The 144,179-nt window shown below is 41.3% G+C and overlaps 1 protein-coding gene and 1 long non-coding RNA gene across 5 annotated transcripts; one reads left to right on the top strand and one right to left on the bottom strand.

Annotated features, from left to right (window-relative positions):
- The first annotated feature begins 78,781 nt into the window (after window positions 1–78,781).
- On the top strand, window positions 78,782–117,950 carry LOC137143039 (uncharacterized). 4 transcript variants are annotated; one of them, XR_010917086.1, is made up of 5 exons: window positions 78,782–78,962; window positions 85,819–85,898; window positions 107,187–107,273; window positions 114,452–114,504; window positions 117,029–117,950. It is a non-coding gene; the product is annotated as an uncharacterized lncRNA (long non-coding RNA). The 4 variants fall into 4 exon arrangements; XR_010917087.1 differs by lacking the exon at window positions 107,187–107,273; XR_010917089.1 differs by lacking the exons at window positions 78,782–78,962; window positions 85,819–85,898 and adding an exon at window positions 99,275–99,343.
- A 7,934-nt stretch (window positions 117,951–125,884) lies between these two features.
- On the bottom strand, window positions 125,885–128,666 carry TPBG (trophoblast glycoprotein). Its single transcript, XM_067532640.1, has 2 exons — window positions 128,287–128,666; window positions 125,885–127,958 (listed from the first exon to the last, which is right to left on the bottom strand). Exon 2 carries the CDS (start codon window positions 127,756–127,758, stop codon window positions 126,592–126,594), a length of 1,167 nt encoding a protein of 388 aa, XP_067388741.1. The 5' UTR covers window positions 127,759–127,958; window positions 128,287–128,666; the 3' UTR covers window positions 125,885–126,591.
- Between the last annotated feature and the right edge of the window lie 15,513 nt (window positions 128,667–144,179).

Below are 144,179 nucleotides of genomic sequence, written 5' to 3'. Positions count from 1 at the left end.
AATTAATTTTCATAAACTCATTCACCCGTGAAACAACAATGGGCTCAAGGGCAACAGAGCCTTTGTAAGAGGGTTTTTCCCTTCTGTTGAATGCCTGACACCAATTGTTTGGGCAGGTACAGCACACTACTAACTTTGTAGTATAGTTCATGCAAACTAAACTGTCAGTTTTGCAATTGAATGAATGTCGATTGAGGAGTATTCAATGCTATTATTCTTTGGGACCCTTTTGTTGGACATTCAAAATTGTTTTTAAAAAAATTTCATGTTAACTAAACACTAAGTCATTCAGTTAGATTATACTCTGGTGGAGACAGCATTAAGCAACATCAATGCTGCGTTTAAATTGCTGTGCTTGGCTATGTCCGGTGGGAAAGGAAAGAGGGGAGAAAAATCTCCCCATTTCACTTACCAGTCAAACTGATCTGATTTGAGGGTTATTTATTCCTGATCTTCTGCTTTGACAACCAGTAGTCTAAATATTTTCATTTGTAAAACATGCATTTACTTTATGCATAAATGAAACACCACAAAGTTCCTGCAGGAGTTCCTTAAAAGTCCTACATTTTGGGCTGGCCCAATGGCTTTGTGTACAGTGGATCATGCTGTTCTTCTGGAAGTCCCAGATTAAAAAGGGACATTGCTCATTTTAGTCCCTAAATTCTGTACATCCATGTCCTCCCCCTTTCCCTTTGAACATTGACACCAGAAATGAAGAATCATGAAACAGATGTTATAGAAAGAGTTATTTATGGTTAAATGAATCCCACCACATGTTAAGTTTCCTGCAGCAATAATTGTTTGGGTCTTTGTTATGCAGCATTAATCTAAGCAGGTTATAAAGACAGGATGACCCTTAAAACCACCACGGGCTCATCAGTTCTAATACTGTGGAAGCCTTTTTTTGTGTGTGTGTGTGTGGGGGCAAGAGCGGGGAGGGGAAGAAATGGTGGTATTTATAGAGGTTTAGCCACTTCCTTGATTTGAACTGGCAGGAAACAATGTCTTGCAATGTATATTTCCTCATTATTCTGAAAGAGCTTACAGAGCCTTCCCTGCAGCATAATTTCATTTATCATCAGCCTCTCCTGCACCCAGAACTGCAGTTCTATTCCTATAGACTTCTATACCCAGGCAATCTAGATAGCAAATACCCTTAACTTGATTTCTGTGCAGTAGCTATAGAAAGATGGTATCACATGCATTTGCCAGACACAGCACAAGTTGAAATACAGATATATCAAACATATCCATAACTTCCATTATACATATAACACATGAACATAAACATTATCATCTTACCTAGCACGTTACAGCCTTTCTAACAGTACCTGACATGGCATATCTCACATGAATTACTATGATTTTGACACACTGATGTTAAATAATATAATAAATGCCCCCCACAGTCCCCGCCCCAAATCCAGCCAGCATGACAACACCCTCAGCCTTTCAGACCTGTAGTGTATCTATGCTGCAATTAGATACCCGTGGCTGGTCTGTGCCAGTTGACTTGGGCTTGTGGGGCTCATGCTTGCAGGGCTGTTTAATTGCAGTGTCACTGTTTGGGCTCGGGCTGGAGCTGGGCTCTAGAACCCTGCAAGACAGGAGAGTTCCAGAACTCTGCAGCAACCTGAGCCCGAATGCCTACATGGCAATTAAACAGCTGCTAATGCTGAGGTCCTGAGCCAGCTGGCACAGGTCGGCTGTGGGTTTTTCACTGCAGCGTAGACGTACCCAGAGTGAGCTCTCTTAACTGCAATGCTGGCTGGCATAATTCAAATCTGACCAAAGGAAAGGGGAGCAGGACCCCTGGTATAACTCCCTTTGTTGACCATATATTGTGGAATTTCTCAAATGCTGAAGCTTTGAGATGCCGTATATATCCTTATTCTCTTGTCACATAAGATTAGAGGACCTGAGACCTGCTGTTAAAATAGTTCAGTCTCCTTCGCTTTGCCTTGTAATTTTGTGCATGTCTGATCTTTGTTCTAATCAAATGGTCTAATCATACAAATAGTCTGGTGGCCTTTTGAAAAGAGAAACAAAGTAAAGATTAAAAAGGTTAAAATCTGCACGCATACAAATATCACCTGGACCTAGGGGAATCAAACGGATTGAGAGTCACAGCCGTAACTCAAGCTGCATTAGAAAAAATGGCTGCTGCTTCCCTACACAGAACTAAGCTTGGAGTCAGATCCTGCAATGTGCTGAATGCCTTCATCTCCCACTGAAGCTATGCACACCCTGCAGAATCAGGCTCATAAGGAGGATCTGGGGTATTCTACCAAGAAATAGAATACTTATCTGTTTTACCCCTTCCCCCACATCTCTAATATCTCATGCAAAGAAGCTGTGTGGCCTAGGAGACTGACTTAGGAGCTAGGAACTCCTTAGTTCTAGTCATGCCTTTACCACCAGTTGGCTGTGTGATATTGGGAAAGACATTTAACTTCTCTAGGTCTGATTTCTCCACTGCCTGATATAGTCACCTACACCTGTGCAACCTTAATATAAAATGCTATCACCACTGTGAGTGGAAAATATATGTCTTGTTTGACTATAGGCAGAGCTGGTAGCAATACCTATAATTAAGGTAGCTTAATATTTTGCATTATAAGACCCTGTTTTCAGTGACTTAAACTTATCTTTGCCAAACTTCAACCATTCAGGTTGAAACTTTTCATGCTAAGTCTCAGCATCACGCTTCATTTTTGTTTTTGTATTTTTAATGTTTCAGCAAAAACATGTAATCTATTTCTCATAAGGTGTTTAAGGGAAAATACATTGTTTTGCCCATGTTAAAAAAATGTCTTACATTCATTTTTAGCTGAGAGGCTGTAGTGCCTCTATGCTTTGGATCAAGACTCAGAAGTTGGTGTTGTGGAGAGTGGTTAGATGGGTGTGGGGGAGGGTCACCCTTGTGGCAGGAATGTGCCTTTTGCCATCCTCATGAAAGTTGATCAAATCTTGGTCAAATTATAAGCCTCTGAGAAATCAGTTCACACATGCTCAGTAGAGACTTGGCAGAGTTTGGGAGTTATCCTCTCCAAAGATTCTATTTGTACTGAGCATGTTCCAGCCCAGAGATACAGGGGCTGAGCAAGATTTTTCCTTCAGTGGCCTCTTATGTAAGCCAGGAGACATTGTAATGCTGGTCAGGAGAAAGGAGAGCATGCACACTATGAGTGTGCTGGTGCCCAGAAGAAGAAGGAAACAGTCTGATTTTAATGGAGGGTGAGAAGCATATTGGGGGAGAAGAAGATGGAAAGCAAATGCAGGCTGTGGGGGAACATGCTAGGGGTGGCAGGAGCAGGCAGATTGGAAAAGGAAAGAAGTCCATAACAACTCCCTTCCAGAACCTGGAATAGAACCCTGGATTCCTGGGTTGCAATATTGCTGTTCTGTTTAGTAAATAGCTGTGAAACTATGGTAAAGTGTTTGTGTGTCCTCTTCCCCTAGTGACTAGCCCACGTAGAGAATAACAACCTACTGTTGCTATAAGTTATTCTGTGAATTCAAATGGTTGAGGTGTGTGCTGTGGAGCTGAAGGTTCTGATCCTACTGAATACCTGGTTGGGGACAGGGGCCAATATGGTTCCACAATAGAATTTCAGTGTTTTCACTTCTTTTTTTAAACCTAGGAAATTACATACATGACACTATGTTAAAAGAAACTTAATGTTGCAAATCCAAGCACTCCAAAGTTAGGAATTTCAGAACTGAGATCGGCTATGCAACCTTTAATTTGGCCCCCTTTTATTATTATTATTATTTATTTATTTATTTATTTATTATTATCTATTATTTATTATCTATTATTATTACTATATTTTTTCCACAGGACTCCTGCCTCATTCAGTACACAGGATTGGTGGAACTCAGGAAAGGAATCAGGACTGTGTGGTGAAGGAGGCTGTTGGCAGTAGAACCCCTGCCTCATTTGTTGCAGACCCCATTTGTTGAACGGTGGACAGTGACTGAGGCTGGGAAATGTAGGAAGAGAAAGGATGGTCTCATGGTATAGGCAGTTGAATGCCACCCTAGAGAATTAGATTCTATCCCTGCCTTTCCCATGAGGTTTCTATATGATGCTGGACAAGTAACTTAAGCCAAAACTTTTTTGCAGGTGGTGAATAATTATGTATTGGTTATTTTGAGTGTCCATCTTAAGACACCTGGAGTTTCATTTGCAGAAGTGGTCAGTACTCACAACTGCAACAGAAGTCAGTGGGAGGTGTGCTTTAAACATATAAAATACTAACTAATCTGAAAAGTCAGGCCCTATATGTCTCAAGTTGAGCACCTAAATTCGGCGAATTTTTAGACCATTTCGGCATTAATCTCTCCATGCCTCAGTTCCTCATCTTAAAATGGGGATAACACCACTTTTTATCTCACCAGAGTATTGGGTAGATAAGTTCATTAATGTTGTGAAGCACTCGGATATTATGGAGATGAACATCCTAGAAATGACCATGAAGAAATTAATAATTCTGTATTCAGGACAAGGTTTGGATGGTGTGCAGCGAATATGACATGTGGCCACACATTGAATAAGGATACAAAAGCAGTTGGATAGTACTCATTGATTGGGTAGCTAACCATCCTGTGTCCTGAATGGGGCAGCGGTCCTGTGGAAAAAATAGTGTGAGTATGTAATTGAAGACTGTATCATAATGAATATGGACCCAGGAGGCCAAATGAAGGCTGGATGGACAACTTTAATTCTGACATTTCCTAAATTTGAGTGCTTGACTTTTCAACCTGAACTTTCTTTGAATATATTATTTTGTATATAATGTTAATTTACAATATATAAATCACCTCTAAGCAATGCACCCCACACAATTAAAAGGAGCAGTGCATCCAACACATTTAAATGGCACAACTCTTATTTTAACTAATTTTGTCTTTTCCCAGCACAAGGGGAAAGGAATATATTAGTATAGATGTTGCTAGAAAGTTCCCCTTCTCCCCCCCGCTTATTAAAACTCTTAATCCTGTTGAGCAGTAGCTTTCATGTAAACTGACATTTGAGACAAAAAGAGCAGTGCTGTCAAAAGATTTTCTGCTTATTGTTCAAATATGCCAAATGGAAAACTTTCTTAGCAGGGCCCTTTTAGCCTTCTGTAGCAATTTTGGCTTCTGAAATAGGGTCTTTCCAAAATCCTAGCTGTAGAGAGATCCATCATGAAACATATAAATTTACTATTTATCACTTTTGTGATGGATTTCAAGATATTTGATGAGCACATTGCTGATGTGCAGATTAAAGTGTTGCATTCTGCATTATCCCTAGTCAAATGCTGGACTTCATTTTAAGCACAATCAAAAAAGCTCCAGTGTTACAGCAGACTTCATATCATATGTCTTGTCCTATACTGTCACGAGTTTAGTACTGTTGTCTACTATAAATCTGTAAGAACGGCTGTTTGTTTCACTTGTATTTTATATAAGCTGTGTCCTTCACTTTCTACTGTTAGAAGAGAGTTTATCTCTAGGGGAACAGAAGACACAAAGTGCAGGATCATTTCTTAAACAACATTTCAAATCATTGATCACCTAGGAAATTAATTTTTTTCTGGTTTTCCACTCAGTAAACAGTATTACAATATTGTCCATGGTACTATTGGTACTGGCTTTTTATGTACTGTTTGTCAAAAATGGTGGTTCAGCCATGGAACAAATGTTGCCCATTGCAGTTGTTATGACAGTGCTCAGAGGCCATAGTCAGGATTGTGTTGGGTATTGTAGAAACAAAGAGGTAGAGCCAGTATCTGTCCCACAGAGCTTACAAGCTAAACACATTAGTAACATACAAAAGGTAGGGGACAGGGAGACAACCACATAGATGCAATTTGTATATACGTTTGCTGTTTTGGTTTTATATCACATAAAATCATGAATATTTTCCAACTTCCCCATAGGCTCACCTTCGTATACTGCCTGCCTGTCTGTAGGCTTCATGGCAGAAGGTGGGCCTTAGAGAAAGGACTTGAAGGATAAGATCAGTTATGGATTTATTCAGGGACGGTGTTCCAAGTATGGGAGGGAAGTGTAAAAATGTTTGCGGGAGGAGCAGACAGGAGGGTGGTCTAGATTGGCCTCACTGGCAAGGAGGAAAAAGTGGGTGTGAAGGGACTCAATCAGAAACAGGGACTGATAAATTGTTAAGAGTCCAAAAGTCAAGACAAGAAGCTAAATCCTGTTTCAGTGGTAGAGAAGCAATTCAAAGTGGGATTTGGTGGGAAAGGAGGGACTGAAATAGTTAGAGATGGGCAAGGTAGAAGATCTGAGTACTATATAGTGAATGAACTATGAAAAAGCGATGGTCACCAGTCAGATGAGAGGGAGAATGAGGGAGCATTTTTCAGAGGAACAAAAATAATTCTGGTTCCCTTTCGGTAAATGTCTTGGGGCAGCTGCACATTTAAGTAATTCCTCTATTGCTTTTGGCAAAGGAAGAGTCAGATAACAAAGACCCTCCCTGGAAGGATTTACCATAGGGTTGTCCCCAGACATGTTCTTAGCTGTCAGTCAAATTCAAAATCTCAAGGAAACCAAGGGAAGGGCCATTGATGTGACAAACTATGCATGGCTTCAGTATGTCATTGGACTTCAGTGATGGGGACATCATTGTTATTTGGAAGGGCCATGTTATTATGGACAGTCACAGTTTCTGTATCCCATTCCGATAACTCACTGCCTGTTGATCTCTCTAGAGATTAATAGGAGTTTCAAGACCATTCCTGGCCCTTTCCTCCCAGCATTATCCCTGAATACTGTATATGGTGCATCTCTCTGAGAGGAATAGTGACTTGTGATTCCTAGGCAGCTCTCCAGACATCTGGCAAAAGTGTGAACTGACTTTGGCCTTTCAGATAATCTCTCTTTCCTGTAAAACAGCTGTAAGCACACACAATGACAACTCCAGGAGAACAGTTAGTGTCTAAAAGAAACTGCTTTCCGGATTCTAGTCTTCAACACTTTCCTAAGGGAAATGTTCCCATCAAAAAAAATCTCCAACAACCCTTTATTTATAAAGAGAGCTGTGACTGACGACTAAATCTAAATTCTTTCCCATTGTTTGTGGTCTGTTTGGAAAAGTGTTACTACTGCATAATCAGTATGTTTATATTAAATCTGTTCGGATGATGTTGTGGATAAGGCTTTTGTTTATTGTTATTCGAATCTATGTTCACTGCTGCAGCATGTTTCCAAAGCCTTTGTACAAACAATTTAGTGAAAAGGCAAACTAAACTGATGTACTCCAATTACAACTTCTTTTCATACAGAGATTGCAGTGATCTTCCAGCCAGCAGCTTGACCAGGTGTGCTCCATTATCACCACTATTCAACTGTTTTGAAGCAACCAGGGGAAAAATAAAGGCATATAGAACTATTCATCACTAAGGCCTTGTCTACATGGGGACATCCAGGAAAATTAATGTAAATTAACAAAAAGTGTGATTATTGAAGTGGATTAGTTAAATAGCATTAAATCCCTGTGTGGACGCTATTAGTTAGAATTAAGTGGCCTTCATTTGGTTTAGCTTAATTTAATTCACTTTCAAAGTGAATTAAACTGAAATAAGCCCTCTTTCATTTTGAATGAGGGTATTCACACAGGAGTTTGATGCAGTTTAATTAATCGACTTCAAATTAGTTCCTTTAGTTAAATTGGATTAACTTTCATACATGTCCTCATGTAGACAAGTTATAGTTACTGATCCGAGGTTATGTCTACACTTAAACAGCTACAGCTGCAGCTGTGCGGCTGTAACACTTCAGTGTAGACACTCACTTCAGCAATGGGAGGAGTTCTCCCATTGCTGTAATCCACCTACCTGAGAGGCAGTAGCTAGGTTGACAGAAGAATTCTTCCATTGACCCAGCACTTTCTGACCTGGAGGTTAGATCATCTTAACTATGTCACGCAGAGGTGCCCTGAGGGACAAAGCTGGGTTGACCTAACTTTTTAGTGTGGACCTGGCCTGAATCAAGTAGAAGTCAATAACGACAGCAAGTTTTTACTATGTGTTGTCTGTGGTGGTTCTTGGGGTGTCCAGAACTGAGAGTATTAGCCCCCTGCCTTCAGCAAGCAAGAGACTTGTTGATGCTTCACTGGATGTCAGCTCCCTGTTACCACCTGCCTGAAATATATTTATAGTGAAAACAATCATAAAATTATTATCAACGGCTAAGATTTAAGAGAGAGTAAGCTAGGATAACAAGTGGAAACTGAAATGATTCCATATAAAGCAAAGATATGTCTACATTTCAGTTAAACACCCTCGGCTGGCCTTTGTCAGCTGACTTTTGTCTCGGGCTATGGACCAGAGCTGTTTAACTGAGATGTAGACATTCAGGCTCAGGTGGGAGTCTGGGAACCGGGACCCTTCCCCATCTCAGAGTCCCAGAGCCCAGACTGCAGCTTGAGCCTGAATTTCTATGCCTCAGTTAAACAGCCCCATAGCCTGAGCCGAGTCAGCTGATAGGTGTTTAATCACAGCGTAGATCAGCGGTTCCCAATCCATGGCCCATCGCTCCCCTCCTGCTGGCTGCAGAAGGGAGCAGCTGCCTAAGGACCTAGGCCAAGGGCGTTGCCATGGGGCTACAAGACTGGTGCAGGCTCCTTGCTGCAACCAAGGGCATGAGAGATGAGCGCTCCCCTCCCCCAGCTCCAGCAGAGAGCAAGGCAAAGCACTCCATCTGGGTCCTTAGGTGCTGGAGTGCCTGCTGGAGCCAGAGGGAGGGGAGCACTGATCTCCAATCCCCTGGTTGCAGAAGGGAGCCACTGCCTAGGGACCCAGGTGGAGCGCACGGGGCAACAGGACATGTGCGGTTTGCCTGCTGCAGCCAGAGGATGGGAGATCAGCAAGGAGGCAGGATGGGGGAGGAGGGGCTGCTGGTGGAGACTGGTGACCCTTCAGGGTTGTAAAAATGATATCTGTGGCCCTCGAGCCAAAAAGGTTGGGAACCCCTGGTGCAGACATACCTTTTTAGTGACGAAACGTAAGTTTAACAGGTAAAACGCTTGTCTAAAGTAGTTTCTCACCTAAAGCAATCTCTCAAGTCTAGTCTACACTACAAAGTTAGGTTGATGCGCACAGCAGCTTATGTCAACCTAGTTGTGCATGTGTTGATGCTTAAATTGGTCTCCCACCACTGTAAGTGCATCATTACACTGACATAGTAACACCACCTCCCTGATGGTGGTGTATTTAGGTTTTTGGTGTGTGGGTGTGGACACTGCGTTACTTATTTCAACCCTAACTGTCCTCCAGCAGCTGTCCCACAATGCCTTACACTGACTGCTCTGGTAACCAATGTGAACTCCAGTGGCAAGGGGTCACAGAAACTCAAATCCCTGCACTTTAAAGTCCCATGAAATTTTGAAATTCCTTTTTCCGATTGCCTGGGTAGGTGAGCACTCCTAGCAGCTCTCCATTGTTGTGCACAACTTTCTGGCTGGTGATGCTGGCTACATGATCCAGACATGCTGCTGCTTGGAGTAGACAGGAGATATTGGCTCTCCTGGGCTCGTGGGAAGAAGAGAATATGCAAGCATGGCTACAGACCAGCTGCAGAAATGGTGACACCTATGAGCAGATTGCATGGGGGATGCAGTAGAAGGGCTACGACTGGGACAAGAAGCAGAGCCATCTGAAAGCCAAGGAGCTGTGGCAGGCATACCAGAAGGCCAGGGAAGCCAGCAATCAATTTGGTGCCAGGCTGCAGACTGTTGCTTTACAAAGAGCTGTGTGTCATACTCTATGGAGACCCCAGCACCACCCCCCATGGCACCGTGGATACCTCCGAAGACCCTGAGTCACAGGTCCCTGCTGAGAACAGTGAAGAAGGTGAAGAAGAACAGGAGAAGGTGGTGGATGAGAAAGAGGAGAAGGAGTATGGGGGACAGGTGACCGGGTGATCCTGCTGTGCAGCAAGCCAGGGCCTGTGTTTTGACTCCACTGCAATCCAGCCAGTCCCACCAGTTCAGCACAGGTGAGCCCAGTGCAGGGGAAGGAACCTCAGGTAATTGTGTAGATACATTTTCAATTACAGGGATGGCCCTCCCAAAGTAGCAGGATGCATCTTTTGACTTTCCATTGATTTACTGGTGCTACAAGAGGTAGGGGTACAGCCAAGAGAGGAAGAGCTGCTGTCTGCTTTTCATTCCCCTCTAGAATTGGGTGGGTGGGAAAGGGGGGGCGTGCCGATCAATTTGTTTCTATACCCAGGGATGCCCCTTGGAATGCTCCAGAGAGATCTTGGTGAAACTTTCATGGAGGCACACTGCAATCCTCTGCCGAAGGGTTCTAGGGAGGGCTGCCTTATTTCTTCCTCCACAGTAGGGCACTTTCCCACACCACTCAGTGATAATTTCAGCAGGACCCACTGCAGCACACGGGCTAGCAGCATTCAGACCGGGGGAGGGGGCTATGGGAGGCTGGCAGCAGCTGTGCTCCCTGTGCCTTTGTTACCCTCAGGGGTGAGATATCAGCTAAAATCACCACTGCCTGTGGAAAATGGTGCCAGTGTTCAGTGTCCTTTCCAAACACTACTAGATTCATGCAACTGAGCAATTTCCTCATTTCCCCAGCCCCCAGCCAGCCACACTCATCATGGCTGGTGTTGTGACTGGAGCCATGCAGAAGTGAGGATGTAGTGCCTAAAACTTTACGGGAGCAAAGGGAGTGAGTTCAGTATCTCAAGTTTCACTTTCTGGAGTGAATACATTGGCAATGGTTCCTCTGTATTTTATCTGCAGCTGCTGCTATTGAGGTCTTCAGTACCCCACCCACCCACTACCCCTCCCACAGAAATCCTGAGCCCAATAAGGAGGAGAAAGAAGAGGACTCGGGCTGACATGTTCAGTGAGATCCTGCAAGCCAGTGCTGCATTGGACCGTGAGCACAGGCAGGGCCCCCACATGGGGGGGGGGGGGGGCAAGGGTACACTTTACTGGGGCCCGGAGGCCCTGGTGGACGTGGCCCAGGCTGCAACCCCCATTACCATGAGGAAAAAATTTTTCATGGCTCATGAGATTGTATGTATGGGATGAGGGACTGTGGTGTGTGTGTGGGAGGGGGCCCATGTTACAACTTTGTACTGGGCTCGAAAAAATTATGCTTGTGCCCTGAGCACAGATCCTGGAGGATGGACATTGAGGAAAGCCTGGAGAAGGAAAGAGTGGAGAGGAGAGAGGCCCAGGACTTCCAGCAGGAAACGAAGATGGATATGCACCAGTACATAATGGGGCTTCTCAGGCAGCAAACAGAGATGCTGCAGATGGCACCTGCAGGTTCAACAATCCTGTGCTCACCTCCCTCTGCAGCTCATAGAGACCTCAGGATCAGTACCTCCCTGCACCATGCCATGTGGCATCAAAGGTTGCTGCACTACCTTTACCTCTCCACCCCGGGGGTCATTAAAGACAATCACAGTTTTGTACGCACAGATCTGTGAAAGGCGCAGCTGGTGTATGTATAGCTGAAGTGGACTCAAATGTTTGGGTTTTTTTCCCCTTCCTAAGTTCGGTTCTACTCATTTATCAAGTTTTTTAATGTATTTGTTTTAAAATTGCACGGGTATTTTTGCACTGATTTTGTTACAGAATAAAATTATATCATTTAGAATATAATTCGTCTTTATTTGTTCACAACATATACTGCTAAGTGCTTAGCAATTCGGACAGCAACCAACTACCTGTTACTCCACAGAGTCACAGAAGTCATAGGATCAGTCACAAAGAAGATTAACAGGTGCATTGACAATGTTATAGTCCTACATTGCAGAAATCATCACACAATTCCCACCAGACCTCAAAAAAGCAGGACCAGATAGAGCACATTACAGCAACACACATTGCTCTGGCTCGCTTTTAAAATGGTCTTTCAAAGCCTCCATTAGCTGTAGAGCTCCATGTTGAGATCTTCTAATAGCCCTTGTGTTTGGCTGTTCAAATTCAGCTGCTCCACCTCCCTCTACACTGGTGGGAACTTCTCTCTCTTTTCTTCAGATATTATGTAGGACGCAGCAGGCATCTATCATTTGGGTATTTTTCTCACTGAGGTCCAATCTTGTGAGTAGACAATGCCAATGACTCTTCAAATGACCAAAAGCACATTCAATTGTCATTCTTCACCTGCTGAGTCAGTAGTTGAATCATTCCTTGGTGCTGTTGGGTGGCTGGTGTACAGCTTCATGAGTCAGGGGAGCAAGGGGTAGGGTGGGCCCCCAGGATCACTACTGACTGACATTTCAACCTTGCCAATGGAATCCACTGGTTGCAAAAGCAAGTCCCTGCTTTTAGCTTTCTGAACATAGTGTTCTTAAAGCCCACATTGAAGTCTGTGAAGCATCCACAGTGATCCACCAATGCCTGTGTAACCATAGAAAAGTAGCTCGTTCTGTTTGATGTACTCAGTGACAAGGTGGGCTGGGCCAAAACAGGAATATGCATACCTGTGTGCTGGTCCCCGGTATGTTGGCTCCATATTGTTGTCATATCCTCATGTTGACATCATATGCAAACAGATTTGTATTGTATTGGCTTACAATGCTTATTTTACATGTGAGCCAAGGCAGATAGTTGAGTATACATCCCTTTGTCTGGCAAAACCTATTTGTCACCCCTGCCTGGGACCCAGACTCAAAAACATATTTTTAGTACATAAACACACCTTCTTAAATGTCATCTTTACCTGCATCCTGAAATGCTTATGAAGTTCAGTAGGACTTAGACTTTTATTAGATCCCTCATTTGACCTACTTTGACTAAATATGATGAAAGCAATGTATTGGGTGTAGTGAGTTTGTCAGGTCTGTCAGGGTTACTGTTATGGAACAGTGAACCCTTTGCCAGTTGACATTGAAGGATTCCTAGGGTCACAATGGCTGTTCAATGGTCTGTGTGTAATTGGTTGGTGGTCTTAGTACAGTCTAGCACTAATTGGCTATAAGGACTGAATGGGCACAGAAGAAGGACTAATATCTCAGCTACATCACTAACCTTCTAAATTAAGTGGTCACAAGTATGGAGAAGCTGGCACTGCGGCTGTCCAGGCTGAGACTGAGCTGTATATAGTGGACTTCCATCTTGGAACTTATCAAACAAGCATCTTTCATAAGCATTAAATTATTTATATTAATAAAGAAACATCTGCTCACAAGCTCCATCTGCTGCTGTTTCTTTTCCCAGAAGTGATATTCCAGGCTGTCTTGCTCTGGATCTCAAATGTTCCAGGATTTCCCACTCACCCAGCACTTCTTCCACTCTGGAGTAAATAAGAATAGACTCTGGATAATTAGTAATGTGTCTCTCGGTAGCTATGTCTGCATTTAAACCTCAGCTTTTCAATAAGCTGTGCTTGAACTTTTAAAAGAAACCAGTAACTTTTAATTTATATTAAGTAAAATAAATTCGTAGGAGCCTGATAAATATAATATTTGTTCTACAACTGCTTCAGGGAGCAGTAAGTAAATAAAAAAAAAGTCTAAAATTTCAGCAAGAATTACTCAGTTGTGGCTCACATAATTATTTACTTTAAAGTACAATTTTGTGTAAAGGGGCTGGAGTGTGGGTGAGAAAATCAGACCTAGATATTTAGATCCTATTGACCCTGGAAGACTATGATGACTGGAGAACTACTGAAATGAAGATGTTAAAAGATTCAAGAGTGGGGACTGAGCAACTAAGAGGAGAAAGGATTTACAATCTGATTATTTAAATTCTTGGTATTTTGTATGTTTCACACACACCTCTAATTTGACTAATTAATATTTTGGAGACAGGATGTCTTTGTTAAAGAATCATGTCATTTATGTTTTCTCCATCTGTTTGCTGGTTTTTCTTATTGCTCTTCATTCATTTTCCTTTTTCTTTCTTTGAAAGAAAAAAATTAAACCATCTCCTTTCCTCTTATTATTTTCATTCCGCACTTGGGTTGTGTTATTCCTCTCTCTTTGTTATTCATTATTTCCTGTATTCTCACTGGCGTAGGGCAGACACCAGATATAGCTTTCCCTCTCATTCTCCTCAGGTGTATCAACACATCTCCACATTTTAAATAAATAAAATACATAATGATGATCTGCAAAGACATCTACTATTCCAATTCAAACCCTCAGAATAGAGATTGCCAATAAGATCCAGCTTTACGGAGGCTTCTTTGACAAAGATCAGAATGACCTAGGGGATAGAGCACTGAAGTGGGATTCAGAAGACCTGGCTTTTATTCCCTGTTCTATCACTGATCTGATGTGTGACCATGAGCAAGTCACTTCTCTTCTTGCCCTTTGTCTGCCTTGTCTATTTAGACTTTAAGCTCTTTGGGGCAAGGACTGCCTCTTACTATGTGTTTATACTGTGCTTAGCACTATAGGGCCCTGATTTCAGTTGGGGCCACTAAGTGCTATAGTAATACAAATAATATATAGACAGGGATACGGTCACAGGGATAAACTCACTTTCAGTTTCAAAAGTTCAAACAAGTCTCAAGTGGCAGAAGGCTGCTGTGCTAACCAGCTATGCAATCTACTACAACCTCCCTTTGCTATCCATTTCTTCATTCTCTTTCCCCCCACCCCTTCAAGTGATCCTCTCCATGTTTCTAAATCAGTATTTTTTTGAACAACTGCCTAACCTCCCTTACTGGAGTTGTGAAGGTAGAAAGTCAGCCCTATACTCTAGGAGAAGCTTCACTCAAAGACATATGTTTTACAATGACACCCCTTGTAACAAAACTTAACTGAATGGACTTGTACAAGGTGATGATCAAGGCTGAATTTGACCCAGAGCATGGAGCAGATTCTGCCCACTGTTCCAGCCGTAATAGGATTTGGTCACATACGATGACCATAAAGGAACTGAAAACAGCCATAGTGCATCCTACTGGGTGCAAGACTTTCACAGTCCCTGGTATAAGAGCCAGCCCTAGACCAAATGGTACCCAAGGTGAGGAGCATCTTTGGCACCCCCCTCCATTTGTTAAACTTTTGAATTCCTTATTTTTTATTGCATTTCTAGCCTATTTCATGACTTTGATGCACAATTTGCATGCATGATTTATCCCTGTCATATAAGATGATAAATTTGTATGCGAAGATCTGTAAATCTGCCATATATTCATGCCATAAATAAACAAATAAAAAAATTCATTTCCTCTAAGGCTTATAGAAACTTTTTAATTTTAAGAATAACTGAAGTATACTAACATCAAGAAATTGAACTGTGCACCAATAGCATTATAGTAGAATAGTCTTAGAATGTTAACTCTAGTCCTTTAGTTCAAAAGGTTGCTTTTCTTGCCTGAACTATGTTGTTCTGTGTCAGATATTTTCCCATCAAATTTACCCCTTGCTGCAAACTAGACTGCAAACTGAACTTTTAGCTTCTTATAGTGAGCTACTGAAGGTTTTTTGTGGGGCATCTTTAATTTTCTATGGGGAAAAACAAACAGTATTAGGGAGAGTAAAAGTCTATGTTCCACAGTCATCAAACATTATATGTTAAGCATGATAAAAGAAGTAACAGCATTTCTTTTATATTGTTGCGTAGATAGGGGTTTGTTAGTTATCTCTGGCATCTCATTAAATATGTAACTATTAGTCATTACTTACACTCTTCAAGTCTTAAAACACAAGTACACTGTCACAATTAGAAATAAAACAAGGTTCACAATATCACAGCTGGGCTCTCACTTCACTTCACTTTGTTCTTATATCTCATCCACAGGTGACGTCCCGCTCCTTATACCTGTGAGGACATGGCTGACAACATTCTAGGAGGTTCAAGGAAAATGCAGTTCTCAGAAAGTCTGGACGATTCCATGAGATTCTACAAAGGTCCAGAACATTCTAGGAGGTTAGTGAAAAATGAATCCACATATGGAATACCTGAAACATTGTACTTCAAATATTCTATTTTCTATTTTGTCCCTAACAACAAAAACAATACCCCGAGTCCAGCAACTCCCAAGCCCAGCACCTCAGATGGTTGCCTAGGTACCTGTCCCTAATCCAGCCCTGCCTGGTATAGTGGGTGTGTCAGGGTAGAGGGGGAGGAGCATCTCATTGAGCCTTGCTGGGGATTCTGGGCTGCCACACAGCCTATAGCAAGCTTTGAGGAGGATACTGTTAATTACCCAGGGACCTCACCAGCTAGAGACAGTGGAAATTTTTCCAGTGAAGAGGGGATTTTTTTTTTGTCAAAAAAAAAAAAAAAAAAAATGGTTTTATCAAAACCAAATTTGTTTAAAAATTGTTTGACACATTTTAATTTGAAAAAAAAAATCAAAATGATTAATTTTGGAAAAACCTACTTTTCTGGTATTTTGAAATTTTTCCGCTAGAAATTATGAGAAAATGCCAACTGTCTTTTTTTTTTCCCCACTGGGCCTCCGTTTTTTTACTCACAGCCCCCACTTTTCTACTGTAAGCACAAAAGTAAAAGTGAGAAGTGAGAGAATGCGCTACCTACACTCCTAAAAGTAATACTTGTTCTTTAAGGCAAAGAAAAGATCAACAAAGTAAAATTGGCTTTCTTGCCCCATTGGAAAAAATTGAAAAGTGAGAGCGTCTTTCTCTCTCCCCCCCTTCTCTTGTTTTTTTAAATTGCTGTGTCCTTCCCCCCTCCTCCCGCAAAATAAACAAACAAAAAACCAGGAGGCAGGGGAGTGGAAAATATGAGAGGACACCCATAATTTTGGCTCACTTTTTAAATCTCTCCTCCCACCTTTTCCAATTAAATAAAAATAAATACAAATTACAAAAGTAAGAGAGAGTGGATTTTTCCCAGCACAATGAGAACTCTCAAAATACTTCTCTTAGAATTTTTTTTATCAAAAAATGGAAATTTTTGCAACAATTTTTAAATAAAAATGAAATATTCTCCATTTTTTCCCTGAAATGTTTCTGCTCATTAGTCTGGATTGTACCCTGGTATATCTCAGACACACACAAAGGACCAGCACAGTTACCAGCCTTCACAGCAGGAAGACCAGATGTCCCAATTTTAGTAGGGACAGTCCCAATATTTGGGGCTTTTTCTTTTATATATATATATATATATATATATATATATCGGTGCCCAGAACCCCCGACCCCTGTGCTGATTTTTCTCACTTGCTATCTGGTCACCCTACTCCACAGCAACCCAGACTCTGGAGGGCACCAGATAGCATAAAGCCACTTTCTTTCCACCCACGTGGGCCGTGCTTTCTGTTGCATATTACATCTCCTGAGAGGTGCAACACAGACACCATCCCTAATTGTAGCTGTAAGTCCTCTCACATTGGTATATAAACACAAAGCAGTGTGACAGAAATTTTCCTCGCTCTCAAAAATAAATCACAGGAAGCAATCAAAGTAATTGTTTGCTCTTACGAGTTCTCTGTGGAATTCAGTAACTTCATTTCTATTTTGTGAAGTGTCAAGCCACACAGACCCTTCGTAGTAGTCAACTTATGACACAGGCTAGGCAGGTGACAAGACTTCATGCACTGTGGCATTTTGTGCCTGAAACAATGTGTTTCACAATACTTTACTTCTAAGTTCTGAAAATGTTCAATTCATTAAATCATTTTAGTAAGCTTCCCTACGTGCAAGATCCCACGTGGGGCTGAGTGAGTTCACTGCGATTTGTGGGGGCTCGACTACACTTTTTGGGAGAGGAGGACTGACACACTTAAATGAACAGGAATTGCTCTGAAGATTGAAAGGACAGGAGTCACCCTACAGGCCAATATTTAGCAGATCTACAGAGCAAGGGTAAGAAGGAAAAAAAATCACACCAGAGACATTTTTTCACAAATTCAGTGCTTTCAATTCCTCAACAATGGGAAAACTCAGAAGCAAACTTCATAGTTGACTCATGACCATGGTGGGGGGGACAGATGGGGGGACCCTATAGCCTAGAAAATGAAGCATAGGAGAATGATTAGAAACATGAGCCCTGAGCTTTGTGTCAATGCAGAACCCAAAGAGGTGAGAGGTCCAAGCCACCATTCTGTGCCCTCCCTCTCCTCCTCAATTCTGGCCTCAGTGCAAGTTAGAATAGCCTCAGGGCAGTGGTTGCACACACCACATAGTAACAAGGGCCCTGGCGCCATTGTGCCAGCTGGAGATCAGAACGGCAGTGATTCTGTCTATAGCAGCTCTTTCCCCACCTTTCCTTCACTTCACTTTGACTCAACAGCCAGTCTAGGCTTCAGAGTGCACACAGATGGAATCTGCAGTGTAGGCGTAACTGTGTCGGTCCCAGGATATTAGAAAGACAAGGTGGCTGAGGTAATAACTTTTATTGGACCAGCTTCTGTTGGTGGGAGATACAAGCTTTCAAGCTTACACAGAGCTCTTCTTCAGGTCTGGGAAAGGTACTCCCACTGTCACAGCAAAAGGAAGATGGAACAGATTGTGTAGCATAAGTAGTTAGTACTTACTGTAAGGGACCATTCAAAGTAGTGTGGCCTGTTAACACTGCTGCAGTCATAGGACAAAAAGGGGGTGGTGGTGTTAGTGGGTTACGGTTTGTTGTAATAACCCATAAGTCCAGTGTCTCTATTCAGTCCATGATTTTTAGTGTATAGCAGAGTAAGGAATTTAAGCTCCCAGACTTATCTTTTGAAAGTGTTCTGCAGGTTTCCTTTGAGGATGAGGACTGATAGTTCAGATATTGAATGATCGTTTTGTGAAAAGTGTTCACACACAGGTGATGGGGTGTTTTCGTCTGTTATCATTCTCCTGTGTCAGTTCATTTGAGAGTGTAGTGATTGTCTGGTTTCATCCACATAGTTGTTATTGGGGCATTTAGTGCACTGGATGAGGTACATCACATGTTGTGATAGACGTGTAGAATCCACAGATCTTGAGAGGTGTGTTGTGGGGGGTGATGATCATTATAGCAGTGGAGATATGTCTGCAGATATGTCTACATATCTACACAGATGGAGGGACAATTCTGGAATCATATTTATATAGGTTATGAAACGTTTTTGAAGATATCCAGAATTATTAATGAATAATAATCCTAAACTGGAACTAGATGCAGCTGCTTTATTTGAACATATAGTGGAAGACTAATAAATCCTGTATGCAGATTAATCAGAAAAAGTCAATAAAAATTATTTGCCTAACCAGCCCATTGGTTATTTAATTTGACAGACTAAATTTGTTTTTCTGCTTTTAAACTAATTTGTTCTACTTATTGCAACAGTTCTTGAGTTTTGGAAGTGAGTGAGATTGTTGTAGATGTGCAGAAGACCTAGCACACTGTGGAGCTGATCCTGATTTGGGCATCTTGGAGCCACTGCTATATGAATAAATAATGATAATGTCACATGGAATTGAAGGGATAAAATGGGCAGTGAGGTGTCTTATACTTGATTCAGACAGAGTCTTTCATGTGCTTAGGGAAGCTGCAGGTGGAGTGGCAGGGAGATCAAGAAAGACTGGGTCAGGAAGGAATTTTTTGGGGTTGGGAAGGAATTTTCCCCCAGAAGCCAGAAGCCCTGGGGTTTTTTCGCCTTCCTCTGCAGCATGGGGCATGGGTCACTTGCTGGTGGATTATCTGTACCTTGAAGTCTTTAAACCATGATTTGAGGACTTCAATAACTCCGTCAGAGGTTAGGTGTCTATTACAGGAGTGGATGGATGAGGTCATGTTGCCAGCATCGTGCAGGAGATCAGACTAGATGATCATATTGTTCCCTTCTGACCTTAAAGTCTATGAGTCCATGTTGATAAATTGGAGAAGGATCAGAAGAGTCATGAAAATGATTAAAGGCTTAGAAAACCTACCTAATTGTTATAGACCAGGGTGAGCCACATGTGATTCTTTTACAGTTAAAGTGTGGCTCATGGAGCACCCTATGCCCCCTCCATTCTCCCTCTACCAGACTGTCTGGGGAGCTTCTGCCCTGAGGCACGGTGGTGGGTGTAGAGGATTCTATCCAGCAAGGAGGGAAGTATTGGAGGATCAGTAAGTTTGGCCACTCCCGATATAGACTCAAGGAGTTTGATCTATATAGCTTAACAAAGGGAAGGTTAAGGGTAATTGATCACAGTTTATAATTACCTACCTGAGGAACAAATATTTGATAAAGGACTCTCCGGTTTAGCAGAGAAAGGTATAACACAATCTAATGGCTGGAAGATGAAGCTAGACAAGTCAGACTAGAAATAAAGTGTAAATTTTTAACAAAGTGAGTAATTAACCGTTGGAACAATTTATCAAAGGTTGTAGTGGATTCTCTATCAAACTGGCATTTTTAAATCCAGACGGGATGTTTTTCTAAAAGCTATGCTCTAGGGATCTTTGGGGGGAAGTTCTATGGCCTGTGTTATACAGGTCAGACTAAATGATCACAATGGTCCCTTTGGCCTTGGAATCTATGAATATAAGAGCAGATACGATTTACTCTGCATATGGCATATCAGCAAAATTAATCTTTCTATATTAATGCACCTCTCTCGCTAATCTACAAAAGCCAGTATAAACTACCTTGCTCATGTGGGGAGAAAATCATCAAGTAAATGTGGTACTGGTAATAGGTACCAGACTGATACTTTTGGAGACTGAATCTTTTTTTCCATAGAAGGAGGTACAGTATAGGCAATAGATGATTCTCTACACAGTCCTATCAATTGGCTTGATCTAGAGGGACCACTTCTAGAAATAAGAGAAGGTGTCTTTCACATTTGAATAATCTTTTCTGGAAGGCTGGATGGGTGACTGAAGGTTATTTTCACAACCACAGAGGCCACTAGTGCTGCAAGAATAACTAGTTCTGAACTTCTAATCACAGGAACTTTTCCTCTCACACCTTCTGACAAAGGAACCCACCTATTTTACAGCCAATTGGTTGCATGTACAAATTTAATGCGAAGAAGTAACAGATTTATGCGGTGGTTGCTTAAGTGTCCAGTCTACTCGGTGGAATCCGAGGAGTTAAGTTTATTAACCAAAGGTTACTACTACCAGCCCTATACAGATTATGCTCATAAACCACATTGCAGAGTGGAAACATCAAGGTGGAATGGTTTACCGCTGTGGATGTTTAGAGACGTTTTGTAATGTGACATTGATTTCAGCAGCAGAAGTTTTAGGTTTCTACAGAGAGACTGTCCCCCGCCCTGAAGAATGGGTGAGTAATTTCCATTCCTGGAGCGGAAAAATTTTCAGGGTGAACCTTCCCTCCCCCTCTTCCCTCAGAATTGCAAATCCCCACATAAATCAGTCAGACAGCAGGGACAGTGCTAAGTGGGAAATTAGTGTTCTCAATAGAGAGAGCGGGTGAGACAGACTACTAGAATCATGACTGTCCTGCTAAAATTAGCTGGCAATGATCTATCTATATCAGTTTCAAATGGTTTCCATGGGCTGTATGGTCATACATAGCAGTAAAAGATTAAAGCAGGGAAAGAAATGTATTTTACTTTCTATGTCTAGATTTGCCCCTGATGGAGATGTCTGTCAAACCCTAATGTACATGAAGCATGAATAAATATGTATCAGATTTCTCTTTTCACTGGACCAGGAACATTTTGTGTGTGAAGTTAAATTTTTCCACTTTTGCTCAAAGGTGTTGATGAAAGTGAGCTGCAATAGACAGAAGGAGATGCCAGCTACAGGGTTGTTATACTTCTTGAGCTTCCAACACTGCACTGTCTGTAGACTCCTAACAGGAGGGACTTTGTGAGGCACAGCATTGGGCATCGTTATTTCTCTGTCTTCTCCCTTTTTCCCTCCCCTTTTTCATCTCTCCTCCTTTTCCATCTCCATTGTGTGTATGGGGAGGAAAAAGGAGATAATGAAGAGGTGAAGGCAGAGATGGAAGAGGCAAGAGGTGGTGTCGGGGGAGGGAGCCTGACAAGTCTCCTCTGCAATGCCAGGTGGAGTGAGATGCTATTTACTGGCACCAGGTCTCATGTCATGCTGCATGTAGTGGTTCTGGTGGCAGCTTGCAAACACCACGGGCCAGATTCTGCCCTGCCTTGCACCTGGAATAGCCATTTAAGCCTGTGCAAAGTGGGTATAAAATGCTACCGGTTCTGGATTCTCTACTTATTCATGCTGCCGATGGTGTTTATGCCCACTTTGCCTAAGTGTAAATAACTACACAAGGTGCAAAGCAATGGAGAACTGGGCTCTCTGCCTGTATCCCCTCCACATTCCTGATCATGACTTTAAAACAAACAGCGAGGAGACTGTGTGCAGACAATTTATCCCAGGTTTTACACTGAGCCCAATGTATTCTGGGACAGGACTTGGGCCATCTTGAAGGTGCTGTTCTGAACCCTTCCTCCTGACAAGGCTGTGGAATGAGAGTAGGGCCCCTCTAATGGCTGGAGAAACTTCTGCTGTCCTAGTGACCGCTTGCAGAGGGCAATAATCTCTTGATCTTCATATCGGCTTGCCGTTGACCCCAAGCCATTCCCCAGCCTTGGTTTGGGGTCAAGGACAAGCTGATATGAGACTCCCTGGAGCCATATTCCAAATAACTGCCCATCAGTATTTACCATTCTGCCTATCTTTGTGTCATCCACAAATTTTATCACTAGTGATTTCAAGTTACTTCCAGATCACTGATGAAATGTTGAATACATAATCCCTGTGGACCCCACTAGAAACAGCCATTTCAATGATGATTCCCCACTGAAAGCTACTTTTTGATATCTGTCATTTAGCCAGTTCTTAGTCCATTTAACATGTGCTTTATTGATGTTGTTTTGTGCTAATTTTTTAATTGGAATATTGTGCTGTACTAATCCAAATACCTTATAAAAGTCTAAGTATATTATGTCTACACAATTACATTTATCTGTCAAACTTGTTATCTTCTCAAAGAATGAAATCAAGTTTGTTTGACAAAATCTATTTGCCATAAAACCATTGTGAAGGGGTGGACCTATCCTGCACTACAGGCAAGGGAGTTGATCCTGCATTATGGGCGGAGGAAGTCCCATCCCTTAGACTTTGCTTGGTGTGCTTCAACTTCTGCCTCAGTACAAAAGGTAGCAGCCCAGCTCATTGAGGGAGCCCAAGGAGGAAGAAGCCCTGCTGGAGGCTCCCGCCACAGAACCAGCACAGCTAGGCACCAGGAGAATTGGACACCCAGTGAATACAGGAGGAAGGCTGGAGTCTGCGACCACCCGCCTGAAGGCTGGACACGCCGAAGGACCTGGACGGCCAACCAACTAACGAACTACCATCAGAGGAGATGAGGTAGGAAGTAGCCCAGGGAAGAGGACTAGCCCTGACCTGTGGGAAGAGTCAGTGTGTTGCAGGAGGATCCCTGCTGACTCGGTGGTGACTACTTCTGCCACCATTAAGGCCCTAGGCTGGGGCTCAGAAGAGCAGGGAGGGCCTGAGCCCCCCTACCCCGGGTGCCACATGCCCCTAGGTGGCGCCCCACTTCCCCAACAGGCCAACTAGCTCCACTGTCCCCCAGAATTGGGTGACACTACTGACTTGGGCCACTAGACCTCATCGCCCTGACCCAGAAGGTCTGCATGTGGACTCTGGCTGTTGAGCCATCTTGCCTCGCAAACCCCGGGCAATGATACTGACTCTGGCCATTGGGACATCCTGCCTCACACCCTTGGACAATCTGACCCACAAAGGGGGATGGAGGGTACCTACCCCACCGGCAACCATGTTGGTTGGCTTTAATTATAGTCCTATCCTTTATTAATAGAATCCTGTATCGGCTTTTCCATTATTTTCCCTGGGATCGTTGTCAGGCTAACTGGCCTATAGGCACCTGGGTCATCTCACTTGCCCTTTTTGGATGCTGGCACAACATTAGCACTCTTGCAGTCTTCTAGAATTTCCGAGGAATTCCAAGACTTATTAAATGAACATCTGCGGGCCAGAGACTTCTTCAGCCAGATCTGAGTTGTGTATGTGTGTGTAAATGCTGATTGAGACTCCTTTTAATTAATTTAATGTGGTTTGAATGTAAATGAACATGTAAATAGAAATATATCTCAGGGTAAGGTGCAAATAAACATGAATTGGTGAGAGGATTAAAACCTGATTTCCCTAGCATGCTAGAGGAGTTCAGAAACTGCTTTGCAACATGGGCCCCCTCCCACACATATACCACAATCCCTCATCCCCTACATACAATCTCATGAGCCATGAAACATTTTTTCTTCATGGTAATTGGGGTGGCAGCCTGGGCCAGGCCCCTGAGGGCCTCCGGGGCCTGGTAAAGTGTGCCCTTTTCCCCTCCCATGTGGGGGCCCTGCCTGTCTGCTCTGGAAATTGACCCACTGTGGTTATCAATTAGTCTCCTTGCACTGATATTGAAATCATATAACTGTTAGTGTAGACAGGACAAGACCATTTTCAACATGGTTACCAAGAATTTGATTGAAAGTGAAGTGGAACCAGTTCTTATACATCTTCCTTGTACCTGTGTTGTGACTGTTTGTCCCTCTGACACTGGAAGCTAAAAGTTTTACAATAGCAATGCAAGTGAATAAAATGAAGTATAAGACACTATGGGCTAGATTCAGCCCTTGGATACACAAGGATCCCACTGAAGTCTATTCATAAACAAAGGTAAATTTACAATGCATAATTCAATTGGCTTCTCTTGTGAAACCTTAGACAGGGAAAAAGTTATGTTAGTTTGACCTCCTGCGACCAACCTCTTTTTTTTTTCTTTTGCATAGTCTTATTGAATTGCCTTCCAGTATATTTTTAACACATACAAAATAATATAACTTATATAAATAAAACTCTTAAAATTACTAACTCAAACCAGACAGGCCTGAACCAAATATTGGGCCTAATTCTATGCTTGTGTAAATGTGTGCATCTCTTGCCATCTTAAAAGGTCTAACGTTAGTTTTTATAGTAGAGGTGCAAGATACTGGTATTTGGTGCATGGTGTGGACAGGAATAGTCACACCTCTACACTAGAAACTTAAGTCAACCTATGTGCTTCCTACCAGAAGCATGGCAGCCACCCTGCAGGGAGTGGGTAGCCAGGAAGGCACTGCCTGGTGGGGAGCTGGGAGCCTTAGGACAGCTCTCTGGTTCCTGGCAGGGAGTTGAAAGCTGGAAGCTGTAGGGCAGCCCCTGGGATGTGAGCCCAGTGGGTGCAGCCTGGCTGGGAGAGGAGAACCTGGGGGCAGCCGGTTTTTAGCAGGAGACCCCCCACACCTTTCTTGTCAATTTCAAGGCTGTAACATAGACCTGTGAAATTGAAAAGAATTACAGCCAACAGCAGATTCAACTGCAGTGTCCATTCTGTAGTTGCCCTAACTATACCAACCTAAGGAGTTATGATGTCTGTGTAGTAGGCACTTACATCAGTGGGAGCAAGGCTGTAGTGTGTACACTGAAGTAATTAGGTTGACGTAAGCTGCCTTATGTCAACCTAACGCTTTAGTGTAGAGCAGGCCTTAGTTAACTAAGAATGACTGGGGGTCATTCTTAATCAAAAGTCATTGGGTAGGTTTTTTTAACATGGTTAATGGGAGAAGCTCCAGATTTGTGTGTTTGTTTATATCACCAAACTGCATGAGCAAATTTCAGAGTAATGACAGAGAAGTATAGAGAGGATTTTATATAAATAAATCACGGGTGAGCAAATTATTATTAGTAGTAGTAGCGTGCTCCATCTGAAACTGGGGTCTCATTGTGTTGTACAAACATATAGTGAGAGACTGCCCTGTTTCAAAGAGCTTGCAAGCTGAATAGACAGAAGGCGGAAGTGGAAACAGGGACACAGCAAAGTGAAGTGACTTATGTAAGGTCACACAGCAGGTCAGTGAAAGTGCCAGGCACAGAGCACAGGTCTCCTTGCTCCTAATTTAGTGCCCTGCCCACAAGACCACACTGCCACTCTTTTTTGAGTCAGTAGTTATGAGAGAAGGGCAGTTATGTGGTCCTTACTCTGATGGCTGAAATTGCTCTTTGAAGCACTTCTTTCAGATTGATATTACATAGAGTGACAACTGAGACCCATGACTGGTGTGATGAGTGGTGAACCTTTGTATGGCTTATAAACTTTGTATGAGATTATGAATTCTCTGTATGTATCTTTCTTTACCAAACTGCAAACTCCATTTTTAATATAGGGGCTAGATGTCTTCACAGTTGCCTCTTTTACCTCTGTGTTGGACTGAAATTCCAATGGGCAGTGAGACACAGGACTGACAATAAAGAGCCATTAACTTGAGGAGGTCTTCTATTCAAATACAAATATCCTAGACAAGAGACAGGCTCTCAACCAAAAAAATTAGTTTGTCAGGGGAGCAGCCTAGCAACAGTCACCTGGTATAGGGCTGGGATCACCTGAAGAGGTTGATCTGGGAGAGTCAGCTGCCCAGAGACTGAAAAGGTATAAAAGGACTCTCAGACGGAAGAGTGGGGAAGACACACAGGAAAGTTTGGGGCAGAAGAGGGGAAAGGAATGGATTGGCCAGTGTCAGTGTAGGTAAGCTGGCAGGGAAGAAGGTTCCATGTCATAGAACCCAAGCCATGTACTGCAACAGAATGATCCTGGACAGCCCAGGTGACTCTGATGCCAGCCCAAAAGACTGCTCTGGAGTTGTGTGGACACTGAGGCAGGGAAATCCATATAGGGTTTATTATCTGTGTATAGATCTGTATTTTTCATGCCATAAAAGAAAGAGCATTGGGGGTTTAAAATCTGATGCAATGTCTGTCTGTGTTAAACTTATACACCTACCCCATGGCCCTTTGAGGAGGTAAACCAAAAGGTGTGAGCTATCTGAGTGGAGTTCTGGAAGATGGTGTGTTTAAGGTATGGGAGGAATCTGAGAGGCCATGACTGGTTCCAGGCAGTGGGCAGTAGGCTGCATGGTCTCAGCTCTTAGTGGAGCTCTGCACCCCAAAATTGGGCCTAGGCACCCCAAGCCAGGAGGATGACAGGACTCTGTTCAAACTCTGCAGGCTTAAAATGGGGGTGAGGAGATGCAGAGGGAGAATTCAACATCTAGATCCCTTCTCAGCAGTCTGGTGAGTGGCCAAGAGGGGATGCTTGACTGGACTTGTGGCTGTGTGCGGTGTGTGTGTGTGACTGTTTTACATATATATATGCAGATGCATGCAAACACACATGTACACATAAACCACTTTAAGTTTCTAGCTTTATAAAAAATGTCCCAAAACATTTTAAACATTGAAAATACTGTTGCGTCTGCAAATAGTTCCAGATTGGGTATGGTATAAATCATTTGGTTTTTTGAGGACATAAACTTGGCAACTGTACAAAATTTGCACTCTCATCTGTCTACCTATCTATGGTTTCCTAGTGAATTAGCATCCCTGTGACATAAAGAGAGTTTTGTGCATTTAATACCATCTGTTGAACACATATTTTGAGAACCAGGAGTTTCTTTTTTTACTCGTCAGCTAGCTATGCAGTTTTTCATTTAACTAATTATTTGCATTTCAAAGTGAAGGGGAAAAGATGTGTCTTATGGGATCGACCGCTATCTCTGGAAAGCAGATTAAGAGAAAAAGAAAAAAGTAAGTTGTCTGCTAATTCAATCTGGACAGTTGCTATATTAGGTTGCGAAGGACTGGTGCATGACGGTATTTATTCCAGCCTTGAAGGCCCAAATGAACCGTGAGATTGATGAGGCCATAGCACAGAATCTTCAGGCTACAGACTTTAAGATTAGATAGTGCAGGCTTTTGTTATTCTGCATCCCTGGTGCTGCTGGTCATGTGGATGGGCCCGCATATCGTGCTAAATGGTTTGGTAAGGCACAGTATGTTTGTAGGGGAGGAGTATACTCTTGGAGCCTAGACAGAGCTGTTCCTTCTCGTGTAGATGGGCCTATAATGAAGCGGCTTAGGTTAGGTATTGTGGACACGTGGAACCTGGAGAACAGCGGCAGGGGCCAGGGGAGTGACAGGAGGGTGACCAAATATGGAGGAGAAGAAAGTAGAAAAGGATGGGGAGCAGAGAGACAAAATGCAGGTAATGTAAACAAGGAAAGAGGGATAGGTGAAGGATGGAGGGAGATGAGAAAAAGAGAAGAATGTGGTGGACAAAGATCTGACACATTATCAGGTTCTTTCATCTGGCCAGTCTTTTCTCAGAGTTTGGGTTACTATCCCCTTTTAGCAAACTCCCACGTGGAATAGGCTGCCAACAATCTCCCAATGGACCTGCTGCATGAGGCAAGAGGTGAGAAGAAGCCACCACCGTCCTGCTTCCTAGATATTTTCTTGGGGGAAGGCTGTGCCTGTCTCGCACATGTGCGGGCGCTTGTTCTCTCCCACAAAAGAAATTTCTGATATCACCTCTGAATTAACTTGTTTCCTGCAGGGATGGCTCTCACAGAATTAGCAGAAAAGGTGCACTTTTAAACGTTATTACCAGACAGCTGACCTGAATACTTGATGGGATTTTCTAAACCCAGGATCTTTGATATTTTCCAAACAAGGGTGACCATTATAGAAATGAAAAATGTACGTTCCCAAACTCAGAACACCTAACACATGCCTGCAGCTTCCAGGGCTTCCACTTTTATCACCGTCTGTACTGACACCTGATTCCAATTTCCATGTACAGAATGCCTTGCACAGTGGGTCCTCTGTCTCATTTGAAGCCCCTAAGCACTAGTGTAAACAAATAATAAAGAGATTCAGCAGGGAGGGCCGAGATCAGCAGTTGTGAATACAACACAATGTATCTTTTTAAAAATAGAAGCGAAGGCTTGAAAGAGGCTTTGTCACCAATAAACTACTGTGAAGTGCAGCAGCCAGAACCAGAGGGAAATTCTACACACATCATTATTCTTTACAACCTGCCCCTCACTTTGGCATGTAATAGTGCTTCCCCAGTGGCTGTACTATGTTCAGCTCTGAGTGTCATAACGAAATTGTAAAAGTCTGCTCCCAGACTCAAAGATGAAAGGGTGGCAGAGCATGGTGAACCAATGCTAAGTGAAGTTGTCTGGCAGCGTACAGGGAAAAGTTGATGAGCCAGGTTGGGGTGGGAGGGTTTAACCCTCCCCAAATGTTATGGGGTTTAGACATTTAACAAATTGAAGGGACCCTTAGAAACTGTTAAAAATATAATAGTGACTACAAGGGTATTACCACGATTTAATCTGTTTTTCCTTATAGATCATTAGTAAAAGGAAGCACAGGGCTGGGACTCAGGAGATCTGGATTGCATTTATGTCTCTAATGTAGAATTCCTACATGGCACTGGGCAAGTCACTTATTCTCTTGGTGTCAGTTTCCCCACCTGTAATATGCAGATAATAATTACCTGTTCTGCAGGGGAGGCAGGCTTAACTAATTGAAAAGTGCTTCAAGATTGTGAGAGGGAGGTGCTCTAGGATTGCAAAGAATTATTGTTATTATTAATTAACATGGAGGTGGGCTCCTACTTTATCTAAAAAAAATGCCATGTTTTGGTGGGAAAAAAAGTGGCTAGTTTTGAGTGTGTTTTTTAAAACCTTCATGCTTAAATTTATTTCATGTCAAATGTTTGTTTTTGTTCTAAGCTGTATTGGTCTAATGATGTCATTAATAGATATTTATTCACAACCTTATTATATGTATCATCATTCACCATTGTGCCTACGAACCCTAATCATGGACCAGAACCCCACTGTGCTTGGTGCTGTACAAACATAGAACATTCCTTGCCCCCCAGGGCTAACCTTAATTCAAAACAATTTTTTTTACTTTAGAATTTATTCATGGTCACTTACTGTATTCAGCTACCTCCATTTTCTCTGAGAAAGAGAAAAAGTCACAGTATCCAAAGAAGGGAACAAAATAGAGTCAAATAAAGAATAATAATTAAATACTTCCTTTGTTTTGTGTATATTTTTTCCTCTGATGTTTCTGCCAAATGTTGTCTCCTTTTAAATCAAGGGATGTGGGGCCACATTCTGGTCTCAGCAACACTAGTGTAAATCATGAATTCAGTGGAATGACTCCAGATTGACACACATAGCTAGGATCCCAACCTGGCCCATAGAAGAAGATAGATTAAAAGAATATATGATCATCAGTGACCTGGCTTTCCTTTCTCTCTTCCTCCCCAAGCAAGAAGAACCATTTGCCTCTTAATTATTATCAGCTTTTGAAGTCACTTTGTTTTTACTTTTTTAGAAAAGGATTGGCAGAGATGAAGCTGAGAGCAGAAAGCAGCTGCAAGGACCTGTAGTTCCCAAAGCAGAATGTGCTGGCAGGCAGTTTAACTATTGAGACTGGTGGAATATATCAGTGCCACCCTGACTGCAAAGTCTGGGAAGAGTAACCAAAGTCTTTAAGGGACATGTTTCCTTTTTAGGCAAATTATTAATGACCATGAGAAGAAAAAGTGATTCAGTAACAGGAACTTGCTGCATACCAGCTGTTGTTTAGAAATGGATTCAACTAATTACAACAGCCAGAGAGGTACAATTAATATGTCTAGCTTGATCCCACACATGAAATTGCAAGCAGGGCTGGACCTTGAGCTTGTTCTTCATAGTGCTAGTTTTAAATTATTATTTTTACTAATAACATCCCCTTATTAAAGATGAAAACCAGCTTGCCTCGGGTCACATAAGCAAAAACAAAAGAAACCAGAAACTGGCCTGAATTAAAGCACAGGCACTGAATGATGCTGAAACTCATATAACTTTAGCAGTGGTACCAAATTGAACCCAGATCTATATTTTGCAAATGGCCCCATCTTTATTTGGGATTAAACAAAATCCTTAAATCTGATCTTCTGTACGGGTTGGAGTGTTCAAAGTTCAGATTCAGAGCCAAGTTTCAAAGTTTGGGCCTATCTTTAAAAGAAACTGATTTTAAGCAATGTCATGACTAGTGCTCCAGCAATATTTCAACTTTTAATATTGTTTCATGGTGCACGCATTACCTCAGATCTCATCTCACATACGCTAGGCATATGGTGTTAAGGTTAAAAAACCAAATGCTTGCAAGTCAGGGAACTAAAAGGTTTAAAAAAAATCCTAAATATCAAACACTGGAAATAGAGAGACAGGTGCGTGAGATAATATCTTTTATTGGACCAACTTCTGTACAACCTTGTCTCTCTAACATCCTACACTGCAAACTCTGGAAATACTCAGTTAAAAGAGTCAGTAAAATAGTAATTCTGCAAGTTGTGACTATTGGCATTGGAAACAAGATATGCTGAGATTGCTCACTTAATAATTATTCACGATAACTAGTGAAAGAGCTGAGGATTGGTTCAGTTAGAATTAATAAAAATGGTTCTTTTAAAATGCATTCATTCACATTCCATCTTGGTACAATGTGATATGAAGCAACAAAATCTCAAACAGCAATGTCAAATGCTGGTTAAATCTCTCTTAATTGTATTATTTTTTTTGAGTAGTTGGAAATATGCTTTCGTTTCATGCTAATTTTGATTTTTTTTTTTTCAATTTGAAAGTGACAAAGTTTTCTGTTTGTTTCACTATTAATTCTGGTGCACAATGGTAATGATGGTGGAAGTGTTCATCTCTGGGAATAGAGTGTGTCAGATAATCTGGAATCCCTCTGGTGGTTCTGTAGCACCAGAGGGTAAGCTTAAAAAAAATGTGTGAAAATAGTGCCTGATTAACAGCTGTGGAGACAGAAATCCTCTGATCCCCAAGCAGTTAACAGCACAGAAGTACAATATGCTCCCCCCGCCCCACCCAAATGTATTTCAGCCCTGCATTTTCTGCAGTCCCTAGCACTTCCTCGGCCCCTTCAGGCTGGGCCAGCCCATGTAAGACAAGGAGGGAGCTAGAGGATGGTGCTTCTTAGTAAGACCCTCACATTAAAGTGAGGTGTTTGTAGGGGGTGACTCTCAGCTGGGCTAGCTGCAGGAGAGAAAAAACAATTCCAATCTACACTATTCTAAGTGCCCATGATGGTGGCGTTACTGTGGGCAAGGAGATGAGAGAAAGAAAATGTGGGTCTCTCCCACTTAGTGCAAATGAGATGGCAAAAGTAGAATTTCGCCTTCACCTGTGTGTGTGTGTGTGTGTGTTTGTGCACATGTGCAACTTCGCAGTGTCAATGAGAGCTGCACCTCCAAATTTGCCCCTCAAAGTGAAAAATGGATAAGAGCTACTGTTATCGGCTGAGCAAAGGTAGGCCCTATGCTCAATGTGATGGCATTTCTCTGTCTACTTGTCTAGATGTGACATGATAACTTGGAACACTGTGTCTGATCACTACAAACATTTCAGGGAATGCTCCAGGCTCTGTTGACTTTGGTGAAATTCAGAAAACTGTAAAAGCCACTGGCCCTAAAAAGTTGCTCCTTGCTTTCCTTTCTGAGACTCCTAACAGTCAGGGGGTTGATGCTCAGCCAGCAGGGGAAGGTAGAGGAAAGGGAAGAAGAAGGCTTCATTTCTTCCTTCCTCTCAGTGTGCTGCCTCCCCAAAGCCTGCTCCATGGTAGTGGGGAGAGAGCAAGAAGGCACCAGGCATCACCTATCTCTTCCAGTTCAGGGAGGAAAAAGGTACTCTGGAGAGAAGACCTCCCCATCTGATAGGCTGCCTCCCCCACTACCCCAAGCTATGGTGTGTCTAGAGACCCAGATGTCCTTAATCCAGCCCTGTTTGTAACATTATTTCTCCCCTTTTTGGTGTTTACACACTTAAAATACTAATGGACAGTGATTATAACTCCACCCCCATCCCTTCCTCTCTCGCTCCTGCTCAAAGTGCATCTATTTCATGCTTTTAATCTTTTCATCTATGTCAATTCCTTCAGTCCTTAATCATTTTTGTTGCCTTTCTATGAATTCCCTTCAATTTGTCCACCTCTTTCTGGTCCTGAGGTGCCCAGAACCGAATGCATTATTCTACAGACAGTTTCTCTCAGAATCAGCTACAGACTTTCCTAGACATCTCAGATGGGATCTCTGGCTTCCAAAGGGATTATTATTTTAAGAAAGAGCCAAATATCACTCCAGTTTCATGCAAACCTCTCTTCCTCTTTGTGCTTTTGCCTCTTGAGACCTGCTCTCAGTACATGGTCTACAGGATGTTGAATCCCATGAGGCCACCCTAACATGATAACAAACACAAACTCTGCACTGGTGCCATGTTCTTTCTGTGGATATCACAGCACACGCATCTTTCAGCAAAACATGTCCCGAGAATATTTAATTCATGGATTTAATCCAGCTGTTGAACATTTATATTAACTTGGTGGTGATCTGCCCCATAGTACATGTATTATGATTCAAATGATATCATAGAAGCCATTTCAGAATGGTTCTAGCTTTCAGGGATATAAAGATTGTTGTAACCTTGCATCAACTTTATTCCCCCTTTGTTTTTCAGTTTACTGGTAACAAGTTGGATAAGGGGAGGGACAATTCTCCCCAGTCAATATTCTCCTTATATGGGAACCCAATCACATTTCAGATATTTGGATTTGTTGATTCCTGATCCCTTCCAGCAACCACCAATATAAAGATGTAAGCAATATCTGAGTGTCTCAGTGGCACTCGCCCTGCTCAGCAGCTGAAAGTGGGGTACGTTATTTGCATGGGCTTTGTATTTGCATGAGTACAGTTAAGTATTCAGCATACTGCATAAGCACACTAGGTGGGAAATGGTCAATGTGTCTGGTATTGTGTTACAAGTCACTTTTGTGTTAATTGCAGGGGTAATGAAATGTTGTCCTTCAATTATATGAACAAATGGCATCAGATCTGTGTTTAGCCTGTTCTGATAAAAAATTCACTCTCACTCTAACAGAGCCCAAAAAAGGGTGGCACATGGATGTTTCAGCATTGCAAGGGGAGAGGAAGGGGTGAGAAGTCTCCTGTTGAGATTGCACTAGTCCTGGCAAAGGGCCACCTTCAGGCATGGATTGATGATCTCCTTCCACTGTTAAATGGTAGAATTAATGATTTGTTTTGGAGTCTTTTGTTTGTTAAAAGCAGGGTCATTGCTTCTAGTCAGCAAAAGGTTTTCCCATGAGCTGAAATTAACTAAGAGCTGAATCACTAGAGAGACTGGGAAACCTTGACTGACAACCACCTGAGAGGTGCCAGCCATGGGCAGCACCTGCAGATGGTGGGATCGGTCAATTGCAGTAGGTGGCAGGAGCAACAGTGGTCAATGCTAGCAGATGGTGAGATCGGTTGGTGGCAGCAGACGGCGGGACCCAGGAGTGGTTGACATTGGCAGCGGGGACTCAGTGAGGCCTGGAGGTGGCAGGAGGCAGCAGCAGAGGAGGCCTGGTCAAGCTTGCGTCTGGCAGGAGCCTGCAGAGGGGACTATTACGTTTCATCTGCAGTCAGTGGACCACAGGTTCTGGTGCAGAGAAATCAACATAGACTGGTGGGACCGCATTGTTATGCAGCTGTGGGATGATGATCAGTGGCTGCAAAACTTTCGTATGCGGAAGGCAACTTTCCTTGGACTGTGTTCACAGCTGTCACCGCCCCTGAAGCGCGTGAACACTCACTTGAGACAAGCTATGACGGTGGAGAAAAGAGTCGCCATTGCTCTCTGGAAGCTGGCAACCCTCGACTGTTACCACTCTGTTGGGAATCAATTTGGAGTTGGTAAATCTACAGTGGGAGCTGCTGTGATCCAAGTGTGCAGTGCCATCAATAGACTTTTGCTAAGAAGGCTTGTGACTTTGGGAAACGTGCAGGACATAGTGGCGGGGTTTGCTGCAATGGGGTTCCCAAACTGCGGTGGGGCCATTGATGGGACTCACATTCCCATCTTGGCACCTGCACACCTGGCAACGGAGCACATTAACCGCAAGGGTACTTTCCCATGGTCCTTCAGGGGCTTGTGGATCACAGGGGTCATTTTACAGACATCTATGTGGGGTGGCCTGGGAAGGTGCATGACGCTCCTGTACTTCGTAACTTGGGGCTGTTCTCTAAGCTGCAGGTGGGCACTTTCTTCCCTGACCAAAAAATTGACATTGGGGGTGTGGAAATGCCCGTAGTGATCCTGGGGGATCCTGCTTACCCCTTGCTCCCTTGGCTAATGAAGCCCTACATCGGTCACCTTGACAGTGACAAGGAGTGTTTTAATAAGAGGTTAAGCAGCAGCAGAATGGTTGTAGAATGTGCCTTTGGGCGTTTAAAAGGTAGATGGAGGAGTCTCCTCACTAGGCTGGATATGAGTGAGAAGTACCTCCCTTCTGTGATATCTGCTTGCTGTGTTCTTCATAATGTGTGTGAAGCTAAGGGGGAAAGGTTCCCCCAGGGTTGCGATTTGGAAGCAGAAAGACTGGCTGCCATTTATGAACAGCCAGAAGTTCACGTAGAGCCAATCGAGTAGCGATTAGCATTAGGAAAGCTTTGAAAACCAAGTTCTGCAATGAGACACAGGACTGATTTATTTTCATGTATGTTTTTTGGCTTGGATATCGCCCCCACCCAACACACCCAACCCACCCCCCCTTTGATAGCTGTGCCCGGCTAGTGGCACCAGAATCTGTAAGTTTGTTATTAAACACAATTTTGAAATACAGAAAAACTTTTTCTTTACAGCCAAGTAATGGGAAGGCCGGGGGGGCTTCCTGCTCTATCTCCAGGGGTTGGGTGTGAGCTCGCTGGGGTGGAGGATAGCTGGCGCTGCATCCTGATGAGTCGAGCATGAGACCTTGTGGTTGCAGGAGAGGTGGAGGGCACCATAACAGTGGTTTCTGGAGCATTCTGGAGTGTCTGCAGCGGCACTGTGCCCTGCCTCCGATCCTGACGATCCACAAGATGCCAGAGCACGTCCAACTGCTCCCTCAGGACTTTCAGAACCTCTTCTGAGGTGCTGCGCACAATCGCCTGAGTTTCTCTATGACTATCTATGGCACTGCGGATATTCTGGCTCATGCTCTGTCTCCATGTTCGTTGCTCTGTCTCTGCTGATGTTGATACGCTCATGAGGTCAAAAAACAGAGAAGATATGTTTTCTCTTTTTTTTCTCCTAATCAGACTTAGTCTGTCAGCTACATTTTTTAAGGGTCGATCCACTGCATAAATGTCTACAGAATGAAATAGAAAAAACAGGGTACACATATTTAGAATACTGAGTACAGCCATAGAAATGTAACAGTTAGAAAAAAGAGTCAATGGAACATAGTTTCAAAAAGTTGCATTCAAATCATCTTGCAACAAATGTAACATCACATCATTTGCTAGATACAATTTAAATATGTTGCCAATTACACAAAGTTGTTTATGAAACAATGTATCTGCCCTCCCCCCCACCCCAGCACTCATGGCTCCGCGGTGGGGGGAAGGAAAGGGAAGCTATGCAGTCCCATACCTGGCAGTTAACAATTTGGAAACCAATGAACTAGCTAGTGGTGGTGTGGATGCAAATTACCTGCCTGAGGGGTGGGGGGAAGATCCTCCCATGGCTGTTTGCAAGAAGAATTCCTCTTGGGTGTGGCCAGCTGAAAGTGGGTAGGGCATGCCTGGGATGGCTGTGCATTGGAGCCACATGTGTAATGAGTCTCTTAGGGCTCAACGAAAAAATGTTTCTTTGGAGGGGCCAGAGAGGGGGCCCAAAGCCTAGTCCCAGCAGGAGGGTAATGTAGAGGTAACTGAACAACCAATGGTGAAGTATGTGTCACATTGAACTAACTAAACCCTTACAACTGTTTGTAAAAAAATTGTATAACATTGTTAACTCCTCAGTGAACTTTGCAAGGAAAAAGCCTGGCAGCCCCCTGTCCTTCCCCCCAGCACTCATGGCTCCGTGGTGGTGGGAAGGAAAGGGAAGCTATGAAATGCTAATAGGAAAGAAAACTCACCAGATGTGCCTTCCATGGGATCATTTGTGCTGTCCTGTGTGCTGGTGGACTGCTCGGGGGTCAAGAATAACTCCTGTGATTCTGGGAGAAGGGACACTCCGTTCTCATGCTCCCTGCTTTCCAAAATTTCATCCTCATTGTTCATGGACTGAGAAGCTGCATAGGTATCAATGCTCTGTGGGGGCATAGTGGTGGGATCGCCCCCAAGAATAGCATGCACCTCATCATAGAACCTGCATGTTTTGGGAGAGGACCCAGAGCGCCTGTTTGCTTCCCTGGCTTTCTGATAAGACAGTCTCAGTTCCTTGATCTTGACTCTGCATTGATAAGCATCCCTTTGGTGTCCTTTCTCCAGCATGACCTGGGATATCTTCCCATAAATATCCAGATTCCTTTTCCTGGAGCGTAGCTGGGACAGGACTGTCTCCTCACCCCACAGCCCAATCAGGTCCAAAACTTCTGGTCTGCTCCAGGCTGGAGCACATTTGGGCTTTCCTTTAGCCATGCTGAAAACAGTAGCCATGCTGAGAGGAACGGGAAAGCTCTCTCCACACTGGCAAGGAAATGAACAATCAAATCTTCCTTGGGCTGCTTTGGGGGCGGGTACTGAAATGGGGCATGATGGGATACACTCCAGAGGCCAATTAATGCGCATTAAGTTGGATTGAGTCCACACTTGCACTACTGTGCAGTAGTTAATGTGCTTCAGGGGCTAATCCTCTTGGCAGACGTGGTCTTATTGCTGCGCATCAAAGTGCTCCTTAATATGCATTAACAACGCGCTAGTGTGGATGCAGTTATTATTAATGCATATTAAGGGACTTTAATGCGCAGTAAGCCACCAATGTAGACCAGGCCTCAGACTCTGTGCTTGCGAGAGGGGAAGTATTACTCTTTGGGGAACCCAGGGGAAAGTGTGTGATTTCCCAGGTGACTGGGTGGGGGCTCGAGCCAGTTTGGTGTGGTATTATTGGCAGGGACCCATAGATATAGAACTCGGCCCTTGCTGCTGCTGCCTCTGTCTGGAAGAAGGGTTACAATGTATGATAAATTAGAGTTGAGATAGCAAATTTGCAGCTAAACATCAACTCTAGTGTATACAAGAAAAAAATCACATACACTCACAAACTATCAATTCAAATGTATAACTAATGTGGTGCGGAGAAAAATAATTCTATTTTACACAGGATTTTGACATTTGGTTCGTTCCAATTTGGAACAGAACATAACAATTCAGAAATTCTCTGTGAAAGGGAAGGAAGCCTGTTGTATCAATTTAGAAGGAATGTATGGGTCAAAGGTGTTAATATTATCCAGTCTCTGGCCAACATTAAGCAGTGTGAAACAAGGTTTGGGTTTGGTAGACAGAGACATCATTCTGCTTAGTACTATGGCAAACCACCCCTCCATTACAATTCCTTTTAACCGTTTTTAAAGATTAAAAAAAGGAAAAACAGTTAAAGCCTTTGAGATATAAAGTATTAAATAAGGCATTCATTTTAACAACATTTTTGTTTTAGGTGCAGAGGGTTTTAGAAGGAACATCCCCCTCCCCTTTGTTTGACAGTTTCTTAGATGGTATCAAAAATGGTAAAAGCTGTTCTCTTGGGGGGAAAGAAAAGAAGTTAGTTGAGACAAGCTGTTGTTGTTGCTGTTATTACAGTCCAATCTTGTTTCATTCTTGGTGGTGTTTGGCATTCAACTAGAGCTGGTAGGTGTGATGATGTCATCTGGATCCCTCTCTTTCATTGGCCTGATCTGGTCAGGATGAAGATTAAATGTCTGACTTCCCAGGAGACGGTGGGGAGGGAGAGGGTTTGCCAGTAGCCTCCCTCTTTTCTTCCCTATTTTCCTCCCAAAGTCTCTTTCTCTCTCTTTTTTAAGAATCCAGAAAGGAGTGATTGGTGGAATAGACCAGCCCCTCTTTATTTTATCCACTAATTAGGCCTCATATCTGACACCACTTTTGCTTCATTCATTTTCGGTTCCACATCTTCTGTTTGTATTAAGCATGATTTCCACACAACCAGAACAGTAGGCCCTTTTTTTAGACTAATTCACTCTGCCTTCTTTGCATACCTTTTCCCATCAATATATACTGTGATAGGTCGTTGTGACAGTTGATGAACGTTTACATTTTTGTAAGCTCAACAGTAAGAAGTAAGGCAATTTTGTAGTCCTGGTTATTAGACCTTGCCTGGTGGGCTGCTCCAGGACCCTAGACCCAGGAAGACCTGGGAGTCTCTTGCCCTGGGGTTGTGTGCATGGCTGACTGCTCCCAAGCGATAGACACTGGAAGTTTTGGAGTTACTGGCACCAAGTTTACCAGGTTGGCTGCCAAGGAACTAGGCTGGTAGGGAAGCCAGGCATGGTTCCATCAGATCTCGGCCTGGGTTCCATCGGCACCTTATCACATTGGAACCATGTCTCGTTTTCCACAAATCAGCAAATTTTGACAAAAGATTATTTAGCTGGAATTTCCCTGACCCAGCTCTATCTATCCCAGAATTAATATATAGGGTAAGATTCTGTGCAGTGCCTCTAAGCAGCGCAGCACAGAACTCACATGTGAGGGGGTAGGTGTTAAGTTGGCTTTAAACCACCTTTATATTCTCCTGATCCTCAACTGCTCTGGCAGCTAGAGATGTGTCTGGCAAATTTCAGAGTATGTCTACACTAGAGCTGGAGGTATACATTCCAGCTTGAGGCGACAGACCCTTGCTAACTCTGATTGGGCTAGCGTGCTAAAAATAGAAGTGTAGTCATGGCAGAGCAAGTGGCAGGAGGGGCTAGCTGCTCCAAGTACCTACCTAAGGTCTTGGGTGGGTCTGTACTTGGGGCAGCTAGCCCCTCCCACCACTTGTGCCAGCCATCCTTCTATTTTTTAGCATGCTAGCTCAATCAGTGCTAGAGTGGGTATGTCTCCTCAAGCTGGAATTTATACCTCGCAGCTCTAGTGTAGACATGCCCTTAGACAGCCCTGGAAATCTCTCAGTTAGTTCAGCCTCTCTCACATCACTGCCTGGAATTGCTTCAGTGCTGCAACACCACTAACATTCCCTTCCTGCCTGCTACACAGGGGCTTGGATGGGAATCCTTGGAAGACAGCCATCCAGCCATCTTCTGCAGTGCCTACTCCAGCAGAATCCACTTAGTTAAACATGGGGCTTTTAGAGGCCCTTTATACTGCTCCAGCTCTTTTACCCAACATACAGGGGCCATAGTGAGGGTGGGGATATCACCCCTGGTATTCAAAAGATATAGTAAAAGGCAGCTAAATGTGCCCATTTCAGCAGGACACCCTACTGTCCCTGATACCTTAGTCCAAATGTAAATAAGGTAGGAGGACAATTTACAATTTACCAGAAGAAAAAGCAGTTCTGTACTGCAAGACTTCTGGAGCTGTGTGAGCCTTATATATAGATTTCCAGAGTCTTGCTTTGTTTGTGAATTTGATATTTATCAATACACAATATTCCCACTGTCACATAGTCTAAATTGTAGCGAAGGAGGACCCTTTCTTCTGAATTCGAAGAAACTATATTTCCTGGAGTTCTTATTCTACATTCAGGCAATAGCGTACAATGCACTGTATGTATTTTTAGCTGTTCTGTTACCACTTAAATTTCAGGAACACATATTGATCTGTATAGTAGCAGGAGCTATTTTGCATAGTGCACAGTGGGTAGCGTAATCCATTAAATCCACATTCCTGCTGCAAAAGAAGTGGCTAATAACAGAAATAGGTTTATAATAGGGGCCTGCTTTATCATCCCATGTTAGCGGAATGAATAATAGAGGAGAAGGCATGATCTGATTCTTCAAGGGCTGGCTCATGGAGTGAAATTGTGGATTTATGGAGACTCATCAACATTTCACTGACATGGGTATCTTCATATGCCACTGCTGTGATCCCTATTATGCAAAGCACTTTAATTGTGAACTTCACTTTAAACACACACCCAAGTCCCACTGAAGTTAACTGGGGCCTCTGTGAAGTGCAGGAGAGATGGGATGCTCCTCTGTTATGGATGGGCCCAATGCTGTTTCACATGTACGCACAGGAAAACACTTTTTTGACAACCTGAAGTTGTTCAGCAGTTGAGTGCTTGTAGTGGTTCAAGTCTTTACACCACATATAACAAAACAGAAACAGCTGGCAATAGACCATAGATGAGATTCATAGGACATGATGGGAGAATTATCTCCTGCTGAGGGTTTTGAAGTGATGTTGCTATTTTTGCTGCTTATCTATCCTTTGCTCTTGTCACATAGTGCACATTCCCAGGCAATGGTTCAAGAGATGCAATCTACATAGTCACAAGCTGTGAGGCAGAAAAATACATTGTCAAATCCACCAAAGATGGGCACTTACGCTCGCCAGTGAAGCCCGCTACCGACTCCGTTTACTTAATGAAGAGATGACCTATGAAAATAATGCCCATGGAACAGAGGAATAAAATAAGTTTAATCGGTATAGTGGCTCTTTGAGCCCAGTCAGGGCCAGGATGTTAGACTGAATGAAGGCCTAGGAAGTGGCTGACACCAAAGTGGGAACCAACCAGAATGAGCCCTGGAAGGAGGGCAGTATATATTCTGCTTTCTCCCTCATAACAGAGAGAGAGGCAAGAAAGCCATTGTCTATGTCTATCTGCAGACTGCTCCAAGGTAAAGGGGTTGAATATGAAATAAGAGGAGAGAAGCTGGCTGAGGCTGGCAGGACTTGACCTGAAAGGAGGGCTCTAAACACCTGACCTAGGACAGACTCCTTGTACCCTACCCCAGTCCCAGGAGGATAGGTATAAGATGCTGATTCAAGGGAAGAGTGTTTGTATCCAGTCTAAGAGAAGTGCTTTGGATTCCTAATCCAAGGAGGGAAACGACTTTTAACCTAACCCGGCACTGGGAGGGGAGTGTGGACTCCTGAAAGTGAAAGAGGTGGGTAAAGTTATTACCCAGCAAGGGTGCCTATCTGAGCTCTCATGCTGACCCCAGAGACCCATGGACTAAAAATGCTGAAGAAGCAAACCGAGGCAGAGTGCTTGCAGCGCAACCACAGGCTATGAGGGAGCATCCTGGAAGAGGCCATCTTACAACAAAATTTTGCATAGATGAGTGCGTGAAAGGTCAGTTTACAGGGAGAGGGGAAAAAAATCAGGAATTCTAAAGAGATCTAAGACTAAGGGTGAAACCCTGACCTTCCCCCCCCCCCCATTGTCTTAAATGGGCTTGGGTTTTACTGTGAATATTTAAATAAAAAGTGTTTCATGGAATTGGTCCAGAAATATTTAGAGGAAAAATTGGTGCAATGCAGTGGGTGGATGGAAAAGGAATTAGGGATCAATTGTGTTCCTTTTCATCAGTGTGTAAAAGAGAAGTTACTCCCAGGACTTCAGTGGTATTACATTGAATTTATATTAGTAAAAATGAGAGCAAAATTTGACCTTGAGTTTCTTTATAAATGACAGTCCTTGCATTTGATTTTACATTATAAAGTAGAAAAGGTTAACATGAAATTTCCTTGAGAGTTACCCAACATAGAAACAGAAACACCTTCATAAAACAGAGGTTTTGGCTTGTCAGACATTTTTGTCACTCCAAACCCTGTCAATGCAATTTCTCAGTTGGTGGCATTTCTTGTGATAATGGGCAAAAATGCAAAGTGAAATAGATATGAAACGGAGGCTGGGAATGTTGGAGGCATTTCTTAATAACGTGGGTGGCCAGCTGGACTAGGGCATTACAATAATAAAGGATATGGAAGCCTATACTCTTTGCCAGGAGTTTACTGAGAGGATGCAGAATGAGTTATTTGATGGATAAGGTAGGTGAGGCAATATGTTTTACTGGACCAACTTCTGTTGCTGAAAGAGACAAGCTTACACATTTGTTTCACTCACCAACAGAAGTTGGTCCAATAAAAGATGTTAGTTTAGCTACCTTGTCTCTCTAATATTCTGCAACCAAAACGACTACAACTATACTGCAAAGAGTTATTATTTGATTGTCTGATCTGTGATGAATACAAAGGTCATTTCTGCATTTGTAAGAAAAAGGTTTTTCACTTATGAAATAATTTATTTTTCCAGTAAAAGTCCTGCTTTAAACAAAAATCAACCCCCCTCATTATTTCTAGCTGAAGAAAGAAAGCAGTGTTGTAGTGTTATAAATATTGGCACTCAATTTTGAGGTTGCTTTTTGCTTTTTGTGGTTTTTGGATTTGAGTGCAAGGGCAAAATCATGTTTATAATGGAAATTGTTGCAACAAGAACTAGGGAGTCACTAACATCCAGTTGGAATTTTTTCCCAAGAAAATTAAGTTTTTATTTCAAAAAAACCCAACAGAATCAAATTGTCCTGGAAAGCAGACACTTTTTCCACAAAAACTTGGTTAGTCAATTTTTCATCAAAAAAATTGGTTAGCCAATTTTTCATCAAAAACCATTTTGATGGAAAATGTTCAGCCAGGCCTAGGGACTAACTTTGCATCATAATACCATTTTCATTGAGACACTGCCAGTGGGTATTTGCTGCTGCTGATGCTTGAGTGATAAAATAAACTCTTTATTTAGAAATGTCCCTTTTAACAATTCACAGTGACACAAATGCTCCTGTTATAATTTCTTTGTAAGTTCTTCTGTGTCTCAGTCTTCTGGTTTGAGGCATTTATTTTTGGAGGAAAATTGTGCATTCGATCCATTTTGGGTTGTATCTTTCCATGCTATTTCCTGATGTGTACATCTTTATCGTTCCATCCTAAACTATTATCCACTACCAAATTGAAAGTACAAGCAGAGCAATGCTGAGCTTGTGACTACTGTGGAAAAAAATGTTTATTGGTTTCTTTAAACAGATATTTCACAGTGAAAAAGTACTTTAATTTCACCAAGCGTGCCTTAGTAAATATGCTGCACAGTCTATTGCCTAAATATTTGGGTCAATGACTCTCAGTTCATTTCCTACCAGTGATTTAGGTATAACCCTTCTGCCAGGTGATGTTGACAACAACAAGGGCCAGGTTCAATATCTAGGGGTTCCTCTTAACATCACAAAACAGAATCAGCCCAAGCTCCAACCCGGTAATCTGGGAAAACTAATCACCACCCCAGTGTGCCTTTAAGGGGCAAGACTTCCCCACTCGCAAGCATTGAGTCTGTGTATAACAAAAGAAAGGAAGAGGGAACTCAGCATTAATCTGGGAAAACATCAGAGTGATTATTAAAAAGCATGCAAACCATAACTGAACATGTTACATTGGGCAGTGTCCTTTTGCCTCAGTTTCCCACCTGGCTGTGTGGATGAATGTCCCTTTAACACACCAATCCCCTTTTCCTCTGCTGCGCCCCATTCATGGTTGGTTGTCCAAAGTCAGCAAAGTCCTATTCAAGGGTGTGTTCACATGGATTCACCTTCACTCAAAGGGGGGGAAGGAGGGAGAGATCAATGTCTTTGCTGCTGCTGCTTGCTGCCATCTCTGCCACATGGTGTTCTCAGATTCTACCACTTAGCCTCGTTCTTAGATCTTAGTGATTTCACCAGGTAGTGGGGAACCTCACTACTACTGTAACCACTTCATTTGTCTTTTGCTGCAAGCACTGTCTCCGCACCAGGTCTCAGGCTCAACTCCTAGGCCTACTTACCAGTTATTTCAGTGCTCTTAAACACTGAGCAGAAACAAGCACTTTAAATTAGGTCTGATCAGCTCTGTCTTTAAGCACTGTCTAGGGAAGATCAAATGGGAACTAGAACTAGTGAAATGTGGAGTCAAAAGTAAACCTTGCTCAAGGGATAAGATGATCACTAGTTGGAATCAGAAACACGTTTCCTCCTTGGAACACCTTTGCAAAACTGGATGCAGTACAGGGGTTTTACCTTCTGAAACATCTGGTGTTGGTGACTGCTGGAGACAGGATCTGGAATTAGCTGCACCACTTGTTTGTTCTTACTGAAAGGCAGAGGAAAATAAGTCAAGCCCCATATCTTATGTTCACTGACAGTCTCTCTTTCATGCAAACTGCTGAAAAGATTGCCAACTAAATATTACAACCATTGGAACATAGAGGAGGGCAATAGGAAGCTAAAGAAAAAGGGAATTGTGTGTTAGATGCTCATCTACACTTGATAGCAATTTGCCAAAAATATTCCAGAAATAGTTCTGTGAATCCAATTGGGAAACAATCGCAAAGCAGTAATAGTGTATACCTCATAATCCTTGGCTGCTGTTTGTATCTGGAAAACTTAAAAGTGGAGGGAGATGATGTGATATTGTTTTATGTACTGATTGTATGATGGTAGTGCCAGCACAGCTGGAATTCTGATGGACTGAGAGACTTCAAATCCATCTGTATTTTATTGTATGCTTCTCTGAAAGGTAAATTTTCAGGCCCAGTCCTGAATTTCCTACTCCAGTAGACTCTCATTGAACTGAACAGGAATTTTGCTTGAGTAAAGCCTTGGATTTAATAACTAAGGATTTGGCCCCATATATTTTTAAATGTAGTTTATTTTTACTGTTACAAAAGCACTTTAGGAAACCTGAAAACATTGTAAACTCTTCATGCTGTTGATTTACTTTGCGCAAATTGCCTTTGACAGGGAAAACTTGTGTATAGTCAGTCTAATGAATGTCAGTATTGGCAACCTATCATGAATCCTGTGGCAGGTTAAACCTCAGTTCTGTGGCAAGCTCCTTTAATTACCTACGTAGCCACCTGCACTAAGTACTCTGCTATGTGGGAGGCCTGGAGAATGATTCAAAACCTAGAAAGGTATTCTGAATGAAGTACTACAATGAATAAAACAATATATATTAGACTAGTTACTAACATTCCATCAAAAACCTCTCTACAGATTTATTCCTGGCATTTTATGCATGAACAGAAAGTTACCTTTACCCCTAACTAATCACAAGAATTGGACACATTGCTACAAGATTTAGGTCCACCTCCATGTATGAAATAGATTTGGTCTCTCCCGTCTGTAGTGTTTAGGAATAGGGTAGTATCCCTTTGAGTAATTTGTGAGCCTTGTAGTGGTGCTTACTGTGTTCTAAGTTTTAGAAGCAACCAATGGGTATATGTAGGTAGGGCCCTGCATGTTGTATATGCAAGACTGTTCAGTGAATCTCTCCATGCTTGTGTGGGTCCTTCAAATTGTTTGTTGTGCAAAGAACAAGACTCCCCCACATTCCAATCCTTCTGACTTTTGGGAAGGTACTTTTCATTATTTCCCATCTCATTTTAGCTGTTAGGTGTGGAATGTTAGCTGCATCCAACGGTAAGGCCTTCTGTGGCGTGCTGGAAAGGAATCTCCCTCCCTCCTTCTGCTGATTGACTGAAGAGCCTTCTCCTTTTACCCTTGTTCCTTCTTCCTACTTGTGGTTGCTGACGAAGTGGCTTCACTTTCCCCTCTCGTTTGGTGTGTGTTTTGATGGTTTCTTTCACCACTAATAGGAACAAAGGATGACTATCACCAGCTCTTCTTTCAGAGAATGATAGTGAGTTTGGTTCTAAGCCAGGCAGCATAAGCAGAGCTCTGAATTGCTGTTTCACTGCTCTGCCTGGCTGTACAGTATGAGAGACATTAAGGGAAACAGATTTTCTTGGCTGAGTCTGTGCTGGGGGCCTGATTCTCTGGCAATAATCAAGGCAAAACACAGGGGCCTGATTCTTGTGTTGCTGTTGCACAGGTCTGAGATGAACAGTGACCAACTGACTACCAATGCAATACATCTATGCATGATATGTCATTCTTGGTAAGCTTGAAAATGAGGAGGGCTAAATTCCTGTATGTTAGAATTCAGTAAACTGTACATAAAAGGATTATGCAAATGCTTTCAAGCTAGGGCTGATAGACAGCTACATATGTAAATTGCTTTGTGCCTGGGATTCCCAGGGTTATTTTGGAGCCGCTTGCTTTTCTTTCAGAGCAAAAATCCATTAGAATTGCAGGTTCTGTAAAATAGGAAAGAGAAAGAACTTGAGGTCACTATCCAAACATAAAATTCAAAGGGCAGAGCTGATAGAATAAAATCTTTGAGTAAAAACTACTAAAGTGTGATTTTCACTTCACAAAGAGGCTCTTCAGAAAGTCTCCCTTTGATAATGCCAATGATGACAATACAAAGCAGCAGACAATTGGAAGGTACAGGATTTGTGACAGAACCAGTTGTAACAAACACCTTTCTCAGAAAAACACTTGGTAATGATTATTCCCTGAGAAGGATGCTCTTTCATCACCAGATCAGAAATATTGTAAGTTACAACCAATTAAACAGGTTCTCTCAGGGATCGCCTCCAAAAGTAATGCCAGCTTTCTCAGTGCATTTGCTCAAATTAAGACTCACTACCCCAGTATTAGCTCTGCCTTCACAATGTAAAATCCTTTGGTATTTGAATTTTACTCACGGCCAGTCGATGACTTCTGATCATTTGCCAACAGTACACTAGAGCTCATAGCACTGGTCACACTGTGTGTTGTGTGATGAAATACTTTCTTTTGTTCGTTTTAAATTTAGGCAGTTTTAAAAAATAGAGCAAATAAGACATTTTAAAAGACTCTGAAATATTATTCAACAAAAGACATTGTTTCCCAGCAAACAAGCTTGTTAAATAATAAAACAAACTGCCTACAAACCTTCTGTCTTTGATGTGACAAACTTCACCTTTGCAATTCTGGTGTAAAACTAAAGACGAAGTACAGATGCCGGAGTTTTGCATGGGTAACAAATATATTCATTGACTCAGAAATAGATTAGCTTTTCAAATATTTGGTTTTATGTACCTTTAAAAACAAATGTTCACTACTGCAGCAAATCACTTGTTTGTCTCTCATATGTGAATTGCCAACTATTATTTATACTTAGAACTGAAAGGGCTTTACAGTCATTAATGAATTAAGTGCATTAATCCAGCAACGTGAATATTTACTTCAGCCAGTCTTGGAAAACAACTTAATTGTGGCATTGTATCCATTACTTACAAGTTAGGCTTAAAAAGGGCTCCTCTTTACTCTCTTTCCTTTAACTTCCCCGTTATTATTGTTCTTTATCAAATCCTACTATAAGTAAAAATTGTAAATTTTGATGACTGAGCTCAGCCACATATTGTTCACTCCATCAAAAAGTTCTATCCATCGTAACACCATTTGGGAGTACTAAGCCTTTTAACAGAAAATTCAATTCTTGTTGTATTTCAAGGGTTTATTTGAAAAATAGGCCATTAAAATAATGTAAGAGTGCAGTAGAATGTGTACCTTTGGATTTAAACAAATGTAGGAAAAGTTCAAAGGGGGATAAACCCTGTATGATTAAACAGTTCTAAGTTAAGCTTTTCCAGCTTTTTTAGAGGAATTCATAAAGCTGAAGGACTGAAAGAAACACCCCTTCAGTAGTTAGTAAGTATCCCCTTACCGGGGTGAAATTCTGCTCTGTTATACACCAAGTTGAAGTCTTTGGAATGTTATTGAGAACTCTGAGCCAAATAGTAGTTATTCTTTCTTTGATACTTGGATACAATTCCCACCAACATTAAAAGGAATTATCTGTTGCATACAGGACTAAATTATACTTTGTTACATGGATGTAAATCTGGAGTAATTACACTGATATCACTAGTGTCAATCTAGAATAACTGAAGTATGAGAGCAGAATTGGACCCATTGTTTTGCTGTTGTTCACCCCCCCGTTTTAAACGCCTCAATTCACTTGGAAAATTTTGGGACTTCACTGTGGTTCTGCCAGACATATATAGTAGGAAGCACCAGCAAGACAGCAGAGTTGTTAAAGTGATTTAAAGGAATTCTGTAAGAATAGGTATTCTGTTACTAAGATGGGAGTGACTATGCTAATACCCATTTTAAGCCTCGGACTATGATGAATTAGACTGAACTGAGAATTATGCAGAATTATGCAGTTCCTGGCTCCTGAGTGAATTCCCAAACTTTAGGGAATTACAATTAATGAATCTCAGATATTTATATTTTTTTATAGAAGATTTAATAGATTACTAATTTATTATCTGTAGGTTACTCTGGCATTGCACAGGTATGTTGCCTAGGTTTGGGAAAGAGAAAAATAATAATGTGGCTGTGATACAGTGCACCCCTGATATCCACTGACTGCAGCAAATAGAAAACTGGAATTTCGATTGTGTGGAAAATTCCACTATTTCAAATTTTGTTTTTGTCCCAAATCTGGACCAAATCAAAATAGGTTTTTTTCATGGAACATAAAGTTATGAATTGAAAATTTTTAGAAGTGTCAAAGAGTTTTGACTTGACATTACTTTGTCTTCCTGAACTGTGGTGCCTCATGGAAGGTTAGTTCGGATACTTTATGCCCCCATTCTCCTCTCTGGACCAGGCTCTGCAGCTGGACTACAACTTCCATGATGCTCTAAATTAGTTCAACATAATGGAGAACAGGGAGAAGGGGAATTAATATTGGGTGCGGGAGGGGGAAACCCTAAAATTTTCCAAAGGAAAACTTTGATTTTGCAGATACAACATTTTCTGTTTGAAAAACAATATATTGGTGGAAAAATCCTAACCTGCTCTAACACTGACATGTAATGGCTTCTGTAATGGCTGGCCCACTAGTTGATAGTCTGTTACTGCAGCATTGTCAATTACAAACATTCAAAAATCATGAATCAGTCCTGCCCCCTCCCCTAAGTTGTGAATTGGTTTAATCATTGATTTTTTAAAAAGTAATACATTTGGCGACCTTTTTTATGTGCTTGCTCATTTTTGAGCCCTGAGGGTTCACTTTTTCCAGGCTTTTCTCTGCAACTAGAGTTAGAAACTTACATTTCTTTGACATGAAAGCTGAGATTTCTCACATAACGACACAATTTTAGAAACTGAGGATTTAAGGTGGGAGGCGGAAGAAAAAAAAAAAGAGTTGGCAACACTGCTACTCCTACCAACTAACAGAGTTATTCTTAGATCAGGCAGAAGAGATCTATGTTCTGGAACTGAAAGGCCTGTATTCATCCCTGTCTGATGACCCAGGCTGGGAATCATTACCCTTGCTTTTGGACAGAAATTGGGATGCTCCATTGGCTCTGTTAGTCAGTCATAACCTCTGGCCTAACACCTCTAAGGCATTGGTAATAGTCATTGGTGAATCACTGATTTATCCTTCCATTTCAGATTTATTCTTCACTTTATTTCTTTATCTTTATGGCCAGAGTTTTATAGCTAAGCATAGGACGGGTAGAAAAGTAGTTTATTGCCATTGGCCAGAGATGTTATGACTGTGGGGATAAGTTGTCCACAGCCAATCTCTGTATTTGCGTCCGTACTATTTGTTGTCCATAGGAGCTGACTGTTCACCTCTGTCACATGGTATTGTGTTTCTGATAACTGGAGCTTTTAAAGCAGAACAAGTGAAGAATAGGAAATTATCAATGGACCCTGCTCTTGTGCAACTGAGAGTCTTCGTCTGAAGAATAGCCATTCCCCAAATTCCCCAGACATACCTATTTTGCAAATGTCCACTACTAATAATAGTCTAACTGACCAGCTGCTCATAATTTGAATAGGTGTTCTAATTTGGCCAGTTGTGCTGCGTAGGCAGATTTCCTGTCAGATTTCAGCTGAAATTTTGTGAGAAGATATTCACTGTTTTTTGATTCTCATCTCTAACTTGCTGATGGGTTCCTTTGCTATATAAACATAAGTTTTCTACAGTGTAATTGGTAAAAGATAGGGACGTGCTTCTTGTTAGAGCAAACGACAGTCACACAACATACACTTTAACTTTATTTATTTAACTTTATTAATTCACGCATAGTTTACAATCACATCCCACTGCTATCGGTCAGTCACTAAGCCTGACATTCAGTCACGAATGGAGAAGAAATGGAAAACTGTTTCCTCTTTGTTCAAACTAGTGATTTGCTGTTTTAAATGGTACTTTCAAGCTTCCAATTTGAAAAATACACATTTCTCTGCCTCATTTTGAGACAAGTAATGTAAAAGGTATTATTAATGAACTATGACATTGTACCACCACCACTACCAATCATTCTCAATTGAAGATTGAAGTGGCGGGGTGAGGGATAGTTGAATGATTTTAAGCTATGGTACGGAGGGTTTCTAAGATGTTGTGCTGTAGGCAGTTTTATTTAGAAAAAAGCAAGCAAACGCTCTACCATTGCTCTAAAATGTGGAGGCTGCTTTCAGAGTGTGGGAGTTATTTGTATTTTATGACTGTTACAAATATATGTGTCTAGGGGTTTCGATGACTGCTACGTTGCTAGCTGCAGGGTAAATCAGTCTTAGTCAGCTTTGGACTGCAGGAGCCAAACCTCCCACCAGTGTGGAATTGGAAGTCTGGCTTATCCCACAGAAGGGGTGGGGTCCCAGCTTGTGTCTTCAGGGGAAGACTAAGTCCAAAACAGAGAGCTTGCAAGCAGATTAAACCAGGATCTCAGAGGGTCAGACTGAGGCAGAAACTATAGGGGTGCAATCTGTTTCAGCCAGCCCAATGCTGAAGGGGAGGGGAAGTGCCTGAGACAGATGGGGCCTACCTAAATTTGCAAAGAAAGGCTAAGGTTTAACTAGGTAACCGCATATTAGCTTCTTGTTTTAACCTCCAAAGCCTATAGCAGGGGACAAAATCCAGTTGATCCTGCTGAGGAGACAGCTGGTAAACCATGGCACTGGGACTTAGGGACCCAATCTAAGAATGTGGGTGAATCTCAGGATTCCACCTTCAGAGGGTACAGAAGCCAGCCTGTCATACTGTTTGTGTAACTCCTATCTGTGATCCTCCTACTCTGGCTGTTTACAGAAGTCTCTAATGTGGCAATAAAATACTGTAACAAAACTGGTGGCAGAGGCTGCCTCTGCCTCAGTTTCCCTCTTTTGAGTAAGCTGGTAGGCCAGTTCACTGGCCTGTGAATCAGTGAAGCTCTCATCAGTGTGTCAGTATTTCTTTCCCTTTTCCTAAGGATGTGTTTGTTGCTGAGACACAGATAGTTCAGCATGAATTAGGTAAGCCAAACTGCACTCCCTGAGCCATCTTAAGGCCTCTGGCTCAGAGGGTTACTGCGGCTGCCTATGAAATAAGTATCCCCAGCCAGGTCTTTCGCCTAATTGGTGTGGTAAGCCTCCTTCCAGGTTCTTTCCCTGGCCCAGCATCTCCTGCAGGAGTCGCTCTTCTCCCTGAAACTCTCCCCCAAACTGAGCTACTTGTTAGTCTTCTCTCACCATGTAGGAGACAGGTAGTTAGTCACCGTGGGGTTATACCCAACTCCCTATGATGGATAGACGGGTTTGTCTATGCACATGTATGCATAGCTCCTTTGACTTTATTAGGGCTCTGATAGGTTCAGCAATCCAGCTACCCACATTTCGTTGCAGGATTGGGTCCTTAGGGTCTTATTCAAAGATCATGGAATTCAGTGGAAAAACTCATGTTGAATTCAGTGAGAAAATGGCTCCACACCTCCGTGTGTGTGCTGGGAAAGACTCCAGCAGTGGAGGCAGCTGTGGAACACTACATTGCTATAAATAGCAGTGTAAACAGGGAGGCACTGTTTGGGTGAGTGGAGAGTCAAGTAGGGTACATGTACACAAGGCTCAGGTGTGTCTTTCCTCTATTTCCCTCATCATCTACATGGCTATTTATACCTATGCTAGGTAGGTGTTTAGCATGTGTAAGCTACACGCTGCTGAAAGGAGTGTGCAGGGTAAATATACTTTGTGTAGTACTTTGCACTTATCTTTATTGCATTTCCTCTGGGACCTCATCTGTCCTCCAGAAGTTCTCAAAGAGAATTGCTAATGGTTCTGAGATTGCTTCAGCTAGTTCCTTAAGGATCCTAGAACGATATCTGCCTTTAAAAAGGGGAACAAAGAGGAGCCAGGGAATTATAGACTAGTACCTTACTTCGTTTCCTGGAACGATACTACAACATCTAACAATCTTTCTTGTAAGCAAATTAGGGAAATGTGGTCTAGATGAAATTACTATAAAGTAAGTTCAAAACTATTTGTACTACTTTGTACTGATTTTAGCAAGCTGTCTGTGTTTCCACTTTTTATAGTATTTCTTCCAAATACACAAATGCCCAGATCTTGAAATTCTGTAACAATATCTAAGTTGACTTTTGAAATGTTTTCATTCTGGTTTAATTTGAGAGATTTAAAAAAAAAAAAAAAGTTAAGAGATTAATCAAAGTATTTCATTGATGGAAAATATTAATAGCATCTGTTTAATAATTTGGCCTCTTTTGTAATAATAATCACACACTTCATTCATTGTCTTGTAAAGTTTGTGCATGCAGTATATGGAAATTTATAGCTGTTCAGCTACTGGAGGGCTGCAGTTTTACACTGTGAACGCAGCAGAAATATAGCAAGTATAAGGAAACAATTTGCAACAAATTCATATATAAAGATTACAGATTTTAAACTGGTCTTCTCCTCTTTGTTCATATCAAAGTGTACGTTAATGTAAAAGCTGATGAAAATTAGACTCTTTGAGGCCAGATCCACAGATGGTATAAGCTGGGATAGCTCCACTGAGTCAATAAAAGTACACCACATGAGGCTCTAGAATTACCAGTTTACTGTATTTCTGCATTTTCAAGTTAAAAAAAAAAGATACTTGTAGTGATTATGATCTGAGTGTTGATGCACAATTGCTTGTGCACACAATAAGAAGTTTAAAGGAAAGGAAGTATCTCAGATTCTGCATCTTTTTAGGATATGTAGAGACAGAAACCAAGGTCTGAAAAAGAGCAGTTGTGTTGCTATCTATAATGTAATTATCAATTTATGGTAATTAATTTTCTGTTACCGCACAATATTCCTTTTACGGGTATGAAGATCAATGCACTCAGTAGAAAAGCATGTTCTTAACCATTAATTTTAGTGGTGGTTATGATACATACAGCAATATAATCTTACATATCTGGCTCGTTTTATAATCCCAATGGACACGCTAAAGATATCTGAGGCACATTGTACTATGCTGTATTGGGCCAGATGAGACTGATAAATTCAGGCCATTCCCTTTTAAGGTTCTCAAGAAATAAGTGTGGGAAGGTGTTCTGGGCCAAACTCCTCCCTTCTATAACATAATAATTAACATTAGTGGAGTTACTGTGTTGAGAACTGGATGCATTCTTCTAAAGTCAGTGGGCCAGATTCTGCTCTCCCTTACATCTGGGCAACCCCTGGGATGTCACTGATATTCCAGAGATGTAATTGAGAGAATTTTGTCCAACCTCTTTACAGTGCCATTGAGGTAGTACTTGATATCAAATGAACCTGAGTTACAAAGCTCAGACCCAAAACCAGGTTTTTACAAAGTTTGGTATTATTGATGTAGAGAAATCAGATTACACAGTTTGTATAGAGGTCTGCACCTACCTACAGTTCCAGTCTGCTTTAGCTCTAAGGATGTTGTTCAGGTTTGATTTTTTTAGATAAAGAAATGAATATGAATAACGCATCTTACCACAACCTTGCAGAGGAGACTGAAGTCACTGAATTGGCAAAAAGAGCCTTTTGCACAGACCTTTAAGTGTTAGCTAAAATAATAACATCTGAGAGATGAGGTGATGTCAAAGTGAAAAGTGGAAGTGTTTGCTGCCTTATGCTGCGTAAATTGGCTACTTGGTACAGATGAAATAATGTTGTGTACACTGTGGCTAGAGGTGAGTATGCCCCTAAGTAATGTCATTTGTGAAAGTGCTAGCAAAGTCCAGTGGATCTGAAGAGAGTGTGTTATGTTAGGTCTACCTTGCTATTACAGTTCTGAAAGAAATAACTTCTCACATCAGCTTTGGTCTTGATCTTGACCAACCCAATAACTGAACTTCTGAATCGTTTAATTTTTGAGGAGCAGTGTGCACTATGATGTTATCAAAAACCAGTAAAATTGTTATGTAGGCCTGTATATTTACATGATGCTTTACAAATTTATATAAGATCTAGACCCCACTCTGAAAATCTTTGTCCGTTTAGACAAAAAAGAATGAAGGACAACTAAGGTATGAGAGAGATTATCAGGGAAGAGATAAATGTAGGAAGATGTACAAAAGAAGGTTTGTAGAAAGAGTAGAGGGAGACCACTTGTGCACAGCTGTGTGCATTATACATTAAGACCAGCAGGGCTGGCCCTAGATCAAATGGTGCTCCAAGCAAGGAGCGTCTCTGGCACGCCCCTCCATTTTTTAAACTTTTGAATAGCTTATTTTTAGTGTATTTGGAACCCATTTTACAACTTCGATGAACAATTTGCATATCTCTGCCATATAAGATGATATATTTGCACACTAGGATCTGTAAATCTGTATTTATTCATGACATATATTAGCAAATAAAAAAAATTGGTTTCCTCTAAGCTTATAGAAAACTTTAATTTTAAGAATAATTGAAATGTCCTAATATCAAGAAATTGAACTGTGCACCAACATTGGGTGGACTAGTATTAAATAGTGTCACAGTAGGTGACAGCCTTAGAATGTTAACCCTAGTTCTTTAGTTCAAAAGGTCACTTTTCTTGCCTTTGCCCTTGCAAACTGAAGCACAGTGTCAGGCATTTTCAAGAAATAAAATAGCAATTGATGTCAGTCTCTCATCATCCATCATCGATCGAAGATATGTTTTAATGAGCCTGAGCTTCAAAAAGCTGACTCACCACTCACAACCATGACTAGCAGCGTGAGCAGAATCCTCAAAGCTATCTGCACATTAGGAAAAGTGTTCTTCAACTCTGCATCATGAATGAATTGGATAACTTGGAGTGGAGATTGCTTGTTTCCCATGTAGCAAAATGTGATAGATGTTGTCCAGTTACACATAGAGGTCTTTATCATTGACATCTGAACATTCCCAATGTGTCAGTGTCTGATGAAGATCTGTACAATTGTTCAAGAGTGTTTTCCTGCCTCTGGCAGCTTACGAAGATCATACAAAACCCGCCAGGTTTTTTCATGGTGCTTCATTTGTCCAAACCTTTCTTCGATGGACACTTGAGCAATTTAAACGAGTGAGCAAAAAAACTCCCTCTTGAATTATTTTTTCCAAGCTTCCCATCACCTCATCTCTGCCCTCCTAACCAAACTTTCTTTTCTTCTGATGAATACGATTTTCCTTGAAAACAGCCTTGCTTATAACGTTTACTTGGAACAGGATATCATGCCAAACCACAAATGAGATGAGAAATTTGAAGTCAGTCATCTGGTTTGCCAGGCTTTGCGCCTTGTGCCGGATTCCGGCCTTGAATTTACTCGACTGCTCCAGTTCCATCTGAGCATTGTAAACCTCAGTCACTTGGTACTTCACTAGCTTTACGCTGTCAATGTGGCTCTCCCAGTGAGTGTCACTTAGTGGCTTCACGGTCAGATTTGTACCATTGTCTGTGAGGATCTTCCACCTGATAGTTGATGCTGAAATCAGGACGTCTACCCTTTGCAGTACTCTGAAGAGAGATAGTGAATCTAAAGAAGATGATGCTGCATCTGACACAACCAGGATGAGGGAATGGCAGCCACAAGGCACAAAGAAAGCTCTTGGATTCAGGACAAGGATCTTACTTGGATGCCATTGTTTCTTCCGTTCATGTTCGCGCCGTTGTCATAGTGTTGGCCGTTGCAGTCCCGAAGCTTTATTTTATTATCATTTAATATGTTCATAAACAGTTCTGTTAGGCCTTTTCCAGTAGAGTCATCCACAGATCGGAAATAGATGAAGTGTTCCTTTACTTGGATACAGCCATCCTCATTGTAAGCAAATCTTCCTGTAAATGACATCTTTCACTGTGACTAATGTCGGGAGTGCAGTCCATTATTACCACTTAGTACTTTGCTTTGCCAAGCTGCATCAATATGTTATCAAACGCCCTCCTTACCATAAGGTCAATGAATTCAATTTGAATTGTTTTGCTGCAGTAATGGTCTATAGCTTCTTTATGAACTACTCAACCTATCTCCCAAGGAGCTGTACCAAATTAAGGAAATTACCATTATGTTCAGTGAATAACTTATCTGACAGGCACCAAAATGCCAAATTATTCTTTGCAAGGAAGAAGGTAATTGAGATCAGATGCTGAAGCACGTTCTTCCAACCTGGGATTCTACATTAATGTGCTAGTTTTCTGCATCCGTGCATTTAATCAGCTTGACCCTGGACTCGATCTCCATCCATTTGAAGTAGGCTGTAAAATGGCCAGGTGACTTTTCATGCTGCTTCAGAGCATCAGCTAAGTTATGCCAGAAATTGTACCTGGAAAGCGCAAGCAACGATTTGGCATTCTTGACTAATATTTTGCACAAAAACAGAACACTTTGTCAGTTGATTTCAAGGAAGCTAACCAATGCGATTCAGTTTCTCACCATTCTCGAGCATTCTTTCGTAATGTGACTTTGAGAAGTGTCACTTCTGCTCATTTATTGGAAATGTCATATCCTTGATTTTGCCCGGCCTGTTCAAAATTGTATGATCAATATTAGCAGAGTTTAGGAATGCTGGCCATAAAGTGGGATCTGATGTATCGATTTGTTGTGTGTGATTTTTCTCACTGCTGTTTCTGTCATCATGCGAGGCTGATTCTTTATCATTTCTCTCCTTATCATATATACCAGAGTTTTCTTTGTCATTATTCTCTTTTTCATGTGAGCCACATTCTTCTTTAGCGTCACTTTCCTTTATGCTGCCAGGAAAACTGGATGATTCTCCATCACTTTCCTCTCATTTCCATTCCTTATCTTCAGGTAAATCTGCTAATTCCTTAGTAATAGGACTTCCATCATTGATGCTTAACTCCTCAATTTCTTCTGCACTGGGATGATTGCTACTGACTAAAGCCTGGTCTATGTTGTTCTGTTTCAGATATTTTCCCATCAAATTTGCCCCTTTCTGCAAACTAGACTCCAGTTGAGCTTTTTGCTTCCTATACTGAGCTCCTGAAAGCTTCTTCGGGGGCATCTTTTATTTTCTACAGGGGAAAACAGACCGTATTAGGGAAAACAAAAGTCTATGTTCTGCAGTCTTAGAAAGTCATCAAACATTACGTGTTAAGCATGGCAAAAGAAGAAACAGTATTTCTTTTATATTGTTGCATAGATAGAGGTTTGATAGATATCTTTGGTGTCTCATTAAATATGTCCTTTATTAGTCGATACATTCTTTAAGTCTTAAAACACAAGTACACTTTCACAATTACACACTAAAACAAGGTTCACAGTATCGCAGCTGGGCTCTCATTTCACTTCAGTTCGTTCTTCTATCTCACTGACTAATTGGTGATGCCCAACTCCTTTTATACCTGAAAGAGTATGGCTGACGACATTCTAGGAGGTTCAAGGAAAATGTAGTTCTCAGAAAGTCTGGAAGATTCCATAAGATTCTACAAAGGTCCAAAACATTCTAGGAGGTTAGTGAAAAATGAATGAACATATGGAATACCTGAAACATTTTATTTCGAACATTCTACTTTCCCTTTTGTTGCTAACAACAAATACAGCACCCCAGAACCCCAGGTGGTCAGCTAGGTTGTCTGCCCCTAAATCCAGCCCTGAAGATTGACTACAATCTTCTAGGCTAAAGAGATACTAGCAACTTAAAAGTCATATTTCCATCTGGAAATGTGGTACTTTGTATTATAACATGTGTTCTCTAAACTACTGTAACTTTTTATGTATGAATTGAGTTAAATTTCAAAATGAAAAGTAACTTTGAATCAAAGAGTTAACCTTCGTTTCAAAGATGGGACATTAAGTAAGAAAATTAATCAAAACCCTTTCCTGTGAACACTTTTGGTGTCAACAATTGAAAATTTATTTGGTGAAAAGTGTTTCATTGAAAGATTCCTGACCAATTCTTTTTGGGAACTCTTGGCTCCCAGTCTTATGCCCAGTCTACTAGATCTATCATAATTTTATAAGTATGCAGTGTGACGCTGTCTGGATTAGGGTGACCATTTATAATTAATATTATTGATATCAATATTTCAAAATTACAATAATTCATACGAGATGTGCCATGTCCGGTACCATTGGAAAGGTTATAATTCATTAATATTCATAAGAACATTTTTATGTATGTATCAATTTTGTATTATAAGTTCTAAATATGCGTGGCCTATTTGTATTTCAACTTGTGCTGTGTTTCTGGGTGACCCCCCCCTCCCCCCCCAGACAGGATGGCAGCAGCACTAAGCCTGCTCAATGGCCCATTGAGGGAACTAACAAGTATTATGAATCAAGTGAAAGAACCCAGGGGTTACACCTTATGAGTCGTCAGGACATGTAAGAACATGCCCAGGGACAGGGGACTCTGGGGCTTTTCCATGCCATGTGCTGTGCGGCTGTGTTTGGGGCAAGCCACATGGTGAAGGGACATAAAAGGCAGTTGTACCGTCCCCATCTTGTCTTCATTCCTGTTTCTATCTCTGAATCAACTCATCTGCAATTGAAGCTGTGAAAAAAGAGGACTGATACCCATCCAGGTACTGGATGTACACCAGAGGGACTGTACAAGCCTGCAAACCCCACAATTCTACTGACAATCTGTTATATATGGACTTTACAGTCATTTGTATGTATCTTATTGCTTTGACCATTTAACATTCCTCTTATCGTTTGTTTCTTTCCTTTTATCATAAACGTTTAGTTTAGTTACTAAGGATTGGCTGGCAGTGTGGAATTTTAGGTAAGATCCAAACTTATATTGATCTGGCAATGTGGCTGACCCTTTGGGGTCAGGAGAACATTTTGATATGGGAATAGAGTTTTAAATAACTTATCTTTTTACTGGATCTAGTTGCTGACTGGGAACCAGAGACTGAAATGCAATAAAGGGGGTTGTGTAACATCTTGGTTTTAACTTCTTGATAACCAGTGTGGAGAATCGGAAGCACTGTTTGTAACTGGTTGGAGAATCTAATTGCAGTGTTAGCTATCAGTTTGGGAGAATCTGCTCTCCTTTTTGCAGCCTGCCTGACCTTGGCATTTTCTGGTGGGCTACCCTAGACACACAGTATATTCAAACAAATTCCTACTCTTTTTTAAAGGAATTCTGTAGTTTCTGATTAATGGTTTACATAGTTAATAAGACATTCTCCAATGTGTTTAAAGATGTAGTAGGTTAAGACTGTGAATCTCACTCAAAACCATAGATTGATAATACAAACAAATATTTTTTCAAAATACTTGTGTAAATGCATCTTGAACTATTAAATTAGACTGAAGAGCTCCTGCATCTCTGGACAAAAGAGGCTACTGGAAAGGGAAGATTTCAATTTGTAGCCAAGAGCTCAGTTTGCACTCAACAAGTTGTTATTTTACTAATATGAAAGAACAGCTGGTTACTTAATGTCTCTCTTAGAGGTGTAAATGAGACAAAGGAGAGAAGCTCAAAACTGAGTCTTCTCAGTGGATTGGCTAGATACTGCAAGTTCTGCATGTGGTTAAATGATTGCTTATTAAAATACTTTCCATCCCATACTATAAAATGGTGAGCTCACAAGCTCACTGTAGCAAAAGAGCTCATTTTACCTCGTTATTATGAAGATAAAAGTATTTACTGTTGTCTACAATTAGAGATGGGATCAAAGCAAAACCACGAATTTGAGCATAACTCCTGAACATATGGAACATTTGGATCTAGTTTTTACTTTGAAGCTTAGGATCCTTGCTAATTACTATTTGCAGTATTAATAAGGAGAAAGGGGCAGTGGGGCCAATCCTGTGAGGGGCTGAGCAAGGGCAGCCAATCCTGCAAGTTGTGGCACTTCAACGGGTGCATAGAATGCTCAGTATCTCCCCTGGACTGGGACCTGTATATATGTAACTCTTTATCTCTTTTATGCATTGCTCCTTCAAGACTGCAAATAGTAGTCTTCCACTTTAACTAGTCTACCAAACACAGAACCATTTTCTTCTTGAAAAATATTAATACCCTTATGTTCATCTTTCTTAAAAATACAACCCAGTTTGCATTTGTTTTAATAGATTGTAATATTGTAAAATATTGTAATATTTAATATATTGTAATACAATAAAATATATTTATTTTAATATCTTGTAATAGATTTGAAATTAAAGAATGCAGAGTGGCAATTATGGATAATGGCTGGGAGAAAGGAGGTTGCTCTTTATAAAATAGCTTATCCTTTAGGTGGCTGTTTTCTACAAACACTGAATCAGTACAAAGGTTTTCTGCACTGGGAATAAATTAATGGATCAATTAAAGAGGACAAATATTTTAGCGCAAGCTGCACTCATGCTATCACAGAAGAACAGATGTTAAAACACTAACGGACATTCTTCTTGCAGAAACAAAAGGTTTATCACTAGGACAGCAGTGCTGGCCAATTAACAGCAGCACTGACCTACTTAGAAGACATAAAATTCAAAAGATGGTTACTCATACTAAAAGTGCTCCTGGTTTTGATAGGGGAGACTTTTTGTACCACTCACCCTATTTCAAAGGTATGAAGCTCAGACCTGGAGTGCTACATCACTTTTAGCATCTATTTAGTATATACAAAGAAACAGTTTTTGATCTATAGAAGGCTGAACGGAAGGACAGAGTATTCATTATATCCCTCCATCAGAGGAACTTCAATGTTGGTAAAAAGGATCCTGGATATAGTTCAGCCCTCTTATTTTCTTTGTAGTTTTACTAAAAATGTTGATAGCTGTGTTGTGTAGTTACATGAGAGCCAGAAAACGTGATTCCTATTTAAAATAGTATTTTCCTTTTAGTCTGTAGAATCTGTTTACCTTTACCAATGAAAGTTAAAACTTTTGTGGTCATAGCAAACCTGTTATTTCTTGTGGCAATTACGGCAGAGATTATAGAGCAATCTATTGTTAAGTAAGGTGTCTCCCATTCAAGTGACCATGCTCAGGACAGTCATTGGGGACAATTTCAAAAGCATGCAGATTTTCAAATGAGAAAGTATTCTTATTGTGAGGGTCTCCACATTGATATGTCAGTGCCCAGGTATTATGTGTCCTATAAATACCTAGATAACTTATCTGTTAGTAGTGTAGGCTAGTGGGGGAATAACACAGACATATGGACATGCATGTACAAAATGAAAGCGGTGTACCCCAGAATTCCTTGACTCCACAGACAAAACAAGTGGATTTAGTAGACTTAAACTATAAACAGCCATCAGCTGCAAACTACTTAAAGTCCTTATCAAAATCTTCAACAAAACTCCTGCAGTTTATTAACACTGTCTGACTGGTATCTAGCGTGGAAAACCTGCACGGCATTGAACAGCAATTGAATGGCAAGAACAGTTCATGTTTGTGGGGGGCCTTAACTGTGCACCCCCACACGTTCTAGGGTTTTATTTCGGGGCAGGGGGGAGTTAAGGTGTAACATTACTGTGAATTTTCAGGTGTGCTAGCATTTGTTGTACTTTTCAAAACACACAAAACCAACAACTTTCTTAATGGCTTTCTCCCTTTAGGAAATGATGGATATTTACATCCTTAACTTCACCTTAATGAAATATCTTGCCTGCAAATAAGTATTGAAATAGCCTTATATAGAGCCAGATGGGAAAGGAATTCATCAGAGGAGAGTCCACAGCACAGTTCTGAAGCAATTTCCTTCTCCGTACTCTCTCATCAGTCCTCTTTTATCTTTCATCCTGCGGAACTGAAAAAGAATTAAAAAAAAAATGCAACCCCATTTGTTCCTTAAATTTGGCTCATCATCTGCCCCCGTGTTTATGCATTGGGTTAGGTGACCTACTTTATGGTGAATATTTCCAGGCTACCTGTGGGGAGTCAGTAGCATGAGAAATCCTGTTAATTCCTAATACATACAGAGACACATGGAATTAACTGTTTGAACCTGTTGGGTGAAACACGATAGCTATAAAGACCATTCCCTGGCTCTGCGTTTGCTCTGTTTTGTATAGCTGTTAGATCTTCAAAGACTCTTTGTTTCATACTCCTTACCCATTCTAAGGCACCAAGTATTTCTGCAGTACTATAAATGTTAATTATAAAGCTCATGCTACATCTTAGTAGCTCTCCTGTGTCCAAACACCTACAGTGAGGTGACACAGTATTGTGTAATTCTGCTTTTACTCTCCTGTATGTAGAATCCCCCTCCCTTGCCCCACACAAATGTCGGATCATTCTCAGCTTCTAAAACATTAGTTTCCCATTCTCTTAGGAAATGTCATGCTAAAAAAAGATGACTAAGTCCTCCCCCTCTTTATGGAGCTATATTTTATAAGGAAATAGCTGCATAACATGCAGAAATCATATACATTTGTTTTCCTCCTAAGCATCAAAACTTCCTGATTGTAGAGAACCTCACACTCTCAATGCAGCATTTAAGCATATGTTTATTACTATTTATTTGTGTTGCTGTAGCACATTCAGGCCCCAACTGAGTCAGGACTTATTGTGGTAGGCACTCTATACATAGATGGAGATGGTCAAATCAAAATAGACTGTGAAAAGGCAGGAAGAGAAACAAAGAGGTGAAGTGACTTTTACTTACCTTTTACTACATGGCTGGTTAGGTCAGTGGCAGAACCGGGACTAGATCGCATGTCTCCTGATTTCCAATCAATGCCAGTCCTAGGGTCCCACCTTAGAGCAGGCACCACATGTAAAGAAGTGACTCACCAGCTGGCATCCCCTTGTGGCAGAGTGTGGGGTTGCTGGGCCTTCCCATTGGTCAGCTAGGTCACTTATAAATTCAGTCCCCTTCCAGGATATTCAAGTCCAGCTGTAATATGTCAGGGCCCAAGCTGCCTTCACCTGGCTAGTCTCTTCAAAGTCCCTTCACCTGGCTCCCTCTCAGCTGGCAGCAAAGTCCTTCTGAAACAATCTGTCCCAGTTTGGGGGTGGAGGGACATGGGAGGCAGAACCACATGTCCAAGGGCTTTTTCCTGGGCACCTCAGTAGAACTCAACAACTACAAACAAACTAAACTCTAACAAAACATCTTTCACCCCTCTCTAGACTTGAACCTCTCAGTCAGCTCTCATGCTCATTCAGAAGTCCCTCCCAGCCCCCTGCCTGGAGCAAGGAGCCTTACCTCACACCTCTCTGCAAAGCTCCTGGCCCCAGGCCCTCAAAGATATAATGATGGTATTTTCTCCCAAGCACCACTTTTTCCTGGGACTGCTTCCTCCATATGAATATTCCCTAGATCCTTTGTATATAGGATCGTTCAAAACTGTATAGGGCCATGCCATAAAACAGGGTGGGCTGACCACCAAGCACCAGTACCCTTAAGGGAACACTACCCCATCACAGGGCCTGTGCATTAGACCACACTGCCTCTCATGAAATTACAAGGCAAACCAGAGGAACCACTTAAATAAATTGTTTCTAGTTTTAGATGTTCATAGTATACTGGAATCACAAAGCTAAATTGTGTAGTCCTTATTTGGCAAATCTCCCATTGCCTTCACTGTGAATTTTGCCTGTCTAAAGGACTGCAAGATTTGGCCCACAGATATTAGAAGTAAAAAAGTAGAGTTTGTCTGTCCGGTGCTTTAGTCTGCACCAGAAGGATGTAAATTTTTGTTTGGTTTCGCCAGTCCCGCACTAATTGGCCCATGTAGACCTGCTGGCCCATGTGGTTCCTATTTAAAATGGGAATTCATCAACACACCCAAGAAAACGTTTAATGTGCACCAGCAGGGGCCACATGGGACAATTAGTGCATAACACACTAGTGTGAACTAAAATTTATACCCTCTGGTGTGGACTAAAGCACTATACGGGCAAGGCCCTAGTGGTCATCTGGTTCATGGCCTTGCCAGAGGAGTACTATTCCTTCCTTACATATGGGATATTTTTGGGTGCTTTGTCTTGCTAGAATATTCAAATTTTCTATGTATAAATGAAATTTACAGGTGTGATTTACACATTTGACCTTCATATAGGATTTTGTCTGTCCAATATTCTAATTTTTAGCCTTCTAGAGAATCGTGTCACCACATTTCCTGGGATGTTGAACTAAAAACTCTAAACAGGACAAAACAATTATGCCTCACCTTCCCCTTTTTAACTAAATTTCAGTAAAAACATTGATATATTCACTTATTTTCTAACCAACAAGGGGGAAGAGATATTCTAATGAAGGGAAAGCCAGCTGAACCCATTTCTTTAAAGCTTTTTCTCCCTCTTTCTGAGACCATTGAAGGTGGCTGGAAGGGTCAAAGTAAGATCTCTGATAAAATTAGATTCTATACAGCACAATCTGCGGAATGTCATCCAATGGGTGATAATGAGACTGTCACCATTTGGACATGTTCAATAATGAAAAGTCTTTTAAACCAGACAGTAGACTGTACTTCTGACAGCTTCCGTTTCTTGTGACAAACTTTTCTTTTTAACCTCTAAACCCAAGCAAAATTAAAGGTGAATTGGGAATGTGCAATATGACATCTTACACAGCTTCTTTATGTAAGGGACTATACGAGCTATGAGTGTATTTGGATGTTTATTTACTTTCCCTAAATTGTTCATAATCTTGTTTTTAAATGGTTAGTTTTAACTGAAATGTGACATGATATACATTATCTAGTGACAACTGGAATATAAAGTTAATGAAATTTTCTTTGTTTCCCCTTTTTCCCTTATCTGGGTATATGCACAGCTCCCACAGATCTCTGGCTTTCCTAGCTCTCACTGTGTTGCAGATCTCATAACCCAGAAGAATCTGCAATGTAGTCCTTGCACCTTCGGTATGTCACTGCCATAATGAATGCATGAGCTTTGGATTGTACAGATTATTTAAGTGACCCATAACTCAAAATCAGTTTGACCAATTTTATTCAAGCATTGTGGAAAAATTCTTCTTACCTTTCAGAGTAAAGTTATTGATCAAATCAAGTTTGGTAGTCAAAGTTTAGACGTTCAGAGGAACTGAAGACTGGATTTATAATAGAAACTGGTTGCAACCTTAACTACATAATCACTTCTTGTCTCTCTGTAATATAAATTTTTTAATTTTATAGTCTTTCCAGTGTTTATCTGTATATCCCTCAAAACCATTTTTCCTTGCTCTACATTGTTTTTTGTTTTTCTTCCCCATCTACATTGTGGGTTTTGTTTTGTTTTTACCCTGTGTAGATATTACTAGGTGATGCACATAATAGCTGGTATTAGTTTAATTTTTGAATATGTTCCATTTCAAAGCCAGAATTGTTTTACCGCATTCACTTTCACCAGCACTTCCTATGTACTTCCAAATTTTGCTTTTTCTCGTTAAAATAAAAAACCCCAACAATACCACCCTCCAAAAATATAACCCCCACCATAGAGCAATTAACTGACCATGGTCAGAAAAATTTGAGCACTTCCAAACACAGAGTAGAATGAATATGCTATTGCTTACATCACCTACCGGTCTCTCAGTGAATTAAGTATTTTGGAATTACAACAAGAGTCCTGTAGCACTTTAAAGACTAACAAATTTAATTTCTGCAGGCATAAGCTTTCGTGGGCTGTAACCCACTTCATCAGATGTAAGGAATAGAAATCAGATAGGAGGTGTGTGTATATATATACACATCCAAGGGTAAGGAACAACAATAGGGAAGGTAGATATAAGCAAAGTCCATTCAGTTAGAGTAGTTGAGGCCTATTCACAACCATTGATTAGGAGGTGAGAATGTGTGAACAGTGACAGTTACTTCTTGTAATGAGATAACCATTCCAAGTCCCTATTTAGATCCAGTTTGATTGTGTCAAGTTTGCAGATGAGTTCCAGCTCTTCAGTTCCTCTTTGAAGCCTGTTTTTGAAGTTTTTTTTGTAGAAAAATGGCAACTTTGAAGTCAGCTACAGAGTGTCCTGGGAGATTGAAGTGCTCTCCGACTGGTTTATGGATGTTATTATTTTTTATGTCTGATTTATGTCCATTTATTCTTTTGCGTAGTGACAGTCCGGTTTGTCCAATGTACATGGCAGAGGGGCATTGCTGGTACACGATGGTATATATTACATTAGTAGATGTGCAGGTGAATGAGCCCCTTATGGTGTGGCTGATGTGGTTAGGACCTGTGATGGTGTCACTAGAGTCATTCATGTTCCTGATGGCTTGTAGTCCATCTTTGTGTGGAATATTGGTGTCACTAAAGTCGATGTGTGAGCAGAGCTGGCAAATGGGTTTGTTGAAGGGGTAGGTTCCTGGGTTAGTATTCTTGTAGGGTGTATGGTTGCTGGTGAGTATTTGCTTCAGGTTGGGGGGGTGTCTGTAAGCAAGGATAGGTCTACCTCCCACAGCTTGAGCGAGTGAGGGATCATCTGGTAGGATAGGTTATAGATCCTTAATGATGTGTTGGAGAGATTTTAACTGGGGACTGTAGGTGATGGTCAGTGGTGTTCTGTTGTTTTCTTTGTTGGGTCTGTCCTGTAGTAGGTGACTTCTGGGTACCTGTCTGGCTCTGTCAATTTGTTTCTTCACCTCTCCAGGTGGGTACTGTAGTTTTAAGAATGTTTTATGGTGATCCTGTAGGTGTTTGTCTCTGTCTGAGGGATCGGAGCAAAACCGGTTGTATATTAAGGCTTGGCTGTAGACAATGGATCGTGTAATGTGTCCAGGGTGGAAGCTGGGGGCATGAAGATATGTATTGCGGTCAGCTGGTTTTCGGTATAGGGTGGTATTAATGTGACCATCATTTATTTGTATTGTAGTGTCCAGGAAGTGGATTTCTTGTGTGGACTGGTCCAGTCTGAGATTGATAGTGGGGTGGAAATTATTGAAATCCCAGTGGAATTCTTTGAGGGACTCTTTCCCGTGGGTCCAGATGATGAAATTGTCATCGATATAGCATTGGTAAAGGAGAGGTGCTTGGGGACGAGTTTTGAGGAAACGTTGTTCTAGGTCAGCCATAAAAATGTTGGCATACTGTGGGGCCATGCGGGTGCCCATAGCTGTGCCACTGACTTGGAGGTATAGATTGGCCCCAAATCTGAAATAGTTGTGGGTCAGGACAAAGTCACAAAGTTCAGCTACCAGGTGTGACATATCATCATCAGGGAAAATGTTCCTGATGGCTTGTAGTCCATCTTTGTGTGGAATATCGGTGTAGAGAGCTTCTACATCCATTGTGGCTAGGATGGTGTTTTCTGGGAGATCACGGATGGATTGTAGTTTTCTCAGAAAGTCAGTGGTATCACGAAGATAGGTAGGAGTGCTGGTGGCATAGAGCCTGAGGAGAGAGTCCATATAGCCTGACAGTCCTGCTGTGAGAGTGCCAATGCCTGAGATGATGGGGCATCCAGGATTCCCAGGTTTGTGAATCTTGGGTAGCAGATAGAATAAACCTGGTTGGGGTTCAGGGGGTGTGTCTGTGTAGATTTGTTCCTGTGTTTCTTTAGGGAGTTTCTTAAGTAGATGTTGTAGTTTCTTTTGGTATTCCTCAGTGGGATCGGACATCGGATTGCAGAATGTGATGTTGGAGGATTGTCTGGCAGCCTCCTGTTCATAATCCAATCTATTCATGATGACAATGGCACCTCCTTTGTCTGCCTCTTTGATTATGATGACAGAATTGTTATTGAGGCTGTGGATGTTGTTGCGCTCTGCATGGCTGAGGTTATGGGGTAAGCGATGTTGCTTGTCAACAATCTCAGCTTGTGCACGTCGGCAGAAACACTCTATGTAAAAGTTTAGTCTGTTGTTTCAACCGTCAGGAGGAGTCCATACAGAATTCTTCTTCTTGTAGCATTTGTAGGAAGGTATCTGTGGGTTAGTTCAGTGGTGTGGTGGAAATATTCCTTGAGTCGGAGATGGCGAAAGTAGGATTCCAGGTCACTGCAGAATTGTATCATGTGTGTGGGGGTGATAGGGCAGAAAGAGAGTCCCCAAGATAAGACAGACTCTTCTGCTGGGTTAAGTGTATAGCTGGATAGATTTACAATATTGTTGGATGAGTGAAGGGTATCATAGTTGTGGTCTCTTGTGGCATGTAGGAGTTCAGATAGTTTAGAGTCCTTTTTCCTCTGTAGAGAAGCAAAGTGAGTGTTGTAAATGGCCCGTCTTGTTTTTGTAAAGATCAACCATATGGAAATTTCTGTGGAAGTTTGGCTTTTCATGAAATTATCCAGCAGTGAGAGTTCTTTCTTGATCTTTTCCTGTTTGCTGTACAGAATGGTGATCAGGTGGTTCCATAGTTTTTTTTAGAGTGTGTGACACAAACTCTCACCATAGTCTGCATAATATGTCAATCGTAAGGGATTTTTCACTTTCAGTCCATTTGGAATTGTTATTCAAAACAGAAGGGGAAAAAATTAGCACAAAACCTCCATAAATGCTTAGCTCAGAAATTGCAGGCAAAATTTTCCTCCCTTCTAGTTTGGAATCTAATTGTACAATATGATCTTTCTAAATTCAGTTTTCCCTGAAACTGTATCAGTTCGTCAGACTTGTTATTTCTAGGGAGGGAAAGTATTTAACCTCTCTTTCTCCCCCTCCCCCACATTTCAAGAATTAGAAGCACAGAAAATCTCTCAAAGCCTAACAAATCTCAATGTCTAAAGTGAAACTAATGTTAAAGAAAAACAAACCCACAAAAGAAAAAGCTGGCAGCAACCACTTGGGTGTGTTACATTCTGCACATTGTCCTGGTACGCCAATGAAGCCTGAGTTACAGGAACAGTACACCATCACTTCTATCCTGTTCACTGAAACAGAGCTATTGTCCAGCAGACAAACCACATAGAGTTGGCTGCATATTTGAGAAATGTAGATGTAATACTGAACATCTTCAGAAATGCAGCTTTTGTCTCCCGTCTTGTTCAGAAATGATCATACAAACTAAAGAGCAAGAAGATGTTAGATGAGGAGTCCTCGAGCATTGTGACACTAGTAATGTTTAGTTTTGGCCAAAACAAATTTCCCATAAAATCAGGGACGACAGAAAACCTAATCATTTGGGCTTCCATTCAAGTCAATGGGAGATGCAGGTAGTCAGCAGCTATAAAATCAAGCGGTATTTCCTTAGGGTCTAAATATGGATTTAGGTGCCTAATTCTAGGCATCCAAGGTTGGCCAGTATTCATAAGCAAAATTCCATCTAAAACAACCCCCAAAATAAACAATATCTTGATGGCTGCTGAATGGTTCAATAAAGCAAGTTAAAAATGTCCCACAACTGCTCTTAGACAAAATGACTCCCAAAATATTCAGCTTTCCCAGTCTTTCAATTCTGAAGACCTAGCTGTACTTTCAAGCCACACTCCTCAGGGTGAATCTCCTTCTGGTGCAGCTGCCTCCCTTGGCATAAGTGACTGCAAGTTGCTTTGCCTGCATCAGCAATGGTGAATTGAGCTCTCTGTTCTTGTTTATAAACTAAATGCTGGATTTGGAAAATACATTGCATTGAACTGTTTTTATTACTTCTTGTTGCTACATTGCAGGGGATTTGGGTTCTGTATCTTCTATTTTCCCCTCTCAGGCTATTGCCTTCATCCATTCTTTTTTTTACCAATAGAACTAAATGTTCTAAATGTTCACAACAAAACTTGAACCTGCTTGAACTGGGCCTGTCTGGATTTGGTAGGTGGAGGTGAGAGGACGTTCACACAGTGGAGAAATGTACAGTCTTTGTCAGCAGATTCCTCCCATTCAGCCAGTGCGCATCTATCCCCTTTCACCTCCAACAAGCCAAGGATTCCCTGCTTATCATTGCCATCAACAGGGGTGCCTCCCCTCAGCTTTCTGGGTAACCCAGAAACTCCCTACCTGGGTCTCTGGCTGGTACCATCTTGCTGCTCTCCCCATCTTCTATATGTAGGAGGCAGGCATGGCCACTGCCTCCTGTCCTAATAGTAAACAGGGGGGTCCCAGCATCTGATGGAAGGAGTGAGGGGGATTTTAGTCGGCAAAAACTGGAGTGGGGTGGCAGAATGCTCCCTTGAATGCGCAAATTTGAAAACTCAACAAAGAAAACATGAAAGGGCTTGTCTGTTGTTGAGCCCACATGATCTGAACTCTGTAGAGTTTGTGCAGCTGTAGTTTCTAACGTCACTGCTAGCAATTTTAGACAGTTCAGTCTTTGTCAGTTCGTAAAACAAGATAAGGTGAGGCCTGTCTTGGCTATGGGAATCATTTGCTAAACATACTGTAGCTTGACGCCAATAGCGTCATACTTGAGCACTTTGTGAATTCTTTGATGATGGAGGTCAAATATACTTTCCCTGTTTGTTAATGCTTTTGTGTGTAATATCATCTATATAAGATTTCAGGATTGTTGCTCTGAACCCTAGATTGCCTGAGTCAGTGTGAAGTGACTGAAACAGCTACAAGCATGTTTGAGAGCTCTTTTTGTTCACCATATCACCAGGTTGAATCACCACTGAGTTTCACAGCCTGTTACTATCCAATTTTTAAGATCTCAGCTACTTTGACCTTATGAATCACACCTGTGTGCTATACAGCTACAGTAAGGCATGTGTCTATGCCATGGCAAGAGTCCTAGACCACTGTGATATCTGAAATAACCAATCCCCACCCTTACTTTACAGCTAATTTGCATGCAACAATTTCATGGTTGTATGAGGGAGACTGCAAAGACAGTGGATTAGTTGGCTCACCTGTCACACCCACGTGATAGCATGACTTCCAGCTACGAATGTAATACTGTTTAGGTTCTGCATCCTCTAGTTGATAAACATTATTTTATTCCAGCTGAAACTCTTAGATTTGATGTATATTAGCTTGCTTTTCTTTATTTCCCTGAGTAATCTACAAGACAAACCACTTGAAAAAATGTTTGTTTGGTCTGTCTTTACTGCTTTCTTACAGGGATCCTGAAGAATTGACTTTGATTAGGATGGTAATCAAGTAATCCAGAATGCAAGTGCTTTCCTTTGGCTATTTGTTCCAGTAAGCATAAACAGCTAATTTGCTTTTCATTCACAAAGTCATGAAGGGGAAATATGGCTACATAATCTATGCTGATGCAAAATATCCCCAAACGGTAGCTGAATGGAGAACTTAGTTGGGAAACTTTTAGTCCCACCATTGCTATGTCACCTCGACATAGTGCCTGTCTCATCAGTGCAGAAAAAAATGGACAGTTTGTATCTTCATGAATGGTTACTATAGTATGCAAAAAAAGAAAAAAGAAAAGAAATTGTTTCCTAGATACTGTGGTAATGGATACATTACTAATACATGTGGAGAATATTTCCGAGACTTGAGCATTCTTGTATATATACTAGCAATACTCAAGTTCTTGTGATGTTTTATATATTGGTATCACGTAAAGCACTGGTTCTTTTTTCTGTACTGTGACCCCCTTTTCTGTAATGGGATACCTGGGACCTCTTGCCATCCAGCAAGGATCTAGCCAGCATCACTCTATTACATAACAATAAGGAAAAGGCAGGGTATTCAAGACCCCATGACACCTGTTCATGACCCCTGAGATTGAAAACCCCTTACATAAGAGATGACTTTTGTAATGATATATACTTGCAATTCTAATATTTGGCCACTTGATGTCTGCATGTTAGGACTCCATTCCAGATAATATAATGGTCACTGATAAAGGAGGAAATCAACATGCCATGTGTATAGTTTGTTGCTGTTTGACCTAAAAAGTGTCTTTAAGAAGGTCAGTAATCCCAATCTAATGACAACTCCTTTTAGAGGGTTTTTCTTAGATTTCAAAAAAGTAACTGCCATGGGGCAAGCTGGCTCTTTAAGAGGAGTTCAAGGTACAGCTGTGGGGCTGGTCTCTCCTGCTTCTGCCTAGGAGTATGTTGTCTCTCTTTACAGACAAAAGGTTTGGAGGGTGCCCGTAGAAGAGCCTGACAGGAGGTCTAAGAGGCAGATGAACAGAAGAGTCAGGAACCCTTGGGAGGAGGGAAGATCAGTGGCCTCTGATATAGAGCCCTGGGTCGGATCCAGCTGGAAGAGCTGAAGTACCTGAGGAGGAACTTTGTTAGTCTAGAAAGCCACATGTAGCAATTCCCAGGAGGGAAGTAAAAGGACTAGCAGAATGAAGGAAGAGGCTGTGGACAAGGGAGCATAATGGCCTTGGAGTATGGAGTGAGCATTAGCTTCCTGCTATGGGGCTCATGACTGGCATTTCTGAGATGCAGATGGCAGCCCCCTTCATTCCCCTACATCAAGAGGAAGATTGTGCTCTGTCTAATTTTTGTGCCTCTCTGGGCCACAGAATAGCTTGTGGAAGCCATTGTTTATCTGGAGTTTTGCTGAAGGGGAGGAGTTTTTTGGTTTAGCCAGCGAGCTAAGCTACCAAATGGGAGGGAACTGAGGTAATGGCCCTGTAGCTGGGAAGTGTGACCTCCCTCTGAGAATGACACAGAGGGAGAGCCAAACCCTCGCCTGGGGGTTGGAACCCAGGAAGACAACACCTGACCAGAAGCAGATAGCCAGGGCTAGGCCTTTAAAACCTGCAGTTTCCAGACCTGCCGCCTATTGACGGTGAGGGACTCATGGGACTCCCGCATGCCTTCTACCCCAGCGACCCAGAGGGAGACGACTAACCCCAGGTACTCTAGGGAGAAGGTGGGAGGAAGAAGCCCAGGGAAGCCGACTACGGTGCGGCTGAGCTGACAGTCGCTGTGAATCAGCGCGTTTCGGCCGGAGCCCTGCTGACCCAGTGACGGGACACCCCGTCACTGACAGGGCCCTGGGCTGGGACGCAGTGGAGACAGGTGGGCCTGTGTCCCCCTCCCCCCTTTCCTACCCCACCTGGGGTGAATGCCCATTGAACGCTAGAGACTACTGTCCCTCTGACCTGCCCTGTCTAAGGGCCGGGCCATAGACTGCTGCTTGCCCTGCTAAAGGTTCAAGCTTCTGGGTGTTTGTCTGCCTGCCCTGCAGAAGGGCCAAGTCATAGACTGCTGACTTGCCCTGCTAAGGGCTCAAGCCTGTGCTAGCCGACCTGCTCTCCAGAGAGGCTAGGCTATAGACTGCTTCCTCACCCTGCTGAGGGCTGTTTCCCACTGCCAACCTGTCCCTGGCTGAGGGCCGAACCATAGACTGCTGGCACGCCCCATGGGGGCAAGAGAGTATTCCCCCAAAGGAGCGGCCTGAACCAAGGCTCGCCCTACTGAGGGCCGGAGGTGGCCCCTTAATTCGGACTCCCCGAAGGGCGTAGGTGCTGGGAGATGTGGCCTCCCTCTGAGATTGACGCAGAGGGAGAGCCACCGGTGCCACTCCCACAGGGGATCTTCTACAGGCCCCCACCACAACACAAAGGCAAGACACGTTATTATAGTGACCCTAATATATTAACTTAATATGACCCATTTCTCAGTTGCAGATTGCTTGAAAACTGATCCTGGGGAAACTTTATGCTGAACTCAGGGGGCTCTACTTCCTACAAGAACTTTTTACATGCTCACATGCACCTGGGACTCATTTGTTTACTGACCAGATGAAGCTAATTGAGAAAGGATTTTTTTATACCCTCTCTAGTCTATAGAACATCTTGATTAATTTTTGCATCAGGTCTTAATTTTTGCCAGGGCTGAGCCCCAGCACCTCTAGCAGTTCATAGCCCTGGCACCTCTGGGCTTGTTGCCTCCGTTATGAAAGTAAAAAAATTGCTTGAGCCCTGGAACCTAATTACAAACTGTTAAAAACCTTTATCAATTTGACAAGAGTTCAAGGGCCTGATCTTGAGTGGTCAGTGGGCATTGAGGGTGAACTCAGCATCTCTCAGGATCAGGTCATATTTTGATTTGACAGCTCTTGGGTAGAGTAATTAGCTTTCTCTCTCTCTCTCTCTCTCTCCTTTGCTCATAGTGCTTAGTATGCAAGGCACACTTCTCTGCTAATGGGAAAAGATACAGTAAATGCTTAACTAAAGCCTTATTGGACTAATAATTGTATTTTGTAAAATTGATTTTGATGCTTTAATGTGAAAGGTGGGAAAGTATGCCATGTTTTAATTCAGCCACCAAAGCTATGGTGCAGTGATGCTAAGGGGCATACCGAAAACTAGAAAATTTACAGGGAAAGCTCAAACTTTGACTCATTAGTTTTCCTAGCTAGTATTATAACACTTAGAGTTTTGAAGATGAACTGTTCATAAAATTATGAGGTACTGGTAAGTTAGAAGTTAGAAAAATGGCCTTTTTGTTCAGGGTTACAGTCTAAAGTGAAAAACACTTGTTACAGTAAATGAACTGTAAAATGTATTTAAAAATCTTTTTAATTTTTCAGATGAGGACAAGTGTCTTTTTTTGCTGAAAGGTTCTGGGTTTTTTTGTGACAATGGGAGTGAGACAAGGAAATGTAAAATGGTTTTCCACCTAGACCTGTGTCAAATATTCAACTTGAAATTGAAAATGCACAGATCTGCCTTTTTATCGAATTTAAACTGCTTCTCAGAACAAGCAGTGTTTAATCTGATACTGACAATCTTTTCTCAGATGGCCAAAATGCAAAATGAGACAGGTTCAAATTTCAATAATTCACACGCCCCTCTGTGATTCCTAGCGTGTGTGCACAATGTCCTCTTCACAGGTGTAAGTCAGGGATATATGTGTTGTCCCAACATACACATATGCACAGGATGATGCACATGTGTTGCGAGTCAGACATGCACATTTGAATCAAAATATTTTGGTTCAATTTGAATACAAAGCTTTCAGGCTGCAATATGAATTCTGTACTGGTTGATCCTCTAAGCTGGAAGGAGTATATGGGGGCCTTGTTAACAGAGCCAATCTTTTGGGGTCCTATTCTTCATCCTTGGGAAAAATAGCTTTGAAAACTAAAGCAACCTGAACTGATCGCTAACACTGAAAGGAATATTCAGCTGAGTTCTGCATATGCATCAGGAGGTTGGAAAGGGGACGGGGAGCTTAAAAATCTCTCCTCTCCCCTCCAATCCTATGAGTCTGTCCATAGTGGTGTAATAATCAAGGAGATCAACTGCTTATATACGGGGGATGGGTGGCTGCACAAACTGTTTCATAATCCATCCCAAAATGCTAAGGCCAGCTCTGTTTGCTAAAATTTCCAGCCCTGTCTGCATGTGCTAATTATTGCTATGTGGGCACAGCAACTGTTTCAAGAACTGCCGTCTTGCATTCCCCACCAGGACCACTAGGTGTGCACAAGGAACACACCGTGTAGATCTTGCAATGCTTACCTCCACTCCCCACCCCAGATGTCCCAGCAGTACATAAGGAAGAGAGGAGATGGGGGTGCCAAGCTACTGCTACATGTAATTGGACTGCTGTACCTACTGCAGGCGGTGCAGACTCAGGCTGAGCAAGCAGGCAGCACTGTTATTTGGAAGGAGCTCTGTTCCCCTGCTCATCAGCCTAGAGACCAATCTCACCATCTAGCCTGTGGAGACCCCCTTATCCACTTCTTTATGGGTAAAATACTTTTCCCTTCCTTTATCCTCCCACCCCCCCAAATTCCATCAGTTCCATACGCATGCACCAGCTGGGGAAGCCTCCAGCAGTCAGGGCAGATCTGTCTATGTCAAAAACCAAAGGGGACCTATTTACTAGCTAACCACCTACCCACCAGCTGAGGGGAATCCTTCTTCCCTGGCCAGCCACCCCAGAAGCAGACGCCATAGGATGATTAGGATTAGCCTGCCTTGCTGCAGCTAGCAGAGGCCACAGGATAACATGCCTGCCACAGCTGCTGTTGTGAGGAACAGTGGCCATTAGAGGGGCCAGCTTGAGGAGCCTCAGTGAAGTACCTGAGTGTGGGAAACCTGACGGATTGATATGCCAGTTTGGAGGGTAAAAAGGTGAGAGGCTGAAAGAGTTGGGATGTGCGGTAGAGCAGAATGGGAATTAATGGATTTCTTATGAGAGAAGAATCCATGATACAGGGCCCAGGGACAGCACCACAACCAAAATTTCAGCAAGTTCCCCCTCCCCAGCAGCTGGAGTTATCAGGAGGCCATGCATTGCCTTTAGACCTACGCGGTGGGAACCTCATCTTCCATAGCCACTTAGGATAGTAGATTTAGTTATCTGACAAGCAGGTATCTGGTAAATTGTTCAAGCCTGGATCAAATGGAAAGACGAGTAAAGGATTCTGGGATGTCAGCGGTGGATGATACCTGAGACCATCAGAAACAGCTGATGATAGGGAGGTAGATTTGGTAATATTGACATAGAGGCAGTAGTTGAAACCCTGGGATAAGATTCCCAGAGAGAGTATATAGAGAGGGTACAGAACTCTAGGGGGCATTTTCTCTCCTCATATCAGCTTTTTAATCCCAGAACTGGCTGGGACTGAAAAGCTGATATGGGGAGAGGGAGAAAATGAGAGCCACACAAGAGATACGGAAAGAAAGGTCAGTAGGTAGGAGAAGCAGGACAGCATGGAGTCACGGGAGATTAGTATAGAGGGAACCGAGAAAAAAAATGATTAACTATGTCAAAGGCAGCAGACATCAAGAATAATAACTGAGACCAGCACATTTAACCTAGCTTGTAACCTTGGCCAAATCACTTGCAGTGGAGCAAAGATGCGGTGAAGGGGTGAAAGACGTAGGCAGGCAAGGGGAAAAGAGAATGCAGTTCCTCTAGACCCAGGAGGAAATTCTAGTGGCAGTTGTTGCTACTGTTAGTGCCTCTTTCAAAAGGAATCATTGTTAATTTTTGTCAGATGACAAAAGATAACACAAACAGGAAGTTGGAGATGTTATTTTAAAGCTCTTAAAAGGGTGTTTAAAAAATAGCATAGTTAAAAACTGTATACATGTATGTGACAGTGTTCATTTAAACGAAAGTGTCTGGGATAATTATAAAATACAAAAACAACTGGAACTCATTAGGGACTAGGTTTACAGTTCATCTGGAAACCAATGAAGTACGGCTATTTTCTGTTTATAAAAACATAGCTATTTGCAGTTGGAACAGCACAAAAAGGAATTCAAAATTAGTAAAACTATTTATTCACTGCACTAGTTGAAATAAAAAAATCCAACAGAACTGCTAACTTCAATCCTGTGTACACTGTATCAACCTTAGGCTTTGTACCCCAGTGTTATGAAGTTTGAATGGCTTCAGATTGGAAAGGCTGCAAGACCCTTGACCAAAGCAGCGCTAGCAGTCTCTTAAAACAACTCCATACTACTTCACAATATGGCCTTACCTTAAGCTTGACTGAAATGAACCTCTTCCATAACATCATTAGTGACGTTAGATCCCATTCCTACAGACTCACAAGTGCTTACCTTTATACGCATAAGTAGGCCCACTTGTTATTAAAAGTGTGTTTGCAGGCTTAGGGGGCCTTTGTTTTTCTGACCAGAATCCTTTGTTACACTTAAGAGAATTTACTCATGCAAGTTAGTCCCAAAGATGTCAATGGGATTGTTTGTGTAACTGCTCACCAACATGAGTTAGAGTTCTGCATTGGACCCCTTCTATCCATGATTGTTTTTACTATGCGTGTATAATATACATAAAATTTTGTATCATACAAGTTATAAATCAGTGAAGATAAAGCTTTGTGACTAGCTGGAACAAAATTGGATGTATGAGAAGTAGAAATAGTTACCTTTTTGAGAGACAGAAACTCTATATTGCACAAGATTTTGATGTTTTTGAATATTGTAAAAATGTGTTTTTCTGGCTTGACTTTTGTAACCTTTTTATTATTCTTCACTTGCCAGACATGAAGCGAACCAAGTCACCTTGGGCAAGGATATCTGCTTGACTTAACAAAGAGTGTAGCCTTAGGGATTTTCTTGACCACTATTAAATCTAGGTCAGTTAAACAGTTAGTACAGCAACTCAAGACATGAGGGCTATTGTTACTAATCTATATTACATGTTGATGCCCAAATTTCTGGATCTCAACTGAGTCCTAAATTATTGTGTATATATAATATGTAAGAAACAGCAAATGCATTTAAATGGGAGAGAAAAAGGGATATTGTCATAGGGCAACTGGCCCTTGTGAGTAGACCAGGCCCAGTGCTCCTGTATCAGAGCAGCTGTGACCAGTGGAGCTAATTAAAGCAGTCAGGGATACTCCTGGGGCTATAAAGACCTGTGATTGGGGTAGGCTGTGTTTAGGAAAAAGAGCTACAGAGAAGTGGGACTAACTCCTGTGATGCTGAGGCCCTGGCGCAATGGGCCAGTGCCTGCAAAGATAGCCTTGGCACTGCTATTCCAAAAGGGGAGAAGAGCTGGCTAGGAGTGGGAAGCTGCAAGAAGCAGGATCACCAGTGACCCCTGGGAGCTGAGGCTGTGAAACCCTAGGAAAGGGGTGAGCTAAGAGACCGTTTGCTTGTTTTATTCATTTATGTGTATACAATAAACCTTCTTAAAGGAGACTGAGCAGGGCAGTATCAACTTTGAATTTGAAATGTAGCCCTGTCTTGTGGCAGATATATATTTGACTGGCCTCAAGCCATCACTTCCACAAGCAACTGTGGTATAAAAAAAGCTTTTTTTTTTTTTTTTTTTTTTTTTAAAGCTGTCTAATTTCCTGGCTTGCAGTTAGACATCTAATTTTTACTAATTGTTCTGGTCGTTGTTTGCTCTCCAGTTTTAACGACCAATACTTGCAGAGAGGCCCTTTACAAACATTAGTCTGTAAAGCCAGAGAGGGAGCATTTGGTTGTTACTCTGGAGACTGAGTAAGGGCAGATTGTCTACATGGTGGGTAATGTGCTCTGTGGGGGTGTGACTTCTAAAGCAAACTAATGTGTTGTGCATGAATTGGTCCATGTAGACCCTGCTGATGCACACTAAGCCAGGGTTCAGAGGCTCTTCAAAGAGGCTCTTCAAAATGCAGCTGAATCTAGTTCTGTTCAACACCTTGAAATTGAAATAAATTTTAGATTGTATGGAGCTGTGAATCTATGAAAAAGAAGAGCATTCATCACAGAGGGATGAGAAACAATGGGATCGCACTGACCTGAAACCAGAGCATGAAACAAGTCTGTATGGTTTGGGAAACTTATAAATGAATAAGCTTTTAAAGTTATACAAAGACTGCAGCTACAGACTTCGGTCAAACTGGCATCAATCTGGATTCATCCAGAAAATCCTCTGATTAAGTTCTTTTTGTGGGGTTCCACAGGAATTGGTACTAGGCCTGATGCTATTCAATATTTTTATCAATGGTCTAGAAGTAAATATAAAACGCTGCTGATAGAATTTACAGACGCAAAGATTGGTGGCATGGCAAATGATGAGGCCAAGGCAATACAGAGCAAAATGGATTGCTTGGTAACCTGGGCTTATTCAAACAAAATGTGCTTTAATATAGCCAAAGGCAAGGTTTAGGGAAAAAAGGTCAGATTTTCAAAGGTATTTTAAGTGCTTAAAGATGCAAATAGGTACATAAGCACCTTTGGAAAATCTGACCCAAAGAATATAGGCCATACCTACAGAATGGAGGACTGTATCCTGGGAAATAGGGACTCTGGAAAGAATTTAGATGTCATAATGAATATGAGCTCCTAGTGCAATGCTGTGGCAACAAGGGATAATGAGATCCTTGGATAAGCGGGCGCTTGGCTAGGGAAGTGGTTTTTTTACCTCTGTCCGTGGCTTTGGAGAGATTAATGCTGGAACACTGTGTACAGTTCTAGCATCCACATTTTGAAAGGATGTTGAAAAAAGGAGACTGGGCAGCAAAGAGCCACCAATGTTTTGTGTGGGGTGGAGAAAATGCCTTGCAATAAGATTTGAAGAGCTGAATCTGTTCAGTTTATCAGAACGAAGATTGATTACTGTGTATAAATATCTTTCTGAGGATAAAATACCCGGTATTAACTAGAGGGCTCTTTAATGTAGCAGAGAGAGATATCAAAAGAACTAGTGGCTGGAAATGGAAGACAGACACATTCAAATTTGGTCTACACTGACCTGGAAATTCAGCGGCAGTCGACGGGAGTTACGCAAGCTATGCAGAGTAGCTTGCATAACTTCCATCGACTGCTGGGCTTCCCTTCTGCGTGGTGACTTCACTGCACCATGCCGACAAGAACCGTGTTCCCATCGACGCAGTGCTATGCCACTTGAGGGGGTGGATTTACTGTGTCGACTTCCTGATCGATTGAGCGGGTCTACACTGACCTCTCGATTGATCCAGAAAGATCGATCTGATGGAGGCGACTTTGCTGCCGTCAGTATAGACATACCCTTAGAAGTTAGGCACAAATTTTTAACAGTGAGGGTGACTAAACCCTGGAATAGCCTATGAAGGAAAGTGATGGGTTCTTCATCTCCTGATGCATTCAGTTCAAGACTAACTGTCTTTTCTGGAAGATATGCTTCAATCAAACACAAGTTTATTGGGCTCAGTATGGGGTGAAATTTAATGGCCTGTTTTAGACAGGAGGGCAGACTAATGATCCCTTAAAATCTACAGAAACATACCCCAAGGTGGTGGTAGTGTGTTCCAACCTGAGTCTTGTGTGAACCTTTTTCCTCATCATTCTGCCTCTGGCTCTGAGTCCATACCTCAGGTCCAGTGAGTTTCTGTGATGACTGTGTGTGTTGCCTTCCTGCTCCTAGTTCCTGTCCTAGTTTTGTTTCTGGGTTCCTGCTCCTTGAACTCTGTTTTCCTGTTCATGTTTAACGCTGCATGTGCAGACATAGTATTGGGTGTATGCAGCTACTCAGGGGCTGTTGGTACATATCTGCTGTTTAGACTGCTAGCATGTTTTGGTCAGACAGTTGCTGACCTGACCAGTTCATGGTTATTACATGTTTTTGGATTGCTACTCTGTGGTGCACCAGAGTATAAGTTTTTAAATAAGAAAACACTGTTAATTTAAAAAAAAAATGCACACTGTGTCAGCCCCAGAAGGCTCTAGAAAGCTGCTTGGTGGCCAAACCTTAATCCACTTTTTTATGGTAGATTAATAATCACTTTTTGGTTAATACCGTAATTGATTGTCTCGATTCAAATTATTTTAAATCCTCCAAGGAGCTGAAGGTTCAGTGCCAGATTCTCAACTGAGGATCTTGCTCCCATTTTTTTCTCCAGAATACTAGTATGTTTTCAATTCATTAGCTTACAAATATGTCATTGGGCTCCTCTGGGTGGCGGGGAAGGGGGATTGGAACTATGAATCATGTATGGGAAACATAATATAACACTGAATAAATACAAAATATAAGGTGTACACTGTGTGGTACTCTCAGCTTGGGAGAATGGACCACACAGAACTTTGATTCTGCTATATTTTCCTTTAGCTGAGCTCATGGCTTTTAGAACCAGAGGTCTGGGGTTCAATCCCCTTGCCAATGACAACACAGGGTGTGGCATGTTATAGGAGCAAATGTTACATTTAAAGTACAACAATATTTCTTGATTCCTAATTACTGGATTCTAAGAAAACAAACTCGTATTGAAGATGTGCTACAGAATGCTCACTTATCTCTCATGAGATGTAACTTTGTTTAAACCACGAATCTTTTGGGGGAAAAATGCAACAAATAACGGATACTGGAGTAGGATGAAATTCTCCACTGGATTCAAGGATGGTTGTCTTGTGTCTCCCCAGAAAGTGATTCTACTTCTGCTCACGGATGTTTATAGCTATTATTAACCTTTGAGCAATAGCATACATCACTCAACAATGGACACTAGAAAAGGTCCCAATAGTATATGAATGGACTCCGAAGCTTCACAGTCTACCACCAATGAAGAACTCATTTATAGACTGAGAGAGAAGATTTTTCAGAAGCTTTGAATCTTTGGCTAGATATATAGTGGTGTGAAATAGACTCTTGTGGACATCCACACACATTCTTGGCTTCAGAGGGACTGGGCAAGGTAACTGAGTATGGATTTCAGGATCAGGCCCTATGTCAGTAAAATAGAAGTCCTGCTAGATGCAGTGGGAATCTACAGGATTCTCCTTGTGTTCTAATTTAAATAAACTTTAAAGCAACATTTTTTAAAAAGATTAGATTTCTACTCATTTATATTTTTAATCTGCACAAATTAAAAATATAAACAGCAGAAATAAAGTCAAAGGCTTGAAAGACTTTATAAGACTCAAGAAACTTTACATTGTAAAAATCCTCTGAGGCAGACCAGCTTTATGCATAAAGCTTTTAATAATGGTTTTACATAAAGATAAACTGTAGTTAATGAGAAACATTATGAAAGCCTAGTTCTTAAAATTTCAGATGAGAACCTCAAGGGACTAGGAGGTTTTAGGGGATAGGGATTATTCAATGGGTCGTAGAGTCTACTGCCTCTAGATAACTGATTTTGACACAGTCTAGTTAAGGTTGGTAGAAAGTAGTTAACAGTGAGTCTAAACATGCAGAGTTCCCAGTTCCCTATAACGAAATAACTGGTATACAGAACTGTTTGGTTCTAAATATTCATTTTACTTAATAATATTGAATTTTTTTTTAATTTTTTTTGCCATGACCCACTTTTTTTGGGAGGGGAGGAGATGGAATTGCAGACAAGAGAACCATTATCAGGGAAATATATATAGTAGTCAGGCAATATTTTATAACTAAAATGTAGCCTTGTTTGTGCATTAACCCTTTTATTTCTGCCACATTTGCATAGTCAGAACTGGCAACATTATTGACAAAATATGTGATATTTATTTCAGGATGATAATTATTATTGACATTATAATAAGGGCACTCAGTGATTGTTTGTTTTCCAAGGAAATGTCAACCTTTTTTAGATTTAAAAAAAGGCAGAATGTTTGCCTAATGGATCCCTTTTTCACAGCTCATCTCCTCATTCCCTGCCTTCTCCTCCGCCCCCTCCCCCCCAACTTTAAACATGATCCTATATTTGAGAAAAAGTTATTTTTGTTAGCCACTGATTCTGATGGTGGAGGATTATTGCATAAAGTGAGGAGTAAGCATCAGGAATAGATGACCTCTGCTGAACCCCACCCCTCAATGCAGACATGCATGAAACACATGCAATGACATCACAGAAATATATACTGTTATTACGCTCACATTTTCTTCTAAGTATCCAAAAAAAAGTAAGAAAAGATTTAGACCTGTCAATTCTGCCCCCCAAAAGTCTTGTACAACAGCAAATTGAGCCTTTCTGAATGGTGTAATCTGCCACATTTGCAGCTATCCTAGGAAAAATGAAAGTGAAGAGTGGGTGTGGATGTACACAAGAGAGCTACTCCTATGGGGCCTTGCAGCCATCAGTTATATAACAGTAGTTAAACAATGTTCTTGTTCTGTAAGTTTCTTTGAAGGATTGGCTAGCCAAATCAGCAGACTTTTCCTCTTGCCTTATTTTAAGATTTATATAATAAATAATGGAAGATGTAGTCTGAACACTTTCCTCCATCTGTAACTTTTTCCACCTACACAAGTGTGATGGGTGTGTGATAAGGTAGGATTCAGGCAGCTGAGACCTTTTAACAATAATGCAACACTTGTAATTTTCAATATATTGTATTGAATAATAGCTGACAGTCCATCCCCAGGGAAATCCGAAAACTGGGCTCTAAGTTTCAGTTTAAACTTGGAATCTGCTTGTTAAAGTCCCAGTAGATCAATGACAGTGTCTCAGTTGGGGTAAAGAGACAAGAAATAATGAAAATGACACCTCATTTTACAGAATCAAAACATGGGGTAAACAATTAGTTTTTCATTCTCCTCCTTCTCATATCAGTTTATCTATACCAATTTTTAGCTTAGTTTCTCTCTAACTTTGATGCTGGCTAATATGTGCTTTTTAACATGTCACTGTTAATAATAAAATATGTGCACATATTGAAGCACATCATTAAATTTTTGTGGTAGCTATACTGTATTCAAATACCACTCTGTAGTTTTTAAAAATGGAAAAGTGACCTTATCCAACCACTGACCACAAATGAACAGAAGCACTGCAGCAGCTCTCCCAAAATCATTACTAACTAATTCTAAACTGAATAGAAAGCCCACAGTTCAACATGTCCTGTTCTAACTGAAAGCTATACATAACTTACTATGCCAGACCAAGGATGTTTCTTTTTACCACTATTATAATAGTTTAAAATATTTCTGTGCCATTGTATCTTGTACAGCACAATTGCTTCCTGTTTAGGTTACAAGTCCTGTTAGCTTTCATTTGGCTTGTCCCTATCCGATATGGACTGTATAATGTTTTGCTTCTGTGGAAAGCTTATGGTACACAGCAGCATTCTGGGTGCAGGGATGCACAATGTGTGAGAGCCAGACTTCTGGAATGTTTGAACCCATGCATAATTATCAGTGTGTATATAGCATTTAGGAGCATTGACCTCACTGTGCAAACATACCATGAAAAGAGAATGCCCACCCCAAGGAGCTCGCAGTTGAGGTATAAAATGTAACATTCATGCATTCAAAAATGACCGAGGCCCCAAATATCATGAAAATGGTTTAAAAACCAGGAGGTTTTTTTGTTAACTTCCTGGTTTCTGAGCCTATATAGTGGTCTCTTGCTTCCTGCTTTGAAGGTTTTTCTCTGCAACCATGAGGACTAGAAACTTACTTTTTTTAAAATAACTTTGCATGAGAATCTCAGCTTTGATCTGCTGATTCAGCAGCTGAGCCTTTAAGAAAAACACCAAATATCAAAAGTGAGCAGCACTGAAGATGGAAGACAAGATATTGGTACAACACTTATGAACTTCTCTTACGGTAAGGCAGATCAGAAGTTTCACCCAAAGATCAGTTTAAATATGCTACTTTTTCACAGGCAAACTTGTACAGTTCCCTTTTGGATTTATATCCTTCAAATGGTAAAATGAGAAAGATGTAGTTTCCCTTTCTTATTTCCTTTCCTGCATCTATTATATCCTTTTTCTCATTTCTCAGAAACCCATTCCTCTTGATGAACTGTAGTGTTTATGAAAAGGAGTGCAAGCTACAGCTCAGCAAAGAATGAAAGAAACTATACTAAAAGTATTTTCTTTAAACATTTTTGTGAAATTTGCCCTCTGTAAGATGTGCAAATGGAAAAATGAATAATTTATTTTAAAAAATCATTAAATGCACCAAATAAATTATTTGAGAAATATTATTCAGTTAGCTTTAAGGCAAGCAGATAATTGCTCATGCTCCTTACTTCTGCCTTGCAATACTCTTGCTGTCCCAATACTAATTGTGTATCTTTGTCTGTTGAATTCTAGATGGGTATGTACAACTCCTCACTGGGGACAGAACCACTATACAGGAGCGCCACTCTAAATATGAAACCAGCCCTTCAGAGGTGATCCCTTCTTTTCCATTACCATTCTGTGCACATCTTGCTAGTTTACTTATGTCAGAATATCATGCCTACGTATCTACTACTTCTTGTTTCCCAGTCTACTTCTGATCTGATTCAGGAAATCCAGGCTCAATTCCTGGCTCTCCCACAGACATTGGTGTGACAATCTATACTATTTGGTCACCACTTTTACAAGACTATGATAAGTTTTGTACAAAGTATGCCTAGTGAGGTATCTTCTGAAACGTCATAATCTGCTGAACATTGAAAATGTGTCGTCATTGTATGTAAAATTCTAAGTTTCTACTGTATAACATGTTCCAGAGTTAGAAAGGCAGCCCCAAACCGGTCTTCAGAGACTAAGACACACTGGCATCCCCACCCAGGTATCAGCATAATCAAATGGACAATCACCTAATGACCTAGATGTGGGGAAAGCGGTAGATGTGATATACCTTGACTTTATATCAAAAACTTTTCTAGTCTCCCACGGTATTCTTATCAGCAAGTTAAAGTATGGGTTGAATGAATGGACTATGAGATGGATAGAAAGCTGGCTAGATCATAGAGCTCAATGCGTGGTGATCAATGGCTTGATGTCTAGCTGGCAGCCGGTAACAAGTGGAGTGCCCCAGGAGTCAGTGCTGGGGCTGGTTTTGTTCAACATCTTCATTAATGATCTGGAGGATGGGGTGGATTTCGCCCTCAGCAAGTTTGCAGATGACACTGAGATGAGGGGGAGTGTAGATATGCTGGAGGGTAGGGATAGGATACAGAGTGACCTAGACAAACTGGAGGATTGGGCAAAAAAAAAATGAGGTTCAACAAGGACAAGTGCAGAGTCCTGCACTTAAGACAGAAGAATCCCATGTACTGCTACAGACTGGAGACTGACTAGCTAGGCAGCAGTTCCTCAGAAAAGGATCTGGGGGTTGCAGTGGACAAGAAGCTGGATATGAATCAACAGTGTGCCCTTGTTGCCAAGAAGGCTAATGGCATATTGCGCTGTATTAGTAGGAGCATTGCCAGCAGATCAAGGGAAGTGATTATTTCCCTCTATTTGGCACTGGTGAGGCCACATTTGGAGTATTGTGTCCAGTTTTGGGCCCCCCACTATAGAAACGGCATGGACAAATTGAAAAGAGTCCAGCAGAAGGCAACAAAAATGATTAGGGGACTGAAGCACATGACTTATGAGGAGAGGCTGAGGGAACTAGGCTTGTTTAGTCGAGGAGGGATTTGATAGCAGCCTTCAACTACCTGAAGGGTACTTCCAGGGAGGATGCAGCTAGGCTGTTCTCAGTGGTGGCAGATGACAGAACAAGGAGCAATGGTCTCAAGGTGCAGTGTGGGAGATCTAGATTGGATATTAAGAAAAACTTTTTCACTAGGAGGGTAGTGAAGCACTGGAATAGGTTTCCTAGAGAGGTAGTGGAATCCCCATCCTCAGAGGTTTTTAAGGTGCGCTTGACAAAGCCCTGACTGGGATGATTTAGTTGGGATTGGCCCTGCTTTGAGCAGGGGATTGGACTAGATGACCTCCAGAGGTCCCTTCGAACCCTAACCTTCTGTGATGCTATGATTCTAGTTAAATGGCTTTTCCTTGACAGGAAGGGTTTGATCAAGGACTTTACATATTGGTAAAGATACAGTGGGGGTTTTCTGTGTAAACAGATTGCCTGTTGCCTGAACCCCAGCTGGAGATAATAATAAAACGGGCAAAAGGGTATAAGAATGGAGGACTCAGTCAACACAAATTATCTATCTCCGCCCATTTCTACTCTCGGCAGCTACAATGCTTGAAAGACAAAGAAAACATCTTTGAACTGGGGGAGGGGTCCTTGCTGGGAGGCTTTTCAGCCAGTTCAGATAACTGTAAGCTTATGATGCGAGAAACCATTTGCTTTTAAATTCACTTAGCTTGTTAAATTAGGCAATTAGCTTGCAATTTATCTTTTATTTCTCTTGTACTCACTCCTGATTCTTATGCCTCATTACCTGTATCCACTTAATCTCTTTTCTTTCTGTATGTAAAACAGTAAAACAAGTTTATTATCTTAACGAGTGTGTTTAGATTAAGTGTGTGGGGAAACTCCTCTTGGGAGAACAAGGCTGGGGCATATTTTCTATGATGAAATGATGGACTTTGTTTGAGCTTGCAATGTACAGTAGTGTACTGAGCAGTACAAGATTCACACTTCTGGGGAACCAGGAATCTGCTGGTGTTCTTCTGCAATGTAATTCATGAGTTAACTAGTAGTACTCATACTATGCAGCTGGGAGCAATTTATGTGCTGGAGGCTGTGTTAACGGGCCAGGAGTGGCAGTTCACCAGTAAAGCACTGTAAAAGGCATCCCAGATTGGAAAACTGAAGAGACACGCTTTTCAGCAATCCGGATAGTATCCTGGGCAATGTCACAATTCAGCAAATCATTTAAGCCCCAATCCTGCAAAGATTTAACTTTACAAACTGTGGGTAGTCCCATTGAAGCCACTGTCTCTAGAACTAGCTTCAACAGGACTACTCGGTGAATAAAGTTAACATGCATGAAAGAGTCTACAGAACTGGGGCTTTAATCCGTGTCTCAGTATTTTTGAATTTGTAAAATGGGGATAACACTTCCTCTTTTCCCCCACCCTTTTGTCTTGTCTATTTAGACTATAATCTCTCCAGGACAAGGGCTTGTTAGGATTCCTCCGCCCTGTCCTCTCTCATTTCCCAGACAGTTCACCACAAAGCAACAGTCCAGAGTCCAATCTGCAAGCACTGTGTGATGGGTTTATTAGGGGTTACACTGACAAGCTTAAAACCACAACCATACCTCCAAGCCCTTCACACCTGTTGGTTTTATTTCTCTACACGCTGATAGAGTTCCATTCCCCACAACTATAGTTCTAAACACTCACCATGGTTCCAAATGCCAACAAAATTCCCTCTCCCCCTCCTTCTTGGTAGCCTGAATTACACCTGTAGCCCCTCCCCTGCCCAGTATCACCCCTTCCAATATATGGTAGGTTCTGTTTTGGGGAATCTGGATCTACAATCCAGTACAATCCATTCTGTACCCCATTGGAGGGACAGGGAGCAGGGTCACATCTTGGCCATGGTCAGTTTATGGCCCTATGATTGTTTCTTTTTTAACACCTCCCTTACTTTCCCAGTGGGTTGCTTGGCCTTACTCTGGCATCTGTCTTGAAGAGGAGTCAGAGCTTTCCCTCATTTGTGCATTCGTATACCACACCACCACTATGCCTTGAAACATTATAACTACAGAAAAGATAAACCTTATCTTTCCGACAGGAATAAAGAAAACCCATATAATTGCAGGCAGGCAAAAAACACATTGTCTTTTTTCTTTGCTAACATGTGTATCTTAGAGACATTAGCTTTCAGGCAGGCACAAGGCCTCAAAAGCAGACCCAGAATAGCATCTCAGGCAGATACACAGGCTTTAAAAACTTACACAAACTTAAATTATATACTTATACCCTAACACTCCTCCCCTTTTTTTTCTTCTAGGATTCTCCTGCCCAGGTATCTCGGGAAAAGCATAGGGCACACAGTGGCACATACCCTAATAGGGCCAGGCATCATGATGGATTGTGCCAGTACTCCATTTGCCCCACTGCCCCGTGCAGTATAGTGCCCTGCATCTCCCCTCATACAGGCATACCACACGTGTTTCCAATTACTGTTTAAGATTTCCCATAATAATTGGCCCAAGGAGTTCAGGTCCGGGTTATCTGTTACACTTCAGTGGAAGGCCTACAACATTATTTATGTGTTTATAATTAATGGTTGCACTTCCTGGGTTTGTGTTCCCCTAAACCGTTGCCATAAGCATTTCAGAGTTAGTATAATTAAAAATAGGCCAGCTGCTAAAATAATATTCAGTAATATCGAGAATCCTGACTATTCCAATATGGTCCAACATCCTGGTCACTGCCAGAAACACTGCTTCTCCTCCTTTGACAGGGTTAAGATTCTTTCAGTGCCATTTTGGAGGGTGTTCTTTAACTGTGTCCAATTGTTGGCAGTTGCAGTGAGCTGCTCCTGCAGTCTCTCTGTGCTTTTGTCCATATTATGAGTTCATTGAATATCCACAGAGAAATGAGTCCACACCCTCTCGACCACTTGGCATGGAATTGGATAGTATGTGCTGGTTCAATTGTCCACAACAAGTAGTTCCACTGATCGATTTGTGCACCTTAGTCCTGATGGCAGTGTGTAATTTGATCAGGTGCTGGTGGAATTCTGCTTCCTAGTGTTATATTACAGGGTTGTGTACATTTCCAGCAAAGCACTCCATACCCCATATACATTACACCTAAATGCCCCCCTTTTGCAACAGGCCACTGATTCCATTCCTCCATAGTCATTGGAGAGGGGCACATTCAGATATCTCCCTTGGATAGACAATTGCTTAACTTAACTGATGTTCAATTTACACCATTCCATCCTCCCCACCCATCTCCCAAGGGTTTCCCAGCAAACGCCTCCCTTTCTAGTTACTCTCAATTACTCCCTTTCTAGTTACTCTCAAAGGACTCATGGGTACCACCTTAGTTGCACTTCCCTCCCAAGATGCCACAATGACTAGTATGCATGTGCTAGCTCCATGGGTTGGGGATGTTTTTCATGTGGACGGGTATGTTTTTGCAAGCATTGGTAGATATGGGCTAGCTCCATGGTTTAAAACTGATGGCCATCATTCCAAGCATGCATGCCTCATGACATTCATTAACATTATTAATTGAGCATTCTGCATTCCTACATCCCCACCCCCCATATTAAACTTTTAAAACTATTTTCTGCCCACCTTACCAATTGTCCTGTTCACTGAGCAACATGTAGGGTTACTTTTGTTACTTACCTCCACCCATCTGCAACTTCCTTTTACCCATCTGCAACTTGCTTTACCATCAATTTATTAATCTCTTATTGCAGTTCCACATTGTGGCTCATCAGACGCTTAGTTGCCCAATTTCCCCCTAAACTTCGTGCCCCCAGTCCTGGGTTTCCCTCTGCCCAAATATCCCTTCTCCAGCGATGATCCTCTGTGTGTCCCCTCATCCACCAATTAAATTGTTGCTTTAACCCTTCTATGTATGTGCTGCAGTTGGGGTGTATGTGGTTCACCCACCATTTTTTGGGGTGTACCACCCATGTAATAGACTGAAAGGACACATTGAAAAGTGCTGGTTGCACCCGCTCCCCTCATGGCTCCCACACATTTGCTTATTGAGGACTATTTTTAGCTCCAGGCTGCGGCCATTTAAATGTGGATTATTCCAGCTTGGCATCCATATAGGCTGTAGGGTTACATTTTGAAAAACGGTTAAATTTTATAAACCCAATGTCCCAAAGGGGAATGTACGCCCAATGTAACAGGTACATAACAATCACACCTTTGGAAGTTATTCTTTAAGGAAGTACCATTGTGATTACACATGGTGACATCACACCCTAATTGAGGGCCCCGTTCCCCAAAGATGGTTCATGCACTCCTGGAGATCAGAAGGTTATATTTTTTTTTGAACCCTCTGTGACAAACCGCATAGATGGATAACTGAGCTTCCCACTATCATTAACCATGGCAGTGCCCAACGAATACCATGCAATGTTCCCTGACAAGTTTTGTTATCCTCTACCAGGTGGGGATACCCCCCTTCCCCAAGCTCCATACACCCAATACCAACATTGACAAATTCCCATGGGAGACTCAGTAGTACAATTTGTTATGGGTAGATTCTCAAAGTCCTCATTTGCCTCATCACCACAACTTGAAGGTATAGCAGTCCATGTGTTCCCTCCTTTTGCTATTTCACACTGTGGGATCTGGGTAGGACTTGAGACAGTGACAATTGTGATTAGCAACGACAACTGTTCCATCCCGGGCCAGGGGATCCATGTTCTCCTTTTGTAGCTTCCCCTGTAAAACACATGGGACATAATTTATGCATTCTTTTTCTCAGCCCTCTTTTTGTACCTTTTTATTTGTGTGCAATGAATCCATTCTCATTCTCAACTCCCAGTAGCAGGAAGCTAGGCCCTCATTGGTTAAGGACTAGATCCTACCCTTTCAGAGCCGGGAATGGGTGGTGGTGTCCTGGAATTCGATACATCAATTATCTCCCACCATTGGTAAATTGTGCTCTCCGGGCTAGTTATACCATGCTTTGACTCTTGCTGCTACTTGTTCATCTTGCCAGGCCACTGCCTGTTGTACTTACCTTGCATGGTCAGTTAGTGTTAAAACCCACTCTTGTGTTAAGCTGTGTGTGGGTGACCTCCCCTGGTACCGGACTAAGTAGATTTTCCCCACTGTTTCATGAACCTTCCCATAAGAGCCTCATAAGGAAGAGAATCCTGTGTCTATTAATTTCCAGCCTTTCATCTTCTTTTAGATAAAGAGCAATAATTCTGATCAGTTTTTTCTTTTCATTTGTACCAGAGTTCTGATTACTTTTTAGTTTTACCTTCTGCTTCCAGAACACACAGTGATCCGAAAAAGAGAACATAACCTATTAGGGCTCTTTTTGGAGCCCTAATAGAATTGTAATTAAGTAGTATATTTACTTTCATTATTTTTACCCCTTTTTTAGAATATATGCTGCATATTTCTTGACAAAATGCACCTTTCTTTTGCAACATTATATTAGCCATATTAATTTTTTACATAAAGTGTAACTGTTTATTTTGTGCTTAGAGTTTTTATGTACCCTTATCAAAGTGATAGTTTGATTACTCAGTCATCTTAAAGCTCAGTGTTTTTAACATTGCTTTCCTTGTGCATTGTCTTCTTTTTGTTGTGTGTTTTTGTTTTTGTTTTTTTGCCCTGCAATTCTTAGCTGATATTTATTCCCCAAGAAAAATCCAGATTTTTTTTTTTTTTTTTTTTTTTTTTTTTACTATTTTGGTTCTGGCTGCCCCTGCCGCAACCAGGACTATGTTTTCTTGTCTTTAAACAGATATTGAACTTTATAAATCATTGAGGTACCCACAGGAGTTAAATGCTTAATACCAAGCGAACCAAAACTAGCTGTCTGTGTCTGTCACAAAACATTTATAGTGTTTGCAACTTAGAATGAAAAATTCAAATTGGGGGTGTGTGTGTGTGTGTGTGTGTGTGTGTGTGTGTGTGTGTGTGTGTGTGTAAATTTTTAAAGATCCAATCTGGTTTAAACATACAAAATATGGTTCCACAAACCAGAAGTGTTACTTAGGTCCTTAAAAGCTTACAGAATTACACAAAAATATTTGCATTTACAGTATATAGAAAACTCAAAACATTTTTGCTTAACATGCCTTGCACTGCTACAATTTTTTTACACAACTGTACCCAGATTACATTTTTATCTTGTACATTTGGAGACAGTCAAATTTCAGTGGAAATCTCTTTTTTTTTATGATTTTGAATAAATTGTCCAGTAGTCAAAGATTCAAATTAGATTGTCTCTTTGCCTATTGCCTGCAGCAGTTATTTACAATTATTACAGACAGTTCCTTCAGGAAATTTCCTTCAGAATAGCTGTAAAGGCTCCTGGGGACAAAAAAGTAGTGATGGTGGTAGCCACTATCTGATCCCAGTATATAAGTTGTTTAACTACTGGGTTCCACCCGATGTGACTGTACGGAGTTACACATATATTTGCCTTACTGGATGTTGTTAATCAAAGAATTCTCTTTATAACACTGTCATCCTTTTAACATTTTCACAACTAGTACGTTTTAACAATTCCACAACTCTCAACTGTTTAATTCTCCAACTTTTGTAGTATTAATTTCTACAAAAACTACTTTTAACTTTAAATCACTTACTTTTGCATTCAGTTAAACATATCTTAGCTTTATTATATCATTCTTTGCTGCCATAGCGTTAACATTTCACTGGCAACATAGTTTTGTGATCTCAGACCCTCCATTCTCTCACTCAGTGTGCTGTGTTTATCAGCCACTGTTTTTACTGAGCTGATTCTTATGCATTTTATTAATTTCTTAAGGTGGTGCATTTTGCTCATAAAACCTGAACCTTGGTCTGTGCTGTGTTTAAAAAAAACTTTTTACATTCAAAGTGTATCCAAAGTTCCCTCCATTAAAATTTTAGAAAAACAAAAGTGCAAGAGGTGGAAAGCAAATAGCCTGTACTTTCAAATGATCTCACAGGGTTAAACAGCAACATCCCCTAACATTTTAACTATGGCTTTAACCCTTAACTTTGAAAACAAAAAGCACATACAAAAGGAAAAAAGCGGGGACAAAGGGGGATGAGGAGAAAGAAAGGAAAACCTCAACCAAGAGAAGTATAGACAGCAACAACAAATCTGGAAGTGACGCTCTATGGGCCAAAGCATTTGGAAACTCGCACCCCTAACCTCTATCCTGGCTCCGAGAAGAGAGTGGGAGTCGCTGCCACATCCACCAGAGTGAGGCTGGGGGTGCCAGTTATCCTTATCAGCCATCGCAAGGCTGTACTTCGGGTTAATAGGACAGCCAGTTTCCCTGCAGCCCTAACCTGGTCAGAGGTAAAGAGCCTGACCTCTGCCTGTTTTTTCCCTTTCCCTATGGCTAAGTCGCAGCTCCTGTCTCTTAAGGTGGTCTGTTAATTCTGCTTCTGACTTCAAACCCTGAAGTGTCAGATTATCTTTAGCCACCCTGCTTTCACTGCTAGTACAGATTTTTCTGCTAAAATCCTTTGTCGCTCCACTATCCCCTCCAGAGATTGAATATGCTGGAGGAGAACAGTTTCCCATTTTACCCAGTATGCTGTCCCAGTGCACAATCCTTGTAACACCATCCCTTTTTTCCAGTATTCTTTTCCCATGGGGTCCCCTTACACCTCACCCACCTCCTTCTCAATCTCGTCCCGGGTTGACCCCTGTACCTGGTATGGGCCCTGATTCCTCCACATCCATTTGTTTAAAAAATCCGTTACCCCAGCTTGCATGAACCCGCAACTCCTTTCGTACGTTGCACTATATCCAACTCCCTTCTTGAGTCCTGCCATAGCCACAACAAGCAGCTGCGTGTACTGTCGTTGAAGGGGACTACCTGGCTGCTACTTATCTATCCAGAAAAGCGTATCTGAGTCACGGCACCAAGATGTTAGGGCTCCCCTATCCTGTCACCTCTCAGTGCCCAGACACTGTTTGCTGGAAAGCAACAGTACAGAGTCGAAACTGCAAGCACTTCGCGACAGGTTTAGTGGGGGTTACATTGACAAGCTTAAAACCATAACCGTACCTTCAAGCCCTTCACACCAATCGGGCTTATTTCTCTACATGCTGATACAGTTCTATTCCCTGCACCCCCAACAATAGTTCTATATACCCATAGAACTCCCTCTTCTCCTGACCATGGCTCTGTACACTGACAAAACTCCCTCTCCCCTTCCTTCATGATAGCCTTAATTATACCTGTAGGCCACTGCCGCCCCCACTATCACCCTTTCCAATATATGGTCATGTTCAGTTTTTTGTGGTCTGGGTCTGGGGGCTTTAGTACAACCCTTTTTGTACCCAGGGGAAGAGCAGGGAACAGGATCACATCTTGCCCATTGTCAGTTTATGACCCTATGTTTGTTTCTTTGTAACACCTCCCTTGCTTTCCCAGTCCGTTAGTTGGCCTTGCTCTGGTGTCTGTTTTGAAGAGTAGTGAGAGATTTACCTCATTTGTGCATTCATATACCACACCTTCACTATGCCTTGAAACATTTTAACTACATCCCTTATCTTTTCACAGTAATAAAGAAAACCCATCTAATTGTGGGCAGGTAAAAGGAACACATTATGTCTTTGTTCTTTGCTAACGTGTATCTCAGAGACTTTAGCTTTCAGGCAGGCACACAGGCCCCCAAAACAGGGCCAGAATAGCAGGCAGATACACAGGCCTAAATACTTATACAAACTTAAATGATATACGTATACCCTAACAAGGCTGTCTCTTTCTCTGTGCATGTACAGTGCCTAGCACAATGGGACTTCTGGGTGTTAATGTAATACAAACAATAAAACTTTTAATTTTCTATTGCTATAGAAAAGCCTTAGACAATGCAGTGAAAATTTATTTGAATTGTGAACTTGATGGCCCTGCTAGTTAAAAGATCTTATTTTGAAATTCAACACTGGTGTTCTATATAAATACTTTACATGCCCTTGTTCTAGGGGAGTGATTTGTAGAGGAAGCTTAACAGGGAAAACTCAAGAAACCGTACAGGGGAGAAGTCTAGCTGATACATTGTGATAAAATATCCTTCTCTGTGTCTGATTTTGCTAGCTCACATACTCAGGGCAGGTCTACACTTAAAATGCTGCAGCTGCACCAGTGAAGCTGTGCTGCTGTAGGGAGATGCTTCTCCCATTGGTGTAGTTAGCTACCGCCTCTTATGAAGGTGGATTATGTCGATGGAGAAGCCCTCCTGTTTGGCATAGCACTGTCTACACTGGGGGTTAGGTTAGTATAACTGTGTCACTGAGGGGTGTGTATTTTTCACACCCCTGAGCGACATAGTTATAACTATGTAAGTTTATGGTGTAGACCTAGCCTTAGACTCTAGGATTTAGGATGCTGTTCTATTGCTAGTTAGCTTTCTTATTGCCCACCTCTCTCAAAAAGGAAGGAGGGAGGGGCGCTACCTACCCATCACCCGTACCTCACCAGACATTTAACCAGTTCCAGTGTGTGGGTTACAGAGCTCCTACCGTATAACCCTTAGCTCTTACCTCTGGGAACTGTTCATTTTGTCCTTTTAACCACACTGGAAACTGGCCACAGGGAGTGCCTCCCCTTGTATCCACGCCACCTGGTATCACACCTCCTGCACAACCCCTTCTTTCACATTTTGTAGCCATAAGTCAGCACATCCATCTGACAAAGGTATGCCATCATCCCTGAAAAATTCAGGCTGATTATAACGGATGTCCATAGTTCTCCCCACAGTGAATGAACAGGACGTCAGTTGGTCCGTGAGGTGCTCCTACTGAATACCTCTTCTGCTGAATCATCGGGTGCAAACAGCTTTGGCCCTGAAGCCCAGCTGAGATCCAGCTGACATCCTAGCTGAACTCTTGGGAACCCAACGCACTATAGAGAGCCCGCAAATCCAAATAGGGTGTAGGCTCTGGGTAGCCTCTCAAATAAACAAGTGCATTGGGTTAGTTAAATTTTACTATTCCCTGCCCTCTTTTTTTCCTTGGTGTGAATGTGAGTTCTGTAACACCTGGATTTCTAGCACCTTGCTGCCTGCACCTGCCATGGGTCAACCCCCCTGGTAGTTGCAGACATTGCTGCCCTCATCCTGAAAGAATGGGTACCAGATTTTCCTGGATCAAAGACCACAATATCTCACACCAGTGTCAGGAAGCTGCCATCACTATCTGTGAACAGCAGGCCTGTCTATGGGCTCCAGATTTTTAATAAGGCTCCTATTGCCTTTATAGGGCATAAGTGCTTGGCTGCACATTCTTTCAGCACTGCATATGCCTTTCTCTTCCTCTGCACCACCCGTCCATGCACACTTCTGGTCTGTTTTGAGTATCTTAAGTGCAGGGACATTGATCCTGCAGATCGTTCATGTCTGTTATGTTTAATGCAAACTGGGATCTGTCCATAGCTGCTGTTGGCACCAGCTCTCTCACTCTAAATGGGCCAGAGAAGGCAACAGTGAATGCCACCTTAAATAAAATGGCCTTCCTCCCACAGGTGCAGACCCCAGGTAGAGCCTTTATAACCCTAGGGTTTCCAGTGTTCTAGGTAATCTGTTGTCCCTCTAGTGACCAACTCCTAAGAGCATCTGTATCATGAAATCGCTGAAATGGATCTGAGAAATCTGCCAACCTACTGCAGTAGGACAGACTCACTAGCTGGCCAGAAATAGTGGAGGCAGCAAACCCAGGATGGTGTGTGGGTATGCTTTCTGGGGCCTAAATTCCATTAACTCTGAAAGGTTGGTATTACAGGCCTTTAGTCTGCAGGGCAACTGAATCCTCTACTAGTCCCACCGCTACCATGAGCTAAGATTCCAGAGTTGTTGGGGCCAGGGGGCGAGTTCCCAGAATCAGCCATTGTTAAATAGAGATGGAACATTGGCATCATCATTATCCGCTCCTAGGATATGCATGAAAAAGGATTTGTGACAGGATGTATCGACCCTGCATTGGCCCAGCGAGGGTTAACCATTTCCTGTGGGCCCTAGAGGCCATGCCCCCTTATCCTGATGGGCATGCTACAGCTGGAGACAAACTGTAAAAGGAAGCAGCTCAACTCAATCTGGGCTGACTGAGGAGGAGAGCAGGATGCCCTCTATAGGCTCCTTCCAGGAAGCTGCTGGCATGCCAAGCAGAGGAGCCCAAACATGCTGAATCTACTGTGGGACCCCAGGCAACCCCAGAGACAGAGGGAGGCAGGCAGGCAACCAACCTCTGCCCCGAGAGGAACCGCTGGAGCTGTAAGCCCAGGTAGGAAGTAATTAGCTACATGAGCTACGGGTGAAACATATGCTTATTCTACTATTACATTACAACATCCCTTTACCTGAATGTTGGCATAGTCCCTGAATCCATGCTTTCTCCTTCCCACCCATCTAATTCTGGAGAAAGGCCTCACCCTATCCACATACAAAGCTTTGTATCCTTCCACAGGGCTCTTGCCTCACAACCCATCCAGATTTTTTTCTCTCTTTCCCTACCCATGTACTTACCTACCTTTCAAACTCTCTGACCCTCATCATGTTGACTTACATTAAAGTGCACACACCATAGAGTTCTCTTGTGTCTCAATCCATTGCTTCAACTATTCTGACAGAGATTCCTTAAAGGTGAACTGCAAATTAATGTTTTGTTTAGGTTTCTTACTCCTGTTTTATGATAAAGACGTACTTACTTAGAAATAAAGAAATGTTAGAAATAACTAAGGCCTTTCCTTAAATGAAATATGCTACATTTTTTGTTGGAGGCCCTTTTGGTGTGCTAGAGAAGTGCAGAGGGATAGAGATATCCTAAGAGGCTGAAACCCAAGCACCACTTCCCCATTCCTATTCCCAAACTAATTTTAAAGTGGGGAAGAGATTTTGAGGGAAAAACACAATCTTTGAGGTGACATTGTACACTGCCAAGGAACTAAAATCATACAAACGTCTTTTTTTGCTTTTTAGTTAACCCTTAAGCTTGTTACAATTCTATCTTACATCATACTAGAGCAAGGGTTGGCAACGTGTACCACTAAGTAGGCAGGTTGATATAACTAATTTTTTTCTTGCGTTTCGCTTTGAGATCAATGGCATCCCTCATTAGTACATTTAAATATCCTTTTGGCATAATTTAGTCTGAAACGGCTTTATTCTTCATTCAGCAGTATTTGTGTTCAACATATTTTCACAGCTCTGCCTACAAGGCATTTTGGAACAGATGTTATGATGCAGTTGAAGGAACGTGAAACAAATTGCAGGTAATGGTCCATGCTTATTTGTTTTGTATCGGCTGTGGTTCCTATAGCTACTGTACATCTGCTTCATGCAGTTTGCTGTTCATTTTCCGAAGTTGTCGCAATCCAGATATTTCAGGCAAACTACCGATCTTGCTCAGCACAGTAAAGCAATAACTTCTCAACACTACAAACAAACTCTCAACATGTGAAATAAGTTATGAACTTTGAGCTACATTTGAAAATAGCGTGTGACTCTCAACCGTATTTCTGAGTCTTCTGCTAGCACCATGGCCACCTCACAGAAACTTGTGACATAAATTCAGCAAAGTCCTCATAAATATGCCTGTCTTTAAGCATATGAGTGAAGTTAGGCATGTTCTTAAGTACCTGGCTCAGTTGGGCTACAGTGTGAGGAAACAATGGCAGAGATGGTAGGTCCGTTTATTCCCTGCTTTTGTATCAGAATAAGAACGTGTAACATTTAAATAAATTGTATCAAACCCTGGGCGTCACTATGTTGAAGTCCATGGAGTTAGCACACGGGTTGCACTAGGGTGAATGTTGCCCAGTGTTTCATATTTGCATCGAAGGTTTTCTTCTGACACTGGAGCACAATGGAAGCTGCTTATGCTCCCACACCATGGCTTCATCCATGCAAGTTCCCTTTCTCTCCAAAACTGTCTGCTTTTCTTTCTCTCTCTCTCTCTCTCTCTCTCTCTCTCTCTCTCTCTAGTCAGGTGGGCTACTCTTTTATTTGGCTTCTCTGCTAAGGAATCTCACTACTTAGTTTGTTTTGGTCCTCACTTGCCTACTTTTCTTTCTCAGACATTACATGCTAATGAATCCTAGCATCTCTTAGGGGTAGAAGGTTGTGAGTTTGCAAGACAGACAAAAAAAAATCATGCCAATCCATTCTGCATTTTCTGGGCTAGAGCTGGTTGTTAATTACCTCTTTAGCATTCTAGTAGAAAATCTAAAGAGATTTGTCTGCTTTCAGTACCTTTCCTGATGATATGTCAGAGCATTTCTGGACTTTAGGCAGCATCCTAAAAATTCCGTCAATTTCAGTGCCCCAAAAGTTTTCTTCTGTGAATTAAGTAGGCTCATGTATATAAAATAAGATGAAAGGATACCTGATACGCTAATTTAGCCTGAGTAATTGTAACACATAAATTCTCCCAGTGTTGTTTGAGCCATATTTTATTAGTTAGTAATCCAGGTTTCCCAATTATTGTTTGGCTTTCCCTATAATTCCTGATAGTCTCTTCATTACATAATTAATTTTGATTATATTTTGCTCAGAAGAATGTGTGTTTATGTGCAAGAAACTGTGGATTTTATCTGTATTTACAACTATATCCACAGTAAAAGGAGAAATTAAATTCTACATTCCAGAAACAATGAATAAAATAATAAAACCTGACAGTGAGAAAGTTATCTAGAGTTAAATATGCACATTGATACAGCCAAGCAGTTTATAACTAGGAAAGGAAAACCCAGTCTATTTTCCTCCTCAGTTGAAGGTGCTTAGGTGTCTTTTGCCAGTGAAATTTATCATGGTAAAGTGGACATGTGGGCATGATTTCCACTGTGTACAACACCGCGACAGAGGATATGATTGATTATTTTTCCATTTTGCTCAGAAGAGTGTTTCATTTTTCACTTACAAGAGTTTCTATGGCTCTTCTCCAGAAGTTTATACGGATTTGGCAATAAGCGTGTGACAGGCTTGGTTGTTGTGCTAGTGGCAAGAATTATATGAACTATTTGTCCCTCAGGGACTGAAAATGAAGCCTGTTGCTGCAAAGTAAAGATAAAGCTGTACTTTCACTGAGGCTGCTAAATGGCTCTATAGACCACAGCAGGTGATAACGTGAAATAACAGCTGGCTAGGAAATGTGTAACGGCTCTCTTAGAAATGGAATTTTTGTTCAGATACTCTGCATGGACAGGTCCCCTCAGTTACACTGGCAGTACTGCTATTTCAGGTTTCCATGGGTCTGTTGAAAGGTAGATGGGTACAAGGGCAAAGGTAACCTTCTTAAAGGAGTCACTGACTGAGTATAGTCAGAAACTAGGCCATCCTTGGAACATAGCTCACCCCAATTATTGCTCTGTTTGTTGGTCAAAGACAAAACACATGAGATGTGACTAATTCACACTCGTCAACTACAGTGCAGTTTGATATGACGGATCACAAGAAGGGACAGATAACGTCAATAAAATTGTATTTGTTACATGAGGTAGCGGAGCCTACATTAACTAGTGCACAAAGATTTAGTACTTAGTCTTTTATTCTTCCCTGCATTTAGGAGTATTATTTCTAGACTTTCATACTAATACATATTTTTACATTTTAGCCTATTGAACTAATAAATTATTTGCTCTTTCTTTCCTCCCTTCCCCCCCGCCATCTGTTTGTTTGTTTTTCCCTTTAGAAGCATACTGAATAGCAGAATACAGAAATGTTAATTTGTTTTAAATACAGTGCAACTCTGTACCAGCACTACAGCTTTCAATCCCTCTTCTGATTTTTTTTGAGTCAGAAAATGGTTAGTAAAATCCCATCTTTTATATACATGTATCATTTAAAGTATTTCTAATAGGCTTTTCCAACACATTGTTAAAGGTGTTCATTGAAGGGAATTCCTAACATTGATGTAATATTTAAACTATCTTACTTTTAAAAACATATAGGGTATATAATGACTAACTAGTGATTTATAAGCAATTAATATGGCTTTCTGGCAGTCTGTTAAAAAGATGCATTAAGAAAGAAAACAGTATATCTTTTATAAATCTCTTCCCCAAATGCTGAGCTCTCTCACTCCATCCCTGAAATCAGAAAGCAGATGATCCAAAAAGGGGATAAAATTAAATGAGCTACCTCTCTGAATAAAGACTCTGGTAAATTAGATCTGTTGGATCATTCAGAGCAATCATATGGATCTGCAGGAGACTGGTCAATTACCAGGTGGAAATGGATCATTATAAAACTTTTTTATTTTATGGAGCAAAAGGTTTCATTTTGTGGACAATCTTCCAGAAGTGAAAGGAATAAGCTGAGGCCACTTATTCAGTTGGACCCTGGTTTGGTTTTGGCCAATGATGCCTTACAAGTTGCTTATGACAGGTACAATAAGGCCACTCATTCTGTTGTATCTCCTATGATTCTTCATAGGCCACCTTAGTTAACTATGTCTGGCTTCTTGTAAGAAACCAAATAAAAGTTTTGGGATTTCCTTAGTTTGAGGACCTAACCCTAACTGTAATGATGGATAATACTCTAGAAAAACTCCAGCTTGTGACAGGGCCTTAAGGAGATGTGCAGAGGGGTATGGTAGGAGGGGAGTGTGCAAGGAGTTTCCTCACCTCCTGCAAGAGCTTGTCACAATGTAGTATACAATACTCCCTTTGTGCACACCAGGGACACACTTCACCCCAAAAGGGGAAGGGAGGAAGTAGGATCTTGGTCCTATACTGGCCTTCAGAGCACACACAGCATATCAGGGAGTATGCTGCATCCTTTGAAGGGATGTAATTTCCGGAAGGCAAAATACTTCCCAGATCTTTCTCAGGAGCAGAATAGCTCTACACAGCCTTAAACTTCAGAGTGGTGCATATATGGCACAACTGAGCCTCCCAGAGAGCAAGTCCATGGCTTGAGCCTTTGGTTTGCAGATCCTTGCAGATGAAAATCATCATTCTTTCTCTTCTGGAGATTGTATCACAAACAGCGAGCTTCCTGTTCATTTGTTTTTCTGGCTCAGCAGAGACAAAGGCAGTCTCGGTGACCTTAGACTTTCATGACTCACCAGCAGTGACAAAGACCCTATTTCACCTCCAGATTTCCATCTTCTCCTCTAGCATCCTCAAAGTAAGAAGTTTGCAGTACTTCAGAGAACCAATACATTCCATCTCCATCTCCTCCTCACCAATTAGGGACTGGTTAAGTTGGAAGTCCACCACTTTTCCAAGGATGCCTCTCACAATACTCAGTGACCTCTCCTGGTGCATTTTTATGTTCTGCTGTTACAAGCAATTACCTACTGGCAAGAGAGAGAGTAGTATGAGGAATATTGCCTGACAGTCACACATGTTTCTACTGGGTGTATAGTTTCTCATGTATAGTTTCCTGAGTGTTCCCCTCCTCTTCCCCCCTCCCTTTAGCACCCTGTCTCTTTCTTTAAATGTGTAGAAGCAATAGCACTGTAACCTACATCCCAGCCTCAGGATATTTGCTGTCCTGACTTCTGGGCACTGATTTGGATGTCTGTATCTGATATTTCTTCCCCTTTTCTTCTGCATCAGACCCAGCATGGTGTCTGTCTTCCCCTGCTTCAACACAGAGGAATGCTCAGGTGTTTTCATTAAATTACTTTTCATCATTGTATTTTATTTCAGTAAAAGAAGTAATTCCAGGCTCTATGGGCTGGACCCACAAAGGGACGTGGGCATTTTGATGCCTAACTTTTAGGCGCCTAGGAACAGCAATGTGATCCACAAAGCCGGTGTTACACACCTAGGCTATCTACACAGTGAATGTGGAGATCGAGATGCCTATACAAATGAGAGCCACAAAAGCCAGCATGCTACCCTTGGAGCCATCTAAGCTAGCCATTGATTCTGATGAGAGGGGTTTGTCCCAAGTCCTACCCCTTCACAGAGTCAGGTGCCTAAATCCGGGATGCAGGGAGACTCCGATCTTTGCTTGTGATCTGCAGTTGGGAACCCCTCACCTGAAGACAGGCAGCTTAGACACCTAAGCTGCTGTTTGCAAAAATGGCTTGGGTGCCTGTGCTGAACCACACAAAATTATGGTGGCAGCAGCCTCCTGTATAACCGTTAGCTGAGTGGATAGGGCACTCACCCAGGATGTAGGAGACTCCAGTTCAGTCCCCCCACTTTGTCTAATGATGAGGAGGGATTTGAACAGGGATTTCCTACAGCTCAGCTGAGTGCCCTAGCTGCTGGACTATGGGATATTCTGATGTGGAGCTCTCTCTCTCCTCTTGAAATTTGTTCCACTTTAATTATTTAATTGAAGAATTAAATATTAATTGGGCCAGAGACAGTAAGTACCACTATAATCTAGTGGTTAGTGGACTCACCTGAAAGATGGACAACCCCTCTTCAAATCCTTTCTCTTCATCACGCAGAGGAGGGAATTGAACCTCCCAGATCTTGGCTGAGGGCCCCAACCGCTGGGCTAAACGTTATAAAGGAGGTTGCTATCACTCAACCCCTCAGGCTCTTTCGCATGGAGTTAGGTGTGTTCACAGTAGGCCTATCAGTTTGGACCTTGTGAAGAAGATAGGTGCTTTTCCCCCTTATTTGCACCAGTCCATGGATTGCTCTGTGGCTTAGGCCTGAGATTGCTACTTTGAGGGAGGCAGCAGTGTGCAAGCTCCTGTGGCAGAAAATTAGGCATCTAGGGGACTTTTACAGTGAAAATGTAGGCACTGAGTGAGCGTAGGTACCTACAGGGTTAGGCAGCAGCCAAGCAAGGGATTTGTGGATCCCAGTAGGGCCTAAATCTGGAGTTAAGGCACCTAAATCCTACGTGTATTTAACTTTTTTTTTTTTTTTTTTTTTTAAACTGCTGTGGCTGGACCCCAGTTCTCCACCCTGTATGATCAGACGGTCCTCAGCTTAAACAAAGAAAAAGTCTCTCTAAGGTGAAGGGATACAGGATGTAATCCAGGCTAACCTAGAAAGTCAATAAGACTCAAATACCCTGCTCATTGTCTTTGGGTAGACTACTTGTGTACACCAAACAATACAGAGCAATTAAACAAAAACTATGCAGCATAGGACTCAATTCCCCAAGCTTCCTGTGGAAATAGGAGGCTAAAGGATATTTTCCCTTCCCTTCTGCCTACTCTTTATAAGAGTATAGCCCCTTTAATTAAAAATCCAGTTGCATGAGTATATTATGCACAGCTGCATTTGTTATTGTGCATCAGATTCCAAAAGGGTTTGTGTGCTCTCTGAAATTCTCTGAGTGATGTAGGGAACTTCCCTGAACCCCCACTTCCCTATACCCAAAATCTAGTATTTGAATGGCTTTAAAAGAGTATAGGAAATTATCTAAAATTATTATTATTATATCTGGGGTTTCCTTTTTTAAAATTCTGATAATGTAGAAAAGAATTTTCTATTTCGGCTCTTGTCTTCTACCAGCTATCTATTGTTTTGTGTGCATGCATGTGCTTTATTTTTGCTTTGGTGTCTTGCTTGATACTGTTTATTTGTCTTGGCGAAATGGGTTCAAGAAAGCATAAGTTATTCAAGAAGCCAAAGCAACAGGAACAGCTAGATCAGTATAGCCCCTTTAAACACCAGCTGAGAAGATGGTGATCTGGGAGTAACATCACCTGAAGTACTGATTAGTCTCTCTGCATCCCTTTCTCAAGTCTAGCCTTCTCTGACTGCTGGGAGACAAAAAGGGGTATCAGGAGTGGGTTTTAGAGAACCCCATTGGTTTGACCACCAGATTGTGATTAAAAATATTAATTTTTTAAAGTTTACTTACCAGGGATGCAGAGTTCCATTTATTTTTTCTAATCTTACAAGAAAATTGCAGTCAGCAGACTAGCATTTCAAGACCTCACTCCTGCAATGAGCTACACATTTATAGGGATCCAGGCAAGTTTATCTTATTGCAGGATTGGGACCTTAGTTTACACTAGTATTTTTCAGGAAGTATTCCACTATTGCACTAATACCAGTACAGTTCTACAGATGGCAGCAACAGCATGGTACACTGGGATTAGATATTTTCATGTTCATGTTGTTCATTCTGGGATCTCTGCCCCAAATTTAGTGTGTGGTGACTTTCCAGGTTACATCTGAAGGGGCCAGAATGAAGGTTGCTTTGGGAATCGAGAGAGGGATTTTCAACCTGCATATCCAGTGTAGAATTAAATCTTAACTGAGAGGATTCTGACTTTTAACTACTGAAAATTTTAAACGCTAGCAGTGCAGTGCAGCTGCTTGTAAAGGTAATCAATTTTCAGCTTCATCTCCATTAGTTTTTCTTCTGGAGCAATATGTTGCATTTCTGTGCTGTTGCTTTATTAAAAGCATGTGGGTGAAGGGGCAGATAGGTAATGGATAGTTTCATTTAATAAGATTCTTCAGATTTCTGCATTCAAAATTTTTATTTGCCTTTAGGTTTGGTCATGTTTCAAATCAAGAGAAATCCCTTCTCTTGTATATGCTCAAATTATTCAAATGTTTATGGTTAAGTTCACTGAACTGTCTCATCCTAATGATGCAAACCAAATCACCAAGTACACTAGTTCACATTTCAGAGGTGACTCATAAAAGCTAGCAATTCATCATGGGATCCTTTGCGGAACTATTTTTGGTCTGTTCTCAACACGCAGCCTTACTGACGAATCCCAGGTGTTCTTGCTAAGAGCAAAGGGAAATTGTGACGAGTGCCTTGAAAGGAGTGAACATGCTCATTAAAAATGATTTCTGGTAAGAGTTCTGGCAGTTGGAACTTCTCCTTGTTGTGACCTCTTTCCCCTTTGCAGTGTCATAAATGTGTCTGAATGTAACGAATACTAGCTCATTGGGTACACTGAGGAAACACCAGAGATAGTTTGGGGATTTCTGTTTGGTAACAAAAGAACTGAATATCTGTTCTGTTTTTAAATTCATAGGTATATATTTCATTTGCACAATTCATATTTCCCACTCATATTTACTTACTACTTACTTAGTCCCACTTACTAATGAGAAATTTGTGTTTGTGAGCACGCAAGACAAATGGCCTTAGTTAATCAAATCAATTTAAATGCTTCATCTCTGCAAAGGAATTCAAATGTGATTTCTTGGTTGGAATTATTTTTAGATTAACCTCAGCATAAATTGGAATGAGATTTAGACCCTCTCACCAGGACACTGGAGTAAAAGTTGCAGTCAGGTGAAAATAATTGCAGTAAGTAGTAAATTTCATTTACTTTTAATCTTGTTACATTAGACTAAATATACCCAACAAAAATTGAACAGGGAAGATTCCTAGGGTGTGATAAATGTCAGTGAAGTGGGGGATTTTCTGCATTGTGTGTGAAAATGTAACATGGTTGTAAATTTTGGGGTAGTTTTGAAAAATGCTATATAGGAGAATGTAATCTGACTCTCCTTTTTATGAATATAATGGTAGATATTAAGAAGCAACTTTGAGGCATAGCGTTGCTTGCAAGTTTACATATTACTAGGCTCTACTGTATTAGGCATTACAGCAGATCAAATACAGGGACAGAGAAAATGTCATATGATAGTACAAGAATTTTTTATAAGCAATATAACGATTGAGTGAGAAATTATTGGTTTTCCCTTCTGTGATCTATCTATCTTGAGTTTATATGGTATGTTTCTTACAGTGAAGCATTATGCAACAAACGCAGAAACTGAAACTTCCTCCCTGGAAACCTTTTAAAAAGAAAGGTTATAAATGTTTTATATCACACTTCAGGGTATTATGTTGTTTTCCCAGGAGGCCAAGTCTTCAGTGCATAACTTTCACAGTATTGTAAGTTAGCTACCTGCTTTCTTATACTGTCTTCATCAGCTGAATGTTCTTTATGCTGTCCATGAAGTAGAGTGTTAATGAAGACCACTTTACATTACACCGAAAACATGTGTACCGAAGAGGATATATTTGCAGAGCTGCTAAACTTTCTAGCATCGATGTTTTCTTGTCATTCCTAACACATCTGATAAATATGGATAATCTTTACAAAGCATCTCATATGCCATTACTAATGCCTAAATCGGGGTGTCAAACATCCGGCCCGTGGGCCAGATATGGCCCACCAACCTTTTTGGTCTGGCCCCTGGCAGCAGCAGCACACTGCCACAACGTCTTGTGGCATTGTACTCTCTGGCAGCAGCGCGCGCTGCCGCCAGAGAGTACAACACTGCGAGATGTCGCAGCGTCACGCACTGCCACAAGATCTGTGTACTCTGATGGCAGCGTGTGGAGCGCTGTGTACACAAGACACAGCACTCCAAAAGGTGGGAAAGGGACAGTGTAGTCTTGGGGTATCGCGCAGTACTATAATTCTTAATCATTGATCGATTCTTTTAATCATAAAATAGTAGTTGTAGAAGTGAATTTACTGCAGTTTTTATATCGCTGATATCTAGCAAATAAAATATAAAAATGGTTTCGATTTATGGTATGTATGGCCCACGTGAAGTACATTTAATTCAAATCTGGCCCGCCATAGCAAATGAGTTTGACACCCCGACCTAAATGGTCTTTCTATTTACAAAATCTGTTTTTATAAGTGAACTAACTTCATAAAACTCCCCCCACCACACGCACACATTAATACATTGCATCTCTAGTGTTTCTACAAAGATCTGCTCAGGTAAATTATGTCAGTCAGAATTAGAAAGGAAATCAAAGCTCTTTAATTTTTTTGTTGCAACCTGCTGCATATAGTTATCATAGTAGGCCTGATAATCCAGTCCTTCCTCAGCCAAAACTGAAATTCAGGGGTCAGCATGTTTGAGTTCTGAGTTCGAGAATGATGCCTGCTGTTGAAGCAGGGCCCTCAAGGTAGTGGGCTTGCCTCATTTGTCTGTCTAGCAATCCTCTCTGGAAAATCTAAAGAGCTGTACTGACAAGCTCCAGAGGGTGCTGCACCCAGGCCTCCTTCACAGTAGGAAATGTTGTATCTCCTATGTGTCATATGCGGCAGGGACCCAGGAGTTACTTGGCACTCCGCTCAGATGCCCCCTCCTCAACCCCTCCAGTTAGTCTACTCCCTGGATTAGTTATGCTACCCTATATTTTCAGTGTGCTGTAACTTTTCTATTGAGAAAACACTTAAGTTTGTAGAAGCTGTTGGGGGGGGGGGGGGGTGGAGGGAAGAGCTAGAGATTTTGACAGTGACATTTGGGACTTTTGGCAACCAGTAAGTCATGGGAGGACTTTGACATGCAGAATGCAGCTTTGGTTTTAATTTACTACAGATGCAAGTGAATTTAAATTGGTGGGGGAGGGGCCCTCTTATCTCAGCTCAATATCTGTCATGGCTTCCAGCAATGATGGATAAGCAAATTATTTTGATGACACTGCTCAAATAATCAGTAGTAAATAGTTCATGTTGATTGTTTTCTACACATTAGGCTTCAGTGTTAACATACCCTGTTAATGGGGAGAGTTCACACCTTATTTTAGAGCTATTGTTACAGGCTTTCTACTGAATTAAGCATACTTTACTGCCTCTGTCTACATTTGAAGCTTATCCCGGAAACCATAAGAGGTAGATTTTTTTTTTTTTTTTTTTTTTTTTTTTTAAATGAAGGCTAAGATTTTAGACCATAATTATGCAGAAGCTTAAAAGGAAAAAGTGATTATGCAGTTCTGTATTGCGGTTGCATAATTGCATTAGCTCGTGACCATAGTATATAGGTCACTATGCTGCAGAGGTAATTGAGGAAAAAGGAATTTATGGGAGGAAAAGAAGCTCATCATATTTCTCCGGATCATTTCTTTATTCATTTTATTAAGTTTGATATTGCACAGAAAATATCAGTGATTAACTGTTGCTGCATATCTATACCAATAAAAACCCAGCATTAAGAGTTTCATTCTCAAAGAAAATTTGCAAAGTAATCCAATCAAAAACCCAGTCAGAACTATATACTAGCAAATGAATGGTACTTAGAGTATAAAGGGGCACATTTACACATCTTTAGAAAAACACACTTTGCAGTATGTGAAATGAGCAACTTCTACAATGGCATCAGAAGAGAGACCTTGAAATGCATATAACACACAACCATAAGCATAGCGCACGAAGCAGCTAGCTAGCTGAGAGCTGGCATCTCTCACAAGCGCATCTGGTCACACGCATAGAATTAGGTTTCTCCACAAACGGCATGACAGAGATGGAGTACTTATTGTCAATCACTTTGTCAGCTCAAACAGGTATTTTTGGTGGTGTTTTGTGTTTGTTTTTTTAAACAGGATTCCAGAAATAAAAGTGAAAGTTGTTCATATGCAGTGGTAATTCTGGAATGGTAGTTCACATACCTATAAAGCTTCTGTCAATCATGGGGATGCTGTCAAAGTCCTTCATGGAGAGATGACATCAAAGTCTACACTATAACAGCTATACAATTTGGTGGTTCAGTGGAAACCTTTCATAGACTCAATCCTTCTCCTCCTTCTGCACAAAGATTTAAGTACAACAATCAGGCTTTGCAGAGGGATTCTCCAGAAGGATCAGGCTTTTCTGTGGGCTACAGAGAGACACTGTGGCCTCTATTACACTTCAGCCTCTTCCCCCTTCACTCCCATCTATGTGGATTTAGCTGATAGATCACATATTTCCTGAGTGAAATTCTGTGGCCTGTTAGACACAGAAGGTCAATGTAGATTAGCATACTGATCTCTTCTGGCCTCGAAATCTATTAATTCTTGCACATTCACTGAATGTGTCCCAATCCCTATACTGTTGTGGCTGGAATACATACACACAGTTCTGTTGTGTAGGAAGGGCATAGAGGTGCCTTGGCTTTCTGCCGCCTCCAGTGTAGAGCAGAAATCAATGTGCTATAGAGCAGTGGTTCTTAACCTGTGGCCCAATCAACGCACAGCTGCAGCCCATGTGACATCCTCAGAGCCATACAGGTAGTATTGAATGTGGCCCACAGTGGCAAATAGATTGAGAACCACTGTTGTAGAGGGAATGGAATAGAGGCCAGACTTATCACAGGGAGGAGTTTTTCAGAGAACAACTTCATAAGCAGAGGTTAACAATATCTTGAATTGTAATTTGCACACTACTTCACACAAGTATAATTTCAGTGTAAGTGTGTTCCACTGTAGCAACCAAAACACCAGGGAGGTCCAGCCAGACTTCATTCTGAAGCTCTCACTCATCTAGCTACAGGAGAAATTGGGGATGGGTGAATTCATCCACAGTTGATCATTGCCTCTCTCTCTTCCAAGGCCAGTAGGCATGACAGTAGAGAAACATACTCCTTGTTCTTTGAGCCACCATGTCCTGTGTTTATTCCATTCTTTTCTAAGTGTATAAAGAAAATAAAAGTGAGTTTGTGAAGCCCATTTACGTGATAGATTTGATGAGCTAGAAATTCCTCTGTGAGTGGATTTTTAGTGCTGGTTAGCAGTGGTGCAGGAGAGTGAGACGTGAGTCTTCAAATGTTTTAATAACCTAAATGGCTAATAATTGACATCAGTTAGTATTACATATGTATATTTATCTGACTTTTAAAAGCACTTTCCCAGTTAAATGACTAACGACAAGATATAGTAACTTATTGCATAAAAACAAAACTTTCTGATGAGTCAAAGTAGACTTATTTTCATTAATTTCTCTCTCATGGAACAGACCATAAAGTAGGTGAATCATTTGTTGTTCTTGATTCTTCTTCCTCCCCCATGCCATGGTTATTTACTTATGCCAAGTGGAAGGTATTTCTTGTTGAAAATATTAAACTCTATTCTACAGAGAAAGATGCATTTGCATGATTCCTTTAGATGTGGATGTGAAACTGGAAAAAACCCAACCCGTTATTAAAGAACTAGGAATCCCATCTGTTCACATTACTGTGGTTATTTATCAGGATTTAGCTACAATTACTTTTAAAGACAATGTATTGTGAGCTAAAGGGCAGGTCCTATTTTGTTTGTCTGGAATATGCATATTTTGTTCAGTATCACCTGCTTTAAGCATCCTATCTTCTCCGCTAAGGCCCAGTTCTGCCCTTATATGTGCCTGCACAAAAACTCCCACTCCTATCACAACTGTAGGTACAAAATTAGGTCCTGAGGCCTTTGTGAGAGTGTAAAGGTGGCTCATTTGAAGAACAGGGAGAGGCAGTGAGCGAAAACATATCTACCTGATGCAAAAGCCTATTTAAGTGTCTGTGTAAACAGGTGAGTTCCTAGCTCTGCTAGGGTAAACATTTGCTATTGCTAACATCCTGGCACAAAACAAAAGCATTTGGAATGATATGAAAGAAAGTACACTTTGAGATTGCAGAAAGTTTGGTTTCAAGTATTTGTATCACAGTAATTAATACCTTGAGAACTAAAGTCTTCAAGAGCTATTGGCCCAGATTGTGCAGGATGGTCCCCTCTGTGCACCAGATCCTCACCTTCTGAGCAGAAAAAGTTCAGTTGCCTCCATTCCCTCCCCTCCCCCATTATTTGACTCCATAATGATTCTGTATTGGGTGGCTGGCTGAGCCAGGGAGGATGCAGTCACTAGAAGAGCACATAGTCAGGGCTGTATCTTTCATGGGAACTCTCCCCACTAGGAATCAATGGAACTTCTTAAAGATTCAGGGGACTCCAATGCAAGGTTAGGCCTTTAAGTATAACCTCTGCTTGGAATTTCTTGACTATATAATCTTAAACTTTAAAATGTTTGCCAAACACTTCCAAATGTGTGTTTTCATCTTTATGTCCAGGCTTGGCAGTTTCTTTTTATATTTTAGGAGAGAATCCATGTTGAATGGTGAAATATTAAAAAGTCAAATTTTATTGTAATTTTGGTTTTATTTTTTGTTCTTGAATAAGATATTTTTCTTAATGTGTTTAACATTTAGTACTTATTTTTTAAATGTCCAGAGGTTCTTTCAGTGTATTTACACTTTTTAAAAAAAAAAAAAAAAAAAGCTGTATTATAACTCTTAACACTTCAGCCCCAGAAGGTACTGTTTTCCTAATGCTAAGTGCTCATGCAGAATAGTCTCACTCTGCGTGGAAGAAGCTGTTGTGTTCAATTTTGTATTATTATTAGAGTTTTGAACACAAAGAAAACATAAATAAAGTTTAAAAGCAACATTACTATTATTTATACTGCAATAGGTCTTAGGAGCCCTGTGCTCAGACCAGGTCCCCATTGTGTTAGGTGCTGTACATACACAGAACAAAGCTGGTCTTTGCCCCCAAAAGTTTATAATCTAAGTAAGAGAAGACCAAGCTTCTGAAAACATTATTGTAGAATATGTCTAGAGCATCTTCCTCCTCCTAAACATTATTTCCAAAACATGGACCTAAGATCCTGCTGTCACAGATATCACACTCATGAAATGTCTACAGATGTTTTGCATTAGTATTCATTAGCCAGCATGATGCTGGGGATGAAATCTGAGCTTTAGTGCAGCACTTTGCTTTTTTTCTCCCCTTCAATGTCAGTCCTGCATTGTACTACTTATCCATTTTTTGATGACAAACTGTTGTGTTGGAGGGGGATCCCAGCAGCCCCTTGTTAAAATTAAACCAAGCTGAAAGGGGCAATTTCCATGCTTCTGCTAGAACTCCCTCAGAACATTTGTAAATCATCCCTGCCTAGAGTAATTTATTCCTGAACACAGAAAATACTTCTGAAACTCATATTTTCATTGTTGGAATGCCCCAATTCCCCCAAGTGTCATGTGCATTCAAAATTCTCTAGTAAGGATACCACTGACCACCACTCCTCACTTACTCTATGCCACATTGCCAACACAAAACAGCCACAAGGCCAGGACAAGTGGGGAACCTTTCAGTGTCCCAGAAACAGTGACATGCAGGAGAGGGGAGTGGTAAAGGAACCATTATACTGCTTCCGCGACACTGGTATGATTTTCCCAAAGTATCATAATGGCTCCTTTAGGGCCATGGGCAGCTGACATAATTTAGTGTAGCCTTCGGGCTTCTCTAGCTTTTGGCAGAGTACTAGCCCAACCCACAGTTGACCCAGGATCAGCATAATGGTGACAGAGAACCACCTTTACACACTCAGGAGGCGCATGTGAGTTGTGCTGTGCACACCTCAGTTGTATAGGAGAATCAGGGCCATGGTTTTAACCCCTTCCCCTTTCAAATTAAAGAAATTGAATGTAGTTCTTAAACAACCTAGTTGTATTGAGAGTATGGCACAAAATACAAGTAATTCTAGTATGTGTACTTACTATATTATTGCTGGGCTGAATTGTCTCCTTTCTTGGTAATGATTGTGTGTCTTTGTTTCAGTGAGAAAATGCATGACTATCTTCCCCTGGACCTCTATCCTAGTCTCTGAAAGCAAACACACTGCTACACAGGCTTTGTGACAGACTAATGGGGGAATTTATTTTTTGCAGGATTCCTTTGTCAAAATATTGGCAACATCTCATTGCTGGAAACACCATAAAAAGTAAGTGGAGACAAAGGAGTGTTTTGGTTAAAACTATCCCCCAGGAGTGGCATCCATCTAATTGTTTTACATGTTATGAATTCTAACACTACCTGCAAAACTTGACAGATGTCAAAAATTGCCCAGTTGTCCTATGGTATCCTTTCTGCTATCAAATTAGTTTAGCATGATTAATACAATTATTACACTTAATACTTAACACTAAAATAATTGCCTCATTTTCTTATCTAAAAATTAGATATACCAAAGGGTGAGTCTTTTTTAATAAAGGGAAACAAATTTGGCTGTTAAACATTTCTTGAAAAAATCTGGGTGAGAGAAATCTCAAGTCCTATTTTCTATATACAGTACAGTCCAGCACTGTGCATATAGATACATAGAAAAACTATAAATGATTCAAATGAGTTTCTCCAATTGCTTCTCTTCGAAAACAGATGCTTGTGCTGTGCATCTACACTGCAAAATAAGCTTATAAAAGAACAAAGGGTTTTTATTAGCCTCTCATTTAGAAGGCAGCAAATGCATTTCATGCAGGTAACTAGTATATTACCTACATATCTGAACCCCAAGCAAGCATCCTTCATGCTCTAAATCTGCACTGAAAGGCTCTGATCATCATCCTAAAATCTGCACAAGGAGAGAAGACGTTACCAGGTGGAAAAGGGAATTCCCACATTCTGGGAATCTGAGGAAAAACGATGCAACTCATTTGCTCACTGGCCCTGTGCAGCTTACCTAGCAAAGATAACATACGTCAGGGCTGTATCATCTTCCCATTAGCTGGAGGCTACAGCCAGGAGAAGACTTTGTCAATATGGCTTTAATACAGCTGCACTACCAAAGAGGTGGGGTTGGGCAGTCAGGGCAGCTGCAAAGAACTTCTGGGTACATGGCTACAGCCTCTTATCCAGCTGTAAGGATCTGCCATCTTTTCTCCAGAGTGAGAGGGGAACCCCAGTACTGCTAGGATGATGTACCAGCGGTGACAGATTCAAAATGTGAGTTGAGTGTGTGCAGAAAATGCAGGATCTGGCCCTTTTTGGATACTAATGGAAAGCCCCACTGCAGCACATCCCTAGAATGGGCCAAATTTATCGTGGAGGGGTAGGATACAATACAAAAACTAGTTAAAGCATTCAGTGTTGAAATATCATCTGGTCTGAGAGTGGACTTTCCCCACCACTGTGGGGAAACAATCAAACACCCATGGCCCAGAGCCCCAGTCAGCTAATGTGGGCTCTAGTTGTGGGGCTTAAAAGTACAGAGTAGAGATTTGGGCTTAGCCCAGAGCTCCCTCTCCCTGCTTCTGGGCTCTGAGACTCCAGCTCAACCATCTACATTGCAATTTTATAGCCCTACAGTCCAGCTGCTGCTATGCTGTAGGTCTCTCAGGGCAAGTGTACACTGCAATTAAAAAACCCTGAGCTCTCTGCTGATCTACCTTCCTGGAACTTTTCCCTGCTACAACCATGGAATGCTGTTTTTAGACTGAGCACCCTTCCTTTTCTACTACATACTCAGGATTTGAAAGGGTGGGTGGGTAACACAGTGGCAATTAGCTACTATTGTATAACACAAAGTCCCGATTGGTGCAATATTCATCCAATTTTATCTTGTGTAATAGTTTTAAAGCACATAATTGTGAACTTTCCAAAGGGATTCATTGTATTTTCACATCTATGAACATTTCATGTGCATTCAGATACATCATAGTATAAGAATCTGTTTGGAATGGAATAGGTACAGTAAATATTTATATTTTCTGGTGGACTATATTAAATGCTTGAGAGAGCATTAGCTCTGGTTCAAGCGAAACGAAGCACTGGACAATAAACTTCAGTAAACTGAAGTTTCTGTAAGAAACTGCACCCTAGCACAAAGTGTAAACCTTTATCCTTTCCCTTTGATGTTCCATGGATGGCAGAACTGCAACTGCCTAGAGACCTTCAACCCTATTCCATTTCTTACCTTAACAACCTGTTCTATAATTACATTAAATACATTTACCTTTTTGCTCTTTGCTTTTGCTTTGCAAGGGCGACTGCTCTGTAAGCATCAGAGTTGTCTCAACCTATTGTAGGATTTGCAACTTAACAGAAACCGGGCAAATATATTGGTCAGATTTTTTTAAATCTCACCAAGAATGTCTCCAGTTACTACAATGATTACAATGAGGTAGACTAGATGTTATTGTCTATTTAATTCAAGTTATACTACTCCATCCTCTTGTCCACTTCTACTTTTTATTTCTCAAAAAAACACTGAAGAGAGAGAAGTCTCTGGGCACTTTTGTAAAATAGATACAAGTACCTATTTTGCCCTAATTATGCTGCAGTGTAGCACACATATGCCAAGGGAATATTAAGTGCTAAATTTTAGGACATTTTGTATAAATCCTTAAAACGATTAGTACTCAGATAATGCCTGGGTTTGTACTTAAAGTTAAGACAGCCGTTCTAGCTGGTTAGAGGTACGGATATTATCCAGTTTAAAATGGTCTCTGACAAATTTTTTTTTTAAATAGGTCAAGCTGGTTCATACTACTTCATCTCATTCATCAGATCCTATTGTGTTAGATATACAGGTATTGGTGATCACAAAAATGACAAACTACAAAACTCTGAAGAGCTTTATTCAGGACAACAGTAACCCCTACTGGATTATGACTGTCTCCCTGGAAACCAAAGATATAAAAATATCTTGTACCACTTTGTGGAAAAGGCCTAGTCTGCATAACTATTATGCAGAGCCACTCATCCCTATCTTTGCAATAAATTTCTGTCATTTGCTGAACTAAACTAAAAACCCTGCAGAATTTACATTCAAGCTCACTGAATGTCATCTGTTCCTTGTAAATTCTAATTTAGAACAGTGATGTAACAACACTTTTTTGTATTTACAGATAAGTTATGAAACTAGGCTTATGCCAGCTAGTTTACTTCACAAGTAATGAACTTTATCCTCTAAAATTTATTTTCTTGGCGTATTCAAAGATGAATGCCCTCACACAAAAGTAACACTAACAAAATCATCATAAAATATTGGACATGTGCCCCAGATGAGTACAAGTGGTCTGCAGATAGTCAAATGTACTGGTTCTGTGGGTGGGTAGGAAAACAATAAATCAGAATACACTGTAAAAGTGCAAGACATGAACTATTAAAAGTAAATTGTAGTAGTACAAATGCCAGACTCCTCCACCATGTTTTTTTAAAAAAGCATTTCAATATCACACTCAATAGCAATTCTTTATTATGCCCAGTGCTTTCTACATGTGTACTGATTCCTTAGTGGTCATCTTTGCCAAGTGTATTTTTCAGTAATTATGTTTTTCTCAGGGCTCTAGTGTGCAAAATCCCATCTTTCATTTTCTCAGGAGGTAATAAATTTTACCGACTACAGACACTAATCTTTACCTGGTAGTCCATTTATCAACAGACAGACAGACAAATTCCTGTTATCCTTAACAATAATAATAGTACAAAGATTAGATACACTTGTTCTCCAAAGTCAGATTTCATGATAGTCCCATATTAAAACTCCCACTCTCCATTTGGCTCTCTTCGTTGTTCACTTGAGACACAGTACTTCTTCATACTTGGATCAAGTCTGATCTTGAGGTAAGTTTGAGCACTGCTTTTGTAGTCATAGTGAGAATTCTGGGTACCAGCTCCTGCTGGGGGAAGGGAGCCTATGTTTCCCAGATTTCTTTTTCAGATCAGAGTACCTCTCTTTCACTATCAGCACTTTGGATCAGATAGTCTCTCTGTCCTGTCTGAGAAGTTATCTGGTATCCTGGAAAACTGAGAATGTAAGGTGCAGGCAGGAAAGAGAAATTCTGCATAGAAAACCCCAAGTGAAATCTTAAGGTATACTCAACCTTGTTAATTATTTGCTTAATAAGCACCTAATTTTATTTCGTACATGGTTGCTTTCATGCAAATTGTATCCTTGATTTCCTAATCGTGTAAAATAATTAAAGCTAAAGGTAGAGAGAAAGATGAGGAAGAAAAGAATATTTAAAATATAGATAGTGACTAAGTGAGGCAAGAGAGGCAGGAAGGCTATTGCATATGGCAGAAGTTACAGAGAATGCTCTTGATGGACAGTGGCAAGATTCTGGGACTGGACAAAGGCAGGTTGTACTAAATGAGCAGAGGGAAAAAGAAAGGGAGTAGAGAGAACTGAGACTCTCAAAGCACTTCACAAACTAAGACTTGCAGTACCTCTGCGAGGTAGATATTGTTCACCAGCTTTCTCACATGGAGGCATAGGGTGGCTTGATCTTTAGAGATGTTTGACAAGATTTTTTAAAATGACTAAAGTTGCTTGATTTTTGGGTGCCCAGCTTAAGACAATTTACAGAGGCCTGATTTTTCATCACTTTTCAAAAGTCAAGTCCCTTAAAGTCATCCAGAATCAGTCACTTTTAAAAATCTTGGCCTTAAGCACCAGCACCTTCTTTTGAGAGTTACAGGTAGGAGGGGGGAAAAAAAATTTTGTTTTTTCCTTTTTATAAACACAAAAAAATCAGGTTTTTTTAGATTGGATTTTTTTATTTTGTAATTTCAGTAATGTTTTATTTTTAAAATAAACATCTTTAAAAGAAAATCTGAATTTAATACACAATATATTAAGGCTTAAACTTATTATAAGCGCTTAAAACATTTAAATAAAAAATAAATATGCTGAATCCATGAGCCTCTATCAAGAACTCTGAGTTAAAGGCTGCTTTCTATACAAAGAAAGAATCAGGGGAAAAACAGTTAACTTTTGAGGTCAGGCTAACATATTGTGCCATATTTATAAAGCTTAAGTTAGGAGATTGTCTCATCTTCATCTGACTTAGATGAGCAGAAACTTAAGCTTCAGTCACTTTCACTTAAGCATATGTGGAAATTTTTCCAGGCTGATTTGAAATAATAAATTTAAATCACTGACTATATTTAATTCCTCTGTTTAATACTGTACATTTAACATTTAACTGTAAATGTGAAACATGTTTTGATTAGAAGGTTATGTATCTAAAATGTTTCAGATCTGTTTAAATTTTATATGCTGTTTTGTGTTTTAAATTTAATTCCAGTTACCATCCTAATGCAGCTTCACACAAATCATAAGCAAAAAGTTAATTATTTAGTAAATAAGCAATATCATTCACCATTTTCTAACATACTGAAAATGAGCAGCTAATAGGAATCTGAAACTATTAAGTTATATAATTGCTTAAATAAGTAGAGTAATAGTTAGCGAAAAGCTGTACCTAGTGTAAAGGTTCTATTTAATTGTAAATCAACATGATTTAAGAGTTATATCACCGTATGAGAATGCACTTTTCCTTAGCAAATAACTCAAACCGATGATTTAAATCAGTTTTCCACTCTGTGATTTAAATCAATTCACCCTGTTATAGGCATTCCACACTTGTGAAAAGTATAGGCCATAAGTGACATGCCCATGGTCACATACTGGTTAAGCAGAAGAGACAGGCTGTCATATCAACTACTAGATCACTATCTCTCCGTTAATTAACCAATATACCAGATGCCACAAACTCTTTTGACAGTTGCTAATGTTTTACTAAAGGTGTGTCAACAATGCATTTGTGTGTGGATGTTTAAAAGCAAAAGTATTTCCCTGTAGTAAACTCATGAACAGACCCACTGGCATCAACAGAACTACTCAAGTGCATAAAACACACATGTAAGTGTTTGTAGGACATGGGTATGTTTTTTTACTGTAAAACAAGAATCTATAAAGTCAGCTACAGGAAAAAAAAAGCCTCAAACTTGTCAATAAAACAACCATCTTTCTCCTCTGTTCTCCCTTAATGCCAGGTAAACTAATCAGTTTAAAGTGTTCCAAAAGGATATCAAGCTGTGAAGAGTTGTTACATATTGTTTACTATAATTGCTATTTTCCCTTCTTTGCTAAATATTACTAACATTAAGTTGTTTTATATCAATAACACAGGATAATAATCAGATCCCATCCAACTGTACAATGACTATTCTATAAATGACTTATTTTCTTACATAAATGTTTGTGGTTTACCATAAGGCTAGGTCTACACTAAACCACAAACAAGTCTGTCCTGGGGGACAGAGGTTTATGGAGCATCTGGACTAGTGTGTACAAACATGGTAGTTAATTCAAATTAATTGGCAATACATAAACATGAGTTTAAAAACTCTAGTGTAGACAAGCCCAATATGTTTACATTTAAGCATCTGTTAGGTTACACTAAGAATGCAACAAACAATAAATGAAAAGAAGTTAGAGCTAAGACTGACCATGTATTCTGATTTACTCTTGTGCCAATTTTTAACAAACAGAACAGTACTGTAATGACCTCAACCCTCTGCAATATCAATGTCTGAGAAGATGAAACAGCAACCTTCACTTTTATTTCCACTTTGTCACATTCTAAGATGTTCCTAGAAAATAGAGATTTTTAAAATGAGATTTATTCCCAAGGGAAAAGTTGTTTATTGTTGTTGGGTTTTTTTTGTTTGTTTGTTTGTTTTTTTGTGTGATTGAGCCTGCAACCTCTGTCTAGGCAGAACTCTCAGCAATATATTCTTTAATAGTTTCCCCATAGTAAGAGAATTGACACTATCAGTCACCATAATTCCTTTATATTTCATTGTATGTAAATATATATTTGCAGACCATAAATACAGGTTTTTTAATCTAACCATTAAAAACCTGAAAATCCATTATCATTAATAATGTTAAGATCAATATGTAACTTGGAAAGTACTGCACATATTAAGTTTAAAAACAGAACGTGATCACATTACATTAAAAAACAACAATAATTAGGCCACAGTCCCTTAAATCATTTGTCAAATGTACTTTCTAAAAAAATGTCATGCAGTCTGCACATAAATGGCTTTTATCAGTACTAGTTAATGAAAATTGGTATCACAACCATAATCTTTACTATAAAGAAAAATTACATTTTTACTTAAATCCACAATCCAGTATTGCCTATAAAAAATTAAAGTAGTTCAATCAAAAGAGAGCACACAACATTTTAAAGTAATTTGGGAGACATGTTGGTTTTGCTTTGTTCAACAATCGTTCTTCATTATAAAACATAGCTTAAATTTGCACATGCCCTGAATCTAATAATTTTAGAAGTCTCTTCCATGCATAACATTTCTAGAATAATCAAACAGATTTTAACTTTCTAAATCTTTCACCACAATGTCTATTAAAATATCACTACTAGTTTTTCAGATGCTAGTTGTTATCTCATGCATAATTTTTAAAGAGCTCATACTCAGGAGTAACATTATTTCACTAACATGCCATAAAATTGAGCCCACCAAAGGAGGAAAATGCTGTCCAATGAATGCTTTGGGGGAAAAATGTAAATAATTACTAATATAAATACATCTATTAAAATAACCTTTTTAGTAGCTTAATCGTTCCCCATTTATTTTGATTTATGTCGATTACATTAAAGATATCTACATCTAACTGAATTCAATGGGAGTCTCCATTGATTTAATAGCAGCAGCAGCAGCAGCCCCATAACATAATGTTCAGCAGTCTTAAAGACTGCAAGTTGGTTCTTTTACTAATTCAAAAGACCTTGCACTTAAGAGCACCAAAAACACATTTGTGCAGAAAGTTTGTAAATCTGTAAAGTATCACATACTTTGGTGCTATACATCTATATTCTATTATGCCTCACCAAAAATGTCACAGGTGAAACACCTGCATTAAGAATACAATATTAAAGAACCTAGCTCTACTTGCTTTGCACAAAAGCCTCGCTGCTATAGATCATTAGAAATAAGGTATGCGTATATCCATACAGTCCACAGTAAGAAAGGCTATGGGGTCAACACTATCTTATATCAATCAATAATTGTATCTGTCAGCTGTGTTGTGATCATCATTGCTGACAAATTTAAAAAGGACATTGTCAAGGTCTGTTTCATAGTTTTAAAAACAATTTATCCTTTCAAACCCTCCCCCCCACTCCCATCACAATATAAAAAATACATTTGGAAGCTTGGAACTTAAATATTTTCTTACCAAATGTTACTTTCCTTCATCACATGCTTGGAGTTATTGTGTGGTTGCTCATGAACACTCAGATGCTGCAGAGAGGAAAAAAGTGTGTGTCAAGTTTTGGTCCCGTCAACCTTGACAAAGGCCCTTTTAGTGTCAAAACTTATGGGCAAATGACAATGGTAAATCTCAAAACACAGTTGCACTCAGACTGATTTTCTGTTTGTGGAACCTTTTCATTACATACCTATAAATGGATTGCTGGGGAAATGAGAAAAAAGGAGAAACAGTATACTTAATCATAGTTTAGTTCTATAACAAATTCTCACTGAAAACTCCTGTCGGTTATAGAATTACAGCTTTAAATCTCAGTGCAATAAAACTTCAAATGTTACCACCATGTCTATGTATAACTTCAGCCGCAGCTTTGGTCAGTACTGTATATTGGTTTGAACTGAGGGCTTCATCTAACTATCTACTAGGAGGGCATTGATAGTCATGCTTAAAAGTTAAACTACCCAACAAGGAAAAATTTAAAAATAGATGTGTAAAATTTTTTATTACTGTTTGGAGTTTCAAATCTAGCAGTCATGCTACATTTTGCTGAACATATGAAATGTTTAGATTCCCAATAGCTGATTGGGCCTAGGGAGATTTAGGAAATTTTCTATCCCTGTAATGGACAATGACAACTTATCCAAACTACATGTCTTCATATTTATGAGAAACATACTAAAATTCTTCAGTTTTCTGTTCCACTCTGCTTCCCCCCTCAAAGAATATTAAGCTTGTTACAATTAAACTACTTTTAGAGTAGTGATAGACCCCTTAATCTTATACTATTTATCCTTTTTGATTCTTGGCTGATCATCCTTCTCTGAAGCTTTACCCCCTTGCTTTAGGCCAGAAGCTGTTTCCTGTGAAACCTCAATGACAACCAGCTCATTTGGAACTTTCAGCTGTTGCTTATATAAAAAGTTGAAAGCATGTAATACAGCGTACTTTTTATTAAAAGTCTGAAGGAATAAAATAGCCCTCCCACCAAATAAACTGCTTTGGAAGTAGTAAGTGAAATTTAAGATATCAAAGCAGGAGAAGCAGTGGGAAAGAGAAGACTTTAGAAAACCCTGCAATCTCAAAGCATTTTAAATGTATACTTTTTAAAAAATTCAGAAGCACTTTTATTACTATCATATTCTTCTCTTCTGTATACAGTTATAACTATTTCCTATAGGAAAGGAAGACAAGCTCTAACCATGAGTTTTATAGAAGAGATTTTAAAGATCAAATTAATTTTATAGTCTCTACAAAATACCAAAGCATTCATTATTGGTCAAACATTTTAGTGCATATCAGCATAACACAACACTGTCACAGTCTAATGGTCATACACTAATAAATCTACTTGAAAGCAAATGGCAGAAATTATTTTTAAAGCAGGTGTTACCAATTCTTTCATTCTGTTACAGTGACTATCATATAAAAATACTGATAATTATTTAGTCTAATAGATATTGGTACAACAGTGAAACTTGTCCATTACACAAACAGACTTGCTGAATTCTTTAGTTACATGTGACTAAAATAGTTTATTAATGATAGCTAATTGACTATGAATGACAGACTGATGTTTTTCTGTATTTATTTTTAACTTATCTATTAACAAAGGCCACGCCTCCAGGAAACTGTTTGGCTGGTACATATTTTACAAATTATTATTAAACATATATATCAGAAGTACCTACAGGTCAATAACATTGAGGCCCCATTGTTCTAGGCATGAACAAATATCTTATAACAGACTATTTTGCATTTACTAAGTAATCATGGGCTTCAAGAAATTTTTTGGTAGTTGCACACTACAGTAAATCATTCATACAAATTATTAAAAATTGCATTAATTTAAAAATATTTGTAACTGACTTTTGGGAAAGTATTGGGGGGGAGTGTTCTGTTTTTTACTTATTAGGTTCCATTTACAGAAAGTGCTGTGAGCCATATAGTCATCATCAGAGTAGGAGAAATTGGATGAAGTTATCATAGGTCATTAGTTTTCAAATAAATTTATCAAAATCTTGAGTGTTCTTCCCTGTGCATTATTCCCCAAAATCGTGTATACTGTACATTTAAAAACATATCAGCGTTAGTGACTGTAGTTAGTTTAAAACTAATCAGTTGCTTTGAAAATGCCACAAGCTGCAGAGATTAAAAAAATTGCATTTAAATAGTGACAACTATCAAACTGAGTTTATTTTTTACCCAATATCTTAGTTTAAGAGCTATTATAATGCTTTAATAATTTCACTATTAAAAAGCAAAAATACTCTATACCAGACAGACTTTTATTTTATATTAAGTATTGTTTAAGAACGCTGGATAAAATAACTGAAGTGCTCATCTGAAATCCTAAACAAAGTGTTAAACTGTGATGTAAATCTGTACCCTTTCATTGAAAATCTGTGTGTTTACAAGAGAAAGTTCATTAGGTTATTTGGGGCTACAGATCGTTCACTTGCTACCTTTTCAATATCTGCCATCAAAATTAAATACTAGCTATTATAATAAAGTCCTTCCTTACATATTTTGCATAAATATTTAAACAAAACCTCACTCATAGGCAAATGTCAAGCACAAACATGTATATAATTATTAGAAATCACTCTTAGTAGTTTTAAGAAACTGTAAAATTAGGTCCAGTCTCAAAACTCATGATGCACAATGTAGATTACTGCAGTATTGCGATTTTCAAATTAGAAACAAACATTTAGTTTGATGTGCCAAATTCTGCCTTCTGGATTGGTCAACATTTAATTTACTATAGGCTATGGAAAATACTATAATTAAAAGCAATAGTTTAGTGTAAGTTTCTAAAATTTTAAGCATCCACCACACTTTTAATTAAAGTGTACATTTTCATGTAATTGTTTAAAATCTTGCAGTATTTTAGTGATAAGGGAGAACCTTTGGGATGATATAGCAGAGGTTAGTCCTGCTTTGAGCAGGGGGTTGGACTAGATGACCTCCTGAGGTCCCTTCCAATTCTAATATTCTATGATTCTATGATTCTATGAACCTAGCAATAGCTTCTGTTCATTTGTTTTGTTTGCTGTTTTTGTACTAAGGGAAATCGGTTCTCCCGGTGGAATCTCTTACACTGTATTTCACAAGTTGCCATGTGAATACTTATAACCAGTCTCTAAACTGGACCCTGCTCTATAAAAACAGAATGTTTTCCATGAATTAATACTGTACAACTACTACTTGTGAATAGTATTATATTCCCCCAAACTTAGACTTGCATGCATTTACTTCAGAGTTTTATCATTAAACAGCAAACTTCAACACAACAGTAGTTCGTTGTAAGAACGTTTATTGAATTATTTAACAGTTCAGACTGAGTTTATATGCAGTTTGTTAAAAATCCATCCTATTTTCTCACAAACTGCCATCAAAAAAGAACTTTACAAAAGAGTAAGAGGTTATTTAGGTTGTAAGTTTTCTCTAACATGTAAAACTAAAGTATTTGTGCATGCTCACTATTTTAGTTGCTTCTTTGTGCAGAGTTAACAGCTTTTTAAATCTGCAGGTAATTTATGGAATAAAATTAGGATACATAAAAACAAAAAATTGTTATTGATGAATAAAACTTTTTTTTCCCAAAAAAGTTGAGGCAGCTTTTGTTGAATGGTATCTGTATTGGTACATTTTATATGCTCTTGTGGTGTGGGAACATCAGAGAGAGAATCCTTTTTCATGTTAGATCTTGAAAAATGTTTCAAATAAGCACTGATAGCAAGTTCCAAAGAAAATACCGGTGGGGGGAAAGAGGGAGTAGCAGCATCATGTTTCTTATGTACAGCCCAACACCATGCACAATTGCTCAGTATTTCAGAGTAACAGAAAATAGCCATCAACTTTACATTACATGGAGGCATATTCCCCACATGGCACAAATAAGTCTGTTTCTCTGGGAGAGGGGAAGCAAGCATGAGGGTAAAGCTTTTAAGTCTACATTTCATGCATAGCTATTGTGCCTTGCCCAACTTCCATAGTGTATATTCACACCTCAGAACTAGAGCTGAGGTTTGTTAGCCTGGGATCTACGTTGATCTCGTATCTGTAGTGATATCCCTCCATGTGATCCCTACATGCATCTCTGATATTGTACATCCACTTTTTGATTCCTTTTCGGTTCAAATACAAAACCAGGAGAAAAATGGCTCCAATGAGAGCCAGCACTATCCCTAAGAAGACGTAGGAAGTCTGCAGCTGGGACTGGAAGTCTACAGACACAGAACAGTTCAGGTGGGAGCTGTTGGTCTTCATCAGGAGCTTGTCCCGCATGTTGTCCGGGTAAGAGCACTTCAAGGCCCCTTTCCCCTCCACCTGGTCGCTCTCCTTGAGCCAGCTCACCAAGTGCTGGAGGCAGCAGTTGCAGACCCAGGTGTTGTGGCCCAGGCTGATCCTGTGGAGCCTGGGCAGGGCGCGGAACTGGGCGACGGTGGCGTTAGTCAGGCAGGTCAGGGAGTTGTGGCTGAGGTCGAGGCTCTGAAGCTGGGCCAGGCTCTGGAAGGCCCCGGCCTCCAAGGCCACCAAGGAGTTGTTCCGCAGGTCCAGGTGCTGCAGGCTGGGCAGGGAGGTGAACATGCCCGTCGGAAGGTAGAGCAGCCCGTTGTCGGCCAGCTCCAGGCGGCTCAGGTTGCTTAGCGCCCCCCAGCCCAGCAGCTGGGCGAGCTCAGGCCCGAGGCTCTGGTTGCTGAGGGAGTGGCTGAGGTTCAGCGCCTCCAAGGGGCTGCTGGCGTTGCCGAAGGCCTCGGGGCTGAGCCTGGCCAGGGTGTTGCTGCTCAGGTCCAGCTGCCTCAGGCTGGGCAGGCTGGCGAAGGCGCCCGCCTCCACCTGCTGCAGGTGGCTGCCGCTCAGGTTGAGGAGGCCGAGCTCGGGCAGCGGCGGCGAGAGGAAGGCGCCGGGCGGGAGGCGGGCGAGCCGGTTGCCCGTGAGGAAAAGGAGCCGCGTGTCGGGAGGCAGGTCCCGGGGCACCGCCGTCAGGTTCCCGTTCACGCACTTCACCGTCCGGGCCGTCACGGAGCATTCGCAGGGCGCGGGGCAGGAGACGGGCTCCTGAGCCGAGCCCCAGCCCAGCAGCACCTGCAGCAGCAGCCCCAGCGCCGCTCGCCTCTCCCCGCCCGGGGCAAGGGGCGCAGCGCCCCGCAGAGCGCGCCCGGCCATTCCCGCGCGGCGGCGGCCGCCGCTCGAGCCCTGGCTCCGGACGCCGCTGCCCGCCCGGGGCAACCTGGACAGAAACTCTCCGCTCGGCGCCCGGGGGTGGAGGAGGGGAGGCAGGCAGCGCCCCACAGGCAGCCAGCCGGCCGCTCCCCTTCTCCCGCTTCCTCGGGGCGGGGGGCCCGTCCCCTCACCCCCGGCGAGACCTGCAAGGAGCAAAGAGACGGATGAAGCAGCAGCACTTCGCCGGACCCGCGGAGCCGCCCCTTTGCAGCTCCCCCGGCGCTCCCCACTCGTGCCCCCTCCCCGCAGCGCAGCCTCCAGGGTCGCCCCCCGCCTCCGGTCCGCTGTCCCCGCTCTCCAGGGGAAGCTCGCCGCGCGGAGCGCAGCCGCACGGTTACCCCCCGGATCGGAACCGGCGCCCCGCCCGGCCCATCACGCGGCTCCTCCGGGCTGCCCCGCTCCAGAGGCGCTTGCGATCCCGCTGCCCCCGCGGCAGGAGAGCCCGGACTCCAGCCGCCACCCCAGCCTCACCTCGGCGCCGAGCGAGCCCCTGCAAACTCCGCGGCCAGCGGCAACCGAGAGTGAGGTGACCTTCCCCAGCTCGGCGGCCGGCAACTCTTCTCCTCCTCCCGCGGGCCCGGCCCGCTCCGCCCCGCGCCCCGCCCAGCCCCGCTGCCGGCAGAAACCAACCGCAGCCGGGAACGCCTGCTCACGGCTACAAGAACGGCCGCCCTGGAGCGAGGACAGCTCCCGGGATGATCGAGCCCCACAGGGAGGCCCCCTCGCTTCCCCACCTTGCTGCTCGCTGGCACATTTACCTTGGAGCTGAGCCGCCACGTGGAGCGCTCCCCAATCCCGCCAGCGAGGATCCCTCCCTGCAGAGCGGTGCGGGCGGAGCAGGGCAGCCCCAGCAGAACAAAATGTGACTGATGCCGAAGGGATCAGCCCTGCTCCTACTCAAGATCAAACGTCCTCCTCCTAAAGCTTCTAGTCAAGCGAAGGGTGTGTAACTAAGGAGGTGTTGGTTTCAAGGGGAGAGATGGTCGCTGATAGAATAAACTGTCCCAGACCCGCAGTGTGAGAGGAAGGCTGGAGAACCAAAGAAGGGCTGTTGTTGCAGCAAAGGAAAGACTAGTAGTAGGGTTGTATGTGACTCAGCTGAGGGATGCCTGTTGGTCCCAAGACATGAGAGACACAAGGTGAATGAGGTACTATCTTTTACTGGACCTATACAAGATAGTGCCTCACTCACCTTGTCTCTCGGATGAGGGATGGTATTGTTGGAGGCTTCATCAAGGTGGTGAAAGAGGGACAAGAGCAGCCAGCTCAGTGCCAGTCACCAAAGAGTTGCCAACTTTCCCTTCCAGGGGTGAAACTTTTAGGGCAATTATGCTAGGGGACAAAAAGTGAGTGTGACAAAAAGTGAGTGTGTTTGTCAGACCTGAGAAATAGCTACTGTGCTCCAGAGCCTGCCCACCTTTGCAGTGAACAGGACACATTTAAGGATATTGGTGTTCATCATTCTTGTTAATGATGATTTTGCACTTAAATCTAGCCTGCAATTGTGTGCTAAAATATCCATTCCCATATTAACTGATTTCTAGAACAGGTGGCTTTGGGGAACATTCTGCTGATTATTTATAAAGCTTACGTTGGATTAAAATGAACAAAATTGAAGATCAAACATGAATGAAATATCAGTGACTTTTAGATCTAATGTAAAGTGTTTCCATGTTCAAGAGAATTTTAATCTAAAAAATTTCAAAACAATAGATGTATATTTAAATTTGCTAGTGAGGATGAGTTAGAAGTACTTTTTCCTTGGTCTGTCCTTCTGTGACTGCTGTGTAAAAAGTAGTATTAATCAAATTGCAAACTCTGATAAGATGGAGACAGTCACTTTATGTAGGCAGATAACGTTTGTGCTTGGGGTGGTGTGTTGGGTGTATAAAGGCAATTATATGGGAGTAAAAATGGTCCAAACGGGCAGCAATTCTCCCCCCTCCCCATCCCTAACCACTTTATGGAAGCAAGTGAGATTGGTGTTGCAAATGCAGCCACCAAAACACAATCATTTTACTTCACAAAAATGTGTAGTGCAACATGAAACAAACTGTGAAAAGTAAAGAACACAGAAACAAAAAAGAATGGAGACGTGTTTTTCCCTAAATAAATACATAATCTAGTTGACTTAGCTTCTGACTCCTGAAGTATTTACCTTGTGTTAATGAAAGCAGAGTGCAGGGAATTATTTACTAGATTTCCTGTCAACCACTTGAATGACAACTGTGTGGCATGGAGAGAGAAAAGCTTCTTACAGAATGTAAAAAGTTTTCTAAAGTTCTCCTTTTTAAGTCAGTATGTGTGCCTATGTATCTACTGGTTTTATGGAGGTCACATTAAGGACCTAGGTTTCATATTGGCCAAAGGTAACCCAGGATAGGTGATTATTACTGATGCAAATTTGACAAATTACAAACTTCAGATTAACAAGGTTGTGAACAAGAGGTTTATTAAGATTTATTAAGATTTGTCCTCATTTTATTTCCTACCATATCCTTTGTCCAAGAAAGTAAGCATGGGATTGGACAGTTGAACTCTAGTGTGGTTGAGAAGAGATTTCCTGCACTACTGATCATATATACAAACATGGAAATGTAGGGCTGGTAGGGACCTCGAGAGTCATCTAGTACAGTGATGGGGATTCCACAACCTTACTTGGTAATGGTTACCTATTCCAGTACTTAACTATCCTTATATAACCTTCTTAATATCTAGGATAAATCTCGCTTGCTGCAGATTAAGCCAACTATTGTCCTACCTTCTGTGGACATGGAGAACAATTGATCACTGTCCTGTTTATAACAGATCTTACCATATTTGAAGCCTGTTACCAGGTTCCCCCCTCAGTCTTCTTTTCTCAAGGCCATAGGCGTGGGTATAATAAACTGGGGAGGCTAAGCCTTCCCAAACAGAAACTCCCACTCCGCTCCCGCCCTGCCCATGCTCCACTCCCACTCCAATCCAGGCTTCTTCTGATCCAGGCCCTCAGCCAGCCACAATGCCAATCTCTCCCTAGCAGCAGCCGGAGGCTTCCCTGGGCTTAGTCCCCAAACAGTTGAGGGGGTCCCAGGAAACTCCCGCCTCTTACATGGAAGGAAAGTTGGTGTGGGGGTGGTCCCTCTGTATGAGGGGGAATGGAGCTGTGGGGTGAGGAGGGGCTCTCCACATGGGCAGTGCAGCAGTCCACTAATCCAGGGAGAGAGGGAAGAGTCGTCTCCCCACTCTCCGCACACATGGGACACCGTGAGTCGGTGAATCACTGGGCATGTCAGGACCCCATGCAGCGGGGGGAGCCGAGGCCACAAGCTGAGTTACTACTGGGAGCAGCGGCCACAGGAGCGGGAGAGGTGCTGAGGGAAGTGCTCAGGGTCAGCCAGTGCCTCTGCCTCCTGATGACTTGGGGGAGCAGGGCTGCAGCCACCCCTTTCCTCCCCGGCAGTGGTGTCGCTCCCTCCCCCAAGACTCTTCCGCCCGTCTGCGACTCTTCAAGCAGGAGACCTCAGGGGAGGGTGAAACCAGCACCAGGAGGCAATGCCGCTGCCGTGGGAGGGTGGTGGCTGCATCTCTGCTGCCCCCTAAGTCACCTGGAGCCAGAGGAACCGCCAGCGCTGAGCGCTTCCCTCAGGCCTCAGCACCTCTCCCACTCCTTTGGCCACTGCTCCCACCGGTATCTCAGCTGGTGGTCTCAGCTCCTCAGCCCGGTGTGGTCCTGACCTGCCTGTCACTCACCGCCTCGCAGGGGCCAGGGAGCGCAGAGAGCAGAGGGGGTGGCTCTTCCCCCTCTCCCTGGTAGGGTGGGCTGCGCTGCCCATGTGGAGAGGCCCCCCTCACCCCACAGCTCCATCCCCCCTCACACAGAGAGGCCACCCCCACCCTAACTTTCCTTCCAGGTGACAGTGGTGAGTTTTCTGGGATCCCCCTCAACCGCCTGGGGACTAAGCCCAGGCACTCCCCCAGGAGGAATGGGTGCTGTGGCTGGAGGACAGGCAGAAGCTGAGCCCAGTGGAAAATACTTTCCCGGGGCTGGGCTGCTGAGTGGAGCTGAACAGGGACAAGCCTGACTCAGCTGGGACAAAGCATTGGCTCAGAGAGCAGACAATTGAACGGGGCAGAGGTGCAAGTGGGGATGAATCTGGGGGGGGGCAAGTGGGACTGGCAGAGCATGGGCAGGGTCTTGGGGAGGGGTGAAGCATGGGTGAGACTTGGGGGAGGGGTGGAGCCCCTAGCCCAGTCTCTGCAAAGGCAGGAGTCACCAGCTGCCCATGCTCAAGGCTAAACAAGTCCAATTTTTTTAACCTTTCCCTACAGGTCACATTTTCTAAACCTTTTACAATTTTTGTTGCTCTCCTCTGGATTCTCTCCAGTTTGCCCATATGTGTCTTAAAGTGTGATACTCGAAACAGGACACAATAGTCTGGCTGAAGCCTCACCAGTGCCAACTGGAACGTGACCATTATCTCTCTTGTCTTACATATGATACTTCTATTAAAACACCCCAGAATGATATTAGTCTTTTTCTCAACTGAATCTCATTGTTGGTTTGTATTTGATTTGTGACCCACTATAACCCCCAGATCCTTTTCAGCAGTACTATCACCTAGCCAGTTTTCTCCAGTTTGTATTTGTGCATTGGATTTTTCCTTCCTATGTGTAGTACCTTGCATTAGTCTTTACTAAATTTCATCTGGTTGATTTCAGACCAATTTTGTGATCTTATTTCTTTAGTTTATTTAACAGAACATATTTTTCAGCAAAATTAAGTATTTTTTCCTTTGGTTTGCAGGCATTTTTGAGGGAAAGCAATGAAGAGTATCTGTGATAGAAAAAAAATGGAATCTATTGATTACTAATTGTAAAAAGCAGAAAAACACAAGGAGTAGGTTTGCAGATCATGTCTGAGATTTAGGACATTAGTATGTTTGAGATTAAGGAAACTGCAAAAATCTACATATACATAATATTGGGTGATTTTTTAAAACTACTTTATTTGCCTTGACTACTCCAGAATCAACCAGGATCATGATGGAAAAGCCATGTATGATAAATAAAAGCTTGCTTTTTAGATTGACTTATTTTGGTGACTACAGAAGGAGGTGAATGTAGGAGCTATATATTGGGTGATTTGGATCCTAAGTGTGATCATAATGTTGACTAACACCTAATTAACCCATAAAGCTCGACAGAACATTTGAACAATGAAGTTTTTCAGCACATCTACACAGGCAGCTGGATGCTAATTACCCTGATACAATTAATTCTAAACTCCCCTGGGCTTCTCTTACCTCTCACTCAGAATGTTTGCAAAGCTCCTAACTTCCATTGGCTTCCTCTGGCCCCGTTGTTACTCAAGTCAGCTGCCTCCCCCTCCCAACTCCCTACCCTTTCCTGATCTCGCACATGCCATATCTTAATTCTTCATCCTGGTCTCATTTTTGTCTCCTTGCGGACTTCTTAAAATCTGCAGGAGTTCCTGTGGACCTTAGTAGTCCACACAGGGTCCTTGTTTTTTAGTGAACTACTAAGGTCTGCAGCAGGTCTTGTGGACTTTAAAAAGCCAACAGGGAGGTAAAGCTGCAAATGAGAGCATGACTCAAGCATGGCGCCTGGGGGAATAGCTACAAACAATTGACAGAGACTGGGGAGACAGAGACCATATAGAGATCCTAAATTCCATGGGATTCCCTGCCTCTTGTCTCCCTCTGGCTTCCATTGTTCTGCAATGGTTAATCAATGGGATAATTCATTGGGTAAAAATTAAACACTCTGTGTAAGGGTGCAGAATCTGGCTATAAAACAGGATGTATTCTTCAGAGAGTTGTAAAGGAAAGGAAATGTGAAATAGCAAATACTGATGTTGTGAATAGACCCGAGGAATATAAACAGCTCCTGAAGACTGGAAAGTTGTTACCAAGGTACCTAACTGTAAACATTGCAACAAGGTGTAGCTAAGGAGTTACAGATGGTTAAAGCACATATCAGTTCCAGAGAAAACAACTGCCATATTAAAGATAGAATAGTACAACACTTGCATAGGGTCAAGCCAGCCTAACTTCTGTAAGGGAAAGTCATGACTCTCTAAACTGTTAGATTCTTTTGAAAAAGTTAAAGGAAAAAGTAGAAAAAGTTGACTTAGTGGATATAATCCACAGTGAAACTTGACCTAAATGATCACTCCAAGCACCGACAAAAAATAGTTTGTTAAGGGATGGAGATCTTTAAAAAAGGTGGCTGAGACTTTTAATTGAAACTGTGAGCTGATTCTCATAAAAGATTCAATCATACTTATTTTATACAAAATATTGTATTGTTTTTTAAACAATACATACATACAAATTAAACAGAGCAATTCTTTAATACTTCTATTTTTATAAAATATTTAAAATACAAATAACTAATGTTGTGCTGCAATATATGAAAGAGGAGTTCCCACAAACATTTTCCCATTAGCCTATGCTAAACTGCAGACGAGGAGAAAGGCTCTGGTGAAGCTATTTATTTGTTTTCCTGTTTAAATAAAAATGCTTTCTCAGAACTATAATCACGGAAGAAGGCAACATTCTTTGGCAAATAATATTATATTAAGTGCATTTGCTGGAAATGTTTGTACTTTGTTCCTGAAAAATTCATGGATTTTAAGGCCAATGGGGAACATTATGATCAATTAGTCTGACCTCCTGCATAACACTGGCCATAGACTTTCACCCAGTAATTCCTGCATCAAGTCCATAACTTCTGATTGAGCAAGGACATAAATTTTAAAAAGACTTATAATCTTGAGTTAAAGACTTGAAGTGAAGGATAATCCACCATATCCCTAAGTAAATTATTTCAGTGGGTAATTATCCTCATTGTTAAAGTTATACTGAACATATAAATATATAGAATAGAACAGTATTCCACTTGTATAATTTGAAATAGTGGTTAGGGAGAGGCAGATTGAAATATTGTCCCCTGAGGACATTTAAAAAAAATTATTTGGCTAAATGTGGTCTATTCCAGAGGTAAAATTTCTTTTCTTCAGTGGTACTTTTATGTGCCCCAGGGGTAAGTCTCATTTGGCACAGTGGATTTCACAGTACCTAGAGAGTGGACTCCATCAGTGACAAGAAAATCATCCTAACTTTCTCTTCAGGTTGGTAGCAGATTTTAACAAGAGAATCCCAGAAGTCCCCCTAAATTCTTTCCATCACATTGTTGCAAATACCTAATGAAAGCAAATTTGGAATGCATGAAAGCTCACTTTTAGCAAAAGTGAAACATTAGACATTATCCCTCCTCTTAAACATGCATATCTTGATCTCTTTTAAGAACCTGTGAGGGATGAGCCCCCTTTTCCACCTATCTGATAAATATAATCATATAAATAATTTAATCATGTTAGTATTTTTACTCATTTAATTCACCTTTCAAATTAAATATTAATTCCAATTGCTTTTGAGATTTTTCTTTTGTGTCTGTGTGATCTAAGTAAGGCTACCTGAACCACAGGGCCAAATAAGCACTCTTTTTCTTTATTTTAACTTATTATGGCAGAGTCTGCAGCAATTCCACAGTTTTAAGTTGCTGTGCAGTTTATACTTAAAGCAGGATTAAACATTTCTGTATTACACATCACTCCTCAGAAAACAATTACATTTCCATATTAATACGTTTGGTAAAATATTTACCAAGTTTTGCAGGGCAAACTTTTAAAAATTATCTCTTTTTTGACAAATTGCACTTGAGAATTTTATTTTCTTTTTTTACTCCTTTCTGTTAAACCACCAGTCACAACAAATTCCAAACTTCGCGCTACACACACACACACACACACACACACACACACACACACACGAGTCTCGTGACGTCTCATAGAGCACTTTTCCAATGTTACACTCAAAAACACAGAAAGAGTTATTCCCCTTATTCACTGCAACTTAATTTAGCTCTGAAATGACAGTCTTCACATAGCCACCAGCTACTTCCATTTTTGATGCTTCTTCTGTGACTCACTGCTGCCTTCTGCCCTGACTTGCCTCCTGGTTCCTGGCTAGATCCCCTTCTTTGCCCTATCTCTGTGCCTCCTCCTGAAAACTGTGCACTCCTTACTTATTCACCTTGTAATGTGACAATCTCAGGCAGTGGGAGTCCTAGTCCAATGGATCTCCTGAAGTTCAGACTGGGGCTCCCCTCCGTCAAATGACAGAAGTTGTGCCAACCTGAGAAAGTGCCTTTGTAGTAGAGCTAGAAACTCTGCTTCTCAGACTACTTGGCTGCAAGTCTCCCTGTCTCCTTGTTGGTAATAGGTCCTCAGGCAGTATATGAGATGGCAGGTAGAGGAGCAGAGATGCAGGAAATGCTGCCTGAGAAGGGCAACTTGCAACTTGGCTGTAGGTGCAGTTTCTTTCTCTTGCAAATCTTCTGTGGTTTGCCAGTATGGAGTTCCATTTTAGGGACTCTCTGAAGTCCATCAGAATGGGACTCCCTCAGTAGAGGCATAGCAAGGTAGCTTGGGGGTGAATAGATGCAGGTAGCATAGATGTTAGGAGGGAAGCAGGGGAGTGAGGCTGGATGGCAAGGTTGGGGTCAGGCATGCAATGGGAAAATCTCAGACTCCCTGGTTTCTATGCTCTTTATTTTTAAACAACATTTAATGGATTGGTACATGTATTTAATGATGTTGTATGTTTTCCCTTTAATTCCATTTTGTAGCAATTCAAGGTTCAGTTCCAAGTGCCAGACTAAATCAAAAGTTTCATTAATATCTATAAAACGGGCAAATATCTTCACCTGTTTTTAAAATGGTTGTTAATGAGCATCTGTAGAGTAAAGATGGTTAATTTTTCACAAAGGAAACAATGGAACATTGATGGATTATGTTGTTATATTATTATGAAGATAGTACCGACTATTTTGCTTCTGCTGTGATCACATTTCTGTTAATTAGTCCATCTGGTCATATCTCAGAAAAAGTCCATGCTGGAGGGCTAGGTTAAATAACTTTAGAAAGACCTCCTAGATTTGTTTAATGTGTTTCAGTATCTCATTGAATATACTGTATTACCTAGGCCACATAATTTTCCAGACTGAGTTTCTGGAGAGCTTTCTTTAGTTCTTGCATTGTTATAAGGGCATAAAGGGGTCAACTTGTGATTGTTTTTTTAATTATACTGTTTTCTTTTTGAGTATTTTTTCAGGTTGGACTCCTTTGTGTATGTTTTGGAAGTGTTCTGTTCAATTGTTACCATTTTGGATGGCTAATTTTTTTGTTTGTTTGCTTGTTTCTCTTTATTGAGTTTGAATTTTCTCCTGGTTTCAATTATATCTTTGATTTGTGTGAATTGTTCCTTCACATGGATTTTTTTCTGCTAGATTATTGATGTATTTTCCCCACAAATGTGTCATAGTAAGCAGCATGTGGCTCTCTGTTGTGTTTTAAGCATTTTTTTCCACGCACACATGCTCTCCCTCTCACAGACACATCACTGGATTGAATCCTTCCCATACTGAAGTCAATAGCAACACTCTCATTGACTGCCGCGGGACACAGGATTTCACACACGCATAATGAGTCAAACCAGAGAATATCTTTAAAATAAGAATAATTTATATTTACCAGTATTCCCAAAGTGAAACATTAACAGTGCATAAAATACACTTATTGAAAGTACAATTGTATTAGATTTTGTTTAAAACGACTCTAATGTAACCATGTCTCACTATTCTTGGGTTTGAAAAAGGTATATACTGAGAACTGGGAAAATACTAGCAGGTGGAAATATAGCAAATATTTTACCAAAATGCTAAAAGGGAGCTAGGGACTTTCATGATTACTGTCTAGCAAAATTTATTTCAATACCAGGTAAAATAATGCACATTACTGAGAGAGGAAAAAGTATGTGTTAAGAGGTTAATGAAACTATGAGGTTAATGAACAAGATGGTTTTAAGAACAAATTGTGCCATGCAAATTTTATCACCCTTTGATTGGATTACAAAACTAGTGGATGAACAGACAGGGAATGTAGAAGATATAATATGAAGAAGGTGATGACAGAGAAGCATTTGATAGGGTTTCACAAACCCTTAACTGAAATATTAACTCAATTTACTGGTCAGATTAGAGTAAATTCTTAGAACTACTAAAATTATTCATTGTGAATGATAATCACTGTAAATTTACCCCTTTTTTTCCTGTCCCCAGATCAGTTCTTATTTCTCTGTGTAACAGTTTATGTGAACAAGATGCAGCCTACAGATTGATGGTGTTGCAGAATGGTAGGACATCAGATGAGCACACACCTGATGTCCTGTCCAATGTGCAACACCTTGGAAGTTTCTCATGATATCAGGAAGCCAACTGGCCAGATTGTCTTTTCAATTCTGGCTCCTTTTGCACCACCACAGTGGTGCTAAGGGTAGGAAAGCAGCTGGATCTGGCCAGCTGTGATTTCCCCTGGTAGGAGGGAGCTCTCAGCTGTCACTGCTGAAATGCCTGTCTCCTGTGCTAAGTGCTGTCCTGGTTTCAGTGTATTGGGTAGGTACAATTCATGAGTGGAGCACAAAATCATCCAACAAGCTGGTGTGCAGCTTGTTGAAAGCTGCCATAATTTAAAGCAGCATCCAGGCCTCTCCAGGGAGAAGTTTTGCTGTGAGAATCAGGAAGTCTCAACAGGCTCCCTGTTGGTTCCCCTTCTCTATGGAAACTCAGTGCAGCAAAGAATATGGGCCAGTGCATTCCCTAACATTTCAAATGAGGGTCCCATTCAAGGCACAGCTATTCAGTCTGGTGCAATTCCAAGGTCTCTGGACCTCATTTACTGCCAAGATGCTGACTCTGCCCGTTTCCTAATGGCTAAAAAACAAGTGTTGCAGACATGCAAGGCCTCAATATCTCAAGCATAGAGAACTAGACCATGAACTTTGTGATTTGGATGATTTGAAAAGGGTGGCATACAAAAGACTGAACAGATTTGAAGAAATTGAAAACATATGAAAACACTGTTTTGCACCTTGTGTAGTTATTTACACTTTTGCAATGTGGATGTAAAACACAATTATGCTGACTAGTTAGGATTTTACCTCCAGTTGGCACAGTTATAAATGAATGCACAAGGCATAAGACACTGGAAAGTCAGGTCTCTTCCCTTTTCGTGTATGATCAGTGATCCACTGTTGTCCATTGTGAACCTCCATATTACATTTTAATATTATACCTGCTGTTCATTCACTGGATTTCTGTCCTTCACTTATGCTTTTCTTCCCTTCCCTTCCCCTCTCATCTCTCTCTCTAACAGTTCTTTCTGTCTTTTTCAGGAGCTGCAGCCTCTCTTCTTTGGACTGTTTGCATACTTATAAATGTACCTAAGCCTTTATAATCTGTGGGAGGAAGGAAAGCCTGTGTGATTTTTTGGGTGGGCTGCACAAGAAGATGCACATTGTCATAGAGCAGGGAGGTGGTAATTCCTCATCTGTGCAGCATCAGAGCGGCTAAAATATGGCATTCAATTCTGGCACTTCAGTAACACCAAGTCTAGAAAGATGCTCAGAGAATTCAGAAAAGAGCAATAAAAGTGATTAGAGGCTGATGGGATTGACTTCTGAGGAACAATACAAAGAATTTTAAATATGTATAGCTTGTCCAAACAAAGACTAAGGGGGACACCATATGGTCTATAAGCACTTGGAAGAGGATAAACACTCAGAGGGGAGAGAAATTGTTTAGCATGATTCAGGAGGAATAAGCAGGGGAAATGGGGAAAAATGAAGAAAATTAAAATTCAGACTCGACATGAAGAAATGAGCTTGCTTAGACTGTGGAACCGCCTAATGGCACACTGGAGTAGAGGAATTTTAAACACACTTTACATAATTCAGCAAAGTACTTCTGAATTCATATTCCGTTCTCAGTAATAGGATTTGATTAAGCAAATGTGTGAGAAGGCAAATATAATATATCACAATGTTTCTGCCGTGTAATTTGTTTAGAAAGAGATTATCAAAGGTACAAATGACAGTTAGGTATTGTGGTGGGTTGTATAGACCCCACACCGTGACAGCCAGGAAAGAGTTAATAGATGGACCAATTACCCCTCCAGTTGAGACTAAGAGTATGTCTTCATGGGGATAAAAGCCTGTCGTGGGCCCAGGTCATCTGACTTTGGCCTGTAGGGCTTGGGCTCTGGGACTGAAAAATTGCTATGTAGATGTTCTGGCTTGGGTTGGAGCCCAAGCTCAGGGACCCTGACCAAGCCTGAACATCCACATAACAATTTTTAGCCCTGTAGCACAGCCTGAGACTCCACAAGCCTGAGTCAGCTCACCTGGGCTAGCTGCAGCCATGCTGTGGGTCTTTTGTCCTTGTGTAGACCAATTGTCCCTAAGCAGCCAATTAACAACAAGTGTCATAAAAGCAGAAGCTCAGGCAGAGAAAGGCTGTTGCTAGAGAAGCTGAGAGTGGCATTGAGGAAGTAGCTCAGTAGCTTATTGGGAAGAAGCTGTATGAGGAGGCAGGACTCCAGAGTGGGACAGTGGAGTCCATGACCCTGTGAGAGATATGGACAAAGAGGGAAAAGGGGGGAGCAGGCCAAGGAAGTGCCCAAGGGATTGTAAAGAGCAGGCCTTAGCGGCCTAATACAGGGTTCCTGCCGGGCTGGAACTCAGAGGAAAAGGTGGGCTTGGGTTCCCCTAAGCCACACCCAGCAAGAGGGGAAATACGAAGCTTTGGGTTAAAAGAGGTAGAGACTGATGAGTCCCTGTCGGGGGCTGAAGGCCTGGCATAAGGACCATTGGATTTTGGATTTTTCTGTTACCTTGGAAGAAGACTGAAGCAGAAGGTGACCTAGGCCACGGAAGCTGCACATTGCTGTGGCATCACATGACCAACAACAGGTGGAGCTACAGCAGAACCCTTGCAGTGCTGTGTCCCCAAGTTGGCACTCTGGCAGTGAGTTCACCCTATGACAGGTGCTCAGCTCCTTCATACCTGCCATCTGTGCTCTTGAGACTCCCCCTTAATTGGCAGATGCAACTGCCTTTTATGATATAAGGAATTTTAAATAAAATTTAAAATTTTATTGCACTGTACCCAGGATACTCCAATCTAGGGCCATCCTCGAGAGCTTCTTGGAAGATTCAGCATATTTTCTGGATGTAAGAGATTGTGTAAACTACAATACAGGGGAGTCTTAAAAGTCTAGGACTAAATAAAAGCAATATAGAAGGAATTAATGTGTGAAGGAGCTGCTCAGGAAATACAGTTGCTGAACACTTATCCTTTAAATGGTTTCTCTTTCCTAATATATCCATGTCAAGAATCACTAAATCAAGTTCTCAGCAATTGTGTGTAAAGGAAGAAACTATCTGCCTCTGTTTGCCTAATAAAATTAGTAGCTGGGTCTAAATATTCAACTTCAATTCTTTCTGCCCAAGTCTGATCTTTTAAAAATATGATTACTACAGAGGATTAAAACAATAATGATACTTGGTGTATTTAATTATTAGTTAGCCACTGACATAATAATCCTGGTCTTAATTAACTATATTGGTCTTTTTATAGTATTGCATGCATTTTTCATAAGAGTTCTGTTATAATTATTAGTTTAATGTCTTAGATTCCGTTCCATACCCTGCAAGTACCAGAGTTCTGATGTACTAACTATTCTGAATATAAATTGGAAAAGACTAGTGCCAGAGCATTTGTTAATGGTACTTCAAGGTTATGAACAGAGCTGGCTGAATAATTTCAGCTGAAACATTTTTCCACCAAAAATGAGGTTTAAATCAAATTTTGTTGTGGAAAAAATATTGCTTTTGATTTTTTTTAAAAAATTGATTTTTAATAGGAAACTATAAACTAAATCAGAGTTACAGAGCTTCAATTTTTCTTTTGTTACTCTAACTTTTTTGAAGTTGGGGAGATTTTGAAAAGTTAGAGTAGAAAAAAAGAGAAGAAAAAGTGGGGGAGGAAAAGTCCCTAGATATCATTCACTCTACTGTGCTCTGTGGTGGGGGGGGGGGTGCGGGGTGAGTGGGTGGAAGGTTAAAAGGAAAAAGAGGGAGTAAGGGGAAATAAAAGCCAAAATCCAGAATTGTTCAGTTTTCAAAAACCAACTCAAAATAAAAACTTCAGTTCAAATAAAAACGTTTTGAGTGAATTGTTTTGAAATTTTCCCACAAAAAGTTGAAACAGTTTGAATGAAAATCTTTTTATTTGAAAAATGTATAAAAAATGTTATTCAATCAGTTCTAGTTACAAAACTCTTTCTGAATAATAACTGCTCAGCCAACTCCATAGTGATGTTTGTTAACAGGTTAAAAGTTTATTAATTTTCTTAAACTTTAATCTAATGAAAGAGATTTTTAATTTTTAATAGTTTCTTAGCATACTTGTCATGTAGAATGCTCTTTTATTGCAGTACTGTGTGGTTGGTATTGTTGAATAAACTCTTGTGTACAAACCTGCTACAAAGGCTAGCTTAAGATCATGGGCTTCCTGCATACCCCTCTCTATTGGGCCACACACACGTGATCATTGGCTTGATTCTGAGTTACATTAAAGCTTCTTTATGCCATTCTGGCAGCATAAAAATGATGTAAAGTGGGTAAAATGGCCCCCTGAGAGGACCCCACCCCCCCTGTACAGAGAGCCTATGTGGCCAATGCAGAATTGTCAATAATTCTGGTCCCACTTCTAGTCCCTGGCATACAGGTGGATCAGGGATGTGGTCATACTCTCTCCTTCCTAGGACCATGAGGCTGCTCTAACTTGCATTGGGGGCTGGGCAAGACTCTGGATTGTTTCAGAATACAAGGAGTACAAGCCATCTTTGCTCCCCACCTCTTTGTCCATGTCCCAAACATATTAATGGAGTAGCTGAAGAATCATGTCCTATTGTTTAATTATAATCTCAAGGAAATGCACAACTGTTTCCCATTCTATTGTGCATGCATATTGAAATGTGGTAAGGTGTTTTGTGAGTGTAGGGCTGCTGGCACTGAGATTATGTGATTTTTTTAGAAGAGCACTCAAACATTATTGTTATGAAACATTGAAATAAAAAAAGTTTGAAATTATGAGAAAAGCCTTAGGTCATATTTTAACTCTACCAAAAATGCTAGTGGGATTTTATAAAAACATACTACAAATAATGTAACAAAAATGTATACTTCTTTTAAGGCTTTCCTGCTGAATGATGCATGTAGACCCCAAAGTAGAATGTAGTCTATGACCAGAATTTAAAACCACAGTGAGCAAAAATGTCCAACAGAGATCTGAGAGTTATACTTGTAGAAAGGCCCATGCACTGATCATGAATGGAAGATGACCAAGGGGGAGGTCAAAGACTTGGTACGTGTATTGGACATCAGCAGACCTTAGAGAACCAATTTGCACGACAGCCACATGTACAATCGTGAGTTTTAGAAAAAGGCTATAAAAGTCGTCAACCCCAAAAAAGGGAAGTGGCAAGAAAGAAGAAGAGTGGGCAAAAGCTACTACTTCTACAACTAGATTAAAATATTCTGAGGTTCAGCACTTTGATACCAAGTAAATACACTTGACATTTAAAACTTAATATGGTGCCAGGGAACAGGGCCAGAAAGCAGTTGTTAATACTGTTTAAATTATCTTTAGTATGGGGAATGTTTTATTGCTTATTATATACATTTACTAATGATAGTTATAAACATAAATGAGCACTGGTGGGGTTTGTATGTTAATCTAAGTTGGGGTTAGATCCAAGTGCTTCCTTGAAGGGTAAACAATTTTAACTGGAAATAATAATAATAACTTTTAAAAAATAACCTACTGTGAAAAAAGCCTAGGACTACTGTTACCTCTTGAAAAATAAGGAGTGCAATGTGCAGAGAACTACATTTATCTGTATTGTTAAGGACTTCATTGTAAACAGGAATCTTCTAATATTATAGCATTTCTGAAGTTAAAGGTAGAAGCATTCTGGTATTAACACATAGCTGCCTACAGTTCTGAAGCCATAGAATAACTGACCTGCAGCATTTTCACACCTCTGACTTGTCATAATTGCATGCCCCTGCAATTCGTTTAACCCTTTCAGCATACTTAGATGAACACTATAGAAAATCCATATGTCTCTGAACAGATGCTGCAAGTCATGAAACAGTGCCGGGAGGAGAGACCGAAGAATGTGGGTCTGGATGCTGCATTTACTTGCTCTTTACTGTGTTTTCTACTGAAGTGTAAAAGAGGTTTAAAAAATAAACAGACACCACTTCCATGTAAAGTAGAGGTAGCATTTATATAATAACCCAGGGCACTGGAGTCTCCTTTCAGTGTGCATTTCATCTAGCATCTAATATCAGCATTAAGAATGCCCTCACGTTGCCAATCGTATGCTGCCAAGT

This window comes from Emydura macquarii, unplaced genomic scaffold (assembly GCF_026122565.2).
Source record: "Emydura macquarii macquarii isolate MOO-44397 ecotype Brisbane River unplaced genomic scaffold, CSIRO-AGI_Emac_v2 contig_3295, whole genome shotgun sequence".
Taxonomy (NCBI): Eukaryota; Metazoa; Chordata; order Testudines; family Chelidae; genus Emydura; species Emydura macquarii.
The sequence above is the reverse complement of the archived record's forward strand: the minus strand, read 5'-3'. Positions and strand labels throughout refer to the sequence as shown.

What these genes read in the sequence shown, in the direction of transcription:
- TPBG (XM_067532640.1), bottom strand. Translation starts at nt 127,758, where the DNA reads ATGGCCGGGCGCGCTCTGCGGGGCGCTGCGCCCCTTGCCCCGGGCGGG.